The 144179-nt window shown below is 36.4% G+C and overlaps 1 long non-coding RNA gene and 1 pseudogene across 1 annotated transcript, besides 1 other annotated feature; one reads left to right on the top strand and one right to left on the bottom strand.

The window, feature by feature from the left end:
• Positions 1–23296: 23296 nt before the first annotated feature.
• LOC105376247 (uncharacterized) lies at positions 23297–133281 on the bottom strand. The gene is made up of 4 exons (XR_930293.3): positions 133160–133281; positions 126374–126432; positions 119802–119843; positions 23297–23534 (listed from the first exon to the last, which is right to left on the bottom strand). It is a non-coding gene; the product is annotated as an uncharacterized LOC105376247 (long non-coding RNA).
• TPT1P9 (TPT1 pseudogene 9) lies at positions 106815–107618 on the top strand (annotated as a pseudogene).
• Positions 130493–130693: a silencer, noted in NCBI's record as "peak7325 fragment used in MPRA reporter construct". NCBI's record gives its function as "represses an SCP1 promoter by STARR-seq MPRAs in K562 erythroleukemia cells {active_cell/tissue: K562}" and the evidence as "EXISTENCE:reporter gene assay evidence [ECO:0000049][PMID:32103011]".
• Positions 133282–144179: the final 10898 nt, after the last annotated feature.

Genomic DNA, 144179 nt, shown 5'->3' with positions numbered 1-144179 from the left:
TCCTTTGATCTGATGAACTGTAAATGGCACTTTACCTCTGTGGTCTTCCTCCCACAGATACATAACACTTCTCTAACCAGGAGAAAAACATCAAAAAAGCCCATTTGAGAGACATTCTACAATATAATCTGATAAGTACTCAGCAAAATCATCAAGATAATTGTTTTAGTCAGCCTGGGTGCCATAACAAAATAACATAAACTAAGTGTCTTAAACAACAGGAGTTTATTTTCTCACAGTTCTGGATGCTGGCACAGATCAGGATAGCAGCATCATTGGGTTCTGGTGAGGACCCTCTTTCTGACTTGCAGACAGCTGCCTTTCTGCTATGTCCTTTCATGGTGGACAGAGAGAGAGAAAAAACTCTTTGGTGTCTGCTTATAAGGGCACCAATCCCATCATGAGGCCTCCGCACTCAAGACCTCATCTATCTCTAATGACGTCTAAGGCTCTAACTCCAAATGCCATCATATTGGGAGTTAGGGCTTTGAAATACGAATTTAGAAGAAATCATAGTTCATTGTGTAATAGTTATTAATAAGGAGAAAATTTTGATAATCTGCCACAACCAACAGGAACCTAAGGAACCATGGTGACTAAAATGCATATAGTATTCTAGATGGGATCATGGAATGAAAAAAGAATGTTAATTAAAAAGTAAGGAAATCTGGGTAAAGTATGAATGTTAGTTAATAAGAAGGTACAAATATTGGTTTATTAATTATTACAGATGTACCATGCTAATGTAAAATGTAAATAATAGAAGAAACTGGCTATGAGGCCCATGGGAATTTTGTGATCTGTCTTCGCAATTTTTCTGTAAATCTAAAGCTGTTGTAAAAGATAAAGTTAATTTTAACACGGGTAAAATTAGAAGGTCATTTTAAAAGCCTAAACCAGGATAAGCTGGTTAACTGCAGATCCTTTTCTCATTACTAACGACGAACTCTTTTAAATGTCCTGTCTAATCTATCCACTTGGCAACCATTGGGTGGAAGAGGTCTCTACAGGTTAATTAAATTGTTGTATGTACGGGTGTGTGTGTTTTTTTAAGCATTTGCATTTCTGTGCTATGCACTCTTTTTCTTTTTTTTTTTTTTTTCCTAATTCTCTTGGGCCATTTCACTCTGCCCCCCATTTTACCATTACGAAGTGCTGGGTAAATTCCAATTGGCCTTTTTGCACAGCCTTTATTATTAGGTAGACCTTGTGTTGTATAATCTTTATTGCTGTGCAGACATCAGCTAATTAATAATCTGTGTAGTATCCTTCTGATATGACAATTTCATTCACTATTTTTATAGTGTGGAAAACTAACAGCTAAGTGACTTTTCCAACCCTTTCACCGCAAGTTCATTTGAATGTTAACTAAATTTTTAGTCCAAAAACCCCTCTAATATACACAAAAGGGAATGTTGGACTTAGAAGAGATCTTGAAAGTATTCTAATCCATCCCTTTCAAACATTTATAATTTCTCCCACAACATATTTGATGGATCACTCCAGGCTCTGTGGGAACAGTTCCAATGCTTAAGAACTCACTGTCTCATAAGGTAGCTCAGAAGAGAGGACATTAGAACTGGTAAATAATTATGGAATTAGAGTTCCGTGCCAATGTCATTATTGCTCTTACTGGACATCACTTTTTCGTGGTGCCCTGAAATGTGTTTCCCTGTGACTTCAGCTATTTGATTCCTGCTGTGCCTTTCAGAGCAATATAAAGCAAAGCACTTTTAAGGTAGCTGGGAGTCAAGAAAAGACAATGAACTATGAAGAAGACAATGACTCTTTGATTCCACTTCTGGAGAAACAGATAAAGGTAAATAAAAATAATTTACTTAAAAAAACTCTCAAATCACTGATTGAAGAACCACACTAGAAAATGTTAATACAAAATGGCCAATACCCAGACATATGCTTCTAAATGACTTAATTTCAAGATATTATTTTTATCTGTTTCACATTATCAGTGGATTAAAGGTGAGCTAGCTGTGTATCCGTAGGCAAATGCTTGAATAAACTATGTATTTTCATAGATTGTCTCAGGAACCATATCCTTGAAACCAATAATAGTGACTGGATTTTCTTTCTCTAGGGAAGAGAAAAATGTCATCAAGGGCAGCTGGAGTCTTGATATTCATTTTAAATGCTTTGTTCTCATTAGATGTTGTAGTCTTGCATGTCATAAATATTTTCAAAATTAGTTAATTCATTTAAAAACTAATTAATGGTTTATGCATTATAAAGGTAATAGATAAATATTTTTAAAAGTACACAAAACTATGAAGAATAGAGAAAATCCCCTACATTATCCCATGATTCCGTTTTGGCTATTGGTCATGTTTTGATAATTTCTATCCAATTTTTCTGGGCATGTTTCAGTGACTGAAATCATGGTGTACATACAAATTTTATTCCAATTAATTGATTTAACATCTGTTTTATATGCACACATTTTTTCATTTTATTACAAAATTCATATAAATATTTTGATGGGTATCTGATATTTCAGAAGCATGTGTTATAGATACAAAGAATGTGTTATAGATACACATATTACAGTTTTTATGGGATTGGTTCATCAAGCTTCTATCTGTGTTTGTTATTATTTCCTTAGGATGGACTTCCAGGGATGGAGTTTTAGAATCAATATTTTTGGGAATTTTAAGATGACTAATGCATTTGTGAAATAGATGGTATTTGTTTATAACAGAGGTCATATCAGTATTTCTTTAGGAAATGCTCAAGGTTGAATACTTTTTAGTAAAGCAGTAATATTTTATTAAAATTTATTGACCAGTTGCCAAGTGCCTTTCAGATGACAAGCTAAGGAGAGAGAGGAGAGAAAACAAAAACTTTTACGTGTTTATGTGTCTGGTATCTTCTCAATGTATACAATTATCTTTACTCTCATTTAAGATATGAATATCTGGATGGAAATCAGAAACACTAAGAAAAAAATATGTCTGTACGAGGATGTGTGAAAAAAATTAAAGATTATGAAATTTTAAGAAATGGTGAATAAACTGTTTATGATAAGGTAAAAAAGCAAGGTTGTACGGATTTTGAACAGAGATATCTTACAGAAACTTTCAAGCCTTATATGGAATGTATTCTACTTATTGCAACATGGGAAATAATAGTTTTCTGAGAATGTTGCACACTGATCTTGTTGTAACTTCACAGTCAGTATCTGGAAATCTTATATTTTTTTCCAAAGAAGAATAAAAATTTGCTAATTTTGTGAAAAGCCTTAGAGGCCTTTGGGCAAATAAAGGGAAAATTTGACCCATGGTTTCAAACACCAGCTACCTACTTACAGTCTTTTATAATTTACTCTGAATCTTGTATCTTCATCTACAAAATAAAGAAAAAGAACACCTTTCTGAATGTATACTGTGAGCATGGAAAGGGATGATTTGGTTAAAGCCTATAATACCACATTTTCTGATTAATAATATAAGTTCAAACGTCTTTCAGCCAAGTCTTCCTTTTATTCTCAAATGGAGCCCTACAACATTTGAATGTGGCTATCCTGCTGCCCACATATTTTCTCTTTTTATGGAAAAAATTAGCCATGTTCTTACTCCAATTCTTGGACATGGCTTTCAGATCCCTTCCTATAATGACAACCCTGTGGACATATTTCAACTTATTATCACACTCATCATTCCTTTCATTTCTTTATTTTCAACAAAATTCTTAAAACCTAAAATGCCCTCAGTATGCTGAAATTGTCAAATCATTTTTTTAAAACTGTTTCTATTTCTCCTCGTCAGTATTATTAACCTGAAAACATAATCTGTGAGAATGACTTATGTAGCAGCTGAATATAATTCTCTCTTTCTATAAAACTCACTTTGCCAACTGTCAGGGTACACCAACGTCTGAAGTCTTTATTGAACTTCCTGCCATAATTCGTCCATCTTTTTCTTGAAAAGCTTTCAACTAATGCAGCAGCCATCAGCAGGTAGTCATTAAAACCATAATTTCCACCAGCACTTCTCATCTGTCTGTCCAAAATCTCATCTGCTATTGGGTCGTGGAGGCTTTTGGACCTATTGGGCATTTTTTTGATTTTTATTAGAGCTAATTGCTTGACACTAAGATTGAATCACCACCTAATCTCTATCTCTCAGTATAGAGATAATACCAATATGTTCTCTACTCCCATGATGTTCATTTCTTAATGAATAGATGGAAGTAAAAGATGATAGCAAATCCCAGTGCTGTGTTTCTCTGTTCAAGATTCTGGTGAATTCCCTAAGTAGCCCTGATACACCAGGAAATCAGCATATCCTATTGTTGCCTTTTCCATTGGAAATAGGTGGCATTAGCAGATAGTGACTATTATCTAAGTTCTTGCCTGGGCTTCCTTGATGTAAACTTCATTCAAGAACAATGACTACATTGAGGGAAGAGAAAAATATAAAACCTGCCGAGCCTTATACCTCAGACATTTTTGTTTGTAAATGATGAAATTTGCATTTTAAGCTTGCCCCTAAGTATTTCATATGAGCTAAGAGGGTCGTGATTTCATATCATGTTTAGCCAAGAAATTCTGTTCTGGAACAGGGTAGAAAAGGGGATCACAGCCTATCTCCCCATTTTTGAAAGCCTGCAGACTTAGCCACAGAAAGGCAACTCCTCTCTGTTGTCTATACCCTAAAATCAAGGAAAAAGGTATCCACTGAAGAATCAAATAGATTCATAGAAAAAGATTCCTACTATTGGTCAGAGGAGGTTTGCTGTGTAGGAAATATCTGAGTGTATTTTTAGGTAATCTACAGGGAGTAGAACCTGTGACTGTTTTTGTGTGTGTGTCCTGAAATTTCTGTATCAAAATTATTCTAAGAATCTTAAGTCTTTAGCAAGGTCTTGGCCAAGTTTGGCATTTTGAAGACAGGAGCATTTTTTTTTCTATAATAAATATCTACTTACTCATAACAGAGCACAGGTAGGATCCCTGGCATATTGTACTATCTAGTGGACACAGCCCCTCTATTTTATCTTCAACGTAAATTAGAAACCAATACCCATAATTTCTATTTCGCACATAAAAGAGCTAATGCACAGATTTAAACGGGTTTTTTTTTTTATATTAAGCAAATTAATCAAAGAGTCAGAATCAATACCTACATGGTGTGAATCCTAGTTTATGTTCTTGTTATACTGTTCTGGTACTTATTTGAATTATTTAAAAATTATTTTCATTTCCTCTGCCAGTTTAAAAACCTATTAATAATTTTGTCTTTGTGACCATCTCCCATTAAATTTCCAAAGAAAATGTTTATTAAATATGCCTAATCTTTAAACAAGCAATGACTAACAACTAGAATTTCACCAGAGATTTTCAAAAACATGGATGCTCTATTGTTACTTTCACATAGGTTTCATCACATTGAGGCAAAGTCTTGCATATATGTGTGATTTTCACTGATTCCAAGTTTGGAAGTCTGGCTGAAACCAGACTATGCCCTAAAATTATATTTTACATTAAGAATTAAGGTGTTTTCCTTAAATAAATATCTACTAAGTAACTCAAGTCAATCACTCCCTGGTTTTCTGCCCCTGTGCTTCAATTCTTCCCTTAGTTGTGGACCCTTAGCCTCACACAGAAGCATTTAAAAAGCCAGATCCCTGATCTTCATCCTCATCCTAACTTTTCTAGTCTTCACTTCCTCATTTGTCTATTGATTAGGTTGGATAAATAATCTTTATATTGTTTAAGGTAATACTACTTGCTGTAACACAAAAACCCCAAATATATGATAGGTCAAACATTATAGAAATGTACTTTTTACTCCAATAAGCTCAACAAGCAATGTTCCTAATTGGTGAGCAGCTCAGTGATGTGGGGTCTTTTCATGTTGTACTTCCATCATTGTCAATCATGCCTGTCAAAGATGCCTCCTTTATTTACTGAAGTGCAATGGGAAAGAACATGGATGCTCATGTATAAGGAGGGTTTTATGGCTCAGCCTGGAGAGGCACACACTAGTTCTGGTCATGTTCTGCTAGCAAGTATTCAGTGACTTGGCCACAAATAAAGCAAGGAATTGTGGAAAATGTATGCTCAGAAAGAAGAAGAAAAGTTTTAATAAGAGCGACCTTCCATAGTGTCTGTGTTACAGGACAGAGAAATATGTTACAGGAAAGGGGTCCCAATCCAGACCCCAAGAGAGGGTTCTTGAATCTAGCGCAAGAATTCAGGGCAAGTCCGCAGTGCAATGTGAAAGCAAGTTTATTAAGAAAGTAAGGGAATAAAGAATGGCTACTCCATAGACAGAGCAACCCTAAGGGCTGCTGGTTGCCTATTTTTATGGTTATTTCTTGATGATATGCTAAACAAGGGGTGGATTATTCATGCCTCACCTTCTTAGACCATATAGGGTAACTTCCTGAGGTTGCCATGGCATTCGTAAACTGTCATGGTGCTGGTGGAGTGTAGCAATGAGGATGACCAGAGGTCACTCTTGTGGCCATTTTGGTTTTGGTGGGTTTTGGCTGGCTCCTTCACTGTGAGCTGTTTTGTCAGCAAGGTCTATGTGACCTGTATTTTGTGCTGACCTCCTGTCTCATCCTGTGACTTGGAATGTCTCAACCGTCTGGGAATGCAGCCCAGTAGGCTTAAGCCTCATTTTACCCAGCCCCTGTGTAAGATGAAGTTGCTCTGGTTCACATGCCTCTGACATCTGCACAGTGCCATCTAATTTCCCATATTATATAACTATAGGATATGTAGGGCTGTTGCTGGTATTTAATGAGGCATAAGGCTTATTTCAGATATTTATAAGTTAATATTCTTTTATTTTCTTTTTTTATATTATAGTCACTTAAATAGATTAGTCATCATTGAAATTACATATACTAATGTTAAATGTCTAAAATAGACTTTCTTGACCTAAATCAAGTTCTATTTCTGCATCTAGCCAGTTTAGTTTTGTTATCACCCTCTTAGCTCCTGCTTTTTGATTGTTCTGTAACTGACAAAACTTTGAGATTTCTCATAATTCTTAAACCAGTTTCTTTCGGATTCTATAGATTTTAAATTTCTAACTTTCCCTTCAGCAGTTTCTAACTTACTCTATTTTATTTAATTCATTGGGCCAAAAGTAACTGATGTGCTCTCCAGTAAAGATGTCAAACTTAATTATATGACCATCATCCTGCCTTAGCATTGTAACCTCTTTTAATGCCTCTGACGACACCAGTGTTTTACTCAAGATAGAGTCAAGAATAGTTCCTTGTCTTGTAAGTTTTAGTGTGAACTCTTCCCAGAACCCATTGTTTATGGCACTGTGGAATTAGTTCCACAAACTATGCCCCAGTGTAACATTCATCATATCTATTTTATTGCATCCCCTTTGGTTTTTCAACATTTTGAATTTGCTATCATTTCTCATTTGTTCATTTCCTTTTCCATGTGGATGGTGATTTAGTGGAATAATACACAACTGAGTTAGAATTCTAGCTCTGTCACTTACAGGATGTGTGACCTTCAAGATGTTATTTAACATTTATGAGACTCAGTTTTCTCATTTGCAAAACAAAAAAGGACAATTATGCCTGCATAATGGTGCTATTTTGAACATTGCATGAGATAACGTATGTAAAAATCCCTAACGCGTTTCCTGGAACATAAGAGGTGTTGAACGATTTTTCCCTTTCTTCTCCTCGGTTGAAGGGGCCTATAAAACCAAATTCATAGGTTCAATTTCTGTATGCCCTATGGCAGTACAAGAAAATTGGATATATCAATGGAACTGGATTGAGATATTCCAATATACTATATGGTTTAGAAGAGTTTTAAGAAATAATTTAGTGTAACCTCTTATCTTCAACTCTATGCAGGCACCTTTTTAATGAATTGTAGGGAACACAAAAATAGGTCTAGAGTTCTATATTCACAATGAGCTTATAATTTAGAATAGAGAATTGGACGTCAGCCAATAATTGAAAAAGAAAGTGCTTATTTCTGATTATTGGGAGGTAAGTAGGGCTTCTTGGAGTATCTTACATTGGAGCTGAACCTTCGAGAATTAGTAGGATTTTTGCAGGTAGGTCTGGAAAACATCTATGTTGATTTAAAGTTTAATACAAGTGGGCTTATTTGGATCTCAAGTTTTGTACTCCCATGTGATAGAAAAATCTTTAACATTTCTGCTATTCTTCACCAGAAACTCCATTATAGGATAGATGTAAAGATAAGAGATTTTTCATCCTTATTAAAATTCAACAATCAAGTTCTCAAAATTGATACTTTCATAATTCACCCAGATATGCCTATTTTCTGAAGAAGATTTTTTACCCAAGAAAGGAGCATATTTTCTCCTTCTTTGTTACAGCAGTACTTGATCATAGCTGTACACACTACATTGATGTATCTGTCACCCCACAGAGCTGTGATTTCATTTGTCAAGTATCTACTCTGTGCCAGGGATTCTTCTAGGGACAAAAAGACGTAGATCGCTGTCCTCATGAAGGATATGTTCTAATAGGGAGAGACAGGTGATAACCATAATGAATAATACTTATATGTGCATATATTTATAAAGGTATATAATTTGCCACAAGAGAACCTAGGGAATGAAACAAAAGGAGAAGAGGGTAATATAGTAGCCAGTATTGGAGGAGAAGAGGCAGTCTGTAATTTTCAATAAGAGAAACAGGACAGATGGATATTTGAGGAGGTGACATTTCATTAGACGTGAAAAGGTGAGAGATTCATACTTGCCAATATCAATGGAGAGAGATTTCTAGGCAAAGATCCTAAATTAAGACTGTGCTTGGTGTGTTTCTAAATAGCTTAAAGACCAGGCAGCCTAGAGGAAAAAAAAAGAGCAATAATAAAATAGTGAAAATGATAAAATATTATCTCAAAGCAGTAACACGTTGATGATGGTGGACAGATTGAATGGTGCCTTGCAGATGATTGTAAGGACTTGGGTTTTTGCAGTGAGTGAAATGTGGAACCAATGCATCATGTTGTACAATGAAGTGATACAATATGACTTGCATTTTAAAATAATTATTCTTGAATTGTAGCAAAATTAGATTGGTGTTGTGGGGAAGAGGAGGGAGAAAGGGTAGGCAAACATAGCAGGCTAGTGCTGTCATCCAGGTGAGAGATGACTGGGAAGCAGACCAAAATAATAGGTGGATTTTAAATATATTTTGATGATAGAGCCATTGGGATTTGTAATGTAGTTATGGAATGTGATGGTTTAAGAGAAAGAGAGAAACCAAGCATCAATCCAAGGAAAGAGATATCTAACTTAGATGGGAAAGCAGGTGGAAGTAGCAGATTTAGGGGAAAAGAGTAGTTCAGTTTTGGACACGTTGATTTGAAATGTCAATTCTACATCTATATGGACAGATTGACTAGGCAGATGGATACATGGTTCTGATGTCAGGAGAAAAATCTAAGATAAAAATATACATTTTGACATCTTCAGCATCAAGAGAGTACCAAGATTAATCCAAGTGTTTAAATGTGATCACCAGGAAAGGGGTGGCAATACAGAAGGAAAAGTCAAGGACTGAGCCCGCTATCAGGAAGAAGACATAGAACCACGAAAATAAGTTATGAAGTTGTAACCAGTGAAGCCAGAGAAAAATTAGCAGAGGGATAAAGGAAGCTGAGAGAAAATAATGTGAAAAAGCAGAAAAATAAACTGAGTCAAATACCTGTGAAAAACAGGTAGGTTGAGAACTGAGAATTGACCACTGGTTTTGGTAATATGGACGTTATTGGCGACCTTGACACAAAGAGTTTTAATCAAATGATGGAGGCAAAGACTACCCTAGCCTGAGTTTAAGAGGAAATGAGAGGAGAAGAATCTAAGATACATGTAAACAACTTTTACTGAGGATATCTTCTCCTACAAGAACAGAGAAATAGGGCATAAATTGGATGTTCTTCACGTTCACCACACTGAAATTTTATAGTAACTAGACCAATGTTGTCACTAACAAAATTGTTTTGATTAAATGGTGTAAGAAATTAAAGACTGCCTACTAAATTCAACTCATTTAACTCCAGGAGAAAAAGTATTTAGATAATGCCTCTTCCTCAGTACCCACACTCATTCAGGTGCCCCAGGCTGTAAACTGTATCTTTAAAATAAGCTATGTTAATTCTTGACACATCTCTTTTTAGATCTCATTGAATCTCAGGTACCTCCTACAATTACCACCTAACTGATCTCCCTGTGTCCATTGCCTTACTTCCCTAGTTTGATGTGTAAAAACTGTCTGATGAGTTGTCCTCAATCAGACTATTCTTCACTTTCAATGATTCTACATTGCGTGAAGAATAAACTTCAGACTTCACGCCTTTAGCCCATGTTCCAGACAAATGAAACAATGGTTTTCTCTGTGTTATGGAGATGCCCTTTGATTTCTCATCACATTTTAACTCTTTCTGTTTCCTCCACATGTAACTTCCTTTCTATGTTATATACAATCTAATTATTTTTAAAGCATTTGCTAAAGCCAGAAGCAGTGGCTCATGCCTGTTATCCCGGCACTTTGGGAAGCTGAGGCAGGTGGATTCTTTGAGCCTAGGAGTTCAAAACCAGCCTAAGAAACATGATGAAATTCTGTCTCTACAAAAAATACAAAACTTAGTGGTAGGTGGTAGTGTGTGCCTATAGACCCACATTCTGGGGAGTCTGAGGGAGAAGGATCAGCTGAGCTGAGGAGGTGGAGGCGGCAGTGAGGTGTGATCGCATGACTGCACTCCAGTCTTGGTGACAGAGTGAGATCCTGTCTCAAAAAAAACAAAAATAAAAACAAAAAAAAAAACGAAAAATGTCTTACAATGACCTTCCTCCTTTAAAGCCTTTCCTCATTCTATGAAATGTCAAAACCCCTAAACTATCATATAATTATTTCTGAATTTTTCCTGTGATCTTTTTTGTTGTTTTACAGCATGTATTATAGTTATTTGTATATTTTACTCATTCACCTTCCAATCCATGTCCAAATACATATAAAACATTATTATACTCCTTACATTTTCCTACTATGTTAAGGGAAGATTTATAACTAGATTAGTCTGTTTTGTGTTGCTGTAAGAGAATACCTGAGACTGGGTACCTTATAAGGAAAATATATTTATTTGGCTCATGGTTCTGCAGGCTGAGAAGTTCAAGAGCATGGACTTGGCTTCTGGTGAGGGCTTTTGTGCTGCATCACAACATGGTAGAGAAAGTCCAAGGGGAAATGGACACCTACAAAGAGGGGAAAACCTGAGGGGTGTTCTGGCTTTACAACAACCTACCCTCATGGGAATGAATTCATTCCTGCAAGGACTAACACAGTCTCTCAAGAGTGAGAACAGCACCAAGACATTCATGAGGGCTTTGTCCCCATAACCCAAACACCTCCTACTTAGCTCCACCTCCCAACAGTGCCATATTGAGGATTAAATTTCAACATGAGTTTTGGTGGGGACAAACTAATTATGTCCAAAGTATAGCAACAGCTTATAAAGGCCACAATCAAAGAACCCAGTTTCTCACTTTATTACTAATCTTTTTGGTCTTCTTTCTCTAACCTATCAAAAACTACACTCCAATTAATAACAAAAAATTAAAATTATGAATCTTTAGAATTGATATGTACTCTTCAAATATATAAATCTTCAGAATTATATGCTATGAAATATTAATAGTGATAGCAATAATTTACTATCGTAACAATTAACACTGGCAGAGCACTTACAATATGCTGGGTGCTTTTCTAAACACTACAGCCTCAAGATGGCCTCCAATGATCCTCACTTCTTAAGATTCATGCACTTTTCTACTCCCCTCTCACAATGAGTAGGGCTGACCTTATACCAAATAAAGTATTGCAGAAATGATGATGTGTAACATCTAAGAGTAGATCCTAAAATACATTAAGGTCTTCATCTTGATTTCTTTTGGGTCACTTACTCTGGGTGAAGCCATCTGCTCCCCATGTCAAGGGAACACCTAAGCAGCCTGTGGAGAGGACTACATGGGATGAAGCTGAGGCCTTCTGCTCATGGCCATTACCAACTTGCCAGCCAGACAAATGAAACTCCTTTGAAACAGACCCTCATTCCTAGTCAAAACTTCAGATGACTGCAGTTCCCGTTACGATCCTTTCTTTTTTTTTTGAGACAGAGTCTTGCTCTGTTGCCAGGCTGGAGTGCAGTGGTGCAATTTCGGCTCACTGCAAACTCTGCCTCCCGGGTTCAAGTGATTCTCCTTCCTCAGCCTCCCAAGTAGCTGGGATTATGGGCATGCACCACCATGCCCAGCTAATTTTTGTATTTTTAGTAGAGACGGGGTTTCACCATGTTGGCCAGGATGGTCTTAAACTCCTGACCCCAGGTGATCCGCCTGCCTCGGCCTCCCAAAGTGCTGGGATTACAGGCGTGAGCCACCGTGCCTGGCCCTCATCACCATCTTAATTGCAACCTCATGAGGGACTCTGAGACAGTATTTATCTAATTCTTTCAAAGATTTCTGATGCAAAGAAACTGTGACAGATATTAAAGGTGTACTGTTGTTTTACACCATTATGTTTAGAGTAATGTGTTATACAACAATAAATAAATAACCTGTTATCGGCTCACTCCATGATGTCGGGTAGGTGACATAACCTTAAACTTCTAAATTAATGAAATCATCAGAAGAGAACATAACAATGTATCCTTCCTAACTTGAACACTGTTATTGTACATGTCCTACCTTACTATCTTTCAGAAAAAAAAAAAAATTCAATCTTCCACAAGAACAGCCTCTATTGATGACCATTTATTTTCTCTGCAGTGGCCTTTTGCCATATCTAACTCATTGGTCTTTAATGCTGTGTTTGATATATTGCCCAATACATCCATAAACCCACCCCTAGAATGTTATATGAGGCTGGTGTAATGCTAACTCTTTTTAAACCACAAGGGAAGCAAATGCTTCTAATTTATGCTGCCTTTTTATTTCCTACATAATTTTGATTTTAATGCTTCATCTCAACCACATCAATATCCTTTTGCCACTAGCAATTGAAAACAAAAAGTAAATGTTTCATTTCTCCTCTTGGCCAACTAATGGGGAATATTCATGGCTCCGGGACTCGATGTGGATGGAAGGAGCTATGATTAACTTTGTAGAAGGGGTTTAATATATTGAGAAGCACTCAATTTGAAAGTCTAAAGATCTGAGTAATGGTTTCTACTCTGTCACTACCAACCTGCAAAATCTTTGACTAGTTTTTTTTTTGTTTATTTTTGGTTTTTTGACTTATCAACAAAAGATATTGAAATAGCTTGTCCTAGTCCATTACACCACAGAATAATTGAAAATATACTGGGTTCCAAGGTAATTTACAATGAAACAGAGGCCAGTGGTAGCAAGATCTTTATTAACGGGTAACTCAAAGTGTAAATCTGACTCAAAAAGAAAGAGAGACCACAAAAAATGGGTAGATACTGACATTACCATAGCTTTCTGTACTCCCTTTCAACCCAACACCAAGATTGTGCTTTTCTTGTGTCAGAAGGTAGAAGGATCAAAATACAGAGGAGATATTATTAGTATCAATATGATAAATAACATTTTAATATTTTAGTATTTTTTCTATAAGGAGCTTCTCCCACATTTTTCTTGTAATCTCTGAGTATATTACATCTACACCCATAGCCATGAATAAATATAAAGTGAATTGCAGAACTGTATCTACCAGCAATGGGTTAGTAGATTGTTTTTTTTTTAAAAAAATTAAATAGATTGTACATACTGTTACCAGGAAAAAAGAGTGGCTACTATGGGGTTTATCTTCAGTCACTAACATACAGTCTATAAATATAGAGAAAGCATGGGCTAAAAAATATAATATGGCTGAATACAAAATGACACAAAGCTGAAATACTGCTGAAAATTTGAGTAGTTATGATTTCAGACCTCAGACATGAAAGAAGTGAGTTAAAAGCACTCTCTCTTTGCCAGTGAAGCTTATTACCATAGGAGACTTTAAAGGATGTATGTATTAGTGTTTGGTCCTTGAATTGGATTCAAGAATCTTGATGCCTCTAAGTTTCTGGTTTATATTATGAGACTCATGCGAGCTTGTTGATATATCTGAACTATAGAAGATTATTCTGTGAATAGAATGGGTTTAGAATACATAATATGAAGTTCTTTCTAACTCTGACAGACTGTCTCTTTTAAATTTTGTACTGTTTTTATTTGAGCCAAAATGAACTGATATTATAATAAGAACACTAATGCTATATGTTATAGCAAAATCCAACTGGTTTAGACCAAAAATACTGAAAATATGTTTAACCATACACACCTCATGGCCTCACAGTGATCTGAGCAAATCTTTAAAATATAGATAAAAAATTAGTACAGGGCCAATGAAGGACAGTTGGATTAGAATGTTGGATATTAGTAGAATCAAAATAAACCTTAAAGTGCATGATAAGTAGCCAATTTCTGAATAGAATAAGCAGAATTACCTAAGAACAGATATTTGGATTAGGAATCTACAACAGCTCTGTCATCTTAGAGCATTACTGGTAAGTCATAATTGACATACTTATTCAGCAACTTCTTGGATTATTACAAGGACAAGAAAGACTGAGAAAGAAAAAACAAATGACCTGTTATAGTAGTGATGTCCGCCATGGCCACAGGAGTGGGCAGTGGTAGGATGTGTAATAAAAATATGCCAGATCCACAGAAGAGCCAAAGACATTTGGGGATAAAAAGGCTACCTGTGATCCAATGCTTTCATTTTATAGATAAAGTGATAGGGAACCAGAAAAGTTATCTGAATTTCCCAAAGTCATTCAACAATTTAGTCTCAAAGCTATTTCAGACCCCCTATTCTGTATGCTTTCTGCTCTGTGCTTCTGTTTCCAATTAAAAAAGGCAAGTGAGAAAATGATAGATACAGGATGGCATAACTTATATGCTGGCTCACTACTGGAAGATCTGGTTTTATCCTTACCTCATACTTTAACTGCAAAGCAGTCTGAATTGAGTTAAAGAGTTAAGGGAAAAATTGTAAAAGAAAGGATACATATGAATGTATTTTATATTAGGAAGAAGAAGCAATTTCTAAGCAGAAAGCAGGAAAAAAAGTTGGCAAAAAATGATCAATTTAACTGCAGATAAATTTTAATATGCCATTTATCAACAACTAAATAAATAAGTTTAAGGTGCAATCAGAAAAAAAATACACTAACCTTGATGGTTAAGATTTCATGTTCTTAATTAAAAAAACATAATTTATTCAAAAACAAAAAATAGAATAGAAAAAAGTAGTGAACTTGAATAAACCAAACCAAATGGCACAAAAACATGAAAATGCTCTGACCTCACAAGTAAAGCAATGCAATTAAGTAAAGTAGGTTACCATTTTCTCCTATCAAATATTCAAACATAAAAATTAAAAAAAAATCTCAGCATTTGTGAAACTGTGGGAAAATTAAACTTATTATGGTGTTAGTAGATATATTATTGATTTGAAATATTTGCTTCCCCCCTCTATTAGCTCCATTGTATAGGGCCTGTGGTTGGGCCCTTCCCTGAGGGAGGATTATGCTGCCCACCTTATTACATCAGGCTTGGCCATGTGATTTGCTTTAGCCAGTAGGATGTGAGCAGAATGACAGATGCCTCACCTGAACAGCAGCTTTAAGAGCAATCATGTCACAGTGCCATTAATCTTGTCCCTCTATCTTAAGAAGAACATGTCCCAGATAAAACTGCTGCTTTAGCCTGGATTCCAGAATGAAGGAAACAGATGAACAAGAGCTGCAAGTGACCCACAGTAAAGGGATACTGGGAGCAAGATATCAGATTTGTTTGTTGAACCCTCTGAAATGTTGATGTTGTTTTTATTGCAGCATAACCTAGCTAAAGCTGAAAAATATAGTAGGAGTATAAATTGTACCGTATTTCTTAAAAACACCTTGGCAATATATATCAGAGGTCTTACAAATTAGTGGATACTATTAAATTATAAATTCCCTTTATGACTCTATGTGCCAAGAGGTTCATTGCAATATAACCCTTAATGGTGACAACTGGAAGAAAGCCAAATGTCCAAAATGAGGAGAATGATTAAATAAATTATGATAAATCCATACTATGGAATGTCATAGAGCCATTAAAATTATGTTTACAAGGAATATTTAATAGCATAAGAAAATAGTCACTATGTAATATGAGGTGACAAAACAGTGCAAATTTGAAAATGCAGAATGATACCAAATTTGTAATATATACAAATTTGTATTGTATGTGTATTAACAAGGTTGAAAGGAAGTATATAAAAAATTTTATGAGTGCTTATTTCTTGATAAGTGAGAAAAAGGGCTATTTTTTAAAAATATGTCCATGTGCATTTAAAATTATGAAAAATAAAGATGTTTATTTTTATATTTAGAAAATAATATACTTAAATTGTCCTCATTTTACAAATTAGAGATAAGAATCTCAGAATAGTTTAGTAGACCCCAAAAGAGCCAAACTTAGAATCTGACTCTATCTGTGCTTTCAACCGTTACACATTTATTGTTTTAACAGTAGACTGCATTGACTGTATGTTTTAATATTCACTGTTCAAATGTCTTTATTATGCAGATGAAAATATAGTATAGTCTGTTATTCATCACAGCAACTTCTGTTGAAGTCCTCTTATTTCATCTTCAAGCCATCACTACAATAATCAGTGTAAGCTTTAATTTAAAATTTTCTAATAAGAATTATTTGTGTGCATGTTTATGCTGTTGGTTGATTTTAAATACCCAAAGTCACCTGGAAAAATTTAAGCACTTTTCTCTATAGATTATAGGACACTTAAGGGCAGACAGGAAACATATCCTGAGTTCTTCCATGTAATTTTCAATGGATTTATTCATTTTCCTTAACTCTTCTCCATTGAGACACTTTTATCATATTTCCATTTTTACTTTATAAATAATGCTTCAATGAACGAACATCTTTCTACACTGTGCACTGAAGCAGGTACTTCTATTGGATAGAACAGCAACTGATTATTTTATGCTTCACTTTTAAGAATGCCCTTCCCTAATGCATGCCTCATGAACTTGACTTCATTTTGGAGAGAATAACTTAGAACTCCTGCTCTCTGAAAATATTTTCCATTGATTTTCCTTGCTTAACATTCATACCTTAGTGCCCGCATTACTTGGCTATGGTTGCCATAACAAAATATCACAGACAATGTGGCTTAAACAACAGAAATGTATTTTCTTACATTTCTGGAAACTAGAAGTCCAAAAATGAGGTGTTGGTAGATTAGTTTTCCTCTGAGTCCTCTGTCCTTGGCTTATAGATGGCCTCATTTTCCTGTGTCTTCACATGGTCTTCCCTCTATGTCTATATCCTCATCTCCTTTTTTTATAAAGACACCATTGATATTGAATTGGAGCCCACTCCTGAGACCTCATTTTACCTCTTTAAAGTGCCTATCTCCAAATACAGTCACATTCTGAAGTACTGAGTGTTAGGACTTGAACATATGAACTTTAGGGGTACATAATTCAGCCCATAACAGTGTCATTGATTTGCAAATCTGCCTCCCTGTCCAGTGTGTGAACCTATCTGATGGCAGGTTAAATTCTCAAATGCCAGAATTTCAAACATTGTTAAGTACTCAATCAATGTTGGCAGAATCAGTCAGACTATGGATGTTTCAGAGCATAGAAACTGAAAGAGTACAGAGCAGAGGAGGACAAGTGGGAATGAGGATTTCAGGGAATGTTTCATGAGACATGGACTGAACTTTAAGCAAAGGAAAGACTTGTAGTCACAGAATCTAGGGTTCCCTCCAAAAATAGAAGACTGTATCCAAAATCTTGGAGGTTGACATGACTTGACAGATTAATGGAATGGTGAGAAAAATCAAAACTCACAAGACTAGTCAGGGTTTCAAAGTCATCTAATCCTTAGGGACATTTCCATCATTTCCACGCAAGGTCATTCAGTAGAGACTAGACTACTTGGACATCTTCAAAAATTAAAATATACTTGCTGCAGTTGCAGAATTGAATTATTTCAGTCATTGGCATAGTATTTACCAAAGCTTCCTCATTCAAATATTAGCTGATTGAGTTTGTTGTCATTTGCAAACCATCTCCTATTGTTTATTTGATAATATTTTATTTATTTGACCCCCATTGTTTAGACAGTGCATTTGAAATGGAACTTTATATTATTATTAGAACTACTTGAGAACCAGTACCCATTGGCCCAAATATAAGGTATAAGTATAAATAAATCCATAACTATAACTGTTATTATTGATATAACTACACACACACGCGCGCACACACACACACACCCCTGAAACATGCACTTACCACAAACGCTGGGTTCACCGAGCTTTTGGAGAAAGTTATTATCATAAACCCCTTTAAGTGAACCTTAAATTACTCCATTTCCATTTGTTTTATTAGGAAATGCAGCTGAGCGCGGCGACACACGCTTGTAGTCCCGGCTACTAAGGAGTCTGAGGCAGGAGGATCCCTTGAGCCCATGAGTTTGAGACTAGCCTCAGCAACACAGTGAGAACCTGTCTCAAAAGAAAGGAAGAAAGGAAGAGGAAGGAAGGAAGAAAGGAAGGAAGGAAGGAAGGAAGGAGGGAGGGAGGGAGGGAGGGAGGGAGGAAGGATGGAAGGAAGGAAGGAAAAGAAAAAAATGAAGCATGTTCAAGATATTACAAGGAAGAATTCTTGTTTTAGATGAAGGTAGTATAGGGTAAATGTTGAGGATGAATCACTGAAAGAGTCAAACAGTAGAACAATTTTCCCTGAAATTCTGCCTAAGTACAATGGGCATTAGAAAGAGCATTACTGTAGTGGTAACACTGAAAGGTCAGTCCCTTTACTTAGATACAGGTTCCTCGTAGTTCATGCTTTAATTTAAACTGAAAAAAAATAGAACTCTATTTTAAGTGATTACAGATTAAACAATTCTTCTACAATCTGATTTCATCTGTAAATTTGCTCAACAAATCCTTTCTCCATAAAGAGTAGAAAGAACATTTTCAAGCAGCCCCATTTGAATGAGGACATTAAAAGCTTTTGCTTAAAAGGCTCCTGAATTCCTACTCCTATCTAATTTCAATTTGCCTTGTGACCTTGAACAATCATTTAATTTCACTGAACCTCAGTTTCCAGACTTGTGAAACAATAGGATTGGAGTGGTTCTTGATGTGGTCCTTGGAGCAACAGCATCAGTATCAGCAGGAGACCTGCAAATTCTCAGGCTGTACTCCAGACCTACTGCACCAGAAACTCTGGGGTGAGGTCCAGCAATCTGTGTTGTAACAAATCTTCCAGGTGATCCTGATGCTAAAGTTTAAGAGCCATTGGACTGGAGGATATGCAAAGCTCCCTTGTCCCTGCCATCTGTGAAATGTTGTGATCTTGTGGTGGTTGAATGAGAGAGAGCAAAAGAGATCTCGTGTTACTAGTGAGAGGGAAAGCTGGCTTGGATGAGCTGCTTGAAGAATGGATTTGCTCTTTGGAGAAGAGTCACTTGGCCTAACTAATGACTACAGATCCCACAGGGAGAAAATCCTGGGAAGGGTTTCTCTGGCCACCTGGAAAGGAAACAGTGACAATATGGGAGAAGTCTCTCCTGGTGCTTAGGGATAGGAAGAGGCAGGCAGATAATATCTTCATTAGGAGCAGCTTGGCATGCATCATGCATCATGTATACAAACAGAAGTGCTGTATGATTTTGCCTCAGGACTAAGGCTCCCAGAGATGTGAAAACCCCCATACACCAATGTTCTCATTTTTTTTTCTTCTAAATTTTTGGAAGAGTCGAGTTTTGGGAGAGTGGGAAGCTTTGGGGAGGTAAATCAAAGCAAGGCCGAAGAAAGAGAAAGTTCCACAGTCTCCAAAACAAGGAGGCATTTTCTGTCCCAAAGATTCCTGAGGGAGTAACGTTTTCCCCAGCAAACAAATTCATCACCACCCCAGTGGAGCCTGCGCAGATGCAAAAGCAGAATGGGTGGGAATTGCAGGGATGGGGAGGAAGGAGAGCCAGAAAGGAATTCTGGCACCATCTAGTGGCCTGTGAGACAAGGCTATTGTCCTCATAGTCACAGCTCCGGATGGCTGACACTAAAGCAACTTGTTTAAAAGAAAGTCTTTAACATGGTTTAATTGCTATTCCCCAGGGAATTAAGTAAACTCTGAGCTCCCCACTATGGATGAGCACAAAGTGACATCTCTGATAGCAGTGGTGGAGATCAGTGGACAGGAGGCTGCTATTGGATCAAATAATCCTGAATGTATTAACAATTTCTTTCCATTGAAATAATGCTCACAATTTATATGGGAAATAGCTCATTCCATCCTCAAATTCACCCTGAATAGCAGTCTCTGATAAAAGGATCATGCCTAATTCTATGGATAAAAACAGTGAGGCCAAGGGAGATACATCCCAAGGTCACCTAGAGCAAACGGCAGGGACAAAACACCAATCCCAAGTGGCCCTGGTTATTAACACCAAGCACACTGTTCTCCAGAAACTCTATATAATGCTTTGACAAGTTCAGGGTGTAAAACCCAGGATTCCATTTCTTCACAGAGTGTCACCTGAATGTTCTAGAGATTTCATGGTTTTTAAATGCCAGAATTAAAATCAATAATTTCATCTTTTTGTTCTTTTTGTTAGAACTTCTTTTGCCTTCTATCCCGAAGAAGACAGTGATGAAAGTTATTCTTTCTTTCACAGTTAGTAAATTAATTAAGCAATCAGAACTCAGGCATACGGAGTAGTTAAATAGAGAGACAGTAGCATCATATAGAATGCACTACTGGGTCATTCGTTAGAAAGGACTGAAAATGCTTAAGTTCCTTAGGGACAGGAAAAGTAAGATTCTTTACTAAGCAGAAAACAAAACTTTCAATTGGGCAAATGGAGGATGAGAGCATCAGAGCTTGACCCCTTGCACTGTCCTTACTCTAATCTATTACATGATTCTTGGAGACCATCAGGGCAAAATCCTCACTTCTTTTACACTGATGCACCTCTCACACTTAAGATGTTTTCTGTACAACCATGCAAAGCGATTATAACATTTTTCTCTTAACACTCTCCAGGTTTTTCATTACAGCCTTAGGAGAAAACGGAAACCTCTTACTATGTGCCATGGACTAGGTAATCCCACAATTGACTCTCAATTCTTTTTTTTATGCCATCTTCAGCACCATTTCCACTATCTTGCCATCCTGGTTTCCTGACATTCCCACAGTAAGCCAGCCTGGGTGATACCTCAGCAAATGCACGGTTTATTTTTCTTATATTGGAAAAAGTATTTTCTTAAAGTGCTGGCACGTTCCTTTGGGTATCTGTTTAAATGGCACCTTTCAAGGAACCCTTCCTCCACCTCCTCCAATTCTCTACCACATCATCTTTTTTCTTCTCCTTTTACTTTTATTCCTTTAATTTCCCACTCATTATATGCTAAAATTATTTATTTGATGGTTTACTTATTTACTTATTTATTATCCGTGTCCCCAATTAGGATAGGGAATGACTAAAAGAGAAAAGATGACTTCTGGCATATTTCCAGTACAGGACTCAAGAGTATGTACTCAATAAATATTTTCTCTCTATAACTGGGATTCAGTACAGAAACAGATCAGAGTTAAGTGCTCAAATGATATTGGTTGAATATACATTGTCACTTCTTTTGAGGAAAAGGTGAAAAAGAAGTTTGGTAGGAAAAAGATAGTGTTTTAGTAAATGGTGCTGGGTGGGTCAATTTAAAGAATTTAAAGAATGTGATCTCTATATTGTACCATACAAAATTATTTTAAGCTGGATTGCATCTTCAATTGTGAAAAGTAGGACAATAATACTTCTAGAAGATATCATAGGAGAATATGTTTATGACTTTGTGTATTAAAATTCCTTAAACAGAACACAAAATGCTCTAAGTATAAAGTAAATATTATATAAGTAGATAGATATTTAAATTAAGAATTTTTGTTCATCAAAAGATACCATCATAAACAAGTTACAGAGTTCACAAAGATATTTGCAATAGTATACATATAACAAAAATTCAATTCCAGAATATAGAGAAAACTAGTACAAATCAGTTTAAAAAAACAGAAAACTCAATATAAAAATAAGCAAAAAATTGACAGACACTTTACAAAAAATAAAGCACACGCACATGCAAATGAAACCATGCTCAACATCATCACGTCAAGGAGATGCAAATTAAAACTGTGAGAAAAAATTCACATTCATACAACGGAAAGGAAAAGATAGATGGATTGATAGATGATGGAATCTAGATAGATAGATAGATGATAGGTAAAAGTAGATGCTGACAGATAGAAATATAGAATATAACAGATAGATATATTGATAAATAGATGATAGATAGATAGACCAATTATTCTCAAAGATCTGGAACATTCACAGCTCTCAATTACTGCAGTTTGATTGTAAAGTAATTGACCCTCACTATTTTGGTAAACTGTTGGCAGTATCTTCTACAAGTGAACATGCTTACCCTAGAACTCTGAAATTCTCTTCACGGTTATATAGCCAAAAGCAATGCAGGTATGTGTACCTACAGAGGAGTGCAAGAATACTCACAGCAGTGCTGTTAGCAATAGTTATTAGCACTATCACTAGTATTATTAGTTCTATTACTGGTACTTACAGCAATATCCCCAAATTGGAAACAAGCCAAATGTCCATAAATAGTAGAAGCAATAACTTTCGATATATCCCCAGAATGAAAAAGGAATGAAAAAGAACAAATGGAAAAGAGCAAATTATCGCTACACCAAATAATTTGAACAAATGTTATAAGCATAATATTTACCAAAATAAGTCACAGACTAAACAGTACATCAGTATCATTTTCTCTAGTACAAGTTCAAAAACAGGCAGAACTAATTTCTGATGATATGAATATGGATAATCGTCCGGTTTGTTGGATAGAATGATAACCTGTGGGTTAGTGTGGGATTTTAGTATGTTGATAATGCTCTCTTTCCTAATCTGTGTGGTGGTTACATGGGTATGTTATCTTAGTGAAAAATCATCAGGATTTGTGCCCAGAATCTCTGCATTTTTCTGCATGTAAGTATGCATCGTTAAAAAATGTTAAATAAGCAATTATTGTTTTAAAGAAGGAAGAGAGAAAGAAAGGAAAGAAGAGAGAGTGAGAAGGAAAGAAGAGGAGAAAAAGAAGAAACAAATGAAAGAAAGAAAATAGTGTGGTTACATTTCATTACCTCTCATCAAACTGCTGGAACTTCCACAAACTCACTGTGGAGACCTCATCGTCAACTATGTTCAATTCTGCATTGAGTTTTCACTTACTCTTTGTGGAAGTGTACGGCAGTGTGTGCCACGTGGGTCTCCTCTCTCAGGCTCTTCTGCCTTTAGCCATCCTTTCTGGTGGAGGTAACGGATGCATCAGACCAAGGCCAGGTGTTTAAAATTAGTTCCTTCTCATCTTCTCTAGAAAAGTCATGTCTGGGAAAGAATACATGCTTAATGTTAAACCTGTCACAGTCCTTAATAAACCAGCCTAATCTTAGAGGGGAATAATCAGGAGGAAGGGACATTAGAGTTAGACCACCTGAGGAATTGTTGTGCAAAGTAGGAAAATTTGGTCTTAAAAAAAATAATAACAAAATATACATGTGCTAGGAACCCTGGATATTTATCTCCTTTCCTATGCCTCTCACTGCCCCGTATGTGGAAACTCCTACAGCAGATGTCCTTGACAGTTGTAAACCAGAGTGTTGTATAATAATACTCTAAGTTACTTTGATGATATTTGATGAATTTGACATTCTAAATTAGTGGAACCTAAATCTTGCTGTTATCAGAATCACTGAGGGGACTTGTTTAAAATATATTCTTCAAAACTTATCCTAGACTTACTGATTCAGAAACTCTGGAGATCAATAATGTTTAACAATTTCCTAAGTCATTCAAGTAGCATAGCACAGAGGTTAAGACTACCTATTTAGAAAGATCAGACCTCTGTGGGAATCCCAGCTTTTTCATCATATTTTTGTTGTGTAGAATTGTGCAATTTATTTAGCTTTCTAAGTCCCACCTTCCTCATTAGTAACATGGAGATTATAACTGGATTTATCTTTTAGCACTGCTTTGAGTTTTAAATGAAGTGCTGAGCCCAGCACTGTGTTTGACACATACAAAGTGCTCAGAAATGTCATGCAATATGTCCAGGACTGATGCAAAATCAGTAAGCATTTGGAAACCACTCTTTGAAAAGACTTCATCTCCCTCATTTATGCAGGGGATGTCAGCACAGCAATTACCGACTTCCACTGTGCATATCAGCAAATTCACACATTCGTGGTGTGTGCTGGGTTCACTAACACTATCACACTTTAGGGGCATTTTTCTAATAGGTAATTATTTACCTATTTTACGATAAACCAAATCAGGTAAAGATTCATATCTATTTAGCCTACCATTATATCAGATATACTGTATTTCACTTTGCATCTAGCATAGTGCCTGACATGTAGCAGGCATGCAAAAATAATATTGCATGAATGAATACATGAATTAATTAATGATTGAAGCATGGCCAGTTATACAGCAGTACTGCTCAGATGTACATAGTCATGCTGGTTTAGAGCACAAGAAAGAAAACAGGAAGTGTTCAATCAGAATTTTCTCTGGGGATCTGAAGACTCTTAGTGTTGTCAGGTTTTGCAAATGAAAATATGGGATGCCCAGTTAAATTTGAATTTCAGATAAGCAACAGATAATTTTAAGTATAAATATGTCCCATGCAATATTTTGGATATACTTATACTGAAAAATATTCATTGTTTATCAGAAATTTAAATTCAGCTGTTGCCTCTGGGTTTTATGTGGTAACTCTAAAGACCAATCTGGTTCAGTGTTAGAAATCAGAAACTATCAAATATGGCAGGGGTTGGTAGTTAAAATTAAAAAAAAACCTCGGTATTGTATAAAGAACTGATTAACTCATGTGTGTATATATGTGTGTATGTGTGTGTGAGAGAGAGAGAGAGGGAGAGATGAAAATTTTTCAGTAAGAATTTGCTTCTGTTAAAGCCTTATATGGCAATATGTAAAAAGTTAGAATTTCAACCTTTGTGAATAGTTTCTTGACAGCTCTATATGACAGAAGAGTTCCAAATTCTTAGCCAATCCTTTGTTATGCTGGTGTCTCTAACTAAAACTGAGGTGCATGTTTCAGCTAACAAGCAATTAGCCTTCATAAGAAATGTGTCAACAAATCATTGACTCATGAACTTTCTAATTGTTCTCACCTATGTTTTGATCTAAGCTTATAATGCTGCTATAAAGGAGATTCAAATTCTGGCTAGGGGACTAAATATATTATCTTAAGGTCCTTTTTCTAGCCATGTATACATTCATATATGTTTATATGCATTCATGTATAATCACATATTTCACACAAATTCTTGAGAAATAGACTGTCCAGAGAATAGTGCTCAACAAGATGTTTAGATGGGAGGCTCCTGAGATTCAGAATGATATCTAGGCTACTCTGACCTACAATGACCATTTTATTTAATGTTACCTTGTGGCTTTCCTACTCCCTGCCCTTCTAATCCCACTTACCCTGCTCTACTTTATTCCTCTTCTTTATTTATTTTTATTTTTATTTATTTTTTTTTTTGAGACAGAGTCTTGCTCTGTCACCTAGGCTAGAGTGCAGTGGTGCCATCTTGGCTCAATGCAACCTCCACCTCCTGGGTTCAAGCGATTCTCCTGCCTCAGTCTCCCGAGTAGCTGGGATTACAGGCACATGCCACCACGCCCAGCTAATTTTTGTATTTTTAGTAAAGGCGGGGTCTCACCATGTTGGTCAGGCTGGTCTCAAACTCCTGACCTCGTGATCCACCCACCTTGGCCTCCCAAAGTACCGGGATTACAGGCGTGAGCTACCACGCCTGGACTCCCTTTTTTATTTTAATAATAGTACATGTGACCTTGTAGCCTATTAAAAAATTTACTAATTTATTACATGTATTTTTTTTATCTCCCCTAAGAAAATAAGCTTATCTTCAATAGATGGCCAGTTTAAGCAAAAGTCCTGTCTTGAGTGGAAAGCAAAATAGTTGATAACAATTAAGAATATTAAAGACCTCCCATTGCCTCATCCAATATCATCCCTATCGCCCATGTCAGAAGTACTGAAATTGACTTGGTCCTGCATTCCTCTGATGAAAAGTACCACCTCTGCATTTCTACTCCCTGCTCTCATGAATAATTCAGGAGGAGGTAACATCAGATATGGAATAAGTATGCATTTCAGTGACCTGTGTTTCAACTCTTGTTCTTGCACAAAACAGTTCTGCAGTCTCAAGCCAATCACAGCAGGGCTCATTTTCACATGTATGCAAAGAAGGGATCGAGCCAATTGAACTTGAAGATACCCTCTATCTCAAAAGGTACTCTGATTTAAAGTCCTTTAAACTCACATCAATGTTACAGTTACTAGAAGTGAAAGTCTGAAATAAAATGGTGGGAAGAAGCAGGGCAATTGAAATAGTGGCATAACACAGGACAAGGGAAAGTGGGACACATTGCAAAATCTCGTTGATTTTGCCGTTTGCAGGGGGCTCACTCTTCAGATAATTGAATCTAGAAGTAGAAAAAATAGAGAACTATATTCCCAAACAGGAGGAGAAGCAAATATCGATTTAATTTGTTATAATTACTTGAACACACAATTTTGTACAGTCAATTACTTCACATCTTATGATCTAACAGTGCCTTGTTTATAATAATGACAATAATAAATTTTAGCACTTATTGAAAACAAACTGTGTGCCAGACACTGGACTAATCACTATATAAGAAGTATGTAAGTTGAAACTCAGAATGGTTCCTGAGAGGGGTTAAGTGTGATCCCCATTTCACAGATGAAGAAACTGAGACTTGGGTAGTTAACTAATGTGCCCATTTTTATGTGGCTTACAAAACAAAGCTGTGGCCGGGAGCGGTGGCTCACACCTGTAATCCCAGCACTTTGGGAGCCCGAGGTGGGTGGATTACGAGGTCAGGAGATTGAGACCATCCTGGTTAACACAGTGAAACCCCGTCTCTACTAAAAATACAAAAAATTAGCCGGGTGTGGTGGCACACACCTGTAGTCCCAGCTACTTAGGAGGCTAAGGTTGGAGAATAGTTTGAACACAGGAGGCGGAGGTTGCAGTGAGCCAAGATTGTGCCACTCCAGCCTGGTGACAGAGTGAGACTCCATCTCAAAAAAAAAAAAAGAAAGGCTGGAAATTAAACCCAGGCGGGAGTTACCAGTGCATGCCTGCACACTTCACCTGCTCTGAAATGCTTTCTCTCAACTTTAGCATTAATCACTCTGTCTAATGTGTAACTATGTTGACTCTATTTCCATCACTACCTTCAACCTTGCCTACCCTTAGTCCAAAATATTGTCATGGTATATCCATGCTGAAGGCAGAGTGTGTCTGTTATGATAATCAGAGAACAAACGGTATATATTTTTATTTTTTTACCTGCATCTTGATAGTTGGCACAATTTGGAAAACAAAATATTATTTCGTTTCCCTAGTTGTGCCAAACAATGTTCAAATGACAACTAAGAATTTAGTAACGTGCATTACATTATTTAAGTGGCGAGGTTTCAAGTTCTTAAATGAGGGAGGAAGTTTGGTGATAATAAAAGTCTAAATGTTGGCATAGTCTACAGATACATGAGAAAAGGATTTAAATCATCATAAAAACATTTATTTAACATTAAAATTGATTTTAAAGACCACTAAGAGAAAAATTCTTCATTTAAAAAAATCCATTCATTCTGTAAATGGAGGCTAGATCCTGCAAGTTCAAATGTGAATGACAAAAATTTAGTATTTATCCAGAGGTCTCAATCCTTTCTTCTGCTGAAATGCATAATGTGTTTGTATGTGGAGGGGGTGAACATAAAATGAACACAGGTTTATAGCTCTGCATTAAAGCACAGATCTAAGACAACTTCAAGGCCTATGGACCCAAGAAGTAGAGCATTTATCCCAGAATTGTGAAGGGAGAAGACTGGTCAGGAAGGACATCCAACATGAAATAATAGATCTGAGTTAAGACCTGAGAAGAAAGTAATAGGAAGTATAAGGGATAAAGAATGGTAGGTTTTGCCTATCAAAAGGTATCCTCCCCGACCACCCCCATTTTTTTTTTCTCAGAGAGTTGGAGCCTATTTATGTTCAAAAAGATACAAGTGTAAGTCTACCAGGGGAAGGATGACAGTGTGAAAAAGGTGTTTTCCTACTTGCTTAGAGGAAGATACTTACAAAAATACCCTATCTTTTCTACATGGAAAAATGTTTCTTGGAGCTGCTGCAGCTATCTTGTGACCAAGAGACAAGGGCCACAAGAGTTATGAAGCCAAAATTCGCAGTACTTCTTGAGTTACTGCATCAGTGCTAACAAACATTCACTTTCAAACACATCTGTAAGTAAGAAAAATGAAGCTCCATTTGTTTAAGTCGCTGTTCAATGGGATTTCTGTTGCTTGTGGCTAACAAGTAACAAAATTGAATTTGATTGGAAAATATTTCCAATCAAAAGAGGGGTTAAAGGCTATAGAGCACTGTGGGTAAAAGGCTAGAGCTAAAAAAGACAGTAGTATATTTCTGGATGAAAAAGAATTTTCAGAGTAATTGGAATGATCATAGACAATTAAAAGAGAGTGACAAGAAAAGAGAGAGACCTCAGATTGCCTAGCTTTCATTGTCATTAATTCAGCAAGCATTAAAGGAGCAAGTGTTTTCTGTTGGGTACTGTTCTGTACACTGGGGAACAGCCGAAATAAAATAGATAACAATCCCTGTTTCCAGAGAGTTTGCATTCTAGGAGTTTAGGTAGTGTTGGGCTTGGTCTGTTTTTAAATAAAATGGTCAAGGAAGACCTCATTGAGAAGGTGTACATTGTGCAAAGACCTGAAGGTAATAGGAGAGCAGGCCATGTGAATATCTAGCAGAAGAGCCTTCTACACAGAGGGCACAGCAACAGCAGAAACCTCAGACAGCTTGTCCCTGGGACTTTTAAGAAATGATGAGAGCAGTGTGGCTGCAGAAGAGTAAGCCAGAGGGAGAGTCCTAAAAGACAAACTCAGAGAGGTAGTGGGTAGGGGGCATTGTATAGGGCCCTGTTAGCCATTGAAAGGCTTTGGCTTTTTACTTCAAATGAACTGCAAATATGTTGGAGGCTTTGCTCAGAGGAGCAGCACGATGTGTTATGTCTCACCAGATTACACCTGTTAAGAACAGACATAGAAGAATGGGGACAGAAGTAGAGAGACCAGTTGAGAAGCAATTGCAATTACGTAGGAAAGAGATCATAGTGGCTTGGACAAGGCTGAGCTTGGTGAATTTGGTAAGAAGTGTTTGAAATATCTCATTCTTGATGATTGAATTTCCAGGTTTACTTTGGATTGAAAGTGAACTATAAGAAAGAGAAGAGTCAAAACTAATTCTAAAGGACATGCGCTAAACAACTGAAAAGACAGATTTGTAAATTATTAAGATGAGAAACACTGTGGATAAGAAGAGTTTTGTTTTGGATCTATCTTATTGAGGTATAATTGATATACCAAAATTTACACATATTTAGTGTATAATATCTTGATAAGTATGGATATATACATATACCCTGATACCATCTTGAAATGTTTAGATATCTAAGTGTAAATGTCAAATACATGGGTAGATAAAACAGCCTGGTTAAGAGAGTCTGGGGCTGGAGGTAGAAATGTGAGTGATCTTCTAAGTATAAATGTTATTTAAATACATGGACTGGAATAAATCATTAGGAGAGTGAGTAATGTGGCTCGTTGCAGTACTAAGGGATCTCAGAGATGAAGGAAAGCAAGCAAAGGAGACTGAGAAGGAGCAACCTGGTGGAAAAGACAAGATTTATGGTAGACTGGATGTTGAGTGAAGAATTTCAGGAAGGAGAGGGTTAATAGTAAGTTCACATCACACCTTGAGTTAGTTAAGGCTAATATAATATCTCACATCAACTAATTCTAACTTCAAATATGAGAGAAATATTGAAGTATGATCACCAATGCCAGTTGCTTCAATCAGACTCAGTGAATCACTATTTTCTATTATTTGGCAGAATGGAGAGAAAGCATCTACATTCTGGAAGTGAGAAAGTGGCAGCACTGTCAGGGCTAGCGGATGTTCAGGTAATGGTAATTTTTTCCTTCTTTTCTTTTAAAGATATAACAGACATTCTGTAATGACAGAGGCTGCTTTTCCAGCCAGTTGACGAGCTAAGATTGCTCAGGAAGCATACCAGCAGGATAAAAAGATGCTAGCGAGTCTTTATCATATAACCTCTTATGTCAAGTGATGTGAGAAATTCCTCAGAACCAGGAGAGGAAAAAACGAGAGAAAGTTAAAAGTCTAAGCTTCGTGCATCGTTAATGAACAAGAAGGGAGAGAAACCCATCTCTCCCCGGTATGAAGAAATTATGGAGCAAGGAACTCTTATCTTACCACTCTCTGTGCTTCATAAAATATGGGTAACTTTTGGCAACCAGTCAAAATTAAAGAGAAAATATGCAAAACACACACGTAGTCTTGTGCACATGCAGAGTGAGATAGAAGAAACCAGAGCTTCAAGGTTGATTTGCTGAGGATGAGAAGGTAAGCTATTATACATACATACATATATATAAAATTCTGGATGTAGACAGCAAATGTCAAACACATTTTCTACACTGACTATCTTAGTTTGTACCTTTACTTGCTACTTTTTCCTTCTAAAGAATGAAATTACCTTTTCTCAACTGTTTTTGTATTCAATACCTGTGAATTTTGGCCCCAATAACATACAGAAAAGGACTGTGTACTAAACTTCCCTTAATTAAAAAAGTCCTTTTATTTTTAAAAATAGAGAAATCAATTGTGTAAATATTTAAACACTTCAAGATAATTTACAATTTTTAAATATTCCAAAGCACATTAAAAGCATCCAGGAATACATAAGGCTTGACAAAATAATTATGTGTGCTTACAGTGAATCATTAAAGTAGGTCTCTTAAGGACTTCTTTTTTTCTTTGAGACGGAGTTTTGCTTTTCTTGCCTAGGCTGGAGTGCAATGGCATGATCTTGGCTCACTGCAACCTCTGCCTCCCGGGTTCAAGTGGTTCTCCTGCCTCAGCCTCCCAAGTAGCTGGGATTAAAGGCATGCGCCACCACACCCAGCTAATTTTGTATTTGTAGTAGAGAAGGGGTTTCTCCATGTTGGTCAGGCTGGTCTCGAACTCCCAACCTCAGGTGATCCGCCCGCCTGGGCCTCCCAAAGTGCTGGGATTACAGGTCTGAGCCACAGCGCCAGGCCTAGGTCTCTTAAGGACTTCTATCCCAGCATACTTTCTTAGGCTATGTAAGCAAAGAGCCCATAGAAGGTTATATCTGGAAGGGGCTGTGATGACACAAATAATTTTGTTAAGCATAACATAAATAAAATAATTTTGCCTGCTAAAAATGATTTTACTTATGCTGTTTCTTGTCATTATTGCCATAATGGTCTTAATGACACAATCTTATTGTACTTTTCCAAATTCTGTGTAAATTAAAGAGATTTGGCCCAGGTTGTGAGTTCCTGTTAGGTGTGGAAGGAATGTGTTTCAGCTGTGATCTGTATTTCTACTGGGTTAATAACTACTCTCAAAAAAACACCAATTTTTATTGCTGGAATAAAACCTTAGAAATCATATCATCCAAACTTTTTTTTTTTAACTTAGGAGGAAACTACAGTTCAATGAGGTTAAATGACTTGCCTAAAGGCACACAGAATGTTTAGCAAAATCTAGAGTTTCACTTACTGAGAGTAAAAGCAATTTCTTCAGACAAGTCCTGCTTTGAGTGTGATTTCAGTCTAGCTGTGTCTTTACGGTTTGCCAAGAAGCCAGCCTGGTATCTTTTAACATCTTTTTCTCTAGCCATGATGCTAACCACTTAGGTTTGTCGAGAGCTTTATAGAATTTCCATTTGCAGAAACACTCTGTCATCTATTTTATAACATGATCTCCTACGTGAGTATGAACAGAAGAAATCAGCCAGATCACAGCTAGGTAAATTAAAGCTCAAGTTTTGAGTTTTGTCCTAAGCTTGTGAGCTAGGGAACCTGAAACTCAAGTTTAGAGTCTTGTTTTGTGTGGCCCAGCCAGTCTGAGATGGAGCTGGACTAAATCTAGACACATGGGTCTGAAAGAAGTAGGATTACCTGGGTCTGAAACCAGTCCCCAATTTGTTGTTGACAGTATTCAGATACCGTAGACAATATTACCCTCCCATACCCTGGGGTTTAAGGTCTTCTGAATCTACTCAATTCCTTGCCAAGGTTACTGAACGGAAAAAAAAAAAAAAAAAAAAAAAAGAGAAAACCCAGGTCTATGTTTATCTTTGTTATTTATTTGCATATGATGCCTGAGCTTCATCCAAATTATGCAAATAAAAGTTTATTTTTCCCCCTAAAGCTTCCTATCTTTAAAAGAGCTACTAAATAAGATGGTTTATTTCACATGATTGATTACAGGAATCCTGCTCATATATCCAAGAGCTGACATTTTAAATCACGTCTTCTTTTCAATTGAAGGGAATGAAATGATTTTCATATCTTGACATGATTGATTATTTGGAAGCTGAAGCCAAAAAAAATCTATAAGAGTTCAATCTATAGCTCCCACCAACTGATAGCATATTATCAAGCCTTATTAAAATCATGCATGACTTGCAACTGCAGCTTTATATCTGACAGTAAGCAAATATAATGGCCTTCTTCCTTCAGATTGCACTTTTGTATTAATGTGGTGGCTGATGTATCTATTTATGAAAAGATTATAGGTGATGTAAATTTTACCTTTACAGATAAATGGTGATTCTTTTGTATTTAATCTCCAAAAGAGACTGCGGAAATCTAAATTAGTGATGGAGCTGAATGTTTATCAGCAGTGGGTCTATAAAGAGTCTCAAATACAAAGCTGCGGGTCCCAATAGGATACCTCTTCCTAATTTTTTAAGGGTCTCTTCTTTTAATCCAAACTCTGAGCAGTATCTCAGCTATAAAGATGAGTCATCAGGGCCTACAAGCTAAAATTTATACACTCCGCTGTAAGTCGACTTATTGAAGAAGGTTTCATTCATCTAAAGTTAGCAGCAGAGTATAGAACATAGAGACCAGCCACTGTTCTGAAGGTTGGCACGTTTATGGGAAAATCAATGCTTAAGTTATCGTTTCCCCTGCTTTAATTATAAATCCAATTTTCTTTTTGGATAGTGCAGATCAAATAAAAATAGGTCATGTCTCTTCATTGTAAACACTGCCCCATAAATCTGGGCTCTGCCTTCGCTGGACTCTACCACAGGCATTTAACCCAGCTTAATTTTGTTTGTAGTGCTTGCAGCGTCAAATAACAAGTCTCCTGGTGACCTAGTAGTCATATGGACCCATCCATTAAGAGGACATCCAAACCACTGCAAAGGAAGCCAAAAATTCAAGCTAAGATTTTTTTAACGAACTGAATAAATAATGTCTCTCCCTTTTAAAAATGTTACTAACTAGACTGTAAACATCTTGAAGGAAGACTCTGTGACTTTCCTCTCTAAACTTCTTACACCTAATAGAGATGGGCTATAAATTGTTATCCCACAAGCATTGTTCCAGGTACTAAAGATATAATGGTAGACAAAAATGATGTGTATAACCTGGGTATTCAGAGAGTTTACTATCAAAGGGATAGACACAATAACTAAAAAGATGTAGAATTAAGAGTGATAAATGCTATATTAAAGAAAATAAAGATTAACCCAGAAACATAAGCAAGAATCCCTTTAAAGAATGTTTCATAAATGCAAGGCAGATGACAGTGTCCTGGCATATTAGGAAAAGGGCAGGGAGAAGTATTTCAGGAAGAAGCAGTATATGGAAGATGGCATGGTGAGCTGGTCCTACAACATGGCTGATTTGATAGACATGGACCAGATCAGAAATGGCCCTAGAAGTCATAATAAAAATGTTCCCTTTATCCTGAGGTTAATAAGAAGTGATAAAAGTGTTTTGAGCAGGAAAATTACAGGACTATTTTGTGTTTTAGAATGTAACATACATACAATAAATGATTCTGGAATGAACTAATGGAAGAATAAAATTATTACTCTATTGGTAGTAAGAAAGACTAACATTTTTCAGTACTTCTGATTTTCCAAGTTTTCCCCATCAAAAGTTTTATCTTATCCTCAAAGTGCTCTTAAGTACAAATGACTTAGATTGCATACATTTCAAAGATGAGGCTACTTAGACTCCTAGAAATTCAGTGCCTTTCTTAAATCACAAATCTAGTTAGTTATGACTCTGTGTTTGATATAAATTATCCTGTCCTCAGCTTCCCAAAATGATGTTGCATCTGAAAATACCAATAGTCTGATAAAATATCAAATTGAGGGAAACAACCGTAAAATTAAAATGCTTCAAAAATTTTAAATTTTGTTCAGTAATTATTTGATCACATTAAGGATGATTTTGTTGTTCAAAGCATCCACAGAATTACTTGGAAGCTTTAGTAAGAGATAAGTTAATATTACATAGATGCTGAGTGGTTTGTGCTAAAGTTTTGCTGTTGCCATCGTTGCCTGTTTTTTATTTTTTTATTTTTTATTTATTTATTTTGTTTTGCTTTGTTTTGTTTGAGGGTTTGTGGTGGAAGGGATAAAAGAAAAAGGTTGAGTAGGATGTCTGGGCAAATGACAGAGTCCAGTGAAAACAGCTTATGTGGAGGTACACCTACACCATGCCAGAAGTGACCAGGAGAAAATATGCTCTTGCGAATTTCTGGGAAACTTGGAGAGAATTGTAAACTTCTACAGAACATAAATTGGAGATTAAAGTCATCTTATGCACCTAGGTGGATAAAGTCTAAAGATTTTTGTTGTAATCTGGGCTAGAAATAGTCACATTGAAATCATACCCAATCTCTTTCTATTGGGATGTTTGCTGCTCTTCCCTTGCAATCTTCTCTACAGCCTTGGCTGAATCTATCCCTTCCCTGGCAACGACTCATGTATCTCTATTGCCAACATTGATTTCACTTCTGAGTACTTGGTTCAAATCTCCAAATGCCTGTTACACATTTCCACATGAATGCTTCCTGCTTTCCTATTCAATAGCACCAACATAAACTCTTTATTCTTTGTGCCTTTTAATTGATGACAAAATCAACACCACATTCTCCAACTGGAAATTTTTGAACTACTTTTGTCTACGCACCATCCAAACTACCACCACTGACATCTAAGGAATCAGTTAAGTCAACATTCTGATGGACTTTTCCCAAATCTTTCTCTTCTATCCTCCCACAACTGTCCTAAGTTTACACTCCATCCTTGAAAGGATTAGAGATGAACACATGAATTGTTTCTCTCATTCCTGAAGACCTACTTCTTCAAAAAGTTAAAGCCTTTTTTTCCTATTTTCTTTCTAAAGTAAGATTAAAATATGTCCACACAGAAACCTGTAAATAATTTTTTATTTCAGCTTTATTTGTAATAACTCTAAACTGAAGAAAACTCAAATGTATTTCTTTCAGTGGACTGATGGATAAACAATCTCTGGCACATCCACAAAATGGAACAGCACTCATCCCATCTAATACGTAGATCTCAGAGGCTTTATGCTAAGTGAAAAAAAAGCATCCTGAAATGTTACATATTGTATGAGTCTACTCGTATAACACTTTCAAAATGACAAAATTTTAGGGGTACAGAAGAGTTCAGTGGTTGCCAGGAGTTAGGGCTATGGGAGAGTGGAGAGTGTGACTATAAAGAAATAACAGCAGGAATTTTCTCTGTAGTGATGGAACAGTTATGTATCTTGATTGTGTTAGTGGTTAGAACAACTATACATGAAATAACATTGCATTATATTATACACCAAAAATAAATTGCATGTAAAAATCAGTGAAACTTTATTTCACTTAACATAAAGTCCAACAAGTTCATCCATGTTGTCACAAGTGACAGGCTTTATTATGTTAAATGACATACACCAGACACAGAAAGACATATACTGTGTGATCTCACCTATACATGGAATCTAAAAAGTTGAACTCAGAAGCAGAGAGTAGAATGATGCTTACAAGGGGCTGGGGTGGGAGTAGAGCAGGGTTGAAAAGATACTAGCCGAAGGACACACAATTTCAGTTAGATAGGAGGAATAAATTCAAGAGATCTACTGTACAACACAGTGACTATATTTAATAGCAATGTATTATATTTTGAAAATCATTAATACAGTAGATTTTAAGTGTTCTCACCACAAGAAATGTTAAGTGTGAAATAATACATATGTTCAATTTACTCAACTGAGCCATTCTACAATGCGTACATATTTCAAAGCATCACGTTGTACTTGATAAATATATATAATTTTAAGTTGTAAACTTAAAATTAAGTAATTAATTAAATGTTTAAAAAACCTAGTGAAACCTGAGTAAGATCTGTGGTTTAATAGTATCACATCAATGCTGATTTCTTCGATTTGGCATTGTACTATAGTTATGTAAGATGTAAGCTGCATGAAGGATGTTGAAAATATAAGTTTTGAAACTTCTTATCAAATATTAAATTGTTTTTATATAAAAAGTTTTTTAAAAGTTGATTATATTCTTTTTAATCTTTTCTCAACCTTTTATTGGCTTTTCTTTAACTTCAGGATGAAGTCCAAATGGGTGAGTTTGAGATTTAAGATCCTGGTTTCTCTCTCTGGCCTCACTTTTGCTTATAACTTCCCTATATTTTATACTCAAAATTTATTCCCTGAATAGGTCATGCACGTCCCCTAATTTGTGTATTTTTACCTGTGTTACCCCCAATTTGATGTGACATTTTACATTATATCTTCAAAATAACTCTCTAATAGGTCTCAGTTGCCTCATCTTTATAGTTGAAATCACTGAAACTCAAGAAAGTTAAGTCATAGAGCTAGCAGAAAAAGATATTCAAACCAGGCCAGTTTGACTCCTCTATACCATATTTGCTTATGTATACTGATGTTTAGATTTCATATATGCAAGACTGACATGACCCGTGCCTTATGCTTGTGACTTCTTGTATGGCTGTATTGCAAAAAGTACGTATTCAGTAAATGACTGTGGAATGCAAATGACCTGAACCCCATGATGTACTGTTTTAGATATATACAAATCATCATTTTGCAAATTGAGCTGAAAGGGCCCTGATAAATGTAAATAGAGATTTAAAATAAAAATGCTTACTTAATGGTAACAAACCAGTGATCTGAAATAAGTGGGCAAGGGCCTGAGTACTTGCAGAGCTTTTCCAGGACATCAGGAAGTTTTGTCACCCACTGAGATGTGAGCCACGCTGGAAATGATGGACTTTACACTGAAAACATGGAATGTCTTGTTCAGTGCTTCCCGTGAAGGAAGCTTCGATTTTTACAATCAATGGCAAGAGGCAGAAGAAAAGGCTCAGCAAGAAGCCCAAGTATGAAATCTGTTAAATGAGGAGGTCTAGGAAGCCCCATCATGTTTTTCTTTAAACAATTCATCAACCTTTTGATGTTAAGACCTACTATATGTGTAGAAATCAGATGAATTAATGGCATCTCAGTCTCAAATGTCCATTTACCTATTAATTGTTTGCAACAATGCTGTGGTATAGTGAACCTAAGCCACTCAAAAAAGAACACACACACAGACCTAGCACACACACATGCACACACACACTCACACTCACATACACAATGCGGCAAGTTTACAGGCTTCATGGATAATTTGAACCCTCACTAAGACTCCAAGTACAAGTACAGGATCCCTGGTACAGAAGTAAATGTCTTGTTTGAGGGTCAAAGAACTGTGCGATATAATCTAAAGCCAATCATTTTATTTTTTGACTCTACTTTTAGATTGACAAACCAGAACAAATATTAACCCCTCTACCTAAATTGAAGTGAAAAAAAAAAATCAGAAATTATAGGTATGTGAAAACTCCACATATAACTTATAGACATCAATTTACGTAACTATATATGAACTTACCCAGCTGTAAATTGTATGTGATATCAAATATAAATATAATAATTGTGCCTATTACACTCAGCAAATGTAATGGCCTTTGAAAATTAATGTACATTGAAAGAAATATGAGACCCAGAAGATAAAGATGATTTTCAGTTTCCCTGCTTTATCTAAATTCAATCTGGTCCTAATATATAAGAATTCAGATAACATGGTGTGGAGGTATTAGAGCTATTTCAAATATTCTGACATACCTTATGGGCACATAGCAGGAATTTAGACAGGGCCATATGGTTTGCATTGGCCAATGGGAGGTAAGAAAAATGATGTTTTTCACTCCCAGATGGAAGCTTTATAATTAAGAATATAATGTCCTGCGTTTTCTTCTTCTGCTCTGCTGATACTGAAAATGTTCAAAAGGTACAGTCTAATGAGATGAAACTTCATCTGTTTAAATCCCTGAGTGATTATAATAAGCAGATTCCCATTTCAACAATTTTGTACACAGAGTGTAAACAAAAAGTAAATTTATTGTGTTAAGACTGTGGTTTGGGGCTGGTATACTTTCACACATAATCTCACCCATCTTGACCTACACAAAAGCATATCAACCACCATGCTCTGCCCAGCTTCAATCCCTGCCCCCGTAAGTAGATTATTTTCATGAAAGCTTGTAAAGCTCTTACATATGATAATCTTACCAAGGAAAAGGATTGTATTTTATAAATTGCATATAACATATAAGACTCCAAGGATGGCCACTGTGCATTCCTTTTCTTCTTGTGCAAGCATGTTGTGCCTTGTGTCAAATTATCCACCCCTTAAGCCTGAGCTGGTCTTAACAACTTTCTTTACTAGTGGAATGCAGTGAAAAATACATCCTTGGGCTTTCAAGAGTAAGCCATAATAAGACCTAAAGCTTCTCCTTGTGTCTTGTGTAATCCTCTGTCAAGCACTCCAGCTATCATGATTGAAATGTCCAAGTCACCTAAACAAGCCACATGCAGGAGTTTTAGTTGACAACCCTGGTGATTTCCCAGCCCCAAACCAGCACTAATTGCCAGTCATGTTCATGAGCCATCTTGGATGCCAGCTGAGTCAAGCCTTCAATGATTGTAGTCCCAGCCAATATCTGACTGCCATAACATGAAAGAACCAGTTTAGAACTGCCCAGATGATACCAAGACAACTATAGAACCTTGAGAGATAATCATAAATTGTTTCAATTCACTAGGTTTTAGGTTTGTTTGTTATAAAGCAAAAGGTAATTTGAACACTGTGTGATATGTTTAATGTCTATATAAGAATGGAAATAAAAGTACATAACTTGCAACATTGTTGTACAGATTAAATTGTATAATGTAAGTAATATGCCTTGTATAGTGTCTGTAATATAACATATGCCCATCAAAATATTTCTGTTCATGAAAAGTAACTTTTAAAAAACCTTAAGCTTTAATGGATTAAAAGAGTAAGTATTTTGCCCTTATTCTACTTGTCTATCGAGGTTGACTCTGGCCATTTAGAGACTCAGGATGATAGGCAAGTGATCATCTTGACCTTTTCTGGTTCCTGCGCAAAATGATGAAGGGGGCTCTCAAGGATGCTACTCTGGCACTTGAATATGCTAGCCTAGAAGGAATACACATTACATCAGCAAACAATTCATTAGCCAGAATCACAAGGAGCAGCAAGTAAAATCCTACATACATGTTTTTAGAAAAAGGAATAAAAAAATAAAGTATATATGTTTTGGTGTCACACAAACCCAAGGTTTAATCATCACTGCCCGATTTCCTAGTTATGTGATTTTGGTTACTAAACCAAAAATATTAAACCAACCAGCACATCTTACACATCCCACATTCTTCATTTTCTCATGATGGCTTGAAAGAGTAAATCCTCATGTATTTGGAATTGCCACTTTCCCTCCCATTGCTCAGATTCTGTGTTCTCTTACAGGCCCTCCTGCTATCTCCTGCTACAGGGGAAAATACTCTAGCCCTATTTTCTCAGTGGTCCAACATTATTTCAGCAAATAATGTTAACTAGATACTGGTATCTTTTTCCTGGTAATTAGTACATCCTGCTTTCTTCCACCATGATCCCCATTTCTTAGCAATACCTGACAGTTGGATAAAGAAGAGGTTTCATATAGGACAATAGTCTCTGAAAAGCAGGAGCTGAGTGGAAGCAGGTTATTACAAATCAGAAAAGGGAGAGTATCAAATCGTCAGGCCATTCCTTTGTAACCAGTCCTCTAATATGTGAAATTGAAAGAATAAGGAATGTGTCGCCACTAATATGCCATGCCTTCCCCACACACAGAGCCACTTTTGGTTTACTCAGGAGTGGAAAAGATCACTGAGCTTCATACAGCAGACAGATTTAAAACACTGTAACCAAAAATAAAAAATGTATAAGTTTTCAGACAAGGGTAAAGTTTTTTATCTGGGAGGCAGGGAGGAGATGGTGTGCTAGAGGTTAACTTTGCTTTTCAGAAGGTAAGCAAAATTTGGAAACAGTTACAATGAATCTTTGATTTGATTAATCAGACTCCAGCAATATCACCCCTCAATTATCCTGGTTCTGTTTGTCACCAAGAATTTTAAGAGGCAGAGGCAATAAATGGTAGCTAAAATATGTGATTCCAAGGACATTTTTTTAACTCAAAAGCAAGGTGCTGATCTCACGATATTTCTAATGTACTTAATATTGGTTATCTTTTCCTGTTTTCTTCTTTTAGCCAAAAAATAAGAAAATACTTCAGGAATGACTGAATCCAGCTGTATAACTGAGGTCATCACAACTTAGTTTTGTTTGTTTTTTTTTTTCCCTGTCTTTTTTGGGGTGCATTCCCTGCTGTGGTTTCTTCTGTGTAGAGAAAAAGCAAGCAGGTTTTCTTCTTACGGTGACAAAGATAGCTTTTGGCAGCCTCAGGCCTACCTGGGCCTTAGTGCTCAGTGTCTCAGGGGGAGGAAGTGACTCTTTGTGGATGGTTTCAGGTTTCTGATTGACCTGACTTTGCCCATCCCTGAACCAGTCATTTTAACCAGAGTTTTTCAGTATTTTGATTGGTCAGGCCTGTGTCATGCTCTCACCTGGAAGGCCAGGTATTGATTTTGATCCACCTGAAACTCATGAACTAAAAATTGAGGACTTCCTATGCTGTACAAAGATATTTTCATTACATTATCTTATGTGATTATATGACAACCCTATGAGAAAATGTAGACAAAAGTTAGGAGTGGTAGCTTGGAAAACTAGAAAGTCTTAGAGGCTAACAGGCATCAGTATATTTATGACTCTTCTGAATCTTTTACTTCTGTGCCTTCTATTAAAGCTATGTAACTTATTATAACCTTAATTACGTATCTCTAAACTGAGCATGAAATGCATGATTGTCACAGGCACTAAGCAAGATATAAAAAAGAAAAAAAGGGCATTGTATATTGCTGTAATAATTCTGAGTAATAAACAAACTCAAATTTCTGTGGCTTACAACAAGTTTATTTCTTAACCCTATGGGTTGGCTGTGATTCTGCTCCAATAGAATGGGCTTGGCTCTTGGCTATACGTCTGTTCACATCTGCTCAACATATTTTCTCATTCTCTGGCGAATAAGCTACCCAGGGTATTATGGCAGATGGCAGAAGCAGAGGAGGATAAGGCAAACCACATTAACACACTTAGTGGCCCTACTCACATTATATCTACTGACATCCCATAGGCCAAATGAAGTCACATGACCAAGCCCATTTCTGGGTTAGGAAATGTGCTCTCTCTGCCTACTCTGGTGACAGACATGGAATTCCCTTGGAAAGGGTGTGAATGTATAATTTTACCAAAGAGAAGGGATAATGAATGCAGAACAATATCCCAAATTACCATAAAACCATAGTTGACTACACAATTATAAGCTTTATCATTTGGAAATCCACTTTAGGATTTAGGGTAGGGAATTTATAATTAGAGAAAGTGTCTGATATCTGGTGTAACCCTTTCATTGCCAACTGGACTCTCTCCCTGCTGTGATTACCAGGCTTCCAGCAGTATCTTGGCTACTGGCTTCTGATTCTTGACTCTACTAGTACCTTACTTCCAGTATTTATCTCCTGGCTGTATAGCACATATCTCCTGAACTTAGATCCTCTACTCTCTCTGTTTCTTTGGCTCTCAGTAAAGGCAGGTAATTGTCTCCATAATCACTTCTGCAGCCCAACACAATGTCTGTCACATAGGAGGTGGTCAATAAATAAGCATTGACTCAATAAATGGAGAATGGCTATTGTGGCAAAGACTACTTGTGACCTACCCTAAATCTCCTCTTCCATCCCTCATGATGAATAGTAAACAAACCAATTGAGGTGGAGGTGGGGGAGGGTTGGAGAAGAGCAATAAACAGTTAAAATTAAAATTACATTTTCTATCCTCCTATGTGCCTAAAAATGGTCAATGAAATGTAAGTGGATAGTTTTAGGAAGGGCTTCTAAATTGTTGTTTTTAAAGGGTCAGTCCCCCTTTGCTCTTTCTCTTCTTTCTTTCTGGAATACAGACTTGATAGTTGGAGTTCTAGCAGTCATTTTAAAGTTTGAACACGCCCTAAAGATGGTAGTCAAGAGCTGGAAAAAGCCTAAGTCTCTGATGACTTGTGATCCCGGGAGTGTTAACATCTGAACTTCTTTTGTGTGAGATGAAAATGAACTCTTGGGCCACCGTGTGGCTTGCGCCCATAATCCCAGAATTTTGGGAACCTGAGACAGGAGGATTGCTTAAGCCCAGGAGTTTTAGACCAGCCTGAACTACGTAGAGAGACCTCATTTCTAAAACAAAAGAAAACAAACCCAAAAAACTCTTAATTCATTTAACCTACTGTTTGTGAGACAATGTTTATCTTATAGCCAAAAACAGTAGTGTCATAGGTTCCTTGTAGATGTTAATTGGATCTCATTTTGAAAGTAAAGATATAACTGGATTCTCATTGTAGGGACAGCAGAAACAGAAATAGAGTCAAATTGAAGAAAGATAGCTTGCTTGTCCATAGAGAACAAGAAGTTTCGATACTCAAGATCACATCAGTACTTTAAAAAAAATTCTTTCTCTCCCATGATTTGTTGTGTGGTCCCCATAGGCAAGGTACTGGACCAAAAACTTTATAGACATTATCTCATTTAAATCTCAAAACTGTTCCTTCAGACACTCAGCATCATTTCTGTATTACTCAATACAATATTCACTACAAAACAAAGGACAACTAATTCATTTCCTCAAGGCCATTCAGCCGGATCCAAACATGACTTGTTTTATTGTTAAATCCCATTGATCATTTTAAACCCTACATGCTGTTATATATTTTAAAATAAATTAGTGTTGTTTGAAAAATGAATAAACTAAAAATAAGGTATTAATGAAAATGTATGGTTGGGAGCACTGCAATTTTTTTTTTCTTTTGACATTCTTATGCCTTGAATAGGTGTGATTGGCCACCAAGGAAAATGGGTATAGTTTAAGTCCCATGTACATGAGGCCTCAAGCCAAATTAGACATTGATCATATTCTATTTACTGTAAACATACAGAAAACAGGTTATATTGGTTTCTTGCTAATTCTTCACTTTTTCTTCACTTTTTAGAAGGACCTAATATATGATTAGTTATCTTTGTTTTGAGTCAATAGGAACTTGTCTAAGATTTAAGACCATTTGTGTGCAGAGCAGGACCCTGCTAATGTGTTTCTAGGAAAGAAGAAAGGAAGAAATGAAGGAAGGAGGGAAGGAAGGAAGGAAGGGAGGGAGGAAGGGAGGAAGGGAGGAAGGGAGGAAGGAGAAGGGAATGGAAGGGAAGGGAGAAAGAAAGAGAGAAAGAAAGAAGGAAAGAAAGAAAGAGAGAGAGGGAGGAAGGAAGGAAGGAAGGAAGGAAGGAAGGAAGGAAGGAAGGAAGGAAGGAAGGAAGGAAAGAGAAACACAAGGAGAGAGAGAAAGGAATGGATGGAGAGAGGAAGGGAGGAAGCCATATTCTCCTCATCTCCAAAGGTGCATTAGCAACATCTCTGACCCACTTTAAGACAGAGCATGAGCAACATGTATTGAGTGGTACATTGTCTTTGAATATATAATGCACACATTTCCAAGTAAACTGTGATGGGGTAGAAAGAACTGTCACCACCTCACAAAGTTCAGAAATGCATTATGTGATTAATCAATAAATGTTTGTTCACTTTCTTTTATGTGTAAATATTATGCTGGGCTGTGAAAGGCAGGGAAGATGAAGGTGTATAAGATACAGATGATTTCCTCAATGCTTGCACAGTCTACCAAGGAACAAAATACCTGGATACAAATAACCAAAATAACTACTGTTGTGAATCTCTTTACAGGAAATCAACTAGCAAATGTTTCTCGAAGGTTGACTATGTGCCAGGCACTGTCCTAAGTGCTTAGAATATGCCAGTGAACAAAAAAGGCAAAAAAAAAAATTATTGTCCTTGTGATGCTTGTATTTTAGAAAATGACATTGGACTATGAGTTTCTAAGAGGCAAGCATGTAGCAGAGTCATTCCATTTACTCCTCAAAATGCCCTCTCTCTTGCCATCAGTTACCAGCATGTGACTAGTCCAGGCCAAAAAATGTGAGCAAAAATAATATGTATCACTTCTTAGTTGAAGCAGTGAAGAATTAAGAAATGAATGTATAATTTTTCATTCTCCTTCTTGCTCAACAAAGCTAGAAAAGCACAGTTTAGGTACAAAGACACACAAATCAAATACAGCATGTTCTCACTTATAAGTGGGAGCTAAGTGATGAGAACACATGGGCACATAGAGGGGAACACCACACGCTGAGGCCTATTGGAGAGAGAAGGGTTGGGAGGAGGGAAAGGATCAGGAAAAATAACGACTGGATACTAGACTTAATACCTAATCTGTACAACAAACCCCCATGACACAAGTTTACCTATATAACAAACCCATACATGTACCCCTGAACATGTATACGTATGTAACTAACCTGCACATTGTGCACATGTACCCTAAAACTTAAAGTATAATAGTAATAAAATAAAAAAAAATAAAAGTTAAAAGATAACAGTAACACACACACACACACACACACACAAAATTACAAAAAGGAAAAGCACAGTTCAAGACTTAATCTGAGTCTCTATGGGACTATATGGAGCAGAGCCTGACATCATTCCACATGGAGTTGAATATGTAGCATGAGAAAGAAAAAACTTCTTTGTTATGATAAACCACTGAGAATTTTGGGCCTCTTTGTTACCACAGTATAACACAGCCTATGCTGATTAACAAAGAAATAGATTTCTTATCAGTTTTGTAGCTACCACTCTTAGAAGGTGGCTTGTCTAGAGAAAGCATTCACAAATAACTGAGATAAATATAACTGCCCAGTGCAAAGCTTTGTGAAGGTCCAAAGGACAGAAAAAAACACTTTTGATTTGCCATCTCAATAAGGACTTCATGGGAACAATGGAATTTAAGCAGGGGGAAAGTATGACATTATGAGTACTATAGTCTTTGGCCTTAAACATACCTGGGTTTGATTCCCAGATCTATTGCCTACCTTGGAAAAGTACTTAGTTTCTCTGAGCCTCAGCTTCTTCATCTTTATATTAGGAATAATGCCTACTACTTCAAAGTATGTAGTGAGGATTCATGAGAAAACACTAGCAAAGTGTTTATACAATGCTAAACATAGTAAGAAATACATATCCATTTCAAGGTTCTGTATGTGTAGACAGTGATGGTGGTAGATGTTTACACATAAGAGTAGGAAAGTGCCAGGCTTGGTATTGTATACCTGTAGACACAGCCACTTGGGAGGCTAGGGTGGGAAGATCTCTTGAGCCTGAGAGGTCAAAGGTACAGTGAGCTGTAACCATGCCACTGCACTCCAGCCTGGATGACAGAGGGAGATTCTGTCTCAAAAAAAGAAAGAAAAAAAAAAGGGTAGGAAAGCTTAGTGCTTACCTGGAAAACAGGTATACTCATTTTAACTACATCATGTAGCCTAAAACTCAACAATTACATTTAGCATTTATATAGCTTTATATAGTTCCAAAGCACATCAGCATGCATTCATCATCTCTTCAGACGAACTCTCTAGAGAATTCTTTATGACTGCTAGCATTTAACAGATGTACATACTGAGGTTGAGAAACATACAATAATCACCCAAGGAAATTAATAGCAGTGCTGAGACTCAACCCTCTATCTGCTGATAAAACAGTTGGTGCTTTTTTTTTTTCTTTCCTAAGTGCTTTACATGAGAAGCTCAGTATAAATTACAGAAACTTTTTGCCAGGCACTCCTACTGTTTCATTGGTCAAGCAATATTGCCCATCTCTGTTCTGCCTCTGAGAGGTTCTCTCAGCCAGTATGACCCTCAAATTTCAGAAAGCCTATTAAGAGAACCTGGCAGGAGAAACAAATGTCTGTGACCTTCTTCTCTTTCTTGCAATTACTTTTCTTTGTAATTCTTATATACAGTTTTCCAACTCAATCTGTGACCTGGAAGTAAGGGCAGCTCTTTAAGCAGGTTGCTTAGAAACCAGTGATGGCGAGGTGGACAACTTACTGCCATTGCGAGGTGGAATCCTAACCACAGCACTTCATCCCAGATCCCAGTGACTTGAAACTCCAAAATGCCAATAAGCACATAATTACAGTGACTCTTTCATAAGTCTGGGTTATGCTAACAGGTCACATATCAGTTTGTAAGCAACTGCACTTGTTGACTGTTCTTATACAAAAGAAACAACTTGTACCGATGTGAGCTGGAGGTTCAGAAGATCTCTTTGATTCTCTTAATGAGAGCAATTTCAGATTCACCTGCCAGGTTATTACAGTTTCACATTTGTGAGTGCTGAGAAGTCTTCCTGAGGTGGATGTTGTGGATAAACCAGGACCAAATAAATATGATTTTTGTGAATAAGATAAGTGTCAGAGATGACATCCAAAGAAGGCAGCAAATACTGAGTCTGAACTTGCATTGTTTTGTCTGGCTTTAGAATTGGAAGGTACTTCATTTCCATTTCTCTCTTCCTGCTCCTATGACACAATTTGCTTATTCAAAATTAATAACATTGCCACCTTTAGTAGGTCCTTTCTCTTTTCTGTGAATTCCTTCCACTTCCCATATGGCTGAATATCTGGCTCAAAGACATAATAGTCTGGCCAATGGCCTATCAGTCTATCTCTTCTAATAATTTCAAATAAGATACGAGAGACTAGGACACTGGGGAACCAAGTCATATTTGTAGTAAATCACCTATTTAAGGGATAGTGAATAATTATTTTTACACTGGAACTGCCTTATTCCTCAGATGTGGCTGTTGACCTTTTCCTTGGATTGTGAAACACTACTATCCTTCCAAATGTTTTCTTTCATTTGTATAAAAAAAGTTTGATAAAGCTCTTCCTTTTTTCAACCACATCATTTTTAAGCCACCGCCAACTCCAGCAATAGAGGATAAAAGCCTCTGTCCCTTCTTAGTGACCTTCCCTCCCCTTCTCAAATTGCCTATGCAACCAAATATAAAGCCTAATTATTTCACCTCTAAAATCCATTCTCCATTCCACACATTCCTATAGCTCAAATCTTTGTGTAAACTTTGGTTTCTCTTAACTAGAATTCTCATCTTGCCTTCTTTGATTTAATTCTCTGCCATGAAAGAGGAATCTTTTTTTTTTTTTTTTTTTTTTTTTTGAGACAGAGTTTTGCTCTTGTTGCCCAGGCTGGAGTGCAACGGCAGAATCTTAGCTCACCGCAACCTCCGCCTCCCAGGTTCAAGTGATTCTCCTGCCTCAGCCTCCCTAGTAGCTAGGATTACAGGCATGTGCCACCACACCCGGCTAATTTTTTATTTTTAGTAGAGACGGGGGTTCTCCATGTTGGTTAGGCTGGTCTCGAACTCCCGACCTCAGGTGATCCTCCCACCTTGGCCTCCCAAAGTGCTGGGATTACAGGCATGAGCCACCATGCCCAGCTGGAATAAATTTTATAGAAGGAAAACCTCAAGTGGAATAATCAAGCCTCCCATTTGGCCAGAACCTTTACATTCCCTACCTATTTAATCCATGCTAAGAATTACAGGCTGTTTTGTGTTTTTCTATATGCCCATTTTTCGGGTGAAGAGAACTTAAGAGTCAGTGATATTAGGAAACCTTTTCATGATCACAAAGTTGGCAAATGATGAAGCCAAGCTTCAGAACCAGGCTGGCAGACTCAAGCGCGCATTCTTTCAATCATTATGCTAATTTATCCCCCAGTTAGATGTAAACTTAAGCATATTTCACCAGCTTACGCATCTAGAGAGGACAGATATAGGATATGAATCCAGGATATGGCCCATTCCCATTATATGACATTCTGTTACCCTCTTATAATTCCCCTGCTTAAAAATTCCTTTGGCAACATGTATCCTTTTACTGACCATGACCTTTTATGCACAATTTAGCTCTAACTAAACTTCTCAACTTCAAGTCCCATCATCTTCATCTTTCTGTCCAGTATTCATCCATCCCATCTAAACATTTTCTTTTGTGATTTCCCTCTTTCACGTTTCAAGCCAGTAAACTCCTATTCGTCACAGACCAGCTTGAATATTTGCAAATAGTATGCAAGTGATCCATTAAACTCAAATTATTTGCCTATTATTAGGCAAAACTTCTCATGGCTACTCCAAAAACACCTAGTACAAGGAGCTGTGTGACGGTGTGGGAGTTGTAAGGGAAGGATATGAACAATGTAAATTATTATTAACTCTCAGGCATTGAGAAGGAACTCACATAAATGAGGACCCTGAAGCTTAACTTTAGATTTTGTCTCTGACATTCATTCTTAAACCTCTCTAAGTGTGGAAATGGCTTCTATTCTTCTTAACTATATCTAAGTAACTGAAATTCCATTCATTATATAGTAAAACCTCATTAAATATTTTACTCTATAAACAATATTGGTGGATTTTTATTTTCATGTATTTGTTTGTTTTGATCAATACTGTACTCTAAGAATATCCATCTACCTCATTCTTCATCTGGGCTTAAGCTGGCTGAGTTTGGATAATCTTAATGACAATGATGGAGTACTGTAACACTTGAGACAGCTTCTTCCAAAATTAAGCCCTACCATTTATTAGAATTTCTCAGAAAAAAAAAATTGTGCTTTGGGATCAATAGTTGCTTCACATTGGTGGTTATATGTGATTTCCTAAGAAGGAAAAGTAAAATAATGAGTAGGGGAGAACAGAGAATAGGAATAAGAATGAGAATTGGGAAGAACAAAAAGAAGATAGAGGGAACAAAGGAGTGGGAAAAGAAAGGGAAAGATTTGAGAGTATGGAGCAAATACATTGCAGGAAGGAGGACTACATTTAATTAATCTTTACTATAAGCCAGACACTGTACATTGTTTCACATATATTTGGTCTGTTAATTCTTACAATGGCACTCTCAGGTAGGTGTTTTTATCCTCATTTTACATATGGGAAAATTGATGCTTGGGAATTTTGAGAAACATCCCGTAGTATACAGGTGCCATAGCTGGGGTTAACTCCAGTATTATTCTGTGTTCTTAATCACTCTGATACATCAATCACCTCTCTTTGGTGTTAGCCGTGCTTTTGGGTCACCCTGGACATTATAGTCTTCATCTTTCCCATGGCAAACCTACGGATACTTACAGGAAGTGGTCATATTTCTCTTGAGTTCTTTCTTCCTCAGTTTAATATCCTCTTTTTTCTCCAATAAGTTCTCAATTCTTACTTCTACTGACCTTTTATGTCAATCTCTTCCATCAATTTTTTCTCTCCCCACAGTTTTTATTGTAACTATGGAGACCCTCAATGTGCTACTCACAGCTTCTTCTATAAACACTGCCAAAGTTTTTTTTAATCTCAGAAAAGATAGAGTATAATGAACTATTTATTTCCCTCTTTTTCATTTACTTGAAAACAAGATGTAGCAAAAGACCATGGCCACAGGAATTCTATTTAGAGAGACAATATAGCTTAAATGACAGTGATTTGTGTTCTCAGCCTGTCTACGCCATTTACTACTTGTGTAATCTTGGTTAGGTTATTTAGCATTTCTAATACTTAGTTTGCCTTTCTATAAAGTCATATATTAATACCTATAAACAAGGTGTTGAGAAGATTAATCAAAATAGCACTTGTCAATCATAAGGCACACTGTAAGGTCAAAGCCAAGTGGTTTTCATTATCTTTATCAACCCGGTGTCCCCACATTCTCATTCAGACTGCATCAAACTATGCTCATTAGCAAAGCACAACCTTCTGTCTTCATTCCATGTCATGAGATGACTTGTGATATCCGCAGTTTATAGATCATGTAATGTATAAGCTAGATAGACTTGATGAATATTCCCTGTGACTTAACTTTACATGTGAATGAACAGTATCCAAGGACAAGAAAAGACTTTCCCCCAGGACAATGTAGGTTCCTAAAGGCAGAACTATAAGCAGAACTGATGATTTTTGAGATCCAATCCAATATAGTTACATATAAATCTTACTGATTAGCAAGATTCAAATTTAGATGACAGGATTATGATAACTAACGGGTTGCCAATCTATGTACTTTACCTAGTTTAATTTTTTTTTTTTTTTTTTTTTTTGAGATTGAGCTTTGCTCTTGTTGCCCAGGCTGGAGTGCAGAGGCCTGATCTCAGATCACTGCAAACTCTGCTTTCTGGTTTCAAGCGATTCTCCTGTCTCAGCCTCCTGAGTAGCTGGGATTATAGGCGCCCACCATCACACCCAGCTAATTTTTGTATTTTTAGTAGAGACGGGGTTTCACCATGTTAGCCAGGCTGGTCTCGAACTCCTGGCATCGTGATCCACCCGCCTTGGCCTCCCAAAGTACATACTAGGCATAAGAGAGGACAATGAGAAAATATATTTGGTTATAGGGGAATTTGAAGCACTCCTCACCAAATTCACTAAGATTACCTTCTTACCAGGTTTAGCCATGCTCATGACAGGCTCAGACCCTGGTGACAGAATCAAATGACTTGGATCCCAGGCTTGGTTCTACTATTTGTGAAGTGACCTCAAGAAAGCCATTTAACAACTTCTAGATTTTTTTTTTTTTATCAATGGCTTAGTGAGTAAATCAAAGTACTGTTCAGATAATCAACTGATACAGTTAATTTTTTAATTTAATTTTTCTTGTTATAGTTTTACTTTTTTTCACATGCTTATTGAAATAAATGTGTATGCAACTAAGTACCTAAATCTAAAGTATAAAGGTAAATGAAGCCAGATCAAGATATAGAATAGTTCCATAACCCCAAAAGGTTGTCCCAATAATGTTACAGATTTAGCAAATAAAAAATGAGACACCCACTTACAGTTGAATATCATATAAAAAACCATGTGTTAATATATGTTCCATGCAATATTTGTGACTCCCTGCCATGTCTTTTCTTAGCAAATTTCATGCCTGCTTCCTCTTAGTAACCACTATTCTTATTTCTATCAACCAGATTCCCTTTGCATAGTCTTGAACTTCATATAAAAGGAATTATACAGTATATACTTTTTATGTCCAGCTTCTTTTGCTCGACACAATGTTTTTGAAATTCATCCATGTTGCTATGTCATAGTTTGCTCTGGAATATACTACAGATTATTTATTCTCTTATTGATGGATTCATTTTATTCCCAGGTTAGGGATATTACAAATACTGCTGCTATAGCTATCCTTGTACATAGTGTGTGTGTGTGTGTGTGTGTGTGTGTGTGTGTGTGTGTGTGTGTGTGTCTGTTTATGACATTTGGGTAGGTTTGAGGGGTTATATACCTAGGAGTGAAATTGTTAGGTCACCAATCAAATCTAGTTTCAGAATGTACTGGCAAAGTGGATAAAACTATTTACACTTCCACTGGCAATACATGAGAGTTCCAGGGGTTCTACATTCTCACTAACAAATGATAATGTCAGTCTTTTCAATTGTCATTCTAGTGATTGTGCAGTGGCATCTCATTTAGGTTTAAATTTGCAGTTCCCTGGTGTATAACAAGTATGAAAGATAAATATCTATCAACCATTAAGATATCCTATTTTTTAAAGTGCCTATTCAAATACTTTGCCCATTTTTATTTGGGTTGTTTTCGTATTTTTTTCAGGTTTTGTTAGTGTTTATAATGGAAAGTAAGTCCAGTACCAGCTACCCCATCATGGCCAATTTAATTGTTTTGAAACAGATTTATGAATTGCAAAGTACTGTAAAATGTCATTTATATGATTATTATTAATAGTATTATCTTTAAATTTTTATTATAATATTATAGTCAGAGAAAGGACTTTTCTCATTTTTGCTGTCCTGCCCAAAGTGTCACTGTGCCTTGCGAAATTGTATGTCAATGAGATTTATTTATTTGTGTATACTGGCAGCCTTTGAAATAAGAGATTCCCAGTCTACATACATTTTATTTCTATCATAACAGTGTGTACTTCCTTTCTAATCAAACAATATGTGAAGAGCAATTTAAGTCATTCATGATATATTTATTTCACAAACTTTATAGCATAAAAGGCCAGCAGAGGTGCAAGTTCCAGGGGAGACTGTAAAACTGTAGCAATAGCATGAATGTTGGAGTCAAAAGATCCAGTATGAAGAATCAGCTCTGTCATTTTCTGATTATATAACCTTGCATCACTTATTCAGCAATGGCATTCCTTAACTTTTTTCTTTTCAAGTGGTATGGATAATATTCCACACACTCCCTACCTCAAAGAACAATGACGAGGTTCAACAGAATTTATCTGCAATATTAAGTTCTAAGGGAAAAATAACTCAACTATTTATTGCATGCTTTTTTTTTTTGAGACAGAGTTTTGCTCTTGTTGCCCAGGCTGGAGTGCAGTGGCGTGATCTCGGCTCACCGCAACCTCCACCTCCCAGGTTCAAGCAATTCTCCTGCCTCAGCCTCCCGAGTAGCTGGGATTACAGGCATGCACCACCATGCCTGGCTAATTTTTTTGTAGTTTTAGTAGAGATGGGGTTTCTCCATGTTGAGGCTGGTCTTGAACTCCTGACCTCAGGTGATCTGCCCGCCTCGGCCTCCCAAAGTGCTGGGATTACAGGCGTGAGCCACCGCGCCCTGCCTATTGCATGCTTACTAAATATTAGGTTGTGCTAAGGCACTGTTATTTCATAAGGCAACCTGTTTAATATTTATAATAATCTTGTGATATAGGTATTATTATTCCTATTTTACATATCAGGAGACAGTGATAAAAGGGGCCAGGTAGGCTGCCTAAAATCACCACACCTGGGTTGCAAACACAAGCCTATTTAAATCTGAAGGCAACCTGTGCAGGCATTATTACCGCATTTGCAGAACAATTGCTAAGTCACTGTATGAGTGCAGCCAAGTCTCATAATTGAATAGGGCAGACACAATAATTCAGTCCTTCCTAACATCCTAAAACGTGTGTGTGTGTGTGTGTGTGTGTGTGTGTGTGTGTCAAAGAGAAAAAAGTAGTTGTTATAACACTTGAACTTTAATTTTCAAACTCTATTCCCATTTCAGATATTTGTTATTAAGGATTCCTTATGCTTTTGGAGGAACGAAAGGAAAGAAGTGTGGAGGTGGAAGAACTCTTGTTCTACTCTGGAGGTACCCAAATGAAATTAAACATAAGAGATAGTCTTTTCTTCTGTGATCACCAATCATGTCCAAGGAATAGGCCTGTCCAAGAACCACTTGCATCCTTCATTTCAATAAATCAGACATTGGGATCAGTAGAGTATAGATTACAGGGTTATCCAGCAAGGTTATCAGTGATGCCTTCCTTGTCTTTATACAGTGTATCTGCTGTATTCCTAATTGATACATTCAGGATCCATAGGACTGTGCAGGGTAGTCATGCTGCGTTTTATCCTGACAGAGAAAACACTCTGGCTGAATCTAAAATGAGTTGTTTATAGCTCTTGTCTTCCTGGTGCTGGCATATACCTGAAAGAGGTAGAAATGGTAGAAATGAACAGTATTCTAGAACCCAAGAAATTATACCTTCTGGTTTGGCAGGAACTGTTGCTTATCCATAAAAATATAAGAAGCTTTGGGAATGGCAATGATGTTAGTTAATAAAAATTTCAACTTTAGGTAACTCTAAAATTTACAAAATGCATTCACACATAACATCTTAATTTTCTAAAGAACTCAGTGAGGTAGTTTTCATTGGTCCTCTTCTTTGGGTGAGGATAGTGTGGATCAAAGAGGTTACATGTGTCACACAGCTAGCTAATGAGAGGCAGAACTCAGGCTTCTTGGTTCCTGGGTCAGTTGATTTCCCATTGTGTTGAATTGTTTTTAGGGAACCAGGGACTAACATGTCCTGAATCAAAAACAGGAGTCTGGAAGAAGTGAAAAAATGATGGAATGAGGGGCAGGCTACTGGAACCCACCAGAGAATCAGAAGAATGTCTTAATTAAAGGTTTGAAGCAGAGAGTAAGACAAGAGCATTGTATTCCAGAACAACACAAATTGGAGTGAGAAATCAAATGGCATCGTGCAGGATGAAGCAACAGACTGGATCCAGGATATCCCTGCTCTGTTACAGACTCCACCACTTAATAGCTACATGATTATGAGTAAGTCACTCAATGCCATTGAACATCTCTTTCTTCATGTACAAACTGGGGGTTGTATTATTTGCCTTGATTTTCTTACAATTCTGCTGAGAGTTAAGACAAGAAGTAAAATTTTGTACAAAGTATAATGATCTATACAAATAAAAGACGTTTCTACAAGTGCTACCATTTCTGCTATTATAGCACTACTACTCTAGTTTTGAAATTATCGAAGAATGCACTAGCAAAATTACCGGACATAATAGTAAAATTTTGTTGCAGGTAAATTTAGCACAGAGTCTTTTCCAAAGTAAATACTCAATAAGCGGTTGTTTAAATTTAAATAATTAGTTCTGCTTTTTTTTTTTTCAGATTCTCTATTTCTAGACTTTTCCTGACTTACAGGTATCTCTTCTTCTCAGAATGAAGCATTATTTTTTTAATGTTTTTAGACTCTTCTTCAGTGGACTGGCCTCGTTGATTATTTTTGTTGTTTGATCTAACATCTACATTGCCAACTTTCCAACTAACAGCTATCATTTTAGGATTGTGCCTTGTACACTGGCTAAGATCCCCCAAAGTTCAGCAGGACCTGTTTCCCTGTTCACCTGCATCAGATGTTGGAATCTGACAGTCTGAGAACATTTGTCTCAGAGATAATGATATAGGGGTCCCATTCTTGCTTTGGCTCTTACCAACTGGAGCTAAGTATAAATCATGTCCTTTTAGGTGAAATGTGTACTGTCCATTCACCAAAGTACCCACTGGTCTCATTCTCTCACTTACATAGCCCTTTAGACATTTAAGTTTGAGGCTTCTTTCCTAGAATGTGATCAGACTCTGCCTTCCCCAACAAATAAAATAATATATGCAGGTCCGTTTCTCCATCTCCAGACCTACTGTAGGCAACACATCAAGTGCAAATTTCTGGCCGTTCTTACCTCATCTCTCAGCCCACCACATAAGGTGCTAAGGTTAGTTATCGGCAGTCTTTAAAATTAGGAACAATATCAGAAATTGCCAACCCTTGATATGAAAACCAAGAGAATGTATTTGACACAAAGTAGATTTTAATTCAATTCAATAGATATATTGAAGCCAATTGGCTGTTAAAAAGAAATTTCCTTAAAATGCATTTGATAATTGTGTTAGTGATATTGCCCATGGGTCTAGCCAAAACAACAGGTTTTCCAGGATTCAATATGGAAAACACAATATAACTGAACATGTCTATGAATCTAAGCACAGGAGTATAATTAGTGTAACTTTAAGGCCTATTTGTGAGTACCAATAATTCTAGAGTAACCAAAATATAAAGGTCAATCAATTCCACCATAACTTGCAGGTCTAAAATAATAAAATTGGCAATATATAATAACACAAGTGTTCTGCATAAATGACAAAAAAGGAACTTACAGGAAAAATGTGAGTGTGTTTTCAGCACTGCTCAGGTACAGTTAGTCATTTGGAAAAGGTTGGCCCCATGAACATGTTTTAAGATGTACAGTGTCCCAGTCTCTGAGTTAGATAGTAAAATAGCAAGAAATAAAGGCATATCTTTTTGTTCCAGAAAGTCGCATTTCAGAAGTGGACCCAAATTTGTATATACACACACATCCAAAAAACAAGTTATTTATTTATTTATTCATGCAGGTGATATTGGCTGGACCTCTTGGATGCAAGTACCAGGCAGAGGATGATGCACATAACAGACCAGACCCTGTCCTGTCAGGATTTACTGTCTAGAAGTAGAACTTGATAATGAACAGTGGACAGATACATTCCAAATAGTGAAACAGCACTTTTCATTTCCTATTCTAAATAAAGCAATATTAAGTAGGTGAGATATATGATCACGTTTGTGTTTTTGTAAAAGGGTTATTATGAGAATAAATTGGGCAGAAATTGAGGCAGGGAGATGAGTTAGAAACCTATTGGAAAGCAGAGATAACATAAACTTGGACTTGAATGTGACAGTGGGCATATAAAAAAATAGATTGATTTGAAATATACTTTGAAAATAGAAAAAGGACTTAGAGATGCATAGATATGATGTGAGAAGGAAATAAAAAATCAAGGACAATTCGTAGATTTCCAGCTTCAGCAATAGAGATGAGAAAGCTGGAGTAGAGAATTCATAACATTTGGTTTAAGTTTGAAATATCTGAGTGTCATTGAAGTGGAAATATTAAGTAGACAATTATTCATGTGAGTATGGAGTGCTGAGGCAAGATTTTGTTTTGGAACAAAAAGTTTAATATTAAACACAATGCAAAAAGTACTACCTGTTATGTGATAGAAATATGAGAGAAAAATTGAGATCCTTAAAAGGACAACCCTACCAAGAAGAGAAAAAGAAATATACTATTTGAGTTTTATAAAACTAACTATTTCTGTCACTGAATCCACTTTATTCCAATTTTATTTTCATACCATGATGTGTAGATAGTAATTTATAGTCTCATATGTATTTTTCCACTAGGTCAATAACTGGTCAATCAGCTGAAATTAAAATGGCCTGAAATTGGTATAGAGAACACTAGGTTAAACTTAGCAAACTATGGTTTCCTGATCTAGCCCAGATTCTTGTTAACTAGGGGAATTTAGACATATCTCTCTATGTCTCTAAGGTTCAATGTCAATCTTCAAAATGAGAAAAATAATGACTGTTTCTACTCAACTAAAATTTATACTAAGTATCTATTTCTGGCTGAAGTGAAATAATTTATGGCAGAACATACACACCAAGAATAATTATAAAAGGTAAATAAAATATTTTAAAAATAGTAAAAACATCTGAATGAAGGCATCAAAATATCAATAAAAAATTCAGAATTTGAATGGACAAAATTCAAGGGAAAAAGTAACCAGAAAGTTATGAACCAACATTCTAGAAGCCATATTTCCTCTCAAAGCATTTGGCAATTTGGAGATCATAGCAAAAGTTTGAAGATACTAACAGGAAGTCAAGGTTAAGAGGCAGGAAAACAATCAGATGTTTTGGCAATCTCAAAAGGATAGGGGGACAGAAAATGGAGTCTGAATTTGTCAAGGCAGCTGGGCTTGAGGATCCAAGTTCCTAACAAGAAGGAAACCCAGAAAATTAAGCCAGACCTGCTGGGTTTTTCCCCTCAAGACATTACCACATGCAAAAGTAAAAATGACAAGACTTTAAGAGATAAATAAGAAGTTAGAAAAAATAAAACTGAAAAAAGAAAACAAAATGAAAGTTAAAATATTAAAAGGAAAAAGAAATGAAACATACCTTCTGGTTTTAGCTCTGACATGCAAAACTTTGGAAGTCATTATTCCTGTTCTTACAATAAGAAACAGTTGAACAAACTAAAAATCAACAAGTTTTCCTGAACCTATTTGAAATCTGAGCTTTCAGGACAAATCAATATTTTGAAGTTTGCAGAGGCAAACACACTCAGAGTCCCACAGTTGAGATATGATTACCGAGAGCAGAAACTTCTGGAGCCTGGAAATAGTATAAACACTTAAATTGTAATATTGATGAATTGCAATAAGCTAAATGTAGAAAGAAGGAGAGTAGGAAATTTCTGGGTCCTCAATTTTAGGTGGCCTCAAATGCTTTCATGGCTTAATTCCAGGAACACTACCAAGCTCTCAGCAGTGAAGATCTCAGAAAGATCTCATGCTCTGGTATTTATATGCAAATGTAAGACTCTGCTAGGCTAAAAAGGAAAGGGTGGAGAAAGATATACAGTACAAACCAAATCAGAAATCCTAGAGTAACTGTATTACTTTCAAACAAAGGATTCTTTAGAACAAGAAAGCTCGTCCGAGATAAACAGAGGCATTACATAAAGAGTAAGTGGGTCAATTGGGTCAATTATCTAAGAAGAAATAACAATCTTAAACATAAGTGCACTTAACAACAAAGCATAAAATTTTATGTGACAAAAATGGGTACATCCACACAATGGAATATTATTCAGCAAGAAAAAATAGTGTGCTATTAAGCCACAAAAAGGCATTAAGGTACCTAAAAAATGCCTATTACCAGGTGAAAAGGCCAGTTTTAAAAGGCTGTATGATTCCAATGGTATGACATTCTGGAAAAGGCATAACTATAAAGACAGTAAAAGGATCAGTAGCTACAAAAGAGATGTGGTGGGTAGAATTAATAAATGAAGCACAGGGCATTTTTAGGATGGTACAACCACTCTGGAAAACCTCAGTATCTACTGAAGAAGAATAGCACTTACAACATGACCTAGGAATTCCTTTCCTAACTACATATCCACAGGAAATAGGTACACAAATACCTTGAAGATATTGTGGGTTTGATTCCAGACCTCTGCAATAAAGGGAATATTACAATAAAGTGAGTCTCATAAGTTTTTTGTTTCCAAATGCACATAAAATTTATTTTTACATTATGTTATAGTCTATTAAGTGTGTAATAGCATTATGTATAAAAATGTACATGCCTTAATTTAAGAACACTTTATTGCTAGAAAGTGCTAATGATCATCTGAGTCTTCAGTGAATCCTAATCAATAATTTTGCTGATGGAGGGTCTTGCCTTGATGTTGATGGCTGCTGACAAATTAGGGTGGTGGCTGCTGAAGGTTGAAGTGCCTGTGTCGATTACTTAAAATAGGACAACAATAAAGTTTTCCACATCTATTGTCTCTTCCCTTCACAAAAGATTTCTCTCTATCATGTAATGCTTTCCCATAGCATTTAACTCTGTATAATATCTTTCAAAATTGGAGTCAATCTTCTCAAACCCCACCACTGCTTTATCAAGTAAGTTTCTGTAAGTCCTTTCTTGATATTTCAACCATGTTCACATCTTCAACAGGAGTAGATTCCGTCTCAAAACACTGCTTTCTTTGCTCATCCATAAAGAGTAAAGACGTACTCCCTATCCGTTAAGGATTTATCATGATATTGCAGAAATTCAGTCACATTTTCAGGATCTACTTATAATTCTAGTTCTCTTGCTATTTTCACCACATCTGCAGTTACTTCCTCCGTTGATTCTTTAACCCCTCAAAGTAATTCATGAGGGTTGTAATCAGCTTATTCCAAACCCCTATTAATGTTGATATTTTAACTTCCTCTCATAAATCCAGAATGGTCTTAATGACATCTAAAATGCTGAGTCCTTTCCAGAAGATCTCCCACATATTTTGTCCAGATCCATCAGAGGAATCACTCTTCTATGGCAGCTATCACTTAAAAATGTTTTTTTTTTCTTAAATGTATTTTTTGTTTCAGTGTTTTTTTAAATTTATTTTTCCACCCTTAAGGGCCTCACTTTAATGTTTATAGTTTATTGTAGCCTAATTCAGCTCTTGGTGCTTTCATGGGTGAAGAGTTCCTTGGTTATAGAGGGTCTTTTTATGATAGCTTTCTCAGATGCTAGTAGTAGCAATGTGCTTGATGTATGAGCAAGTTCACTGTATCCCATGAGACTGCAATGGCAGAGATCTCTTGAAGCTTATCTCATTCCCCTGTGGTGTGCACTTATTTATTTATTTTTCCCCCAGTATTTTATTAACTGGATTGAATAGTTCAGTCTTTAGGATAGTAAGGGAAGTGTCCTTGGGTAGAAACTGTTTGTATTTAAAGTAGGTGGGTAAATGCAACACCCAATGGCGGGCAGAAGTCCCAGCCTTGAGCGAGGTGGCTGAAGGAGCTCTCAGTGAAACATACTGAGTTTTTATCAAGGGATAGTGTGGGAGCCACCTCAGCTCCCCTTCCAGGTCAGCAGGAAAGTGATTCACCTCCTTGTCACACTCCTGACCCAGTGCTTCAGCTATTCAGATTGGTCAGGCATGTCTTTTCTTCTGCAGAATTGTTAGTGTTCCAAGTAGAGACGAATTATGTAAGCCTGAACCTGGAAGGCACTCCTTCTGTGGGGATGCAGTCACCCTGAGTGTTCCAGAAAGGCTGTCTATAGGTGTACTCATGCTGAGCTCCCATGGGAAAATCCCAGCTGTGTCTGCAGTGGTGGATGAGAAGGAAAAGTCATCCCCTTCTCCAAGACCCTTCACATGCACCAGGGCTGCCTGACTGTCAGGTAGAGCTGTGGACTTTCCCTGCTGAGCCCAGCACTGCCCCTGTGCCTCTGCTGAAAGAAACTTTCTAGTAGAAGAAAGTTCTGGGACTCAGGGCTTGCCATCCAGATTGTTTTATCTCACAGGGTATTCCCTTGATATGGTACACTTTCCTTTGGAGCCCCTGAGAGCCATACTACTGTGAAACCTGCTGCTCCTCTGGGTCTAGCCACCTAGTGGGGTTGCCACGCTCCAGGCTGGTGATGGGGAATTTCTGCAAGGGATCAAATGGTGTGATTTGTCCTCAAGTCTCCCAGTAATGGGTACCAGCACCAGCTCTGATGGGGTTGGCAGTGGAGTGATGTAGACTCTGTAAGATTTCTTGGTTATACATGGCCTTAGCGTATTGCCTTTCTCAAATACTGGTTGTAGTAGTCATGAACTGGCACACGAACACACTCAGAACCTCCTGGTCAGCCAGGGTGCTGTGGGTAATGGTGATAGCTGAGGTCACATACAAGTTTTCTCCTTCCTGGGAACTGTGTTATTCTACCTGGAGGTGCTGTAATGGACTGTGTTGTTTGGCCTCCAGCCAGGAGGTGGTACTTACAAAAGAGTGCCAGCTGTGGTGGCAGTGGTGGATTTGTGCTTGTCCCTTACCCAGGGGAGGTATTCTGGATTCTCAGGCAATGGGTGGGGCCATAGAGCTCCAAAAACTTTCTGTTCATTGTGCTAAGCTACCAGGATGGGTAGAGGGGCAAAGCCAGGTTGGGGATGGGTCAGGCAGGTCTGCACTCTGGCTCTCCACATGTGGGTCAAGCAGCAGGCCCAGTAGGGGTGGGAGGTCAGTTATCTGGCCCCAGTATAATATTCCAGAGAGAAGCACAGCTGCCTGTTGCACAGAAGAGTTCACACAAGAAGTGGGGAGTAGCAGGCAGCACTAAGCCCCACCCAGCTCTCACATACTTGGCAAGGCAGGTCTCATACCTGCAGTGTTCCATTAGCAGCAGCTAGCTAAGATCCAGGCAGTCTGTGCTCAGAACTCAAAACTCCCGCAGGTGATAAACCTTCCCAGTGGAGATGGCAACTGAGGCTTTCAGTCCATGCCTCTTCCTGTCTGCCTGCAAAGCCAGGCACCCAGCTCCTGCACTGGTGGCTGCAGCACACTTCCCACTCATTCTCCAGTGCTGGCCAAGAGAGTTCGCCCTCACTAGAGATTATACTGTGTATTTCAATTGAGAGCATATCTCAACCTGTGACCACTGCCTAAGTTAGCTCAAAGATTTCTGCAAGGTCCCCTGGGAGGTAGGATAAAAAATGGCTTCCCTCCATCAGCACTGGAGACTGGGAATGCAAGCAAGGCTCTTTTCTTGGCTGCTCCTACTTTTATATTTCCCACGGCTCCCTAAAACAGTTCCAGTGCTAGGTAGGGTTAAGGCCTTCCACCACGGTCTGGATTGCAAGGCTCCCTAGTGGGAATATATATCCTGGAAGCAGTTTATCCCCCTCTCACACTCTGGGAACTTACAGTTTACTGCCTGTCTCATGGTGTAGGCTGCAGCCTGCCACTTCTTTCAAAGGATCTATGCTTTCTTCAGTTTTCCCATTAAGTTCCTGCATTGCTTCTTGGAAAAAATTTCCATGTGAATTTCTACACACTATATTGTCTTTCCCTGTGGGAGAGGCATGCTAACAATGGTTCCAGTCTGCCATCTTGGAAAACAAATGTATTTTTTAAATAGTAAGACTTGAGCATCAAAATTACTCTTTGATTCGTGGGCTGCGGAATGGACGTTGTGTTAGCAGGAATGAAAACAACATTAATCTTCTTGTACATGTCCATGAGGGATCTTGGGTGACTGGGTGCACTTTCAATAAGAAGTAATATTTTGAAAGGAATCTTTGTTTCTGAGCAGTAGGTCTCAAGTGTGGGCTTAACATAATCATGCTGTAAAACATGCTGTCATCCAGGCTTTGTTGTTCCATTTATAGAGCCCAAGCAAAATAGATCTAGCATAATTATTAAGGGACCTAAGAATTTTGGAATGGTAAATGAGCATTGGCTTCAATTTAAAGTCAGCAGCTGTGTTATCCCCAACAAGAGTGTCAGTCTGTCCTTTAAAGCTGTAAAGCCGGGCATTGACTTCTCCTCTCCAGTTATGAAAGTCCTAGATGGCATCTTAATATGTTATAATATGTTACTTTTAATACAAGACTGTTTCAACTGCATTGCAAATAGGTTGCTTAGGGTAGCCACCTTCATCAATGATCTTAGCTAGATCTTCTGGATAACTTGCTGTAGTTTCTACATTAGCACTTCCTGCTTCAACTTACATTTTTATGATATGGAGACAGGTCCCTTCCTTAAACTTTACGAATCAACTTATGTTTGCTTCCAACATGCATTTCTTCTGTAGCCTCTTCACCTTTCTCAGCCTTCATAAAATTGGAGAGAGTTCGGGCCTTGCCCTGGATTAGGCTTTGGTTTAAGGGAATGTTGTGGCTGGTTGATCTATCCAGATCACTAAAACTTTATTCATATCAGCAATAATGCTGTTTTTCTTTGTTGGCATTTGTGTGTCTTCTGGAGTAGCACATTAAATTTCCTTCAAGAACTTTTCCTTTGAATTCGCAACTTGGCTAACTCTTTGGTGTGAGAGACTAGAGCTTTGAGCCCATCTTGGCTTTCAACATGCCTTCCTCACTAAGGTTAATAATTTCTACCCTTTTGATTTAAAGTGAGAGACATGAGACTCTTTCTTACCCTTAAACATTTAGAGGCTATTGTAGGGTTATTAATTGGCCTAATATTACTACTGTTGTGTCTTGTGGAATAAGGAAACCTGAGGAGAGGGAGAGACATGGGGGAATGGCTGGTCCATGGAGCAGTCAGAGCACACAAAATATTTATCAAATAAGTTTACCATTGGTATTAATTAAGGTTCTGTAAAGGGACAGCATTAATAAGATAAATGTATACATGAAGGGGAATTTATTAGGAGAATTGACTCACACAATCACAAAGCGAAGTCCCACAGTAGCTCATCTGCAAGCTGAGAAGCAAGGAAGCCAGTTTGATCCCAAAACTTCAAAAGTGGGGAAGCCAACAGTGCAGCCTTCAGTCTGTGGCCAAAGGCCTAAGAGGCCCTGGCAAATCACTAGTGTAAGTCCAAGAGTTCAAAAGCTGAAGAACATGGAGTCTGAAACTCAAGGGCAGGAAGCATCCAGCACAGGAGAAAGATGAAGGCCAGAAGACTTAGCAAGTCAGCTCCTTCCAACTTGTTCTGACTGCTTTATTCTAGCCGTGCTAGTGGCTAATTAGATATTAACCACTCAGATTGAGGGTGGGTCTGCCTCTCCCAGTCCACTGTCTCAAATGTTAATCTCCTTCGGCAACACCCTCACAGACACACCCAGAAACAATAATTTGCATCCTTCAATGGAATCAAGTTGACACTCAGTACTAACCATCACATGAATACGGTTCATAGCATCCCAAAACAATTACAATAGTAACATTAAAGATCATTGATCACAGTTTACCAACAGATATAGTAAACATAAACAAATGTAAAATGTTGTAAAAATCACCAAAATGTGACGCAGAGACCGAGGTGAGCACATCATGTTGGAAAAATGACACCGATAGACTTGCTCCACACAGGGTTGCTACAAACCTTCAATTTGTAAAGAATACAGTGTCTTACCAACCAAAAAAAGTCCAGAACCAGATGGATTCACAGCCGAATTCTACCAGAGGTACAAAGAGGAGCTGGTACCATTCCTTCTGAAAGGATTCCAATCAATAGAAAAAGAGGGAATCCTCCCTAACTCATTTTATGAGGCCAGCATCATCCTGATACCAAAGCCTGGCAGAGACACAACCAAAAAAAGAGAATTTTAGACCAATATCCTTGATGAACATTGATGCAAAAATCCTCAATAAAATGCTGGCAAACTGAATCCAGCAGCACATCAAAAAGCTTATCCACCATGATCAAGTGGGCTTCATCCCTGGGATGCAAGGTTGGCTCAACATACGCAAATCAATAAATGTAATCCAGCATATAAACAGAACCAAAGACAAAAACCACATGATTATCTCAATAGATGCAGGAAAGGCCTTTGACAAAATTCAACAACACTTCATGCTAAAAACTCTCAATAAATTAGGTATTGATGGGACGTATCTCAAAATAATAAGAGCTATTTATGACAAACCCACAGCCAATATCATACTGAATGGGCAAAAACTGGAAGCATTCCCTTTAAAAACGGGCACAAGACAGGGATGCCCTCTCTCACCACTCCTATTCAACATAGTGTTGGAAGTTCTGGCCAGGGCAATCAGGCAGGAGAAGGAAATAAAGGGTATTCAATTAGGAAAAGAGGAAGTCAAATTGTCCCTGTTTGCAGATGACATGATTGTATATCTAGAAAACCCCATTGTCTCAGCCCAAAATCTCAAGCTGATAAGCAACTTCAGCAAAGTTGCAGGATACAAAATCAATGTGCAAAAATCACGAGCATTCTTATACACCAATAACAGACAAACAGAGAACCAAATCATGAGTGAACTCCCATTCACAATTGCTTCAAAGAGAATAAAATACCTAGGAATCCAACTTACAAGGGATGTGAAGGACCTCTTCAAGGAGAACTACAAACCACTGCTCAATGAAATAAAAGAGGATACAAACAAATGGAAGAACATTCCATGCTCATGGGTAGGAAGAATCAATATCATGAAAATGGCCATAGTGCCCAAGGTAATTTGTAGATTCAATGCCATCCCCATCGAGCTACCAATGACTTTCTTCACAGAGTTGGAAAAAACTACTTTAAAGTTCATATGGAACCAAAAAACGGCCCGCATTGCCAAGTCAATCTTAAGCCAAAAGAACAAAGCTGGAGGCATCATGCTACCTGACTTCAAACTGTACTACAAGGATATAGTAACCAAAACAGCATGGTACTCTGGTACCAAAACAGAGATATAGACCAATGGAACAGAACAGAGCCCTCAGAAATAATGCCGCATATCTACAACTATCTGATCTTTGATAAACCTGACAAAAACAAGAAATGGGGAAAGGATTCCCTATTTAAGAAATGGTGTTGGGAAAACTGGCTAGCCATATGTAGAAAGCTGAAACTGGATCACTTCCTTACACCTTATACAAAAATTAATTCAAGATGGATTAAAGGCTTAAATGTTAGACCTAAAACCATAAAAACCCTAGAAGAAAACCTAGTCATTACCATTCAGGACATAGGCATGGGCAAGGACTTCATGTCTAAAACACCAAAAGCAATGGCAACAAAAGCCAAAATTGACAAATGGGATCTAATTAAACTAAAGAGCTTCTGCACAGCAAAAGAAACTACCATCAGAGTGAACAGGCAACCTACAGAATGGGAGAAAATTTTTGCAACCTACTCATCTGACAAAGGGCTAATATCCAGAATCTACAATGAACTCCAACAAATTTACAAGAAAAAAACAAACAACCCCATCAATGAGTGGGCGACGGATATGAACAGACACTTCTCAAAAGAAGACATTTATGCAGCCAAAAGACACATGAAAAAATGCTCATCATCACTGGCCATCAGAGAAATGCAAATCAAAACTACAATGAGATACCATCTCACACCAGTTAGAACGGCGATCATTAAAAAGTCAGGAAACAACAGGTGCTGGAGAGGATGTAGAGAAATAGGAACACTTTTACACTGTTGGTGGGACTGTAAACTAGTTCAACCATTGTGGAAGTCAGTGTGGTGATTCCTCAGGGATCTAGAACTAGAAATACCATTTGACCCAGCCATCCCATTACTGGGTATATACCCAAAGGATTATAAATCATGCTGCTATAAAGACACATGCACACATATGTTTACTGCGGCACTATTCACAACAGCAAAGACTTGGAACCAACCTAAATGTCCAACAACAATAGACTGGATTAAGAAAACGTGGCACATATACACCATGGAATACTATGCAGCCATAAAAAATGATGAGTTCATGTCCTTTGTAGGGACATGGATGAAACTGGAAACCATCATTCTCAGCAAACTATCGCAAGGACAAAAAACCAAACATCGCATGTTCTCACTTACAGGTGGGAACTGAACAATGAGAACACATGGACACAGGAAGGGGAACATCACACACTGGGGACTGTTGTGGGGTGGGGGGAGGGGGGAGGGATAGCATTGGGAGATATACCTAATGCTAGATGATGAGTTAGTGGGTGCAGCACACCAGCATGGCACATGTATACATATGTAACAAACCTGCACGTTGTGCACATGTACCCTAAAACTTAAAGTACAATAATAATAAAATTAAAAAAAAAGAAAATTATATTTTGCATACCTGAAAAAAATACAATGTCTATGAAACACAAAAAAGCAAAGCATAATAAAATGAGGTATGCCCGTGTATGCTCAAAGAAAGAGAAGTATAAAGATATTCATGCAGTAATTTTCTTTACAGCTACAAGCTGAAAACAACTCAAATGTCCATCAAAAGTGGAATAGACAGACAGCTTGTGATATTTGCATGGAAAGAACTACTATTCAACCATAAGGAAAACCAAAACAAAACAACTATTGCTACATGCAACAACATAAGGTCACAAATATAATATCGAGTAGGAATACCCAGACATAACACAATACATTATATATGATAAAATGTGTTAACTTTTCAAAAAGATGAAATAATCTATAAAGTTACAAGTCAATAAAGCAGTTACTTTTGTGGTGTGGTTAAGTGACAGAGTAGGGGGCATCAGAGGGTTTTTGGAATGACGGAAATGTTCTATTTCATACTCTGGCTGGTAGTTTTATAGATAAGTGTACATTTGGTAAAAATTTATTGAGCTGTACAATTGCAATGTGCATTTTTCTCTGTGTATATTACCCAATAATAAAAATATAAATGTTGATTATAAAAATTAATGCTGTGATGGTTCAGTAAAATTGAACATTCTATGCTGCTTTGATTAATATAATGAGTGCCCTACAATATTTAAATGGTTCTATTATATTTTGTTTTGAGTTTAGGCTCTGACCAGTGAAAACACTAGAGAATCCTCAATACAGAATCAAATCAAAATGGTTCTCTACTTGTTATCTCTGATGTCTTCTCTCTTTTTTTTTTTTTTTTTTTGTATGTTTGTTTTAGGTTCGGGGGTACATATGTAGGTTTGTTACATGGGTAAATTTCATGTCACTTTGGCTTGGTGTACAAATGATCTTGTAAACAAGGTAGTGAGCATAGTGTCCAATAGGTAACCTTCCAGCCTTCCCATGCATCCTCCCTCCTGTCTTGTCTCTGACATCGTATATTCACCTATATGTCTTTTCAGTGTAGAACAATGGATAAAATAGTAGTAATAAACATTAATCATAGATAACAAATTATAAATTAAAACAGTAATAATAAAATTAAAGAAATGGGTCCTATAGACACCTATGCCATTAAAGAGCTATGTGATGCTTGACAAATCATGTTGTTTCCTCATCTCAATCACCTTTTTCCCATATGAAATAAGAGGTTGCATAAGTTAATGTCTCCTCCATATCTCTAGAATGTGTTCTCATACTCACTCACTAGGCACTGGAGAGAGCCTTCTGGAATAATAAGCCAAAGTAGTTCATGCCTAAATTGGTCACCGAAATCCAGGCTTGCTTGAGACTGATGGAGTAGGAGTGAAAGTTAGGGCTAACGTGGCTCCATGTGTCATGTAATAATATGAGCTTGTCCCATGGAGGGAGAAAGATCTGTCTTTCCTATGAGCTTCTTTCTATGACTAAGAAAACCTTTCTCAGCTCTTCCTCACATCTCATCACAGTTAACTGGCTAGAAGCGTTCACATGCCTGTTTCTACATGAATCACTTTCAGGGGCAGTGGGATGATTATAATTGGTTTCCAGTGGCATGCTAGGGCCCGGTTATGCTGGCTCATGAGAACACATTGCTAAGTTTTCAGGAATTTTGCTAACCAATTGATGTCACTTGCCTGAAAATGACCACCATGGAAGTATTTACACCACAAAAACTGGAAAGTGCTACAAATTAGGCTTTCATACCCTCTGAAAAGTTAGCTAAACATGTTTTAATACATTACTAATTTAGATTAACCAAGTTTGCTCTAGAGCTGAAAAAAATCTTCCTGAGGGTTGGAATTCTGAATAAAGCAGGATTCTAATAACAATAACAATTAAAACAAAGAAAAGGGGGAGCAGAAGGAATGCCACTTAGGTAGGAAATTAAAAGTATTTATCAAAAATAGCTTTTCTTTATATGATAAAAACTCCACACATCTTAGGAGAAAAGTACAACAAACTGAATTTTCAGGTCTCTGCCCGTCTCTCCAACTTTATTTCCAGCCATTCATTCCCCCATTCCTCCCTGTGATACAGTGGCTCTTTCTTCTGAGTGAGATCTGTGCACGCACTGTTTCCTCTGTCTGAAATAATTTTGCACCCACCCACCATATGCATAGAAACTTCTCATGTTTCAGGGCCAATTTGAATGTCTTCTATATACTCAGGAAAGCCTTTCTTGATTATATAAAATAAAATAGCCTCCACCTCTTCATTCTCTAACAGAGTATTTCTTTCTATCCTTTTAGCATATGCATCACTGTTCATCATTGTGTATTTATGTCTGCCTCTCCACTAGAACTAAAGTTGTATGTCCATTTCTTCAGAGCTTTGTATAGTGTCTAGCACATGATAGACTTTCAATTAACATGTGTTGAATGAATAATGGGGAAAGGAAGCAAGAACGTAAAAGAGGAAGAAAGGAACAGATAGAGTGAAGGAGAAGAGAGAAAAGGGAGAGAAGAAAGAAGTCAGGGAAAGAGGGAGGAAGCATGGAGGAAAATCATGAAGGAAGATAGGCTAAGTGTCAAGAAATGTTTAAATTCAAAAATAGAGTACATAAGTAGCACAGTAGTAGTAAGGTGAAAGAATATAGGACTTTGTTTATGAATGGAATAGAATGTTGGATGTTATTTAATAATTCATGAATTCATTCACTTATTCATATATTTCTGTATTAATGTTGCAGGAAAATCTGGGTTATTGTCACATGACCAGGAAAGATTAGGCTCATAGATGCTTTAAAGGGTGAGGGGAAATGGAATTTACTGGGCAAAAAAGAAAAAAGAGAAAAACTTTCAGCAGAGTGAGAGGGAAGCCTGTTAACCAGCTCCTGCCCCACCACACAGGAACTCAAGAGGCCAGGATCCTCCCCTCTGCAAATGACACAAACTCCTGTGGCTCTGCTCTTTTCTCCCAGAGCACAGGCTGGTCAGAGGTTCTCCAGGGACCCCTTAATACCTGGTGTCTTATTAAGTCATTCATTTATTCATTCAACAATAAATTACTGAGCATCAATTTGGTACTTTGACAGTAGAAACTGAAGACAAAGAGATAGATACAACATAGCTTCTACCTGCAATGAGCTCTCAGTACAGATGATGAAAAAGTAGACATATGAATTTAATATAATATGGGAGAAGTTCCTGGAGAAAGCATAAAAGATGTCCTCATTTAATTTTGCATTTGATGCATGGACAACAGGGTTTGGAAAGAGGTAGCACTTGAGTAGGTAACAGCCCAGAATGGACATTAAAGAAGAATCAAGGAGTATAGGGTAGAGGGGCCAGAAACTCATAAGGTCTTTTTAGTCTGGGAGAATGAAGAAATGAACATAGGGTAAAGGTGAGAGAAAAGTAAAGAAAATTTGATCATGCTGGAATTTAGAAAATGAGGGGAACAAAGATGAAGCCAAACCAGAACATGTTAGCAGGAGGCGGATTGTGAGCTGGATCAGAACTCACGGATCCTGAGCACAGCTCAGGAAGCATCTGTCCTCAGATCTTCAGCTTCTCTCTGATTCCCTCAGATGACTACAGTGATGTCTCTTAAGCAAAATATCTTCACTTTCAAAAGGCAATCTATTAGTAATTTTAATTTAAGCAGTGGTGTGATCAGAGTTACATTTTTAAAAGACCACTTTGACTTCATTAAAGAAATAATTAAGGAGAGGTGAATCTGGATGATGGTAACATAAATCGGGAGTCTCTTTGCAGTGATCCAAAGAATTGATGTTGACCTAAACTTAAGTTGTAGCCACGAGAATGGGCTCCAGACTTCTTGTGGGTGGGTGTGCAGGCCTGAATCAGAGGCAGCTCAGGATGCATCTGTCTTCAGATCTTCAGCTTCTCTCTGATTCCCTCAGATGACTACAGTGATGTCCCTTAAGCAAAATATCTTCATTTTCAATGAAATTCTGCATTTTTCCCTGTTTACCACTCTACCCTGGAAGACACTCATTCAAATCATTCTGGGGTAAAAAGATCTTTAGGAAAAAGCAACTGAATATATCCCCCTCAGCAGATGCCAGCTCTCTGAATGGCAGTGATAAAAAAAAATTCTCTCATCCCCCACTTCTCTGACTCACTTGACCCATCTCCACCCAATTTCAATGAAACAAAAGATGTCTCAAGGACTCCTTTGGAAAAATAACCACTCAATGTGATGTGACTAGGCTGTTTCCATGGCAATTCAAGCTTTTTTACATTGTGATAATTCCTGAAAATGGAAATTTCCTTTTGTCTCCTAATGTTACTTTCCTTTGTTGTATAGGTATTCATACTCACACAGAAGCAGTTTGGGTCAAAAAAAATAAAGATAAAGTGAAATAAAAGACTTAAGTCTCTTGGTTATTTTCCTACTTCCTACAGCTTACTAGCCTGGGGAGACTGTTAAGCCTTTTAAGGGATGCATCAAACAGAGTGTCAATGTGGGGGTTGGATAAAGGATTATCCTAGTATTTAGAAATTTTTTTTAATACAGGCATTTCAGGAAAACAGAACACTCCGCATAATACCCAACAATCCCAAACTCTCTGGAGCACACATCAGGCCCTCAAACAGCAGTTTCTTCCCAATTAAAAAACTGTTACGAAGCCAGAGATGGGTCACTTTAGCCAGCCAGAGAAATCCAACCAAGAGGAAACAATGCAACCTGATCAGACCTTCTCAGCTGCATCTGCATATATAAATCAAAGATTTCAGGATTGAGATGAAAGCTTGTTTTTATGTTATTGTTTAAAGCTGGAACTCGCCTTGCAGCAGTAATTCTCAACCAGGGGCAATTTTGGCCCTCATGAGACATTTGGGTTGACCCCCATGGACATTTTGGGTTGGCACAACTGGAGAGAGATAGGGATGCTGCATAACTGACTCTCAGCAGATAGAGCTGGGATGCTACTAAATATTTTGCAGAATTCATGACAAGCTTTCCATGACAGAGACTTATTTGGCCCAAAATGTTACTAGTGACTAGTTTTAGAAATCATGACTTAGAAGTTGAAAATGCTACTAACTTGGGGACAGTGGCTCAATCTTTAGAAAACAGATTTTTCTGTTTAAGTTTAGAAAGTGCATCTAAGTGGGTCAGTAGAATAGCAGTAAAGAAGCCCAAAGACTCATTCCAAATTCTGAAATGTCATGTATTAAGTATCCAATGAGGCATATAAGACAAGACATCCAAGAATCCACAAGTCAAGTGAGTTCGTTTATTCCTTCAGTCTCACATTCATTGAATATGTTTTTCAACAAATGACAGGCAATTGCCTGGGTACTAAAAATTTAATAATAAACCAGACAGGGCTCTGCTGTCATTGATTTTCTGGTCTAGCAGGAAATACAGATAATAAACAAATGCACAATTAAATATGTAATAACAGTTGTAGTAAGCACTATGTAGGCGAAGTTGCAGGGAGACCCCCTGAAATTATTGCTACGGAATAAAAGATGAAATGCTCCTGATTATTGTAAATACAAAATTGCATGCAGGACTGTATAAAGACAATGCCAGGTTGGACTGCCAGAATGAGCCAACAGCACGTGATGTGCTTCCCCCTGCAGAGAGCCTATGAATGGACGTGCAGTCAGGGAGGTTTCACATCACCAAGATTCCTATCCCAGAAAAGCAGATGTTCATAGCTCTGGAAATGGAATGCAACCCTTGTGGAGAGCCTATAAATGGACTCATGAGGGGCGCCTGTTCATATGGATAAGATAGGGCTATAAACGCCCTCAACTTGCCACGGCTCTTCTGGGCCTCTTTAAAGTTAAGGCATACTCCCTTCTGAGAATTTCTGGTCTAACCAGTTGTCTAGCTTCACGTCCTGTTTCTATGGATTGTTTGTAACCAGCTTTCGCTGCAACTGTTACTGCTGATTAATATCTTGCTAATCATAGGTTATGGATAGACGGTGTTTCTGTTTTAAGGCTCTGTTAGAAATTACTTATGCACACACTATATTGTAAATTCTTATCTCTGCATACTGTACTTCTGCATACAGGTGTTATGTTAAAGAATTACTTCATCCCCGTGTGACCATCTCACCTCATAGTCAAATGACCCTAAATCCCTCACTAACCTACCCCAACCCTCACTAAACTTAATAATAAATGCTGGTATATCCAGTGCATTGGCGGCATTGCAGGACCAGAAGGCAGTGACCCCCCCGGACCCAGCTTTCACTATCTTGTGTGTGTCTATTATTTCTCAACCTGCTGATCCACCTGGGAAAAAAGAGTGAGCCCCATTGCGTTGTGGGCTGCTGGCCAGATCCCGCAATAGAAGTAAGCTTTCTTTTTTTTTTTTTTAAGTGTAAATTAGAAGACTTAATCTAGGGGAAAAAATTTCCCAGAGGAAAAAAAATGACTTTAAGTTGAAACCTGATAGATGAGTAAAAATCTGGGCACGGTAGATCTTGGAGATATGTCTATATGCCCCGGAACCTGAACTGGTATGTGAATTGTGGAGTGAAGTCCAGATTACAAAGGAGATATCCACTGAGAGCCCACATTTAGAATGTTTCAATCTCAATCACTTTTGCTTTTTTTTTTTTTTTTTTGGCCCTGATGTCTTAACAATCAATAGATGAAGAATCAGGGAAAGCAGCAGGCAAATTAAGAATTGAGACAAAGCTGGAACAACTTGGAAAAATATATTGATACTGTACACTGTCTAATCTATGCATTAACTAGAACCTGAGCTTATGAATCAACCATAGTTCCAATAAATATTAATTAAATTTATCCTTTGGGCTAAGCAAATGGTATTAGGTGTACATAATAATTTTTAAAAATTTAGATAAGTTAAGACATGGAGTGAGATAAGATTCAATAGGAACCCAAGGGCCCCCTGAGTTATAGGATCCCAGATCAAAACATTGACTGGTTATCTTTAATTTTTTCACCTCTATGGAAATGGAGGTAAAAGATATGGGAAAATGGCTGACACATTTGTCTAGCTAGTAACAGATTATTGCTTCTCTCAATCATGCTTTCTGTTGGCTGTCTATAAACATTTTGCACATTATTGCATAGATGTTTTAAGCAAATATTTGTATTGATATAAGCAGACATATAAAAAATATACAAGTCATGGATAAAAAGCTCAATAAATTTTCACAATTGCAGTTCAATAACTGCCAATTAGACCAAGACGTAGAATATTTCCAACATCTCAGAAACCCCTTTGTGGTTCTTCCCAGCCAACATCCACCACCAAGATGCATACTGCCTCTACTTCTGTTACCACAGATTAGTTTTGCCTATTTTTGAAATACTGTTTAATGGAATTATATAGTATTTTATCATCTGTGTCTGGGTTTTCTTACCCCAAGTTATATGGTGATATCTACCCACTTTGTTGCATAAAATTGTTCATTATCTTTGTTGTATAGAATTCCTTCACATAAATATATCACGATTTGTCTATTCCACTATGGGCCTTTGGGTTGTTTCCAGTTTGGGGTTTTTATAAACAATGTTGCTGAAAACATTCATGTACATGTCTGTGAGTAAATGTTTTTACCCATTTTTGTTAATAATATATTCAAGAATAGAATGGTATTGCATACATTATGCATAGATTTGGCTTTATTGATCTGCCAAACATGTATTTCTAATAGCAATGTATAAGAATTCCATTTGCTCCACATCCTCTCCAACATTTAGCATTGTGTCTTTATCATTTAACAAACTTGGTGGATGCAGATTTTATTTGTGTTTCCTAAGGACTAAGGAGATTCAGCACATTTGTGTATGCTTACCATGCATTTAGATATCCTGCCTGGCAAAATGTATCTCCAAGTCCCTTGACCACTTTGTTACTTGGTTTTCTTCCTTTAACTTTTTAAAATTTTATGTTGGTTAAAAGTTTTTTTTTTGTTTGTTTGTTTTGTTTTGTTTTGTTTTCAAATAGATGCACTACAAAGTCTTCTACCACTTAGTGGTTGTGTTTTCATTCTTGTAATGGTACCTTTTGATGAAAACATGTTTTTAATTTTAATATAGTATAATTTACCTTTTAAATTTGTGGTGCCTTTTGTGTCCAATGAAAATATCTTTCCTTATTCCAAGTTTATGAAGATATGTTTTTATTTCATGTTGTAGAAATTCCTTTTGCTCTATTTTTTATATTTATATCTATAATCCACCTGAAAGTGATTACTTTTTAACATTTTGAAGTCAGAGTGAAGGTTTCTTCTCTTTTCTCCACCAAGAAGATCCAACTGACTCAGCTAAATATATTGAAAAGAACACTTTTCACCATTGCACTGATGGAATTAATTGGTCTTAAATAATTATGTGTGGGTCTGATTCTGGAGTCACTCTTTTTTTGTTTCCTATTGCTCTATTTTTGTTCAAATACCATATAATAGTGAATATAATATTTAATGACATGCTAGGATTGACATACGGTAGGTAGCCCATGTTCTTCAATTTTGTTCATTTTCCTTCAAGACTTATGCAGATATTTTTTAACTTTTGTGTTTTCATATAAATTTTAAAATCTACTTATCCATTTGTTAAAAAAAAAGTTCCTGTTGTTTTGATGAGAAGGGCATTAAACGTGTAATTTGACTTGTAGAGAACAAATATTTTTCCAATTTTTCTTTTCTTTCCTCTCTCTTTTTTTTTTCTTTTTTTTTCTTTTGAGATGGAGTCTGTCTCTGTCATCCAGGCTGGAGTTCAATGGCGCAATCTTGGCTTACTGCAACCTCTGACTCCCGGGTTCAAGTGATTCTCCTGCCTCAGCCTCCTGAGTAGCTGAGATTACAGACACTTGCCACCACGCCCGGTTAATTTTTGTATTTTTAGTAGAGACGGGGTTTCACCATGTTGGCCAGGCTGGTCTTCAACTCATGACCTCAATCAATCCACCCTCCTCGGCCTCCCAAAGTGCTGGTATTACAAGCGTGAGCCACCACGCCCGGCCTCTTTCATTTATTTATTTATTTATTTATTTAGAGACAGGTTCTCACTCTTTCGTCCAGGCTGGAGTGCAGTGGTACAATCAACAGTCACTGTAGCCTGTAACTCCCGGCTCCCAGGGAGCCTGCTACCTCCACTCCCTGAGTAGATGGGACAACAGGCATACACCACCACATCTGGCTAATTTTGTTTTTGTTTTTGTTTTTGGTAGAGATGCAGGTCTCCCTGTGTTGCTCAGACTGGTCTCAAGATCCTGGGCTCAAGTGATCTTCCCGCCTTGGCCTCTCAAAATGTAGGGATTAAAAGCATGAACAGCAAAACCCAGCCAGTATTTATTTATTTCAATACGTGGACACATATCCTACCATGTGGGTGGGAAATAGATTTGTCGAATTTAATTTCTGTTAGAAGTTTTCCCTGACTTTAAGTTTTTAATAAGTACACTGCTTAATTTCCAAACCTTTAGGCATTTTTAGTTACCTTTTTTATTATTAATTTGTAAGTTAATTCCACTGTGGGCAAAAAAAGAAATACACTCTGTATGACTTTAATTCTTTGAAACTTTTTGAGATTTGCTTTATTGTCTCACATATGATTAATTTTGATAGATGTTTCTTGTACTCTTGACAAGAATATACATTCTGTAATTGTTCAGTCCTACATTCTTCTTTATGAACTTGATATCATTTGCTAATTTAGTTCTTCCTATCTTCTGAATCCTCACTAGTTTTTACGCTGTGTGCTGATTCTATTATTTATCAAGAGAGATATGTTAAAATTGTTCACTAAGAATATAAATTTGTCTATTCTAATTTTAATCTGCTCTTTAGGTGTTAGAATAGTTACATAGCCTTATTTAATTAGTATTTGTATCATATATATATGTATATATAGTATCCCATTATTTTCAAGTTTTGTGTCCAATTTCTTATTTTCTCTTATAAGCAGCATGTATATTTTTAGTTGATTCTAACAGTTTTTTTCTTGTATTTATAGTATTATTACACTTACATTTAATATAATTACTAAAATACTGTGCTTATATCTATCATCTTCCTATTTGTGTTCTATTGTTTCATTGGCTTTATGACCATTTTTGTCTCTTTCATTTTTAGATTTACTTCTCTGCATTTCCTTACTCTCTGGAATTTTATCCCCTCAAGGTCAAGCTTTTTGGTAGCACTTAACAAAGACTTTTGTTTTCCCAGCTGTGTAGGAGTACCACAATTTGGGACTCATTTTTTTTCTGTCTATTAGTAGCCACTAACTGCACAGTTTCCCCAATTCTGGCAATATTGTGTTAATCAGAAAATGACATGATGGACAAAGCAGCTAAGAATATTTTTCAATGTGTTTCCCTTCTTCCTAAGCTTTTGTTCCATAAATTCTAGTTTTCATGATACCTACCCAATGCCTTAAAAATAGATATTTTTGTTATTGTTATTATTTTATTATTAGTTTCACATTTTAAAATTATTATTGGAAGAAGGATTAATCTGCCACAAACTAGTCTCTTATACCCAAGAACGTAGCTCACACATTTCACACCACCCAAAACGATCTATTCTACCTCTAAAAGAAAACCTTCTTCACTCTCCCCCCAAACTACAACTTTCATTCTACCTGGGCTATTTTATATATCTAAAATTATACTTCCCACCCTTCCATCTCTCTCCTGTCCTTGTTCCTCAGCCAATGAAATAATTATTAAGAACAAATGACTATGGAGTCAGAATGTTAGTATTCATATTCTGGCTGTGATAAAAAATATAAACATGATTTTTCACATTCTGATAAATGAACTCCTTGTTTTGAACCTGCTATAGTTTGAATGCTTGTGTCCCACATAAAATTTATATGCTGAAATCTTAATTCCAAGATGATAGTATTAGAAAGTGGGGTTTTGGGGGAGTGATTAGGTAATGGGGGAAGAGCCTTTATAAATTATATTAGTGTTCTTTAAGAAGAGGCCTAAGAGACCCTTTGCCTTTCTGCTATTGTGAGGGCACAGCAAGGAGGGTCTGTTTATGAACCAGGAAATGGGACCTGCTGGGGCCTTAAACTTGGAATTTCCAGCCTTCAGAATTGTACGGAATTAAATTCTGTGGTTTATAAGCCACAGAATTTAAGCCACTCAGTTTATGCTATTTTTGTTACATCAGTATGAACAGACTAAGATAGAATGCTTGCGCTAGAATCTCCTAAGAATTACAAGATAACTTTGAAAAAGTCAAAACAAAGTGGATTGCATTAACTGAATAGTATTGTTTTCCTGAAATCAATTTTCTCCACAGAAGATAGTGATTTTACTTCTCAAGCACATCTCAAAGGTGCAAATTTTTGACCCAGGTTCATGTAAATCAGAGTCCTTTTTCTTTCCAGAGTTAACAGGAAGAGAGTTTTTTTACTATTTTTTTTTTCCTGGCATATTATGTACTTTATAACAGCCAAAAGAAGCTATGACTTAGGACTCTTTTTTTTTTTTTCACAATTTTAGACTTCCTTGAGACAAAAATTGAAAATCCTAAGTCTCAGAGGGAAGTCTGGTCTCTAACATGAACATAACGGGCACAAAATATATGAAAGTTTAGCGGCTCATCCGAAAACAATTAGCTGGACCAACTGGAAGAACAAGAGGAAAGGCAGTTACAGAGGCAACTTAAGCTGTTCTGTCTCATGATGCCTGCCAGCATCTTAAAAATGAATAGAGGTGAGGATGAGAGAGAATTGTAAAGTATTTCTGTTTGTGAAGTTTTACTCAAATATGATTAACAACTAAGCCTCAACAGCTTGAATACGTGTCAATAGATTCTTTTCAGTGTTTTTTCTATAAAATTATTTAATAGCATACACATATAATCTTTTTAGTTTCATATGAATTTTCACATGAATTATCACATTAAATCTTCAACACTACACTTTTGGGGTAGGAATCACCAGCTCCAAATTACAGATAAAACAGTTGATTCCAAAATTTGATATCTTGATTACAGTCACTAAATCAAAGTCTGATCATTTTTCCTAAACACTACTGCCTTGGCATTTAAAACATCTTTATTCAAAAAGCTTACTCACGTTTCTTGAACTATGCGAATTGCATCTTTTTATTTAGGGGATTGCTCACATAATATTAAAATAACAATGTGAATGACCAGACAACAGCAGTAACAATAACTTCATCACATACAGTGATCACATAGGATAAACAGTGAAAGCAAAATGCATATCCAGATAGATTGGCTTCCGAGCGTTTCTTAGCCTCTGCTATGAAATCTTCCCTTGGCTTTGCCCTTGCCCTTTGAGGGGGCCAATGCCCTTCTCGACATTCTTGCATTCTCCAGGCCATTACCATTAATCAATACCAAGTTCTCCTTCATCTCAGATCATAAATCACCAAGCTCTCCCAGTGTTGCCAGGTAATGGCTCTGATGAGCTAATTCACACCAAGGTGTGAATGAATAATGATGGTTTCATAAGTTTTCCACTTGGGAGTCTGTTTGGGTTTTAAGATGGGCTATAAACACTTCTCCAATGAAGTGTGAAATGTGGAGATTTTTAAGACTATTTCCAGCTAGATTAAGGGAGAAGTATTGTTTGGTCAAGAGAAATGTAAGCAACTTTCAAACTGTTTGATGTGCCAAAAAAAAAAAAAATGGAGAAAATAGAGAGAATTAGTATATGGAGGCTAGCAAGAGGGAGTCAGGGTAAGCCAACTCTTTGTCACAGATTATGATGAGTCATACTTGGCCCCATAAAGGGACTTCCTTGTTACCTTCACTCCAGGAAAGATTGCTGCACCTGCTAAGATGCTCCTGTAAAGCAGGTGTTTGTCCCATTTTCAGATCATTAACACAGCAGGGCAAGTTTCCTAACATCCAGGATCCAGCTACCTCCCTTGTTCTTGCAGCTCCTTTGCAGAAATTTTAGAGTCTTAATTCATCCCTTCATGAGATGGCTCATCTCCTTCTATAAAGATTAGACACTTAAACCAATTGGAGTTTACAAAGAAACAAGCAAACAAAAAGGTTTGAAAAGATTTTCATTCTTTCAAACCACTCCAGCTTGAAGGTTGCAAGCATATAAAATGTTCCTGTTTCTTCATAGGAACCCTAGTCTCTTCCTTGAAGCTGCCTGAAGGGGACCCTGTGATGCAACGTTAAACACTATTGATAAATTCGTTGGACATATAGACAACGTAATAATGCCTTTTCTTAATACGCACTTTTAAAGTTATTAGTGGAGATTTCACATCATTATGATGAAAGGAACCCCTCTCAGTGGGATTCTGATCTGAGAAATATATGTAAGAAACAAAGCAGAATGATAATGAAAATGCCTTGTTAGTGGCTGAATAAGTAATCTCTACTTCTATTGAAGAGTCCCAAAGATACTTGGAAAATGCAACCCAGGCCCAAGGCTCAGGTGAGGCTTTTTGCATTCTCTTCATTGAATTCTAACTTCCTGACCCCGTTACAGTCACAGCAAGAGTAGGCCTGCCCAGGGTGAGTCCAAAAAGGAAGTTTCTGCTCAGGGCTGAGAAAACAAAAAGTCGAAAAACATTTGACTTGAATAGGTTCAGGATAACCCTCCATTATTAACTATAGGTTACTAAAATTCTCCGATATTTTAGTAAAATTAGTAACACTTCTTTTCTTCAGTAAAGCTAGGAAAGGATCATAGGATGAAGGTTCCAAACATATTTTCTTAATTGAAAAGTTAAATGAAAGCACATTAGCATTTTGTTTCTTATTTTATATTTTAATATTACTTATAAATTTAGAAATATTCTTCATTAGAAAAGAGAGGAAATCATAATTAGCACAGTTAAGTATAAAAGCTAAGTTTTTCTCCTAGCTTAATAGATTTACAGGGCTTCTCTAAGACTTGTTTTTCCTTTCCTTCACTTAATGTCTCAAAATGTTTATCTGTTAAATGAGGACTTATGTTTGTTTCATAAGGTGATTCAGAGTGTTAATCTAGCAATGCATGTAAAGTACTCAACACAGTGTCTAGCACATAGTTTGTGGTTAAGACTTAGTGGCTTTGGAATCAGGTAGATACAAGTAAAATTCCTCATCTACCAAGTATAAACCACATGACTCTGGGTGAGTTAGTTTTTCTGTTAGACTTCTCATGTGCGCCATGTAGACAAATAATAGGTAATACATAGTGAGGATTAAATGAGATATAATTATTACAGATATAATTACTACACACTAGGAACTCAATTAATAGGAGCTATTATTATTAAAATCACTTGAAATCCATTTCACAGCATGTAAGTTCCTTATAATTTCACCTATATTTCCTTGTTGGCAGAGGTGGGTTTAGAACAGGGAAGACTGTATGTGAAAGTTACACATAAATTTTAATTCCTTTAATCGAATTACATTTGTCTTTTGGAATATGCTGATGCAATAATGTTAAATCCTTGCTTGTTACAGCAGAGCATAGTAACATAAGGTCTGGAGTCATGAAGTCTGCTTTCAAAGCCAACTCTAGAATTTACAGTCTATGTGAACTTGAACAAGATATATAATTTCTGTGTTTCACATTCCTCATCTATAATATACAAATAATTTTATCCACCACATAAGGTTGTTGTAAGGATCAAATGAGTTATATATTTAACTACTTAGAAAAATGGTAGGGACATAGTAAGTTACTCCCAAATGTTAAGTACTCGAATTTCTTTTCATAATTATTTCCCTTTGTAGATAATATTTAATGAGTATAATATTTAAGATTATATTTTTATTTTAATCAACTACTTTAATTTTAAAATTGATCTGTGTTGTTCCATATGATCCACATTAAATGCTATTTCTAGTTTGTCAGATATTTCTAATCAGTGATGTAAATATAACACTTATTGTAAGATCCAAATGGAATCAGAGCATCTTTGATTTCTAGTTGGTTTCATTTGTGTGTGGACTAATTGACCAAAAAGTCAGTGATGCATATTCACATAAGGGCAAGTTGTTATCATGATGCTTGCACAGAAGTAATGCTGCATGAGTTATATGTAAGTTTTAATTGATTTTAATATCTGATTATGTCTACCTCAACAAATACTGCAGATGCCTTAATGCATTCTCTTAAAATCTGGCTGAAAATCCAAGTACATGTACCTTGAGTAGTTCGTACAAACCACACTTGTGTGAAAGAAAACAACACATAAACAACCAAAGATCAAAATTCTGAAATCTTCTGTCAGTCCAAGAGCTGTTCACCATCTTCCAGAAAGGATCTCCCAACAAATCCTTGGCTTTGCCCAACAACCCAAGATTAGTGCTCCTTCTGGCAGATATAGGTGTTAATACACCTATTTACAACTTCTTTGATCCTTCCAAGAATTACATTTCCCTTCCCACTTTTAGTTTCCTCCACTCAATCCCATATACTTTCAGTTGGAAATCCTAGTCTTCTGAGGCTTCTCTCTCATTTTGTTGTTTCTGAGTTACTCTGAACTTCCTTTTAAAGGACATAAATGTTACACCACTATATCTCCCTCCTGTACGCTTCCCATTTGTTTAGTAAAGGCTGCTCTGTTTGCTTAAATCGTACAGCCTTGATTCTTAAAGGAGCTATGTACTTATTCACTTAGAATCAATCTAAGAAAACAATAGAATTTCTTTTGTTTTGTTTTGTTTTTTGTTTTTGTTTTTGTTTTTTTACAAGCTTTTAAAAAGACTCTCTTACTGAGGTAGATGAAGAAGTCTTGGTTTAGAGTAGAGATTGTGAATGCTTTCCATAAAAAAACAGGGTTTATTTTCTGCCTATTGTCCATTCGCTGTTTTATCGTTTGTTTCAGTGCATGTAGCAGAGTTCTCACACTGCATGCCCCAACTGCCTCTGCTTGCATAAAACATGATACTCTACCTCGAACAATGCTAGAATACATTACATAAATTTCCCTTTGATATCCAGCATGTTTTCTACTCTAACAGAATCTGAGCAGAATCATATCTCCTTTTCCCCTAGTGTTCCCGACGTGCATCATAACTCTCTCTTCTCTGAATCCAATAACCATCTCCAAGCCATTAGAAGGGATACGTTTCACTGAAGGGTGGAAGTAGCTCAGTAGGGCAGAGCTGAAGATGATCTGGCAAGTAGTTACATGATAGCATAAGAGGACACAGTCTTAAGGATCAGGAAGATATACAATCAAACTTTATTTCACTCAGAATTCTTGCAGCATAGAGCATTCTGGTTATAATGTGGAGTGAAGGCCCAAAACTTTCATATCTCAAGCCCGATTCTAACTATTCCTAAATGGTCAGTGTTCCTTTCTGTGGAAGCCACTGCAGTTTCATTTACCTCACATCCACTCTCAAACCTCATGTCAACTTTCAGTCTCCAGTAGAAGCAAATACAGCCTCCCTTACAGCTAGCATGGTCATATGCACAGTTAAAGTCAACAAGATGGAGGTAGACACCTGTTAGGAGAATGTCTTGGAAAACTTTTGGTTTCCTAATTAAAAGGAAAGGATAGATAGGAGGGCACCATCTTTTACCCTTGAATGTTTCTGTGATACCAGAAACTACAATGCCCATCAATGACCATGAGAGAAAGACCAGGGTGATCACACAGATAACAGCCCTGATATTGTTGAGATGGTGAATCAATGTCAACAACTTCCTACCTCTAGATGTTTATTATGTAATATAAAATAAAATAATCAGAGTACCAATTTGCTTAAGCCAAGGTGTATCATTTGTTTCATTTGTTCTATTAATAATAGTGACAAGTATTTCTGTTACAAATACCTTGCCTTCCTAAGTTGAACAAACCTGAAAATATCTTGCTTCAGATCTAAGGATCATCAGGGCTTTGTAGTCATCATTCTAAATACCTTGGCTTGATACAGGTCTGGAAAGTCTCAACATAAGAACCCATTCCCTGGAAATGAAACAGCATTAGACCAGGCTAGTCTCCACTTTCCTCACGTTCAGTGTGAACTTAGAAAAGCCAATTCAGAAAATGAGCTCTCAGCTATTTGAAGCAAAGTTTGGAGTTAGGTTACATAACCTCCTAGGCCTGAAGTTTGACAATTCCTTCTCAGCACCTGGAGTACACTACAAGATTGTAATTCCTAGATGTTCTCCATGGCAAGGTAATATGTGAAATAGCCCACTGGTAATGTGGAAATCTGTGTTGTTGTATTGGCTATGCCATTTATTCATGTTATTCATTGTTCTGAATCTCATTTTTTCTCACCAGTATGAGATCATGGGTAAATAAGAGATCATATTCTGGTGGTTCTTAGACTAAATTCAGTCATCAATTTCATTTCCTTTACAGAGATTTTATTTTGCATATTTTTAAAGAAAAGGAATTAGTCACATAATATTCACATATCTAGGTTCTATATTGAGAAATCAGTCTAAATAGCAATGCTCGACCTACATTCTTCCTTGAAATTGTCCCCTGGAATAGGGGAGTTCCTTCCTCATTTGGAGCGAGTCTGTGTCCTCCACTCCCAACACTTTCTATCAGACTCACTTCCCTTACTTTGGTCCCATATTTGGCAACCATAGTTATTTGAATTTCTAAGCCTTGGAATAGAAAATTGCCAAGATTCTTTCTAACTCTAAAATTGACTCTAAAAACATCTACTTTGTAAGCTGAATATATTAAGCCATCAGAATTTTTTCATAGGCTGTAGGAGATGATGTCTTAAGCCCCTTCAAGCTCTAATATTCCAGTATTCTATGACAAGCTAAGTTGTTTCTGAGACTTTGATGGATTAGTTTACACCTCATTGGGCAAGCCGGCCTTGAGCTGGTCTTAGAAGTCACTAAAGGGAGCAACACTTCACTTGTCACCATTGATCCAGGACAAAAAAATTGATAGGTTAAAATCAGGGGTTGCAGGTATGCCCTTCCTGGCAGTTCTAAATAAACACAATCAGTCTACTCAGGGCTAAGCAACTGTTTCTTAAGGCGTGTTTGTAAATGTGTTTATAAAGCAAGAGCTTCCAATCTATCAGCTCTCAAAGAGCTAATCAATATATTCCGATCTGATCTCAGAGAAATTTTGCCGTTGGGAAGTTTAATTCATTTCAACTCATGGCCATGAAAAAATGAGCAGCCAAGGCATTCTGACAAAATAGAAAAAGTGGATGATGTTGTATCCAGCACCAGTTCCATTTCAATTTTCCATTTTATCTGTACAAATCACCTCACTGAATGGAATGACCATGAAAACCAATCAGGCATGGGGTTAGTCTGTGGGCCAAGGTAGGAAGAAAGTGTATATAGATGGCAGCTGCAAAAGGCATTGTTACTCACAGACCACACTCCCTGTTAAAACGTTTCTTCTGGAGAAGGAATAAGAAGCCTGGAAAATGGTTTTGATATGTAATCTACCGGATAAGTTTCTTTTTAACAACATTTGTATTTGGATATAATCACTTCCCATAGCCTGAGTGTTTGCCCCTGAAAAATAAATTCCCCTGATGTCTGTAAGGGATGGATATCAAATGCCATTTCCCTTTTAGAATTTGGCACTGTAATGACATAAACAAATCCCAGGAGAGTATTTCTGATTTTTATGCACCCAAAATAGAATTCAGGTCTATCATATACTGAAAGACAGCATAGCTTTCCAGCTAGCCCCAAGGGAAATATGCAGAGTGGCAGAAATGGAAATATGTTATCCTTGAAACCCTGCTATATTACAGGCAGCACCAGTGGCATATGTTTGCATAAGTGATATATCAATCCCTACTCCTCTTATGCAGATTCAATAAACAACAGTGTCCATTGTCTTGAAAATGCAAAGAGATAAGACCTGGAAGACAAACCATAAGGTAAGGGGAAGACTAAAGAAGGTTATTGGGAAGTAGGGACTTTTTTTTAAGCAGGGCTACTTTAAACTAGTTTATCCAAAAAAGGAAAACTGGACTGAGAGAAGGACTCCAGAAAGCATAATTGTACTGTATGTAAGCACCTTGAGAGACAGACCTTATTTTCTAGTGGTACAAAGATGGTGCTGAGGTGGAGAAAGGATAAAATGTCCTGACTTCCTCCTGGGTCCTGATAAGACCACTGTTGGGTTAGAGAAAGCAAGATATTAAACTGTATATTGTAACTGGAACAATGAACAGCATTCATTTTATTTTTGATACCTCCCTGGATTCACTGTTATAACAATATGGGGAGACTTCCTAAGGATTACAAGAGCAATAGGGCATGAAAGAAGAAATATTAAACCTATGACTGTAAAGCATTAATTCTAGCTGCTGCTTTGCCACTAATTTCCAATGTGACTTAACTTCTTTGCAATTGTGTTTCCTCATCTCCTAAACAGTCATTGTTTTGATAGTTTTCCAAGGTTCTATCTAACTCTAAAATGTTGTGATCCTCTTCAGTGATCTTCCACACAACTCTACATGTGTATTTCTCTATGTTTAAAGTAGTGTACATTGAATATATAAATTAATTTCTTTTGACTTTTATTTTAAGTTCAGGGGTACAAGTGCAGGTTTGTTACATAGGTAAACTTGTGTCATGGGGGTTTGTTGTACTGATTATCTTATTACCCAGGCATTTGGGTTTGCTGTACTGATTATCTTATTACCCAGGTATTAAGCCTAGTACCCATTAGTTATTTTTCTTGATTCTCTCTCTCCCACCCACCCACCGAAAGGCCCAGTGTGTGTCGTTCCCCTCTATGTGTTCATGTGTCCATCATTTAGCTTCCGCTTACAAGTAAGAACATGTAGTGTTTGGTTTTCTCTTCCTGTGTTCATTTGCTAAGGATAATGGTCTCCAGATCCACCCATGCCCTGCAAAGGACACGATGTTGACCTAAACACCCATCAGTGATAGACTGGATAAAGAAAATGTGGTACATATACACCATAAAATACCATGCAGGCATAAATTAATTTTAGGATGACAGTTGGGTAGAGTAATTCCCATTCTATAAAGTTAAACCTCTGCAATTCTCTTTCACAAGTTGGAACCATCTATTTTGGAAGTTATAATGTACAATTGGTATAGGGTTGATTCATGACATTTATATTCTCCAAAGATATCCAACCTCATTCATAAGTTTCCAAAGGTTAGAGCAGCATAACCAGAATAGATCTCTCTAAGAATGACCTGTTTTAAAACACTCTTTGTCAAAAAGGATAACCTATCTGTGGCACTCTGTGTGGGCTCTTAAATAAGAATCTATTCACTGTTATCATCTGCAGAAGTAGGCATGGTTCACTACTTATTCAGAGAGGACTCTAGTGATTGAAGGCTCTTTGATGTGTCTACCATTTTCTAAAGAAATTACTACAGAACTTACATTATGTTACAATGCAATGTTCTTTTGGTAAAATTGTTTAAAATTACATAAAATAAATGTCATTCAAGCATAAGAAAATGACCTTTGCCTTTTACTTTAGTTCTGTCAGATTGTTATTAAATAATGTCTGTTTTTTTTTATCACTGAATTCTTAGAAGGATGGGGACTAACTGGAGGTCAAGGGAACAGTGTGTGTGACCTGTAAGATAGGAAGAAAGTCATGTTAAAAAAAAAAAAAAAACTAATGAAATTTGAGATTTCTACCAGTGAGAGATACTCAAGAGTGATTCGTCTCCAGCATTCATGCATAATAAAATACATAGGAGGAAATAGATATGAATGGAATGGGAGTAAACTTTAGCTCTTTGGGTAGTGAACAAGAGGACTACAAACCAATTTACGGAACATATATAAGCAGGGTACTAAGTTTGGTGCTATGGTTCACAGAGAGTTGATTTTAAAAAGTATAAGACACCAAACTTGCAGTTACTCTTTTTTTTTTTTTTTTTTTTTAAGATGGAGTCTCGCTCTGTTGCCCAGGCTGAAGTGCAGTGGCGCGATCTTGGCTCACTGCAGCCTCTGCCTCCTAGGTCCAAGCAATTCTCCTGCCTCCGCCTCCTGAATAGCTGGGATTACAGGCACGCACTGCCACACCCGGCTAATTTTTGTATTTTTAGTAGAGACGGGGTTTCACCATGTTGGCCAGGATGGTCTTGATCTCCTGACCTTGTGATCCGCCAGCCTTAGCCTCTCAAAGTTCTGGGATTATAGGCTTGATCCACCACGCCCGGCCCCAGTCACTCATTTTTTAGGGAAAGAAATAAGCTCATAAATTATGCTAGATAGGTCTTTAAGCTCCAAAGAAGGGACAGGCCTAAGAGATCTTTGTTTATGAAGTTATAAAGTTTTATTTTAAAAATACAAACAAAACAAAAGGGAATAAATACCCTAGATATTGTCCCTTGACAATACATTCACTCTAGGCCCAAGAATCTGGGTTGGACTGTAGTAAATATTTTTGGGAAGTAGAAGAATAACTCATTGTTAGGGACAGAATCTGGGCTTAAATTACCATCACCTCCCTCCACTTTAAAAATACAATTAGTATCTATGCCATCTGCAGCGACAGTCTCATTAGATCAGTGGCCACATTTAACTGATAGTGCTACCATTGGGAACGGTTTCATAGCAAGTCACCCCAGATGTATCTGTCCTTTTTTATGTGCAGCTTGAATCGGCTATATTGATCCCTTGGAAAATTAACTTGTGAGCAGAACAACAAAGTTAATTTCATCCAACAGAAACTGCACAGGCTTCTTCAACGTAATTCAGAGAGAATCACCTGGTCCCATCGTCAAGAAGTGAAATATTTTGCCTACTCTTCCTGTCAAGCCCAGATCCTCCCACCCCCTGCTTAAGTCTCTCTTAAGGGAAGAGGTGTTGCTTTTTCTGCTTAGTATAAGCTCAGGGTATACATTGGTCTTTGCCTTAGAAGACAGGTTTATTTTTCCTTAAATGAAGCATCCCAGTTTTCTATGATTGCATTGCTTTTTCGGCCTTTGGTATAGTCTGCCCTGGGGGAAGATTGCTCACCTCACATCTTTTCCTTTCAAGTCAAGGAATTGGTTGTGTAAGTAGATTAAGAGGTTGTTTTCTTCCCATGGGCATGAGCTAAGCATGGCATTTCTAAAATTGAGGGGGTTCTTATTTGATGTTAGGCATAACTAGTTAAGAATTACTGGGCGTCTGCTAAGCTATTAATGAAGCAATTTTTATTTACACTTGTATTGTCCTTTCTGTCTGTAGCATCTTCCAGAACTCTTTGGGGAGTGGTGACTAATAGGGTGTGGCTTGAGATTTCACAATACCTAATCATAATAGGGTCATGATAGAATCTTACCCATGCATTTTTCCTCAGAGAACAAAGTTGAAACATTGTGATAAGTTTTATAAGAGTACAAAAAGTTTTGTAGGAAAATGCAGGTGATACATTAATTTAAGTTGGAAAGATCTAGATTGAAATGGTTTATAGGCATGTCAGAGTAAGTTTGCCTATTAAAGAGGCTGTTGGGGCCTAGAAAACCATACCCCAAAATGAAGACCTGTGAAGCAGCCTCAGAAGCAAAAGTTTCTATCTGACCTTCTTCTGACCCCTTGTCTCTGGCCTCTGTGAATCCCCTGAGGCTGGCCATAGAAACTAGAATCCCTCTTCTCCAGGGAGGGTTATAGAAACAGAACCCGTTTTCCCTCAAGACAGCTATAAAACCCCAAAGTATGACTGTAGCTCTCCCCTGCCTTTTTGCATAAAATCTGGCCATATACAAATTATCTGACCTATTTTGTTTGATTATAGGTCATAAGACCTTTATTCCAGAGAAGGGCCTATCCCAAACCCAGAAGGAAGCAGTGCTGCACAGACAGGCCAAGAGGAATCTAAACAGACAGGGCTTGCTGGGTTTCTCCACTTAGGCTATCAGCATTGGATCTCTACTCTTATCTAATCATATTTCTGCATGGGCTGTCCATGCTTCATTGATCCAAAGCATAAAGATGGAGTTTCCCCTGTACCTTTGAGTCTTCAAGCATAAAGATGGAAAGTCTCCCCTGTACCTTTGAGTCTTCACTCCAAAGGTCCCTGTGTCATATAACACTATAATCAAAGAAATTTGTATATCTTTTACATTATCAATCTGCTTTTTGTCAGTTGATTTTCAGCAAACCTTCAAAGGATGAATGGAAAGTTTCCCCTTGGACCCTACAAGGTCTTCTTACTTGGTGGAATAAATCCTAAAAGGGTTTTCTAAATCCCTTAATATAATATTTACTGCTATCCTCCTGCCTTTACTGTAACACTACCTTTAATAATATGATGAATACTAATATTTTTACTAGCTACAAATGTTCAAAACTATTGGTAGGCATCATTCTAAGATTATCTCAATTAATATTTAAAATAACTCATCAAGTAGGTATGATTATAATGTGAATTTGAAACATAGGAAAAGTGCCCATGGTCATACAGACGCTGGATTAGTTATTTCTGCTGGATAGTTTATCATCCCAAATTTGGTAGCATAGAACAAGAACATTTATTATCTCTCATGATATTGGCAGTTGACTGGGCTCAGGTAGGTGGTTTTTCCCTGGGTTTGGCATGCAGTTTAAGTCAGCCAAAGATTGGCTAAGGCTGTGATCATTTCTAAGGCTTCTCCACTGACTTACCAGGCCCCTGGGCTGAGAAGACACAATCAGCTGAAGACTGAAACAGATGGGTCTCCCAGGGTATCTCTCTGTAGTTTTAAGTGCTCTCTCCAGCATGGTAGCTTCCGGGTCTTCAAACTTCTTGCATGGGGCTTGAGACTCCAGTGGTGCATGCTCTCAGAGAGAGTTGGGTGAAAACTGTATCACCTTATGTGACCCAGCCTCAGAAGTCATACAGTGTCAAATTTATCATATTCCATAGATTACTAGTGAGTCATTAAGGTTGGGACCTCTTCAAGGGAAAAAAATTTGACTTAACCTTTTGATGAAAGAAAAGTCAAATAATAAGTGTTAAAATCTTTATTTGAAGTAAGGTTTTCCTAACTCAACATCTGTTCTTAGTTCTGCTGGCTACACTTCTACAAGTTACACTGAAGATTGTCTAAAGGACACTTGGCCACTTAACCTATAAGGTCATAAACTTAACTGAAGTTAGAAGTCAAGTCAAAATAATATATTAAGGTCTCTCTATCTCTTACAATAATGTACAATGTATGTTTTTAAATGTTAGAATCTTTAAAAATTGCTATTTTAATTAATTAATTAATTTTTTTGGAGACAGGGTCTGGTTCTGTTCCCGGGCTGGAATGCAGTGACACAATCACAGCTCACCATATCCTCGACTACCTGGGCTCAAACCATCCTCCCATCTCAGATCCCTGAGCAGCTAGGACTACAGCCACATGCCGCCATGCCCAGTTATTTTTTATTCATATTTTTTGTAGAGACAGTGTCTCACTATGTTGCCCAGACTGGTCTTGAACTCCTGGCCTCAAGTGATCCTTCCACCTTAGTCTCCCAAAGTGCTGGAATTATAGGCATGAGCTACTGCACCTAGCCAGAAATTGTACTTTTGATGACAGCTGTAAGAAGCCTTCAGCAGCAGAACACACTGACTGAAAAGTCCCCTAGTTCCTTAATACATTCCTGGTTTTGATTAATATTAATATTAATTTTATACTTCTCTGTCTGTCTCTCTTATAACATATATAATTTGTGGCACATCAGTGTGATTTTTACCTTCTTGACAAGGCTTATCTTCAACCTAACTGAAATTAATTTTTCATGTAAAATTCCCCAATGGACATGATTTCTTAAAATTCAAGATACATTGCATCAACACCGTTTCTTCTGACAACTAATCTCCTAATTCTATCAAAAAAGTAATCAAGTTTTCCTTGAATGATTTATTCTCTATAGAGCCAGAGTGCTTATGGCTTATGGCTCTGTGATCATCAAGGCACTAAAAGCTTTCCTGACTCTTTATATTTGTTATGGCGCTTTGCTAAACCATGAATTTCTATGAAAGATTGAGAAGATGATTGAATTCCTTTCCCATTTGGAACTTCCCAGCTGTCCTAGTGTCTGGCTTTGCATACATTTTTAGAGGTCTCTGCAAATTGCCATCCAACCAAAAATGTATGAAAATAAAATAGAACAATAAAACCACTAATTAAATATGTCAATTCACACTCCCTCTTTTTGCATAAGAATTAACAAGCTGGATAAATCTCACATAACTACCTTTACTAACAACCACAAATGCCCTTGACTTCTATTGCTGTCTACACATTGAAATCTTGTTGAGGTCTCAAGACCCTGCTGCAATCTTACCCTGACTTCTCATGTAGCTTTTGCAACTTGGTCCATGATGCCTATACATCAGGTGTTGGAGCTTCATCCTGGAAACAGGAGCTCTGTCTCTGGGCAAATGCTTACAAGCTGCTTGATCTTTCCAAACATTAATTGCTACATCAGTGAAATAGGGAAAATAATTTCTGAAAGCCTAATTTGCAGGGCTATTTTGCATGAATAAATAAAATGTTTTTTTACCCTTTGTTAAACCAGTTCTGATTGGTTGAACATAAGATTCTCAAACATTCTGTCAATGTAATTTTAAGATTTGAAATACCTTAAATATCGTGACGTAAAAGATGATTTGTGTGTGTGTATTTGTGTGTGTGTGTATGTATTTACTCTTCCTCCAACTTCTCTTGGAAGTCACAGAACTAAAGGTTCCAAAAGTGTCTTGTAAAATGAGAAGACATATACAAATACAAACTTTCAAATATATAATGTTGGCCAGGAGCGGTGGCTCACACCTGTAATCTCAGCACTTTGGGGGGCCAAGGTGGGCGGATTACTTGAGGTCAGGAGTTTGGGACCAGCCTGGCCAACATGGAGAAATCCTGTCTCTACTAAAAATACAAAAATTAGCCTGGCGTGGTGGTGGACACCTGTAGTCTCAGCTACTCCGGAGCCTGAGGCAGGAGAATCCCTTGAACCTGAGAGGCAGAGGTTGCAGTGAGCTGAGTTCGCTCCACTGCACTATGCAGCCTGGGAGACAGAGTGAACCTCTGTCTAATAAATAAATAAATAAATAAATAAATAAATAACCAAATATATAATCTTATATATTTGAAAGTTTGTATTTCACAAACAATTTTGTGAGAGTTTACTGGTAGCATTGTTGAAGTTAGGAAATTCAGGGGTACATAGTAATAAACAGCAGAGCTTGTTGAGCAAAACACACTTCTGACCACGGATTTATAACTGTTCCTAGCCCTGCCCAGAATATCTAGCATTGTCTGCACTTACCACATAAAACCTCAAGCCAGAATAAGAATTCTTGTTTTGCTTTGTTTTTCCTGAAAGGTCAGACTCCTCTCCCTTATTGATGGTAAACTTCTTGAAAGGAGAACCCATCTCTATTTTGATCACTTCTAGTGCCAGCTAGGTACTGAATAAGAATTCATTCAACAACCTGTTCTAGTTATTTTTTTTTAAGTATACATTGGGCATAGCTTCCTTTCTTATACTTTCTGATATTCAGCCTCACCTGCATGAGTTACTTATCCTATCAGATGTGCAGCTAGACATCTGTCTCTCTGTAAAGACCAGTTTTCACAGTATGGACAGGATGGATAATCAGTCTATGTCTGGAGCCCACTCAGACCACACTGATACTGAATTAGTGGGAGAGGTATTTCCAGCCATGCCTGTTTAGCTTTAAACCCTATTCTCTTGGTGCATGAAGGAGAACCAGTGCTTTCAATGTATCTAGCAGATGGGAACTTCACAGGCATTGGTAGCTTTAAGGAAAAAAAGAAAAACAACAAGAAAAAAAACAAGAGTTCCATAGAAACATAATGCAATTGTTAGTTCTCATGGCCTCTATCTCTCTTTCAAAGATTAAAGAAGTATTTAGTCATCCATTTTCATATGCTACCTCACATAGTAAAGCTTATTACGTGTCTTTCATGTGTCCCTATTTCTTTGAGAGAGATAAGAATAACAACTACTTTGCTGCATCCTTTCAGTGTCATCCCAACAGATTACAAAAGGAAATGTCTCTCCATTGATAAGATACAGATGGTTTTTAATTAGTTATCAAATTAACTTTGAAACAAGTACAATTTGATAATTATAACAGTTTTTCCATTCATAAAATGTTATTCAGTGTATACTGCCCTTTCAAATGATTTGTTTTGCTTTGCTTTTCATAACCACACAAATCCCGGAAGGTCAACAGAGACCCATAAGATGGCTAAGAAAGCCAAGCAATAAATAAGAAATACATGAGCCAGGCACGTGGCTCACAGTTGTAATCCCAGCACTTTGGGAGGCCGAGACAGGTGGATCATCTGAGGTCAGGAGTTCAAGACCAGCCTGGCCGACCATGGCTAACATGGCGAAACCCCGTCTCTACTAAAAATACCAAAATTAGCTGGGTGTGGTGGCGGGCACCTGTAATCCCAGCTACTTGGGAGGCTGTGGGAAGAGAATCGCTTGAACCCAGGTGGCGGAGGTCGCAGTAAGCCAAGATTGCACCACTACTCTCTAGCCTGGGTGACAGCGAGACTCTGTCTCAAAAAAAAAAAAAAAAAAAAAGAAAAAAAGAAAGAAAGAAATACATGGATTAACACAACTTTTAAAGTTAGAAGTGAAAGAGCTGGGGCAGACATTTCATCAGTGTAGAAGCTAAGTAATATTTGATGAGTACATATTTCATGCCAAATAACTGGAGATACAGGCTAGTATATGCTATTTTATTTGAACCTTGTAATTTAGACTCACATTGGCATCTCTCCACCTAATCTGTTCTGGAGCCTTTACGTCAATGCCCACCAAACTTTAGATACTACAATTATTCCCGGCCATGGATTATTAACTGCGAAATAAAGTTGCAAACATTTGAAAAAATTAGATGTTTTCCTCTATATAAATAAAAGGATCACCTCAAATGTGGGACTTGTGGTTGCTTTGTAATTTGTCAAGTTATCCAGGCTGAATTACTTTCCCAGAATCCCCTTCCCTCTATGTTTTAGGTTAGGATTTTCCGCAAAAGACATAATCGTTTGAAATTTGGAGAGCAGAAGAGAAGCAGTGACCATTTGGGGTTTTATGCTCCAACAACAGTCTGGGCAAGTACTTTAGTAGCTTACGCATGTTCTCAGTCATCTGTCAGTTTACCTTCTTGGTGTAAGGTAGCAACCAAGGCTGCAACTATTCTACCTTTTCCTGCATCCTCCTTCAACTTCTCCCACTTTTTGTTCTGGTATGTGTTTAGCTCTGAGATAAAGGTCACCAGCTTCTCCTGCAGAACACTATTAGTTGGAGGCGATGAGAACCAACCTGGATTTCAGATCATTCTCATGGATTTCATCTCGTGCTCAAAGATTTCAGCTTGTCCTTGCTCTTCTCAATTTACATTTATTTTATCATGAGACAATGGCCTTATAGAAACTGTTTAACCAGTCCTATAATGGGGCAGAGTCAAATCCCTATAACAAATACGTCCTTGTAGTTCTGCTTCTGTGATTGAACCCTACCTGATATATAATTTGTCACCAAGAGAGATTCTAGAGAAATAATATCTTAAGGATAGGGTTTCTGGACTGGTTTGGGGTTATCTGGCTTGTTCTGATCTGATTAGATTGAAAGGTTCTAATCACTGCCCTTTCCAGTGGTTAAAGAGACACTAGTAATTTATGTCATTCAGTTGTGAAAGTGTTATGCAAATTATGCAAATTATCACCTGCAGATATGTGTAATCAAATGCCTATAGAAAGCAAGGCGCTGAGTGACTAAGTATGTGATGCCAGAGAATATTTTAGTCAAATTAGGCATACGATGGGGTTGATTGGTTTCTTCTAACTATACAGGAAATATGTGTGTCGCAGGGAGGATAAACACAAAATGATAATATCCCAGCTAAGGTCCACGTAACAGACCTGAAGTTGTCTATGTCTACCTTAAAAAAACAATACAAAAATCCTTATCTTCTGTGACCACGGGGTTGGGACTTCCAAAAGCTAAGCCCAAAGTCTAATCTTGCAGGGGACTGAATTACAACGTAAATTGAATCCCCAACTCCCAGGAGGTCTCTATTATTAAAATTTGGGCATTAACTGGGAAAGAATAAGACTTTGAAATTTGCAGTGGGGCAGATGGGCATATTTCAATAAAGCTGGGGATTTTGAACCCCTAAATTCTGTGGAGGCTTCTTTACAGTAGAAGCAACTCCCTTTCTGCAGAAATTGTAATGGTCTGCAAAAGACTGCTGATTCTACCTAGGAACTACCCTCACTACCTCTCCTTGCTTCTAAATGTATAAATATACAAGTCCCAGGAGCCTCAAAGAATGAGAAACAAAATATGACACATGAGCAGGTAAAATGCACAAAAAATCCTTGATTTTGCCAACGAAGATGTCATTCAGCTAGAAGTTAAAAATGTCACCTGGCTGCTCTGGGTTTATTGTGCCAGTTAATCAACAAGCAAAGAATAGAGTAACTGTATTGGCTGGAGTGATTGTTTCTGACTCTCTAGGAGAAATTGAGTTGTTATACAACGTGTGTAAGAAGGAATATGCTTGGAATGCAGGAGAACCCCTCAGCAATTCTTAGTATTCCCATGTCCGTGACTAAAGTCAAAAAAAGTTGCAAGAACCCAGTTCAGGGAGAACTGCTAGTGGTCCAGATCTTTCAGGAATCAAGGTTTGGATCACCCAACTACCCAGGAAATCACAAGAAATTGAGGTGATTTCTCCAGTTGGAATTTGGAATGGGTAGTGAAAGACGGTAGTTATAAATACCAGATCTGACCACATAAACAGTCACAAAGATGAGGACTATAATAGTTATAAATATTCTTTATTTTGATATGAATATGTATGTATATGTGTGTATGCACGATATTTTTGTTTTCTTTCCTTTTTCCATTACCCTTCCATGAAACAGAAGATAGAGCTCATTGTTTAAGTTATAGGATACCAAAGGGAGAATGAAAATCAGCTATAAGAAATGAACATCACCCCCAAACTATATGAGAGATGTTATATCCTCTTTGGGGGAAATTTACTGAATATTAATTAATATTCAAATTTACTAATATTAAAATATTAATTAATATTAATACCATAATTATTTTGACTCTTAGTACCTAATTCTGTAGCATAGAGATAATTTTATCTATTTAAGAACTCAATGTGAAAAAGTAAATCATAAACATAAAATTTACTGCACATAGTAAGTGCTCAATAGAGGTAGCTATCACTAATACAAATATGGCCAGGCACGGTGGCTCAAGCCTGTAATTCCAGCACTTTGGAAGGCCAAGACAGAAAGATCACCTGAGCTCAGGAGTTTGAGACCAGCCTGGTCAACATGGTGAAACTCTGTCTTTACTAAAAATACAAAAATTAGCCAGGCTTGGTGGTGTGCGTCTATAGTCCCAGCTACTCAGGAGGCTGAGCCAGGAGAATCACTTGAACCCAGGAGGCGGAGGGTGCAGTGAGCCGAGATTGTGCCACTGCGGTCCAGCCTGGGTGACAAGAGTGAAACTATGTCTCAAAAAAAAAAAAAACAAAAACAAATAATAAACGTTAGCATTTGTTTAATAATTAATATTAATGAAAGGTTTTTAACCATGCATTTACTTTTTAACATCCATGAAAACTCTATGGCATAAGTAAGCATTGTTATTAACATTATTATTGCTGTTGTTATTGTTTCCATTTTACAGTCACATAAAAACGTATTCAAGTGCTTACATGATATGTGGCCAAGGGTAGTTTGATTTTCAAAGAAGGAGGCAGAACTTTTTAATTCAAACTCATGTGGAATATTCTGCCTACATTAAATGCAAATTCCTTGTTTATTCTGATGCCAGAAAATGTTGAAAGCAGAAACAAATGTGTTGATTCTCTCTCCTCCAACTGCCTTGCATTCTAACGCTTTCTGCTTTGATGCGTTGTTCCCGATCATATTTGATATAGCTGCGCAACATCTTTTTTATGTCAAGGCTTTGCTTCAAACACTCCATTGCCAGTTTGACTTGTCAGTAGTTGGAAGGAACACGTTTTAAGCATTCAGCAAGCATTCTTCTGAAAAGAAAACCACTATTTCTAATGAGCATTTGAGAGCGCAGTGGATTGCAGAAACTGTTTTCTAAGATCTGTCACGAATGATTCAGTTTTATTAGTTTTAATGGCCCTCAGCTATAGGCATGGAATATAAGTGAAAATTAAGATTTTTTTATGAGATGAAAATAGATTTCAATCAGAGAGTGTGTTTTCCTCCCCATCTCTTCCTATTTACTTATTTATTTAACTACATTAATTAATTAATTTTTTGGCAGTTGATTCTTTTTAAAAGAAAACCACTGTGAGAGATGAGAACACAGGGGTTTTCTTTCACAAGAACAAAGGTTTCCTTGTGTTGGGAGCCTTTCTGTTAATTGTATATAAACTGGTTGATTTGCCAAGCTCACAGGCAGGATGGCAGAGAAAGGGGCTAATGTGTTAAATTGGAATTTTTTCCTGGGTAGGGAATGAATATTTTTGTTCATAACTAAAGATCTGTCTTCCGTGCTAGTAAACACAGAAATGACCATGAAACCCCTATATTTAATGCCACTGCTTGTTGCTTCTGTTTTTCTGCACTGTAGCTTTTCTTGGATAATTTTATTTCTTCCTTTCTTTTCTATCACTCATCAGTCGCTGAAAAGTACGGTAATCTAAACAGGTGTATATATTTTATTTTTCATAAACAATATGAGTGTATTTCTTAAATGTGGAGTGGTTTTGGCTGCTCATTCTCATTGCTCATGTGTGTGTATGCCTGGTGGTGTATGGCAGTGGATGATGAATGTGAGATTTTCTGTTGTAATAGCTCTACTCTAGCATTTCTCCATCCTCTAGGCCAAGGTAACTATGTGGTTTGAAAGAGAGCCAACAAAAGTCTGCATCAGGAATCCTGGAGTTTGTGCTGTCTCTGCCATTCATTCACTGCCCTTACAACCTTGGGTAAGCCATATACATTTCTTGTGTCAAACTTTCCTCGTTTGCAAAGTATAGGTCACTGGAAAGGGCAAGTTTACACATCTGAGATAAACAAACAAAAAGGACAAAATCCTTGTCTTCATGGAGATTATAATCAAGGTGGAAGAATAACAATAAGCCAGAAAGTAACTGAAAATTAAATTGTATTGTATGTTAGTAGGTAATAGTTATTATATTACTAGGTTGGTGCAAAAGTATTTGCTATTAAAAGCACTGGCAAAAACCGCAATTACTTTTGTACCAACCTAATAGTTTCCCAGGGCTGCTGCTACAAAGTACCACAGAGTGAGTGGTTTAAACAACAGAAATTTATGTTCTTACAATGTTAAAAGCTAGAATTCTGAAATCAAAGTGTCAGCAGGGTTCTCGAGTTTCTTCCGAGGCCTCTCTCCTTGGCTTGTACACCATTCACCTTCTCCTGGTGTCCTCTAGCATCTTCCCTCTGCACCTCACTGGGCCCTAATCTCTTCTTCACATAAGGACACTGGTCATATTGGATTAAGGCCTACTCTAATGACCTAATTTTAACCTAATTACTTCTTTAAAGCATCTGTCTCCAAATACAATCACATTCTGAGGTACTATGGATTAGGACTTTAACATGTGAATTTTGGGGAGCACAATTCACTCTATAATAATAATTATTCAGAAGTCTGTAATTAGATTTGGGAGTGCAGGGACATGATTCAGTATTAATGGGATATTGAGGATAGGCTTGACTGAGATGGTGACATCTGCACAAGTAGTGAAGGAGCACCGGGAGTGGACATTGCAGATATCCTGGAAGAGTGTGATTCACTAGAAGGAATAGTCAATCCAAAGGCCCTGAAGTTGGAATGACCAGAGATGCCCAAGGGTCAGTGTCTGTAAGAGAGAATGGTGATATGGCCGGGGTCATAACAGGGGCATTGCATTTTTGAGGGCCTGATGGGTGATGAAAAAGATTGGGCTTTTACCCTGAGAGAATTGGAGAGCCACTACAAGAACTGAGCAGACATAAGATTTGATCAGAACCACCCTTTCACATGCTCACTCAGCCCTGCTGCATTGGGAATAGATGGTAGGCCAGTGTTTCTCAACCTGGATGACATTGACATCTGGGGCCAGAAAATTCTTTGTTGAAGGAGCCTGTCTTGTGCATTGTAGGCTGTTAAACAGCGTCCCTGCTATCTACCCCTTAGATGCCTACAGCTTCTTGCCTGCCAGTTGTAACAACCAAAAGTGTCTGAAAACATTGCCAAGTGTCCCCTGAGGAAGGATAAATGACCCCAAGTTGAGAACCACTGTTGTAGGTGTAGTAGAAGAAAAGCTAAAAGACCATCGTGGAAGTCCTTGTAATAATCTTGGCTAGAAATAATAGCTTGAATCATCATGGCAGCATTCTAAATATTTTGAAGGCAGAGTCAACCAATTTTAGAGGTTGTCAATGAACTGGATGAGTGGTATGAAAAAAGATTCAAAATGACCTGCGTTTTACGTTCTGTGCAACAAGAAGAATGTATTTACCTCTTACTCAAACAGGGAAGACTTTGAGTGGAGCAGGCTTAGAATAAACACAGACTCTTCATACAAGGTAACAGGAGGTAAGGTTAAACACATCTATACATATATTAATGTGTATAGAAGTGTGTGAGTTTGTGAAAATGTCTTCTAATTTCTATTTTTTCCTGAGAATTAGTGAGCAGAATCATTATCATCTGAGAGTAAATATAGAACAGAATGTGTTAGATAATAAAAGCAAAGGTACAGAATAGAATTATAGAGTGTAGGTTCTTATATGATGTATTATCAATGTAACTCTGAAGACATTGATTGCAACGCCTCCCTAATTAGTATTGAGTGTTACTTTTAATGATGTCTCTTTATGAATCCAATGAATATTTTTCCAACAAAGTCAGAGTCAGTATGCTTTTGGATCTGTCTATTTTCTATTGTTCTGAGCCAAACAGACAATTTTTGCAATGGCCAAAACAATCTCCATTCCTCCAGAAATACATTATTTACTTTCTTATGAGGAACTGATAGTAAAATTAAGGCAAAAAGCAGTGCTTTAAGCTATTGCCTTAATTTCATGCATGTTCATAATTAGGAAACATCTCTAAAAAATAAGTTATCGACTTTGAAGAATTATGTTGGTTTCCAAAGATCTATCTCGCATTAGAGACAGGACTAACTGCACTTGAGTCCAATATCTGTCAGTGCTCACTTCAACCCCTCGTGAAACTCCCATTACTGTTGATCAGAAAATATTATTTACTCCATACGACGCTTCTGAAAATGCTCCCTGATTCTAATGTGCCTCTACCATTGGAATATGATCCCTTAAGCACAGAAAATCACACGAATTTACTGAAGCTTGGGCTGAAGTCAGTCCTCTGGTCTGAGAGATCTCACCTGATGACCATGCTCTTTTTTGTTAGCAATTCCACCCCACACTAGTTTTTTCCTGCTCTGCAGGTACACCAAGCTCTTTCCCACCTTAGTGCTTCTGAAGAGTATGATGATTTTAAACATTCACTTTTTCAAAAACTCTTACACAGCCATTTCTTTGACAATGCCAGAAACTGTCAAATGTGCATTACAAATATTAAATTGATTAATCTTCATAACAAAGTTATATGGTAGGTATTTTTATTATCCCCATTGTATAGATGAGGAAACTGGGACATCTCAAAATTAAGTAACTTGCCCAATGTGACACAATACAGCAAACATTATTGATATACACCGATATTCCCTCTGGTGTCCCAAATTCCAGCTATCAGCACTGGAATCTCTTTTTCTTAGAGTTTTCCCTGGTTATAGGAGCTTCACCCAAGCCCAGAGCAGACCATAATGTCTGAGAATAAAGCTTTCTACTATCTAACCACACTCAACAATGCTGCATTGGGTCATTGCCCGGATTCCTTGCTCTTTAGGTGGCGTAACTTTGAGGTGGGCATTCTATACTTGTTGCTAGAGTTTCCCAGTAGAATCAAGCCTTTGCTTCCTCACATTGGTAACTCATTTAAGAACCTAGCAATTATTGACTGTCTTCACTTCACTGTCTCACTTCCCTATTTCTTTACTTGTCTTTCTGGTGATACTTTCCAAATAAATTACTTACACTCAGGTCCTTATTTCAGTGTCTACTTAACTGGGAACTCAAACTAAGACACAGCCATGGAGTTGCAGAGTCAGGATTTTATTAAGTGGATATAGCTAAAGGGCCTGTATTTGTCTGTTCTCACACTGCTAATTAAGACATACCCAAGACTGGGTAATTTTTAAAGGAAAGCGGTTTCATTGACTCACAGTTCCACATGGCCGGGGAGGCTTCACAATCATGGCAGAAGGTGAATGAGGGGCAAAGTCACGTCTTACATGGCACAGCCAAGAGAACTTGTGCAAGTGAACTCCCATTTATAAAACCATCAGATCTCCCGAGACTTATTCATTACCACGAGAACAGAATGGGAGAAACTGCTCCCATGATTCAATTGTCTCCACCTGGCCCTGCCCTTGACAGGTGGGGATTATTACAATTCAAGGTGCGTTTTGAGTGGAGACACAGCCAAACCATATCAGGGTTTATGCTCTTAATCAATACACCGTGCTGCCGCTTCTCTAGAAGAAAATGAATGAGTACCCTACTCTGTTTTTCAGGAAATTATATCTTTGTAAAAACTGCAATTCTGGCTTTGAAAGGCTACAACTTTAATCTTTTGAGTCCCCAACATTTTATGAACAATATCTGGCTATGAAATGAACAGACACTTCCCAAAAGAAGATGTACATGAAGCCAAGAAACATATAAAAAAAAGCTCAACGTCATTGATCATCACAGAAATGCAAATCAAAACTACAATGAGATATCATCTCACACCAATCAGAATGGCTATTATTAAAAAGTCAAAAAATAACATGCTGACAAGGTTGTGGAGAAAAAAAAAGGAATGCCTTTACACTGTTGGTGAGAGTGTAAATTAATTCAGTCATTATGGAATACAGTGTGTCAATTCCTCAAAGACCTAAAGACAGAAATACCATTCGACCCAGCAATCTCATTACTGGGGATATACCCAAAGGAATATAAATCAATCTATTTTAAGGACACACGCACAGATATGTTCATTGCTGCACTATTCACAACAGTAGAGACATGGAATCAACCTAAATGCCCATCAATGATAGACTGGATAAAGAAAATGTGGGACATATACACCATGGAATATCATGTCATTTGTAGGGACATGGATGGAGCTGGAGGCCATTATCCTTAGGAAACTAACCCCAGAAAAGATAAGCAAATATTGGATTTTCTCACTTATAAGAAGGAGCTAAGTGATGAGAATGCATGGACACATGGTGGGGAAACAACACACACTGGGACCTGTCAGAGGGCAGGGGTTGGGAGGTGGAAGAGGATTAGGAAGAATGGCTACTGGATGCTGTGCTTAATACCTCGGTGATAAAATGATCTGTGCAGCAAACCACCATGGCACAGGTTTACCTATGTAAAAAACCTGCACATCCTGCACATGTACCTTGAACTTAAAATATAGAAATAAAATAAATTAAAAAAAGGAAAGCTGCACACCTTCCTAGGAAAATACACCTTTCCAAATATTCACTCAGTATGGACATGGAGCGCAACGTGCAAAAGACTCACCCCCACACCCCTTGGTGGAGCTGGAGCAATAGGAACGACAGACAAAAATAGATACTCCCAAGATAACAGAACCAGAATCGAGTGAAGTAATTCCACCCTTTGACTGATCAGAATCTCTTCAGAATATCTGACCGGCAGGATTTTATTATTGCTATGGCTGACTACTGTGTGTTCTCTATTCCTCTTTCTTGAAGGTGATTTTTATCATGGCCTTTCTGTCCTTGTTTCACAATTATATGTCCATTATATATGTGTGTGTGTGGTGGTGGTGAGGAGGGACAGATTACCTGCCATTTACTTCATGGGTTCCTAGTCATTAAGAGTCATATATATATATATATATATTTTTTTTTTTTTTCTTCTTTTTTGAGATGGAGTCTTGCTCTGTCACCCAGTCTGGAGTGCAGTGGCACGATCTCAGCTCACTGCAACCTCCACCTCCCAGGTTCAAGCGATTCTCATGCCTCAGCTTCCCAAGTAGCTGGGGCTACAGGCATGCACCACCGTGCCTAGCTAATTTTTGTATTTTTACTAGAGACGGGGTTTTGTCATGTTGGTCAGGCTGGTCTCAAACTCCTGACCTCAGGTAATCTGCCTGCCTCAGCCTCCCAAAGTGCTAGGATTACAGGCATGAGCCACTGCGCCCAGCTTCAAGAGTCATATCTTGATCAGACAGAAAGGAATGCATGTCATCAGGGTACCTTTGCTTATTTTGAGACAGAGTGTTGCTCAGGTTGGAGTGCAGTGGCACAATCATGGCTCACTGCAGGCTCAAACTCCTGGGCCCAAGTGATTCTCCCACCTCAGCCTCCTGAGTAGCTGGGACTACAGGTGGGTTCTACTACGAATAAGTAGTTTTCTTTTTTCTCTTTTTTTGTAGAGACAGAATCTAGGCTGATCTCAAACTCCTGGCCTCCAGTGATCCTCCCGTGTCAGCCTCCCGAAGCTCTGGGATTACAGGTGTGAAAGATTACACCCAGCCACATCAGAATATCTTTGAGTTTAGCATGAATGTAACAAGGGAGAGCCATGCAGGTATTTGTTGGCTAAAAGAGTAGACTCTCACAAAACAGCTTACTGTCTATCCAAATTCCATGCTTTCTTTTCATTGCATGGAATTCCAATAAGATGTGGCTATCCAATTAGAGACTATGTTATCCAGTTCCCAATGCATCCAGGTTAGCCAAATGATGAGTTATTGCCAATAAAATGTGAACAGAAGTGATACGTGTAGTTTTGATGAAGGAATTTAAGAAGCAAATGTGCCTTTTAATTGCTTCAATTTTTTGACATTAGAAAATTCTGAGGCCTAAAGGGCTGGTTTAGCCAAAAAATAGAAGGAGCCTGGATTCCTTAATCAACACATGGAAGAAAGGTAAGCAAGAAAAACTATTGAACATGAGACAGAAATGCATTTCTGGGCAGGCGTGGTGGCTCATGCCTGTAATCCTAGCACTTTAGGAGGCCAAGGTAGGCAGATCACGAGGTCAAGAGATCGAGACCATCTGGCCAACATGGTGAAACTTCCACTAAAAATACAAAAATTAGCTGGGCATGGTGGTGCATGCCTGTAGTCCCAGCTACTCAGGAGTCTGAGGCAGGAGAATTGCTTGAACCCAGGAGGCGAAGGCTGCAGTGAGCCGAGATCGCGCCACTGCACCCCAGCCTGGCAATAGAGCAAGACTCCACCTAAAAAAAAAAAAAAAAAAAGGAAAAGAAAGAAAAAGAAATGCGTTTCTATATTACTAAGTGTGATGATTAATACTGAGTGTCAATTTGATTGGATTGAAGGATGCAAAGTATTGATCCTGGGTGTGTCTGTGAAGGTGGTGGCAAAGGAGATTAATCTTGAGTCAGTGGGCTGGGAAAGGCAGAACCACCCTTAATCTGGGTGGGTACCATCTAAATCAGCTGTCAGAGAATATAAAGCAGGCAGAAAACCGTGAAAAGGTAGACTGGCTAGGCCTCCCAGCCTACATCTTTCTCCCGTGCTGGATGCTTCCTGCCCTCGAACATCAGAGTTCAAGTTCTTCAGCTTTGGGACTCGGACTGGCTTCCTTGCTTCCCAGCTTGCAGACGGCCTATTGAGGAACCTTGTGATCATGTGAGTTTAATACTCCTTAATAAACTATGCTCTCTCTCTCTCTCTCTCTATATATATATATGTGTGTATATATACACACATATATATGTATGTATATAGGTGTATATATATATATACACACACACATATATATCTGTCCTATTAGTTCTGTCCCTCTAGAGAGCCCTAATACACTAAACCACTAATATTTTAGCATTTGTTCATTACAGCCCCTAGGATTACTCTAATACAAAAATTATCACATAGTTGACTATTTTGTAAAGGTCTGTGCCTAAATGTCACCTCCTTATAGATGACCTCACCAAAACACTCAACCTATTTTACATCTTCTGTCTCACTCTAACTCAGTACCTCTTTTATTAGTAACTCAGAACTTTCTATTACCTGCTTTTTAAATTAGTTTTTATGTATATCTATATATAGCCTCTCTCTACCATCACTAGCATATAAGCTCTGTGTTGGTTGGAACTTTTTCCAATGGACTTACTGTTGTAGTACCCAGTACCTAGAATAGTTTATGAAACATAGGATGTGTTCAATAAATATTGATTGAGAGAATTACTTATAATCCTTTGTCTCTATATTCCAGATATAGTCCCAAAGAAAATTGAATTAGGTACTATTTGTGTTAGAAAATATTATTTCTGCTTTCCTCTCCATGCCTGCATTGTCCATTTGCTTTCTTATTTTCTATCCAAGCCCTGTTCACTCAACATCTTCATTATGCAGGTATTGGTGAAAATTAACTTTGATATTCACTAGCAGTACTCCATTACTCATAGGAAATCTGAGAATCACTGAAGTGAAGATTTACTGTATCATGTCTACAAATCACTGAGCACTTTATATGCACTATTTTATTTCATTACGTCCTACTGTGTATGTGGAATGTAGGTATAAATATCACCACTTACAAATAAGAAAAAATGAGGTTCAGAGTTTATGTACCATGCATAAGTTCACAGAGATATGAAACATTAGAGTGGGGTTCAAGCCAAGTTCTGGATGCAAACCCGCTGCTCTAAAAGCTCATCATGCTTTTCCACCTGCTCCCCCGTCCCCCTGAGCGCCACCCTGGCTGCACCACACTCGCTTGGAGCTTCTGGCTGCTGCTAAGCTAGTGCTGCCGTAGTCTCCCTTCAGCCGCCATCATGATTATCTACCAGGACCTCATCAGTCACAATGAGATGTTCTCCGACATCTAGAAGATCTGGGAGATTGTGGACGGGCTGTGCTGGGAGGTGGTGGGGAAAATGGTCAGTAGGACAGAAGGTAACATTGATGACTCGCTCATTGGTGGAAATGTCTCCGCTGAAGGCCCCGAGGGTGAAGGTACCGAAAGCACAGTAATCACTGCTGTCGATGTTGTCATGAACCATCACCTGCAGGAAACAAGTTTCACAAAAGAAGCCCACAAGAAGTACATCAAAGATTACATGAAATCAATCAAAGGCAAACTTGAAGAACTGAGACCAGAAAGAGTAAAACCTTTTATGACAGGGGCTGCAGAACAAATCAAGCACATCCTTGCTAATTTCAAAAACTACCATTTCTTTATTGGTGAAAACATGAATCCAGATGGCATGGTTGCTCTACTGGACTACGGTGAGGATGGTGTGACCCCATATATGATTTTCTTTAGGGATGGTTTAGAAACGGAAAAATGTTAACAAATTTGGCAATTAGTTTGGATCTATTACCTGTCATCATAACTCGCTTCTAATTGTCATCCACACAACACCAGGACCTAAGACAAATGGGACTAATATCATCTTGAGCTCTTCATTTATTTTTACCATAATTTATTCGGAGTGGAGGCATTGTTTTTAAGAAAAACATGTTGGCTGGGGGGCAGTGGCTCACACCTGTAATCCCAGCACTTTGGGAGGCAAAGGCGGGTGGATCACAAGCTCAAGAGTTGGAGATCGTGCTGGCCAACACCGTGAAACCCCATCTCTACTAAAAATACAAAAATTAGCTGGGCATGGTGGCGCAAGCCTATAGTCCCAGCTGCTCAGGAGGCTGAGGCAGGAGAATCACTTGAACCCAGGAGGCAGAGGTTGCAGTGAGCCAAGATTGCACTCCAGCCTGGCGACAGAGTGAGACTCCGTCTAAAAAAAAAGAAAAAGAAAGAAAAGCATGTCATGTAGGTTGTCTAAAAATAAAATGCATTTTAACTCATTTGAGAGAATACCTTTTCGTTTAATGCATATTTAAACTAAATTCATCCTGTTGTGTTCCTGGAGAAGCTACAGCCTGGTCATAAGCTACTACTAGAAAGAGTAAGACTCATCAATTAACTTCTACAGTGGAAACTACTTCTGGGACTGGAATATACAAAAAAAATCAAAGGTTTTGATTGTGTGTTGCAATAAAGGGAAAGACCATGTTCATAGCAGTGCCAACATCTGAAGTGGAGCTTTACGCATTTCATCACCTACAATGGAATTAGTTAACTGGAAGAGATTACCAAGAGAATAAAAAGAGACGAATTCAGCTGGAAAAAAAAAAGCACATCATATATTGCCTAAAATAATGTTTGTATTCTGGCTCCCAGTCTTATCTTCTAGCATATACTGTCTTGTATTATCTATTTTTGTGCTGCAAAATATTTTTTGCTTTTTAACTGAAGTAGTTTCAATGTAATTTAGATATAATTTTTCCATAGAGAAATGCACAAATCATAAATGTTATACTAGCATAATCCACACTCTTATCAAAGTGTAGAACATTCCCATCACTCCATAAATTTCCTTCATGTCATTTCCCATTAATTATGCCTCCCACTATTGCTGAGGCAACCAAAGCTCTGATTGCCTATTCTAGTGCTTCATATAAATAAAAGCATACAAAAGATATTCTTATGTGACTGGCTTTATTTTCATGCAACATATGTTTAGAGGTTTCTTTGTGTTGTTGCATGTGTTTGTAATGAGGATTTTTTGTTTGTTTGTTTGTTTGTGGGTTTTTTAATATACTGATTTGTATTCCATCATATAAATATACCACAATTTATGTATCCATTCTGTTGTCAAGGAACCTATAGATGGCTCACAATTTTTGGCTGTTATGAATAAAACCATTATGAACATTAGTGTTCAAGTCTGTTTGTGGATATATATTTTCCTTTCTCTTGGGTAAATACCTAGGAGTACATATTAGTTTTCTAGGGTTGCTATAACAAATTACCACACACTTCATAGTTTAAAACAATGGAAATTTATTCTTTCACATTGGCCAAAAGTCTGAGATCACGGTGTTGGCAGAGCCACGTTCCTCTGAAGGTTCTAGGGAAGAACACTTCCTTGCCTTTTCATAGCTTCTGGGACCTCCCATCAATCCTTGATATTTCTTAGATTGTGCTGTACCACTCCAATGTTGGCTTCCATCTTCACGTGGACTTCTTTTTGATTTCTTTATTTCCTAATCTTCCCTTTCCTTTCCCTCATAAAGACACCAATCAATGAACTTAGAGCCCACTCTAAATCCAGGATGCTTTTATTTCAAGATCTTTAACTAAAAACATGTGCAAATATTCTCTTTCTAAATTAGGTAACAGTCTGAGGTTCCAGATGAACATAAATTTGGGGGGCAACACTGCTCACTATACTAGAATTGGTATATCACATCACCCAGGCTGGAGTGCAGTGGCACAATCTTGGCTCACTGTAACCTCCACCTCTTAAATTCAAGCAATTCTTGTGCCTCAGCCTCCCAAGTAGCTGGAATTACAGGTGTGCCATCACGCCCAGCTAATTTTTGTATTATTAGTAGAGACAGGGTTTTACCATGTTGGCTAGGCTGGTCTTGAACTCCAGACCTCAAGTGTTCCTCCTGCTTTGGCCTCCCAAAATGCTGGAATTACAGGTGTGAGCCACCATGCCCAGCCTAAACCATTTTCTAATGTATTTGTAATGTATGATTTTATTCCCAAAAGCAATATATGAGAGTCAAGTTATTCCACCCTTTGTATTTGATATTGTCTTTTAAGTTTTAAAATAATACCAGTGAATGGCAGTGGTATCTCATTGTAGTTTCAATTCTTGGCAGTTTGTGGTCTGTCTGTTCATTTTCTTAGTGGTTTCTTGAGAATTTTTAAATTTCAATGAAGTCTATACTTTTATTTTCTTTTATAGCTTGTGTGTTCTGTGTCCTGCCTAAAATTGTTCATTCCAAGTGTATTAGTTGTCTATTACTATGTGACTGCACCAAAGCTTATCATCTTAAAAAAGCCATATTTATTATCCCACAGTTTACATTTATTAAAATGAATTTATTATAACTGAAAGGAAGTATTTATTATACAGATTTTCTTAGGGTCAAACACCCTTAGCACAGCTCAATTCTTGTTGTTGCTGTTATTGTTGTTTTACAAGGATGCTTTCCAGGGGTCTGATGGGGCTGCCATCATTTCAAGGGTCAGCTAAGGAAGGATTTACATCCAAGCTCAGGCATGTGGATATTAGCAGGACTCAGCTACTCATGGTCTGCTAGATTGAGGGCCTCAGTTTGTGGCCTCTCTATATAACACCTCAGAACATAGCTGCTTGTTTCAGCAGACGTCACAAGGAAGACAAGCAAAACAGAATGTTATACTCCTTTGTAATCTAATCTTGGATGTGGTAGTATTCTATTTATTCAAAGTCAGTCACTTGATTCAATCCACTCTCAAGAAGAGGTAACCTAAGGTTGTGAATACCAGAAGATGGGAATTACTGGGAGCCATTTTAGAAGATGGCTTTCACATAAAATTTTTAAAGATGATCTCCTATTTTGTTTTCTGCTGCTTCCTACATAGTTTTATATTTTACATGTACGTCCATGATGCCACAAAGTATTGTTTGTATATTATGTGAGGTAGCTATCAAAATTCATCTTACCCATACGCATGTACAGTTACTCTCGTGCGGTACACTTGTTAAAATTTGTTAAAAATATTGTTTTTCCCATTGAATTGTTTGGTAACTTAGTCAAAGTTCTTGGTCTACAAATATAAATGTAGATATATTTCTGGAATATATTGCTTTCCAATATCAAGCTGCATTGATTAATGGAGTTTTATAGTAAGACACAAAAACAGTTTGAGTCTCCCAAAATAGCTCTTTTTCAAAATTGTCTTGGATAGCCTAGGTGATTTGAATTTCCAGATATTTTTAAATTAAGCTATTAATGTCGACAAAAACATGTATCAGTATTTTTATTAAAGTTGTCCTAAATCTATAGATAATTCCAAGTGAACTCCTACATTTAAAATATTGGGTCTTCCAGTAGTACACACAGTAAATCTCTTCATTTATGTGGTCTTACTTGATTTCTGTCATCATTATTTTTAAAATTTTAGTGTAAAGCATTTTTAATTACATTTATTTCAATTTTTATGGTTTTTAATGCTATTGTAAATGGTATTTTTAATATTTTCCAGTTGTTCATTGAGCTGCATCTCATTGTATAATGTTTGAGTGGTTGTTCTAAGAGTGATGATATGCATCTTTAATTTAACCCAATATATTTAGAGTTAATAATGAATTATTTCAGATAAAATAGAGGACTGTAAACAATATGCTCCATGCCTAACCCCAATGCTTATAACTATTATCATATATTAAATTTTAAAATTTCATAAAAACAAAAAAGTTATATTTTGCTTTAAATAGGCATTTTTCTTCCATAAATTTATAAAATAACTCTATGTATATTTGTATGTGTTTATATCTATTCACATATTTACTATTTCTAGTGCTTTTCATTTCCTCCTGTACATCTGAGTTGCTCTCTGTTAACATTTCCCTTCAGACATAAGATTTTTCTTTAATTTAAGGTAGGGAATATCTGCTGACAGCTGGTCATGTCAGTTTTGTTTATTTGAAAATATTTTACCTTGCTTTTTAAAGGATAGTTTTTATGTATGTAAAATTTTTGACTGTTTATTTCATTGCTTTAAATGTGTTATTCCAATGTTCTCTGATCTTCATAATTATTAATATTGGCTATTAATCATAGTGTTGTTCCTTAAAGCAATATATATTTTTTTCAGAGTATTCCAGGTTTTTTCTTTATCTTCAGACTTTAGTGTTTTGGTTTTGACTTGATGCAAAAGTATTTTCTTAGAGTTTATCCTACTTGATGTTTGTTGAGCTTCTTTAACTTGCATGTTAATGTTTTTCAAACACAATTGGAATATATTTAGCTATTATTTCTGCTAAGATTCTTCTTTAATATTTTCTCCATTTGACCCCGCAATCCTATTACTGGGCATATGCCCAAAGGAATATAAATCTCTCTATTATAAAGACACATGCAAACGTATGTTTAGTGCAGCACTATTCACAATAGCAAAGATTTAATTCACAAAAAATTAAATCTTTGGCCATCAGTGATAGACTGGCCATCTATCAATGGCCACCAGCGATAGACTGGATAAAGAAAACGTAATACAGATACACCATGGAATACTATGCAGCCCTAATAAAAAATGAGATCATGTCCTTTACAGGGCTATAGATGGAGCTGGAGGCCATTATCCTTAGCAAACTAACACAGAAACAGAACACTAAATACACACATGTTCTCACTCCTAAGTGGGAGCTAAATGATGAGAACATATGGATATATCGAGGGGAGCAACAGACACTGGGGCCTTTCGGAGGCTGAAGGGTGAGAGCAGGGAGAGGATCAGGAAAAATAACTAATGGGTACTAGGCTTAATACCTGAGTGATGAAATAATCTGTACAACAAACCCCCATGACACAAGTTTCCCTATGTAACAAACCTGCACTTGTACTCTTGAACTTAAAATAAAGTTTGAAAAAAATATATATTTTCCCTATTATTCCAATAATGAAAATGTTACTAGTTTTTATTCAAGTTCACTAGTCCTTTTCTTCTGATAGACACAATGTGTTAACAAACGCATTCAGTAAATAATTAATTTTGGCTACTTAGTTTTTAGCTGTAAAATGTTTATTAAGTTAGCTTTAATTGTTAGAATACTTACATGTTTACACACTGATACAAAACCATATTTTTCTTCACATATTTTTAGTAATTTTTGTAGTTATTTGTTGCTTCAATCTGATCTCTGATCTCAATGACACTCATTTTTTTTTATTGACTGAATTCTTTTTTTCCTGGAAATGTGTCACACTGTTCAGAATCTTTTTGTGTCTAATACTTTGGGTTGAAAATTAAACTGGACATTACATAAAATAAATCATGGTGCCTCTGAATTCTGTTAGCTTCTTCTGAAGATTCTTGTTGCTTTTGTTTTAATAGAGTTAATGTTACAAAACTTAAACTGCAAATTTTGTCTCCCCCATTATTGCACTTGATGATGTCTCTGTTCTGTTCATGTAGCTTCCAACTGCTCCTTATTTTCCTGCCAATCTCTAAGATCCTCACGTGGACCTGAATTATTTGACGATTGGCCAAGAATTTGATTTTTAAAATACCTATTCAGAGTTGCTCCCCTTCTCTGTGGTTCCCATGCTTCTAGAGAATCCAGGTTATCTCAAACTGTGTCCTCTGATACTTTAAGCCCATAAAGCTTCAGCTTTCTATCTTGACTATTTAAGTTTTATATATATATATATATATAAAATTAGCACTCAGCAACTTAATCATTATGTCCATTGTTATGATTTTATTTGTGTTTCTCCTCCTTCAGATCTGTTGGTCTACGTGGATACATGGCTTCATATATTTTTAGAAATTTTAAGCCATTTTGAATGCTTCTTTTCCATTTTCTTCCATTTCCTTCTGCTACTCCAATTACACTTTTGTTACAATTCTCGATGTTGCCCCAGAGTTTACTGAGGGTCTGTTCATTTATTTCAGTCATTTTTCTCTTTGCATTTTATTTGGTTTCAACTGAAATATCTTTATTTTTTTCCTATAATATCCAATTTTTTTAAGCTTACCTTGTGATTTTTCATTTTACATATATTTATCAACTTTAGATATTTCCCCCTTGGTCTTTAAATTTTTTTGTTTTTACTTTTCATTGTATTTATGTTTCCTTTAAGTCCTTGCACATATTTATAATGTGTGCTTTAAGGCCTCATCTACTAATCTTATCATCTCTAATATTTCTTGCTTTGTTGCTACTGACTGATTCGTGCTGGATATTGTTGTATTTCTTTAACCAATGTGGATTTTTTAAGAAAGCAGGTAATTTACTGGTTTTAAGTTTTGCTAGCATGTCTACGTGTTTCACGGGGTCTTATGTCTCCAAATATCATAGACAAGTAAAATAAACTTATATTTCTCTAAAATTGTTTTCATCTTATATATCTATGGTGTTTGATATTAAGCCAATATTTTCCCACCAAACAACTTTACTTCAGGGTAGTTTATTTCTACTCTAAGGTTTTGGGCTTTCTGGGTTCTTTAAAGAATGCTCCAGGTATTCACAATGGTTCTTCCTTTTTGTGTAATCAGAACTTGGGTGCTTCCCAAATGTTTGTGAACTCTGGGAGTTGTTCGACTCATAAGTATTGTTCTATCACCAATGATTTTTCCTTGCACAGTCTCCTACATTCTAATCCTGCACATTTAGAGACTGATATTTAGCAATAATAGACTGAGGGAGACTCTATGTAGGTTCTTGAGTACTCTTCACTTTGATAATTTGCCCTACATATGTCAACCACTTTAGCCTCTCCAAATTCATTCCTTTGTGTCATCTCAATAAGACTACTAAACTGTGCCTCTTTTATGCTACAGCTGGGGAAATGACTTTTGGTAGAAAACTGGAGCAATCATTTAACTCACTTGAGCTTCTCTTTTACTCAGAGATCAGAATTCTGTCCAATGTCTGAAGACACTTATTTCATACATTTTGTCCAGTTCTCTATTTTTGCTTTAAGAGACTCAGTCCAGTAGCAGTTACTCTATCTTGACTAAAGGTAGAATCATCAACGCATTTTTTTTTTTTTTAGACAGAGTTTTCCTTTTGTTGCCCAGGCTGGATTGCAATGGTGTGATCTTGGCTCACTGAAACCTCTGCATCCCGAGTTCAAGTGATTTTCCTGCCTCAGCCTCCCAAGTACTGGGATTACAGGCACCTGCCACCACGCACAGCTAATTTTTTTGTATTTTTAGTAAAGACAGGGTTTCACCGTGTTGGCCAAACTGGTCTCGAACTCCTGACCTCAGGTGATCCTCCTGCCTCCGCCTCCTAAAGTGCTAGGATTACAGGCATGAGCCACCGCAGCTGGCACATTTTTTTAAAAGGTTGTGTATTCCTGATTACTGCAGAGTTTAAACAATTGGCACAGGGACCATATTCCTTTTACTCTAGATATTCTGTAGAATTCAAGAGTTCTTAGCAAAACAGAAAATGATCAAAAACTAAGATCCTCTGCCTCTCACTTATACTTCCAGAAAACAGCTAGGTAAGCACAACTGGTTAGTTTTTTTAATGGTAGGCAGTCAGTTTACATCAATATTCAGAAATTAAGAAAAAAAGTCAATGTTAACATTTGTTTTTGTAACCAAGTAGTCCATTTATTTAATCAATGTCTTTAGATTTTCAGTTTATTACTTATAAACTTATAAAAGATTAAAATGTTCAAGTAATTTTCTTTCAAATGCAATCACTAGAGGTGATATTTTAAGTGTCCATCAGATTGGATAGAGTGATAGATACTTAAAAAGGATGTTTTTATTGTCTCTTGGAGAAATGTAATTTATCCATGTTTTTCTTTTATTTAAGGGTCATTCAACTTGACACTTACTATTAGTAACAAATAAGACAATTTGTTAAAAATTTTATTTCATAAGATCTTACATCTTCAGATATTATATGCAAGTAAAATAAACTTATCTTTCCCTAAAATTGTTGTTTTTTCTTATATCTCCATGGTGTTTGATATTAAGCCAAGATTTTCCAATCAAACAAGGGGAGCTATCTTGCAAACTAAAGTGTTCTGTAATAATATACACTTGGATAGATGTCACTGAAAATATATATATATTCTAACATTCTGAGAAAGGTTCAAGTTTTGACTTTGCACTTGAATTGTTGTATGATATCAGGTTAATCACTTAATCTTTATAGGGTCACCTTTTCCATTTTTGAAATAAACACCTCACAAGATGAATTGAAGATAAAGTAATATAATAAAGAAAACCGTAAAGTGATATATAATAGGAGGAATCATCATCTGTCTTATTTTGAGTTTCCCAAAAGAAGACCCTGAGATAACTATGTCCTCATGACTTTCCAGAACAATCTAGTAAGGTAATAGGAGATTAGGACAGAGCAGAAGAGGATGCGAAGCAATTGAGCGATTTCAAGGAAGAATGCTTGAGGGAAGCCCCTGGGGAAAGCTCTTGTGTAGCTTATTATTGGAATTTGTGTACTTGTGGCCAAGGAGCTAGGCGTTGAAACTCCTACAATAGAGAGTCATTGGCTAAGAACAGTCACAGGCAGATAAAGACTGTCTAATACTTTTGAGTATCTGCACCTTCCAAGCAAGTGCTGTGATAATGCAACAGTCATCCTCAAAGTTAGTCACAGGTGCTCACTGTTAGAAACGAATCACACAGAAGACAGAGCAGAGCACGCAGGGCCTGCATGAAGGATCCAAGGAGAGCTTGGTAGAGTATTGATGATATCTGTTACATCACATTTTGTCCTTTGTCTTATTCAATATCAACTTCATTGTCTTTTTGATGTCATCATGTAGTCAAAATCTTTGTAGCATCTTTGGCTTTTAAATTCCATTTACATTTGTTTTGTGTTTTGATAATACAGAATAAAGTTTTGAGTCTTATTTGTGGATATGTGGAATATGAGAATCAGAAGGCTAACTGCTTACATTAAATAAACATAAGTTTGTGGATATTCCAAACATTCAAGCATGTCTCTTAACAATCAGCCCATGGCATTCAGTCTTTTTCCTAATTCAGTCATTTTTATCTATTTAGTTATTTTTATATCTCCTAAATAAGAATAGGATCTTCTCATTTGCTTCCAAACTAGACATCATAGCTCTTTCTTAAAACATTCTACTGTCCATAAGCTTGGTGTATATGTGTATGTGTGCTTATTTTTCAGTTCTCCAAGAGATTTTCCTAGACATATATAAAGAATATTATTTCCATATATATGTGCATGTGCATTTATATATATACATGTATGCATTGTATGTACGTATGTTTATATATACACATGTATACATTGTATATACATATAAATATAATCTTAGTCCATCCAGGCTGATATAACAAAATACTTTAGACTGGGTAATTTATAAATTATAGAAATTTATTTCTCACAGTTTTGGAGTCTGGGAAGTTCACTGTCAAGTTATGAGTAGATTAGCTGTCTGGTGAAGGCTCATACTATGCTTCATAGATGGTGACTCTTACTGTGTTCTCACGTGGGAAAAGGGGCAAACAGCTCTCTTGCATCTCTTTTATAAGTTGACTAATCCCAATCATGAAGGCTGTGCTCTCATAACTTAATCACCCTCCAATGGCCCCACTGCTTAATACTATCATGTTGACAATTAAGACACCTGTAATCCCAGATACTGAGGGGTCTGAGGTGGGAGGATTGCTTGAGCCCAGGAGTTCAAGGCTGCAGTGAGCTACATTGGCACCATGGCACTCCAGCCTAGAGACAGTGAGACGGTGTCTCTAAAACATTAATTAATTAGATATTTCTAGAAATAGAATTAAGTAAAATTTCAGAGTTCTTGATTACATTTCATGTAACATATATTTGATATATGATGAGCTGATCACATTTGGATTGACTGTTCTACCATATCCAAAATGAAATAACTAAGGTTTGTATTTGATTATTTAATAAAGGTTATTGATAGTTTGTGAATTCTGTAAATTCTATTTGGGAATGTCATTTTTTTCATTAATTTTTCTTTTTCATATCCAACCTTGAAAGTCTATAGAAAGGAAAATATATTTGTTTTTCAATTATTCATTAAGTCTCTAGTTTATCAAGTATTGTTTATATGATGTGTCATATTCTAAGAAAGGGATTCAGCCATATTTAATAAAGAGAACGGTCACTGATTATTTAAATGTCATTTACAAGAGGCTAGTCTTTCTTCCCTCATGTGTCCATCAAGATATGTAAAATGCCACAAGGTCTCCCGTAAAAGTCCTATATTATTTTTCTTAAGCTGGCTGGTACGCATTCATGCACTGTCTTAGTCTATTCAGGCTGCTGTAACAAAATACCATAAACTGGGTGACTTATAAACAATGGTAATATATTGCCCACAGTTCCGGGGGCTGCAAAGTCCACGATCAAGTTTTCAGCAGATTCAGTGTCTGGTGAAGGTCCACTTTCTAGTGCCTTCTTGCCATGTCCTCACATGGTAGAACAGTCAATACGCTTTTAGGGTCTCTTCTATGAGAAAACAAATCCCATTCCTGAAGGCTCTACTTTAGTGACCTAATCACCTCTCAAAGGTTGTACCTCCTAAAACCATCACCTTGAGGGGTAGAACTTTCAACATGTGAACTTTGAGGTGGATACAAACATTCAGTTCATAAGATGTACTTTTTTGTCTTTGATGAAATTTCAGAAGTGCATGTTTGGGTTTTAACTTAAGAGAAGGGAGAGTCCCTCAAGTCTGGTGCATTTCAAATTTTAGCATTTAAGTTAAAGTATCTGCCACTCCACAGATTGTTGTAATCATTTTCATTGGCATTTGAGGTAAGAGTTTGGCAAGTAATTAAAAGTAGTTTGTATTTCATTTGCCATTATCTTTTATGTGTTTATCATTTGGGGAATCCTTTAAACAAACAGAGAATAAATAAAATTAGGATGCAACTATTTCTTTGTCCTATAACCATAATATCATTCATTAGCAACACAGGCCTACCCTAAGTATTATTAGTGAAGTTAGAATGATTTACTCAAAACCGAGCTAATTATACTCCGAATTTTTTGCCAGCCCATTCGAGGTTGCAAAACTTATCAAGATCAGGACATAATTGAATTACCCATAAAATACTCCATTTGTTAATTCTGATGTAGTTTCACTGTGTTTTTTAAACTGAAAGAGCAAATTATGACATATTTTAAAAGTTAATAGCTTTGACATCTAAATACTTAGTTTCAACCATTCTCTAGTGATATAACTTTGGCCAGTTTTCTTAATATAACAGGGCTGTAAGATGTAGATAGATACAATTGCTAACAGGATTTTTGGGAGAGTGAAATGAAGTAACAAAGAAGTTTCTCTATAATCTAATGTGCATAGTAAGAATGTAATATAGTATTTGTATACAACAAAGTACTTCCATCTGGGCAGTGGGTCTCATATTGGCAGTACTAGAACTAAAAATTGGAAACAATGTTATCATTTTCCTCTTGCATTCATTTATATAATATTGAGTCTAGCAATTCTAACGCAAACTAGATTAGATTTTTTTAAAAAAGAAAAAATCTCCATTGCTTTTATAAGGAAATAAAGAAAAAGCTCATGGTGCATGTGGTGTGTGTGTGTGTGTGTGTGTGTATGTTTGTGTGTGTGTGTTTGAGAGAAAGAGAGAACAGTTGTCAATTAGGTCATTGAATTTCATATGATTTTATTTTTCATCCTAAGTCTGGCTGTTATTTCTACACTTCTGATAGAATAATAACTGAATTATCTCAAGAAATGTTGTTATTATATTTTTAAAACAGATGGAAATTGAATTAAGTAGAATGCTCAAGAGGCAATTTGTTCCAATAAGACTGAAGGTCAAGGTTCACACACTGAAAGATCAGGATAAGGTTTGTGCAAGCTTCTGGCCTTCTTAGAAACATGCATGCTCAAATCAGTTAAATATGTGTTTCATCAATCACTTACTTGTCACTTAGTTTAAAGAAAAACAATAATCTTAAATCTCATGATTTTAAATTGCTGTAGCCTGTTTATAGAAAACAAAAAAAGGAGTTGCAACTTTATATAAGTTGATGCGTCTTGTTGAACCAAATAATAATAGAAAGATTATTGAAGTAGAAAGCATAAAAAATTTTAAAAGACCAAAATCTACTGCTTACCAACTTTATGAACCTTGGATTTCTAGCACTCAGTTTCCCCATCTGTAAGATAAAATAAGTGGCCTCAGTTGTACTTAAATTACTTTCTAAATTTAATTTTCTACAAAGCAACAAGTCTAAAGCTATTTACATCTAATTGAAGTTTATTTATGTGATATTTAAGAGCAAAAAAAATACTCTCTGTTATTGTTCCTCATTGTCTGTCTTCAGCATTGCATCTCACAGGTTAAATCATCTTTCTATGCACTTTAATTTACATGAAATCAATGATTGCTATAAGAGATTAAAGCTAATTTGTAATCATTGTCATAATCAAAAGAGTATATCTTGAAACAATGAACATGGGAGAAGGGAGGACATTATATTTTGGAAGTATAAGCTTCCAGTTGGGAAGTATTCTGGCACATTTCAAAACTCACGTGGCTGCTTTAGGTCTTGATGGAGTAAATGATACTAAACTTGTCCTCTTGCCCAAAACAACTACAAAGCTAAAGAAAATAAATGCAATGAGAGTTTTCATATGTTGCTTAATATGATGGACAAGCTTATGATTTATGAGAAAATGGTCCTCATGATAGCCCCAACTTTGGTATGGAAGGAAATTTCTAGATTGTAGTACAACAGGTAAAGCACAAGCAGATTGTTACAGACCTAATGATGTGAGATGGAATGAACAGGGTGTAAGACTGCTGAGGTAGATGGAATTTGTAGGAAGGGGTAGCACCAAAAAGGGAGCTGCATAGAGAAGAAGTCCCAGAATGTGTAGTGGGCACCATAAATTCGAAACCATGAATGCAGAGGGTCAGACTCTACAAGACCTATCAGAGAACAAGTACCGGGAAGCTTTGAGATGACCAGAGGTTCAGAGGTCACACAATGTTAGAAAACAGGCATTCTGATCAACCGGAGTGGATGAATCTCATCTAATATTTTAGGTTTTTAAGTAATACACCAAAAGGGCCACAATTGAGGAAGGAGAATAATTTAACCCGGGAATAAGAACTTCTCTAGACCCACCTAAAAAAATGACTATAATCTATCTTCAGAGGTTAAAGCTCAGACATGAGGAAACAAATTGCCTGCCAGAAGAAAATTTTGCACTCTCTAAACGAAAACCACAAAATCCAGAATCTCAAAGATGATGGATTTTTATGTTCTTCTTGTCAAAAAATAAGTAGATATGTGAAGAAGTAGAAAACAATGGCGAAATGAGGAAAAATACACTCAGTAAGAACAAAACACGAGATGTTAGAGATGTTGAAATTAGAGTCAAGAACTTGGACATAGCTATTATACAGCCAATATAGAGATGCTTAAGGATTTGAAGGAAAAATGTATTTAATGAGCAAAGAGATGAGGAATATTGCTGAAAAAATTAAAACTTTCAAAAAAACTAGATGGGAATACTAGAATGGAAAAATATAAGATCTGAAATGAAAATGTAAAAGGATAGGTTTAATGGAATATTTCAGTTCAAAGAAGAAAAGGTCAATGAAATTGACTATATGTCAATCCAAACATAAGCTCAGAGAAAAAAAAAGTTTGAAAATAAGAAAATAAGACATAAGAGGCCAATATTTATATCTATATCACAAATACTATTGTTTACTACTTTATCATTATTATGAGGTAGATATTTGTGTAGTTCAAGCAGTTTTATACTTAAATCCTAGAAGGAGGATGTTTTCATAAAATATTTGAAAAAGCAAAATATTAAATAGTGCATCTTTGATTAAAAAATAATATCTAGAACAAAGAGGCATAATATAACACGAGCAAGAAACACACACACACACACACACACACACACAGAAACTAGAAAGACATATAATAATCAATTTTCTAAATTAATAATAAAAAGAAAATCTTAAACTATCACAGAGAATAAGAACATATTATATAAAGAGGAAAATGTAAAAGTAACAATAGAAGTATAATTAGAGACAATGCAAGGGCATAGGTAATGAATCAATATTTTTTAAATGTTGAAGGAAAAAGAATACCTTTTAAAATATACCTTACAAATATTGCCTTTAAGAAGATTGCTCAAAATATCGCTTTCCAAAACTGAAGGTTAAATGGAGATGTTTGCAGATAAACAAAAGCTGAGAGTTCTTTTTTTCCCCTCAATAGAACTGCAATATAAAATAAAGTAAAAGAATATTCTTTTCCAGGTAAGCAACAAGGAGGCAAGATGGGAAAATCTTTTAACATCAGAAGGGCATCAAAATAATATATATCTTATTCAATATAAAATGATTTTCTTTTTTACTTTTTGACATCTTTAAACAGATAATTAGTTGCATAAAGCATAGACTAATAATAAGGTATTGTGGGATTCATCACAAGTTCATGTATAAAGATAATAGCACAAAGGACACAAAGGGAGAAATGGAAGTATACTAATTTAAGATTCTAATATATTAATTGGTATAAATTTTTTAAAGTAGATTGTGATAATGTAAATACACACAATTATAAACCTACAGCAACCAGTGAAAATAATTAAACAAAGAGTTTATGTCAAGTTATGTATTTATTTATATTAAATAAACTAATAAAGTAAGTTAAAATTAAAGAAAACAATGTAATAGAAGGTAAGAAAATGAAGGAAAGAAAGAACAAATAGAAAAATGAGAAAAATGGCAAGATGGTAAACTTAAACCCAATAGTATCAATAATTACATTAAAAGTTAATGAATTAAAACACAAATTAAAAGGCAGACAATATCAGACATGATGATAAATATTCAACTACATGCATTCTACAAGAAGACACAAACTATAAATTCACAGGTAATTTAAAAGTAAAATGATACAAAACATGTATCATGCAAACATTAACTGTAAAAAATCTGGGATGGATATACTAATATCAGACAAAAGGGATTGCAGATCAAGGAATATTATCATAGATAAAGAAGGGTGTCTTATAACCTTATAAAAGCCAATTTATAAAGATGATATAAGAACACCTCAAACAAAGGATCTTCTATAAACATCAAACAACAATGGATAAAACTAAAGGGAGAAATAAACAATTGCACAATTGTATTCTCAGATTTTAAGACACCTTTAGCAATTGAGTGAATAGTAGGTTTAGAAATCATTAAACATAGGCCGGACACGGTGGCTCATGCCTATAATCCCAGCACTTTGGGAAGCCAAGGCGGGCAGATCACGAGGTCAAGAGATCGAAACCATCCTGGCCAAAATGATGAAAACCCGTGTCTACTAAAAATACAGAAATTAGCCGGACATGGTGGTGCACACCTGCAGTCCCAGCTGCTCCGGAGGCTGAGGCTGGAGAATGGCTTGAACCTGGGAGGTAGAGGTTGCATTGAGCCAAGATTGCACCACTGCATTCCAGCCTTGCAACAGAGTGAGACTCTGTCTCAAAAAAAAAAAAATACATATATATATATATATATAATAAAGAATATTTAAATAATACCAAAAAACATGTTTATCTACTTGATAATGAATGTTACCTAATAATTACAGAATACACATTTTTTAATATATTATTTATTTCAATAGGTTTTTAGGGAGCAGGTGGTGTTCAGTTACATGAATAAGTTCTTTAGCGGTGATTTCTAAGCTTTTGGTGCACCAGTCACCCAAGCAGTGTACACTGTACCCAATGTGTAGTCTTTTATCCCTCACCTCCCTCTCACACTTTCCCCCGAGTCCCCAAAGTTTACAACAGTGTTCTCATGCCTTTGCATCCTCATAGCTTACCGCTCACTTATGAGTGAGAACATATAACGTTTGATTTTCCATTCCTGAGTTACTTAACTCAAAATAATGGTCTGCAATTTCATCCAGGTTGTTGTGAAGGTCATTATTTTGTTCCTTTTTATGGCTGAGTAGTTTTCCATGGTGTGTGTGTGTGTGTGTGTGTGTGTGTGTGTGTGTGTGTATAGATAGATAGATAGATGATAGATAGATAGATAGATAGATAGATAGATAGATAGATAGATATCACAATTTCTTTATTCAATTGTTGATTGATGGGCATTTGGGCTGGTTTCATATTTTTGCAATTGCAAATTGTGCTGCTGTAAGCATGCATGTGCAAGTATCATTTTTGTATAATGACTTATTTTTCTCTGGGTAGATACCCAGTAGTGGAATTGCTGGATCGTTTTCTATTTTAGTTCTTAAGGAATCTCCACACTGTTTTCCATAGTACTAATTTACATTCCCATCAGCAGTGTAAAAGTGTTCTCTTTTCACCGCATCCACACCGACGTCTTTGTATTATTATTTTTTTTTATTATGGCCATTCCTTTAAAAGTAAGATGGTATCACCCTGTGCTTTCCATTTGCATTTCCCTGATCATTAGTGATACTGAGCATTTGTTCATATGTTTGTTGGTCATTTCTATGTCTGTTCTTGAGAATCGTCTATTCATGTCCTTAGCCTACTTTTTTAAGGGATTTTTTTTTTCTCGTTGATTTGTTTGAGTTCTTTGTAGATTCTTAATATTAGTCCTTGGTCAGCTGTATAGGTTTTGAAGATTTTCTCCCACTCTGCGGGTTGTCTGTTAACTCTGCTGATTATTTCTTTTGCTGTGCAGAAACTTTTTTGTTTAATTAAGTCCCATATATTCACCATTTCTATTCAACATAGCACTGGAAGTCCTAGCCAGAGCAACCAGACAAGAGAAAGAAATAAAGGGCATCCAAATCACTAGAGAGGAAGTCAAATTTTCGCTGTTTGCTGGTGATATGATTGTATACCTAGAAAACCCTAAAGACCCACCTAAAAAGCTCCTAAAACTGGTAAATGAATTCAGCAAACTTTCAGGATAGAAAATTAATGTACATAAATCAGTGACTCTACTGTACACCAACAGTGACCAAGCTGAGAATCAAATCAAGAACTCAACCCCTTTTACAGTAGCTACCAAAAAAAATACTTATAAATATACCTAACCAAGGAGGTGACCTCTACAAGGAAAGCTGCAAAACACTTCTAAAAGAAATCATAGACAACACAAACAAATGGAAACATATCCCATACTCATGGATGGGTAGAATCAGTATTGTGAAAATGACTATATTGCCAAAGGCAATCTACAAATTCAATGCAATTCGCATCAAAATACCACAATCATTCTCCACAGAACTAGAAAATACAATCCTAAAATTCATATGGAACCAAAAAACAGCCTGCATAGCCAAAGAAAGACTAAGTAAAAAAGACCAAATCTGGAGACATCATATTACCCAATTTCAAACTATCCTAAAAGGCCATCATCACCGAAACAGCATGGTGCTGATATAAAAATAGGCATATAGATCAATGGAACAGAATAGAGAACCCAGAAACAAAGCCAAATACGTACAGCCAACTGATCTTTGGCAAAGCAAACAAAAACATGAAGGGGGGAAAGGACACCCTATTCAACGAACGGTGCTGGGATAATTGGCAAGCCACATGTAGAAGAATGAAACTGGATCTTCATCTCTCACCTTATTCCGAAATCAATTCAAGATGAATGAAAGACTTAAATCTAAGACCTGAAGCCATAAAATTTCTAGAAGATAACATCGGAAAAACTCTTTTAGATATTGGCTTAGGCAAAGACTTCATGACCAAGAACCCAGAAGCAAATGCCACAAAAACAAAGTTAAACAGATAAGGCTTAGTTAAACAATTACTTCTTTATATCCATGTGAAACACTTAAGTAAAGAAACCATTTGCTGACTCATTAAACATCTCAATATATTTTAAATGGCTGAAATTGTTCAAAGCATGCTCGGTGATAACAATGGAATTAATGAGAAATCAATAACAAAAATGTACCTAGAGAATCCTACAGAGATGGCAATCAAACACACAGTTATAGATAACTCTTGGTCAAAAAAGAAAGCACATAGGAATTTGAAAAATATTTTAAACTGAATGGGAATAAAAAGACAACATACAAAATTTTGAGGTGCAGATAGTGCAGAGCTTAGAATAAAAGTTGTAGCTTTAAATTCTAGTCATAGAAAAGAAGAAATATTTCAAATTATCTAAGCATCCAATATAAGAAACTAGAGGAAAAAACCCAGCAAATTTATACAAAAGTAAATAGAATACAAGAAATTAAAAGACATAAAAGTGAATATTAATTAAGCACAGAGATATAAAAAATGAAAAAAATGAATAAAATGTAAACTGCTTTTCGAATAGTTCGATAAAACAAGAAAAAAAGGCTAATTACACTGATCAAGAACAAAACAGAAAACACACACATTTTCAAATATTCAACAGAAATCAGAATAGTTCCCACACATTTTAAAAGTAAAATAAGGAAATACTATGAATAACGTTATGCCAAAAAATCTGGCAACTTACCTGAAATGGACACACTACTTAGGGGAGATACCCTAAGTTAGGGTATCTAAGTTACCAAAGTTGACACACACACAAAAATGAAAATTTTAATTTCATAATTTAAAATTATCTTAAAAAATTACATGACCCTCATGACTTTGTGGGTAAACTCTCTCAAATATTTAAGGAAAAAATATTATTCTTACATACATTCTTTGAGCAAATGAAGGAAGAAATTACCTTTTCCATCTCTCATGTGAGTCCAGCATAATGATCATACCAAAAGCACACAGGACATTCTAAAAACAAAAACAGAACTATAAGTCAATGTCACCCAAAGCAAAGATGCAAAAATACTCAACAAAATACCAGCAAACCAAACTTAGCAATATATAAAAGCAATGTTACAGCATGACAAAATATGGTTTACCTAGAAACTCAAGGTTTGGATTAACATTTGGAAATTGATTACTATAATTTACCATATTAATAGAACATAGAAAATCACATAATTTTCCCAAAAGATGCAGAATATGGTTTGATAAAAATCAATGTTCATTCGTGAGAAAAACTCTGAGCAAATTAAACACAGAAAAAAATTATTTTAAATTAATAAAGAATATTTACAAAAATACTGAGACTAAAACAATTAGTGAGAAAAAATTACTTTTTCCCTAAAACTAGAATAATGCAAACTTTTCCATTATTATTTCTTCAATTCAATTTTGTACTAGAGCTCCTAGCCTGGGAAAAAGGTAAGAAAAATAAATAATTATATTGCAACTTCTCTTTTGATTTAAGATAATGTAACAAGTACTGGATTTACCCTCCTGACTAAAAGAACAAAAACAAACAAATGAACCAAAAATACTAGAAACAGTGTTTTTTTAGACATGAGGCAAAAAAAAAAAAAAAAAGAGTAATTTCCAAGATATGGGAAATAAAGTAGTTGAGCCCTAGAGTTGAAACATTTCATTGGCTTGGGAATTTCCAGGACATGACACAAAAAGAGGGAAAACAAGTGGAGCCTAGTGGACTCAGAACTGAGAAGAGCTGGAAGAGTTCAAGTAGAACGCAATACTTGACACATTAGCACAGAGGAAACAGCTGTATTGAAATGGAGTTCTGAAAATTTGCAGAGAGTTGCTCTGGAGTATTTAGAAGAGTGCTATCAGAGCTCTTACCTAAGGAAACTACCTGCAGCCACAGAAGCAAGCATAACACCTGCTCCCAGCCGCCAGATTGGAAAACCTGAAGATCACAGAACTTTAGGTGAATGACTTGAAACGATACATCAAAGAAGAGATATAGATAGGAAGTAAACACAAGAAAAGATTCTTAATGTCATAAGTTGTTAAGAAATTACAAATTAAAATCATAATGTGATAGCACTACACCTTACAAAGACTGGCCATACCAGTGGTAGTAAAAATGTGAAATTCTTGTATACTGTTGGATATCACATAAAATGGTGCAACTGCCTTAGAAAATGGTTTGGCAGTTTCTTAAAAAATGTTAGACATATGCCAACCATGTGATCCAGGTGTTTTACTCCTAATTGTTTACCCAAAAGAACACAAAGCATTTGTCCATCAAAGACTTGACTACACATGTCTCCAGCAGCTTTATTTGTAACAGGCAACCTGAATGTTCATCAAAAGGTGAATGGATAAACAAAATGTGATTTATTTATACAATGGGATACTATCCAACAATAAAATAAGTGAGTAAAACACTCATCAAAAATACTATTGATACACACAACAACATAAGTGAATCTCAAGGTTACACTGAGTAAAATAAATCAGACAAAAAATATTTACCACTTAATTCAATTTTTGTCAATTTTAATAAAATGCAAACTAATCCATAGTGATAGCATGTAGATCATTAGTTGTCTCTGGACAAGTAGGTAGGCCTCCAGAGGGGCAGAAGCAAGAGAATAGAATACAGTATGAGGAAATGTTGGGGGACAATGAGCATTTCACTGTTTTGGCTGTGGTGATATTTCATGGGTATAAACACACATAAAAACAGGGTATAATAAAAGAGAAAATCTTTGCAATTTTGATATAGGCAGACCTTTCTTAGAACACACAGTAATGTAGTAAAGAACTAATAGTAAATAGTAATAATATTAAATTGGACTTCATCTAAAGATACTGTTAATTTTTTTAAATTAACAGTATTTTTAAAAAGTAAATTAAAAAAGTTTAACAGTAAATTTTTCTAATTTTTTTTAAAACCTAGATACTTGGGGAAATATTGTAATTATATATATTTGACAATGGAATTTTATGGAGAAGGTAATAGAAACATTTTTACCACTCAGTAATAAGAATAAACAACCTCACATATGTGGGAAAATGATATAGTCATAAACTTTACAAAAGAAAATAATATAATGATGGATAAGCACATGAACAATTTTTTGTCATTCATTATTAGGGAAATTAATTTTAAAATTACAGCAAAGTACCATCACATCCCTAGAACAACTAAAGTTTAAAAGTCTGTCAATTCCAAGTGTTGATTATGATGTGCAACGTTTAGACATGTTATATAAAGTTAATATGATTAAAAATGATACTATGAATAACATTTCACTAATTTCTCATATTTACCATATGACTCAACCATTGCAGACCTAGGTATTTACCCACAACAAATATAAATATATGTCCACACACAAAAATTGCAAAATATTTATAACCACTTTATTCAAAATAGCCACAAAGTGGAAATAACACAGTGTCTATCACTCATGAATGTATAATCAAATTATAGTATATTCATGCAATGATACACAACTAACCTATAAAACAAATTACCCAAAATTACAACAACATGAATTTGTCATCCAAATATGCCAGGCATAAAAGTGTACATTCTCTATTATTCCATTTTTATAGAATTATGAAAATGTCAAAATTAATTGTGATAGAAATAATAGCACAGTTTACCTGGAGTTAATCATGGGACAAGTTGACTGAAAAGGAATGAAGGAATATTTTGGCTGTAATTAAAGCATCTTATTGGCTTGGCAGGGTGGTCTTACAGGGTAAAATTTAATCAGACTCTTCAGAATGTACTTTTAAAATAGACACTTTTATTACATGTAAATTTTATATTTATGTCTCTATGAAGTTGATGTAAAATCACATATATATAGATGTGCATATGTGTGTATGTGTGTATATATATTATATATACATAGATTATATATATATAGAGAGAGAGAGAGAGAGAGAGAGAGAGAAAATTCATGTATTAATGCCAAGTGACATGAAAAGGTATCTCATTCTGCAATTTTGAAAAGCTTGCAATTTTGAAAAGCATACGTATATTTGAAACTTTCTATACATGACTTTGTAAATGTTTACAGGGGTTCGTTACCACCCACAGAACCCCAACTTCTTACCACCACTGCTACATTTAATCCTTCCCAGTAGAGTCAAATAGCAGAGATATGGAGAGCAATATAACAAACTATATAACACACTGTGTAATTGAAATGGACCATAATCACTAATATTAAAGACAGTGAATCATTCTAATAGAGCTGTGTTCAGCAAACAATGAAAAATTATGTGCCAGAAAAGCTAATGCTGGTTTTAAAATGAACAGAAATGAAGCGAAATGGAACGTCACTTGTTATTCATGAAGGTCAATTTAACGTGATTATTTTTTCCCAGCATCACAGCTTTGTGATTACTGTTATATACCTGAGTGCTATTTTACAACCTAATAAGAGTATAAAATAACCAGCTGGTGATGATCTTCTTTAGATCTGACGCTAAATGCTCCCCTAACCAGCACCAAGTGAAACATGCTACTGGTTGCAATGCAAACAAGTTCCAATGTATCAAGAAAAAGGGAGCATGAGGTATTCAACAATTAGATTTTATTTTAACAATTTCAAAAGATGAAAGTAGATAAGCATAGATTACTCTTAGGTGAAATATTACACCTTAAAACCAACAATCAATCACTTAAAATTACCTCTTATATAATATTTGCCTTTGATACAAATCTACTTTGCAGTCTCAAAGAGAGTATCCTGAAATTAGAGCCTTATTTGGCATACAACGAATGCTGACATTGCAACTTGCTGATTATTTCCAAAATGCTGTAAGATTTCACGTAGAGAAACCTATATAAAAGTTAATTAAAATATGTCTAAGCAATTTTATTACCAACACTAAGGAAACTCGTGTTTGAATGGCAAACATCTGGTTAAATAAAAATTTCTCTTAAATTTGGCTTTATCGGGGTCTCAGTAGACTCTATCAACAAATTTACTAGTTTTCCTATAAAATTTATCCTATTTTTTGCTTATCTCATTTTTAATGTTTGCTAAAATCCCAAAGAGACAAATTAGTAAGGTGGCAGAGCCTGGCTGAGTGCCTTCATTAGCTCAGCGCTAATAACTTCTTTCAGCACCACGGATAGCGCCTGACATCGCAACTCAAGCTTATCCAAAAGCTAATTATTTTCCCTGTTATAAAACAAAGGTTCTATATCAAAGGCCCATAATGCGACACAGTATACTCTCTAGATGCGCTGATTTGCAAAATAAATCAACTGTGTCAGGGAGGAATTTAAGCAGAAATTACAACAAATTGCAATTATACTTGCAATGGTGCACTATTTAAATGCATTGTCAGTTGTTCATGGTGAGATGGCATCCGTGCCATTCTGAGGATTGAGGGAAAAAGCTGAATTCTCATCTGTCACAGTAATAAAAATGTATTCCATTCTGTTGCTACAAGTTATAGATTCTATTATAGCTTATCTCATAAATATTTAAATGATATCATTGAGAAAAAAAGACCTGAGGACATCTGATAGATTATATTTAAAAATATTTTAATTATACACAGATGCACAAACACACATGAATATATTACATACATACATATTGGTTTTATGAAGTTATGCCTTTGTATATTTTTCCTTTGAATATATAAGTATTCTTAAATAATACATACATGTATATTTCAGCTCACTTACCAAATATGAGCAGTTCATTCCCAGAGGCCACAGAGTCTATCTTTCAGACTACACAACATCCTCAGAGATTCAGGAGAGAGTTTAAAAATAGACCAAAGTTTACTGAACTGAAAATTACACTCAGAGGTTAACTAGAACACAGAATTTCCCAATGGGCCCATGTCTACAATGTTTCAAACGGAAAGTAGACTTGAGGAAAAAAAGAATATTTCCACTTCTTCCTTTCTCAATGAAGAAACTGCTAATTTGGAGCAATCGTTTTGTACTTTAGTTCCTTGGGGTAAGCTATTTAGAAGTCTCTACAACTTCAACTCATAGTGAAAGGATGGGTGGAGGAGAAACAAGATGCCTATAAGGCCCCTCAAATAAACATGCAACCTAGGAAGTTCTGAGCCTGTATAGGTAACTAAAAAATCCCCCATACCTGACTAAACATGTTTCAGTTATTTAAAATATTTAATTTCCCTTTCTTCTGTTTTAGCTTTATCACATAATTCTCTTGCATATCCTCCTCTTGCACCATCTCACATACACACCTATCATTTTTGCTCCAGGATTTAAACAGAAAATAAATAAAGTTAATAAACTCTCATCTGTAATTATGTCCTGTTTCTTCTTTGAACTTAGCCCATGGAACTTCTTCCATATAAATATCAGCTGTTTGTTTTACTCACCACACACTCTCTCCCTTTCATTTCCCTTTGTTTGTTTCCTAGGTTTTTATCTCCAAATCTTTTGCTATGTTCCAAGCAGAAGTCTGACCCTTGAGTTTATTTACTATTCCAGGCTCATACACCTTATTGGGTTATTTTCTTTGCAGCAATCAGTCGTTAAATACAATCCAGTAAAGATACAGCAATGATTTTTGACAACCTGACCTTTCTCGGCTTTCTTACACTTGTTTAATTAGGTAATACAGGCAGCTGTGACTTGATCTTTACAGTTTTCCTCTGGAAAAAATAGAGGTATGTTGTTTAAAGAAGGTCAGATTTGGCAGGTTTTCTAGTTACTTCAGGAACTGACAATGGAGACTCAGAAGCCTGAGGGATTTAGAAATTCTATGCTAGTTTTCTTAAACATAATTTTAAAAATATGATTTGGAAAGACCACTTGACTCATGAACAAGTTAGGAGATGAAGAGCTTTTTTCCACCCTGCCAGGGTTGTGTTGTGACCCATCTCTCTGTTTATATGCCTATTGTTTTCTTTTCTGGTTAAGGAATATATTTTGAAATCATTTTTAAAGTTCCACTCTACTTCGTGTTTTAGAAAGACATGTTTGCTCCAAGTAGAATAATTCTATATCATGCCTCAAACAATATTGATGATCCAGGAAAATTAACCCAATTTGATTTAGTTCAATTCAGTAAGTATTTTTATTACATGTTTATCTTGTAATCAATCCAATGATAGAGTTATGAGTGATACAAAAAGTGATGGCTTCTGCTTTCCAGGAATGTAGTATTTTATTGTAATAATATGATACTGACATATGCCACATCTCAATAAAACTATAGGATAGTTCCTGATTATATTCCAAGAGAAGTAATCCTGTGATGCAATTTCAAAGAAGAAAGAATGCAACAGTAGATGAATTGTTCATGGAACAATAAATGAAAAAGCAGAAGTGCACTGTGTGAACTGAATGATGAATGTAATACGGCTAGATAGATGGGTGAGAGAAAGTAATTTCTGCCTGTATTAAAGACCTTGAAGGGGGACTTTACAGAGAGCTCACATGGCATAGCAGGAAAACATCCTTCCCTGGAAAGGAAGGTACATTTGAAAAGGTAGGGGGAAGAGAAGATCCAGTGAGTTTTGGAACAATTCACAACAGCTTTATCAAAAATTGGTTAACGCTGGGCACAGTGGCTCACATCTATAATCCCAGCTATTTGGGAGGCCGTGGCAGGAGGATCACTTAAGCCCAGGAGTTTGAAACCAGCCTGGGTGACATAGTGACACTCTATATCTACAAAAAATAAAAAAATTATACAGGAGTGGTGGCACATACCTGTAGTTCCAGCTACTCAGGAGATGGAGGCTGGAGGATTGCTTGAGCCCAGGAGGTTGAGGCTGCTGTGAGCTATGATTGCACCACTGAATTCCAGTCTAGGTGACAGAGTGACATCCTGTCTAAAAAGAATTAAAATTAAAAAAAAATGAGTTAAACTGTTGAAATATAAAAATGTCATGTAGATGTATCTTTTATTGCATCTTATTTTATTTTTCTTGCAATTACAAGAAAATGAAAACAACCCACGAATCCTTCAGTAATAATCTGCTTAAATACACCATGACCTTTCTATAATGGAATACTACAAAAAATGTACAAAAAGAATAAATAAAATCTCTTCATAGAAACTACAGAATATCTCCAACATATATTGTTAAGTAAGTGAGTAGAAGGGAGGTCCTGGTTAGTATTTCAAGTGAGCTACCTTCTATATGTTTAAGAGGGAAACACATAAATGTGTGCACATGTGCACAGGCACAGGTAAGCAAACACACACAGGGAGAGAAATAATAAAGGATAAAGCAAATCTAATAAAGATGCTTAAGCATAGGGTCAGGGAGGAAACAAAGTGGAGGAATGGACAAGGAATGAAATACTTTCTAAATAATAAAATACTTTTCTCAATTTGTAATCATGTAAATATTTTATGAATTCTCCTTTTCCTCAAAGACCTTAAGATGGAAAAAGATACAATAAACCAAGGGAAAAGGCAACCTACAGAATGAGAAAGAATATTTGTAAACCATGTATCTGATAAGCGGTTAATATCCAAAATGAATAACAAATATATATAAATCAACAGCAAAATAAATAAATAAATAATTTGAGTGAAAATGAACAAAGGACCTCACTGAACATTTCTCAGAAGATATAGACATAGTTAAGAGATAAAAGAAAAAATGCTCAACCTCACTAATAATCAGAGGAATACAGATCCAAACCACTTTGAAATACCGCCTCTTACCTTTTAGAATAGCTATTATTAAAAAGATAAGATAACAATTGTTAGAAAGGGTCTGGAGAAAAAGAAACCCTTGTACACTGTTGGTAGGAAGGAAAATTGGTACAGCCATTATGGAAACAGTATGGCGATTTCTAAAAAAATTAAAAATAAAACTGCTATATGATCCAGCAATCCGACTACTGAGTATATATCCAAAGGAACTGAAATCAGTACGTCAAAGAGATTTCTGCACTCCCATGTTTATTGCAGTATTATTCACTATAGTCAAGATATAGAATCAACCTATTGATCCCTCAAAAGATGAATAAAGACAATTTGATACACTACTTGAAAATATAACTATAATGTGACTATATATATAATTTGAAAATGTATATACTTAAATATATACACAATTTAAAATTGTATATATATATATATATATATATATATTTCAACCTTAAAAAAAGAAGGAAATCCTACTATTCATGGGAACATAAGTGAACCTGAAAAACATTATGCTAAGTGAAATAAGCCAGATAACATGGAGAACGACAAATATACTGCAGGGCCTCACTCATAAGTGGAATATAAAATAATCAAATTCACAGAAGCGCATTCTGGAATGGTGGTTGCTGGGGCAGGGACGGGGGAAGATGAGAAGATGCTAGTTAAAAGGTTAGGCAAGATGAGTGAATTCTGGATATACTGTTCAGCATGATGACTACAGTAAATTATACTCCACTGTGTACTTGAAATTTGCTAAAGGATACATCTTAATTGTTCACACACACAAAAAAATAAAATAGTTACTATGTGAGATGATTAAATATTAATTAGCTTGGTTGCAGTGATCATTTTACAATGTATAAATATATCAAAACATCCAGTTGTACATGTTAAAAATGTAAAATTCATATTTGTCAATTATACCTCAAAACAGAATGGAAAATCAAAGAAAATTTAATTTAAACAGGAAATAAATGAAAACATTTTTAACAAATGAATCAGACTGCTTATCAAGTTGGTGGCATTGCAACAGAGTAGCACCGAATTTTGACGTATTTGATCTCTGATGATATATATATAACTAATGACAATAAAAATTAATTAATCTTTAAACTACATTTGTTAGTCTTATTAGCAGTAATATTGATGATGCTTTCTTGAGGTGATTATATATCCATTATATATAGTATGTGTATGTATACCTATATACATATACACAGATATACATGCATATACATCTATATGCATGTATATGTAAATAATTAATATTGTATTTTTAATATTAGAAATCTAGAGAGCAAACATAATAGATACATGACAGGGGTTTAAAATCAAACAATTATGTTAAATGCTCAATTCTTAATTTTAATTGGAAATATATCAATTCATCATACTTTTTCTTAAAAAAATTTCTAGGTCTGTCTACTTATAACCCTAGGAACAATGGCAACAGAATAGAAAGAACCAACATAAGAAGAGAAAATAGATAGAGGAAGAAGTAAGGCAAATTTGGAAGGTGAAATATTAACCAAGACAAATAATCAATGGATGTTATTTTAAAAATAGAAACTTTTATCATAGAGTAAAAGAAATTTAAAAGACATAACAAATGGAATATGTAGAACTTATTTGTATTCTGAATCAAGCATGCCAACAATAAAACATATTTGCGCTTGTGTTGGGTATTAGATAATAAGAAATGATATTAAGAAGATACTTTGTCACTGTTAGTCCTTGTTATAATAGATAAACACAGCAAAGAATTTATAAGAGAAATTACTTGTTGTCTATGATTGGTTTAAAATGCTTTAGAAAAAAGTTGAGAATTTAGATGACACAAGATTAGCAAAATATTTATAATTATTGAAGGTGAATTATGAGTACCTTAAGTTTCATTATACTACTGTCTCTATTTTGTGTATATTTGAAAATTTCCACAATGAAAATAGAAAAGAGAAAAAAAAGGTAGTTAACTCTTGCCCTCAGTAGGGTCAATTTCAGATGACATGGGGAACATTTTATGAAGAGTGACAGTGTCCTTCAAAATATTTACTCAGGCCTTTAAAGTCATCGTCATGTATCAGATAACTCAATAAACTAATTTATTGTAAATTAAGTTATTAAGGCAGTTAATAATTCATTGGACAAATTTATTAAGAGTCTTCTGTGTAAGGTACTAATTATATATTGCTGAACAACACACTTTATTTGTGCTCATGGAACTTGCATCTAGTGGGAGTGAAAAAGACAGTAGAAACAAGCAAACAAATAAAATGATTATGAATTTTGATAATTACTGTGAATAAAACAAGTAAGGATCCAAGATAAACAGTATTGGAAAAGGAGAGTGGGATTTTAGGATTGTGAAGGAAGAGCCTCCATATTGAGTGATATTGAAGTTCTGAATTAAGGATATCAAGGAAATGTGAAAAAGAAAAAAAAATTTCTAAGCAAAGGGTTAACAGATACTGTGGTAGTCAGAAATCGAATAGTCTCCCAAGAATCCGGACCTCTGATACACATACACCTTCTCCTAGTTATTCAGTCAAATACCACTATAGGTACTATAGTGATGGGATTTTTCAGGTGTAATTAAGGTCCTAAATCAGTTGACCTTAAAATAGTGAGATTATCTAGATGGACCTGACATGGCTGGTGGCAGAAAAAGAAGTCAGTGATTCTGAGGCATAAGAATAATGTCATGCACTGTTGCTAGCTTAAAGATGGAGGTGGCTATGTGGCAAGACATGCAAGTGGCATCTGAAAGTTGAGAGCACACTTGGTTGGCGTCCAAGTACACTGGGACCTCAGTTCTACAAATACAAGGAACTGAACTCTGTGAACAACCAGAATGAGATTGGAAGAGAGTCTTTCTATCAGTGTGTGTGTGTGTGTGTGTGTGTTTCTATACAGATGTTACAGAATAAAACTCAGTTTGGAGAAACTTGATGTTAGCCTTGTGATATCCTAGGCAGAGAACTTAGCCACAATGTTTCAGATCATGGTGCATTGTATCTGATTTAAGTGAACATTCAGTGGAAAATGGAATGTTCTCACCTTTATAAAAGCTGGCTCATAAGAATGTGAATAGCACATTTGCAAAAGGAGATGTTTGACTCAGGAGAATATTTTAGGTTCCATTTCAGTGATCAAAATAATCTTAGGCTCATAAGTCAAGGAAAAGAGAGTTCGAATGCAACAGTTAATCTGCATGTAGATTTAATATTGCCTAGGTACTGGTTAGATGTCAGGGCAGGGATGCATAAAAATCAAGAGTGAAGGGTGTGGCATCTCTAATGTCATTGATCAGAAAGTTGATGATGTAGAAAATGACAAATTAGAAGAGGCAGAGTTGTGAGGGAGAACAAAAATTCCAGTAACATGCAAATTTAAATTAAAGTGTATAGCTAATAGTGGGTAAAAATGCTCCACAGAAACTCAAGAGAAGTTCTGGACTGAAGAAAGATAGATGGTAGTCATTTAAATAAAGCTAATAACTATGTAAAGGAATGGATTCATGAAGCAAGGGGAAAAATGAGAAATCTAAGGACTGAACGTAGATGATTGCAATGATGTACTAAACCTGGCTTGCCCAGGCTTACCTGAGTGAATTTTACACAGTTCTTCTTAACTCTATTTTTACTAACGAATGACACTGGTAGCTTGAACTAGGTCATGGTGGGAGTATTTAAATCATGAACATCAGCAAACACCACAAATCAGCCTTCTCTTCTCACCACCCCAGACAGCCAGTTGTTAAACCTTTGCTAGCACACTACTGAATATAGGAACAGGGATTTTAAAAAGACCAGCACCAAAGTAGTTTTTTTTTGTTTATTTTTTTTGTATCTAACGTAGTTGGTTGTCACAGAAGAAACTATCTTGAAAAATGTGGGCATCCACTGTGTAAATTGTTCAAGATGTTCAAAAAGTATAAATGACTTTGGTAACTATGGCATTAACGTAAGAGAGCCCTTTCAATAAAGTGAGGCCAAATGGCAAGAAATAGAGTAAAGATTATATGCTGAGAAAATAGATCATAAATAGAATGCTATTATTTACCCAAATGACAGGGTTTAGTAAATTGTTTGCTGGGATAAGAATGAGAAGATCTGAGTTTCTCATGTCATCACTATCACTTATCTCCGTGGGCCTCAGTTTCTCACTTGTAAAATCAGGGGTTTAGAGTAAGTTTTCTGAAAGGTCTGTTCCAGCTAGATTAATTGATAGTAGATGTTCCAAGATTTCCAAGGAATTAGTTAAAACAACAACAACAAAATAAAACTTCAGCATTCTCACACGCACCTGAGTCTCCTTAGACCACACTTATAATTGCATACTTTCTCCATGAACTTCCTATCTGGAGTCATCTCTTCTAGATATGAAACACATGCATCATCTCACATTTTGGTACAGGTGTTATTTAACAGAGAAAGGAGACAGTCAACGGAGACTGATTAATGTGCTGTCTCAAGGGTGGGGGGAAGAGGACTGTATTAAGTGAAGCTACTTATCCCCCCTCATCTCTTCAGGTCAAATTATTCACTTAGTGCTGTCAAGACAACTGAAGTGACTTTTTGTGGCTGAAACTTTTTAAATTCTTTTTCACGTTAAATTTTTAAATGTCTCTAAAATTATTTTAATCAAATATTCATTCAGAGAAAGGTTAACTTATTCTCCCCCGACCCCCAAAGGAACTTCATGGTAACATGTGAATATGAAATCTCCCGGGAATTTACAGATTAGACAGGTTTTGTTTGAGGGTCTGGCATTTAACACCTTGCTCTGCCACTAGCTTTTGGGCCTGAGAGCTGCCTCAGAGATCTGGAGAAGAGCATTCTAATACCTGCGACTGAAACTGCAGAGGGAATTGGAAGACAAAACAAGGTTTTGGCATTTGCCAAGGAAGAAAATGGGCCACAAGAAAATCTGGGTCCCCAAGCTGGAGCAAACAAACTCGATGGCTGATTCTAAAGAAGTTAGGCAGAGAAAGAGGATTTATTATTCCTAGATAACTCCTGGTCTTCTGACTCCGATGTCTGATGACACTAATACCAGAGTGAGAAGCACATGGGGACATAAGGTTAGTAGACCAGAGAGTGAGAAAGAATGCTATAGAAGGAGATGTAAAAGGGAAGACAATGAGGCATATCCTGAAAATATTGGCTTTGTGGTGACAATGATACATAACCAGCCACTGTCATGATACTTTTGAAGAGCTTGTTTATGTTGATTTCAAGCTCAACAAGGTGATATTGAGAAGCAGCATAGGTGAAAGGATGGTCAGATTTGTAGCTAATGTGACCCCAAGAGTAGATGAATTGGCCAAGAACATGTAGATTGAACAAATGAGAGAAATAATGAAAAATTCATGGGGGACATCATTAATTAATGGGAAAGAATGATCTGGAAAGTCAAAAGAAATGTTTGATAAGTGTAGTGGTCAAACAGGCCAGAAACGCACCAGATGAGCATGGCATTAAGAAGACAAAGGTAAGGCACTGTAATATCAAGTGTCACCAAAAGGTCAAGAGAACTGTTCAATGGATTTGAAATTAGAAAACATTAGTGGACTTAGAAAAATAATTTTTAATCAATTCTGTGTTTGGATGGGATAAGGGATAAAAACCTTAAAAAGTAGAGTAGTTTAAAAAAAAAAACCATTTTAGAGGATAATAGTCCAAAGAAAAGCATTAAAAATGACTGCTTGAGTGGAGTACAGAATGAAGAAGGATTATCTGTTTATTTACTTTTATAATGGAGAATTTCACATGCTAGTAGGCTATGGACAAAGTAGATTAAATACATAGATGAGGAATAGTTTATTGATGAAGTGAGATATTGGGGGATATTTGTGACTAAAAGGAAATAGATGTCAGAAGTTTCTGGGAGAAAGTTACTATGGGTGATAAATTCAGTGTTAATCCTAATATTGAATTGGACCAATGGGGGATGATGAATGCTATTACTATGAAATGGTATTGAAATAACTAAAGGAGCTTTTTTTCTAAAAATAATAGATTTCAGGAATGAAATGTTCTGTCTTATAAAGCATGACTCCTTCTTTATTAGAGATGTTCAATGGGAGTGTGAACAATGTGCCGCCTCCTGGCTGAAGGCCAACCAACACAAGACCAGCACACTTAACAAAATACAACCAAGGGCTCTCACATAATCCACTTCACTCCCCTACTACCTTCACCAGAGTAGGTGCTGGTATTCATGGCTGAGAGACCTGAAGATGGATCACATTGCAGGACTCTTTGCAGACACTCCCCAGTATCAGTCCAGCACCTGCTAGCTCTGCTGGGTGGCTAGATCCAGAAGAGAAATAGGAGTCACTGCAGTTCAGCTCTCAGGGGCTCCATCCCTAGGAGAAAGAGGAGAGCACCACATCAAGGGAGCACCCTGTAGGACAAAAGAATCTGAACAGCAGTCCTTGAGTCCCAGATCTTCCCTCTGACACAGTCTACCCAAATGAGAAGGAACCAGAAAAACAATTCTGGTAATATGACAAAACAAGGTTTCTTACTACCCCCTGAAAGATCACACTAGCTCACCAGCAATGGATCCAAACAAACCAAGACAAAATCTCTGAATTGCTAGAAAAAGAATTCAGAAGGTCAATTATTAAACCAATTAAGAAGGCACTAGAGAAAGGTGAAGTTCAACTTAAAGGAATTAAAAAAAGATACAGAATATTAATAGAAAAATCTCCAGTGACATCATAGATAAGATAAAGAAAAACCAATCACAACTTCTGGAAATCAAGGACTCATTTAGAGAAATGCAAAATGCATGGGAAAGTCTCAGCAATAGAATTGAAGAAGTAGAAGAAAGAACTTCAGAGCTCAAAGACAAGGCTTTTAAATTAATCCAATCTAACAAAGACAAAGAAAAAATAATTTTAAAAATGAGCAAACTTCCAAGAATTTTGGGATTATGTTAAATGACCAAACCTGAGAATAATTAGTGTTCCCAAGGAAGAAGAGAAATCTAAAAGTTTGGAAAATATATTTCAGGGAATAATCAATTAAAACTTTCTTGGTCTTGTTAGAGAGCTAGATGTACAAATATAAGAAGCTGAAAAAAAGGGAATCGAGCAATTATGTTTATGGATGCAAATGGTGGGGGCCAGATTACTCATTGCTAAGGTAAAATGTTACAGATAACCAAGGGAAGAGGCTAGAATGATTTGTATAGTCATGGATCAGAGGTGAAGACTGCAGTATGAATTCATATTTAGCTTAATAGTATCAAAATGCAGATTATATAGAAAAATTACAAACGTGTATATATGGAGATTAGTATATATTATACTTTCATTTTATTTCTCTGTCAGCTGAGAGGGCCTAGAAGCAATGACATCTCAGTAGCCATGAATGCACCTATCACTCAAACTTTGGTTTCTAATACCATTTTCTAAAAAAAGAAACCAGGACTCTTTGAAGGAATGGCTGATTCTAGGGCAAAGGCAGGGATTATATCAGATGAGCAAAACACACTTCAGTAGCAAGGAGCACATCTAGTAGGGCAGAACATATACAAGATGAGCCTGCAGAATTCTGAAGTGTTAGAAAGTAAGAAAGTTCTAAAACACACTTCAACACACATACACACACATACACGCACACACACGATGTTGGGATTATGTCAAAGGGATAGAGTAACCAACTGAAAGAGTTGTCAATAATCAAAGTTGGAACATTTGGTCAAAAAGTAAGGTAGTATTGGATTATAATCCAAAATATAAAATAAGTATGCATGAGTCCATACTGTTATAAATAATTGAATATATAAATATATGAGGGATATGCAACAAAACTTCCTTGCAGAAGAATTACAGATAGTTTGTGTAATAGTTTGCCTTTAATTACAAATATCTATCCTTTAATGTAGTAGCATGTAGCTCCATGTCTTAAGTGGGAAAAGAAAGGGACAAAAAAGAATCACTTTATAGTGGTGAAACCTGACAATCATTACCTCAAGCCAAGTGATCAAGGTGATAAGACATACTGATAGTATGTACTCTTGATATGATGTGATGCGTATGACACTTTACCTTTGTAGACTTTCTCTCAAAAATATGTTGTTTCAGTCTAATAATGAGAAAAACTATCACATCAATCCCAATTGAGACACATTCTACAAAAAATACTTGGCAGTACTCCATGAAACTGTCAGGTTCATCAAAAAAAAAGAGGAAAATCTGAGACACTGTCACAACTAGGAGGAACCTAAAGAGATATCACTATTAGCCATAATATGGTATCCTGGATGGAATTCTAAAACAAACAAACAAACAATAGAGGACATTAAGGGAAAACTGAGGGAATATTAATAAAACATAAACTTTAATAATAATATTTCACTATTGGTTTATTAATTTTCCCAAATATGCTGTACCAGTGTAAGATAATAATAAGGGAAGCAGGGTTTGTGGTATACAGGACATCTCTGTATTACCTTCACAATAATTCTGTAAGTCTAAAATTAAAAGTTTAGTTTTAAAAAATGGATAAGTAAAATTCTAAAAAGCAAGGTATTGAGGTTTCTAAACAAAAGTGTATGCCAATATTGGTTCAGCATCTGTAAATGAGTTTTTCATGGAACAGTAGTCCTGCAAGATGCCCTAGAAAAAAACAAATCATTTATTTGGTCAAATAATTTTTGAGATAAGCTGCATATTGAAAGAGCCTTTGGAGATTCACAAAGTACATTAGAATATTAAAAATTCTAAGAAATCTTTTAAAAAGATATAAATTTAATGTTGTTTACCTCAACATTAAGTTTACCTCAACTTCCCAACTTAACAATAATTTTTAAATATTACGGTCATATCTTCTAACATCTGTGGAATATATATCCCTAGAATATACTTTGGGAAATGTTTGTGGTACTATGTGTATGCTATTGAAAAAAAAAATGAGTCACATAGAGGAAAACAACACACACTGGGACCTTTTGAGGGGTGGAGGGTGGGAGGAGGGAGAGGATCAGAAAGAATAACTACTGGGTACTAGGCTTAATATCTGGGTGATGAAATAATCTGGACAACAAACTTTCATGACACAAGTTTACCTGTTTAACAAACCTGCACTCATACTCCTGAACTTAAAATACAAGTTAAAAAAAAAAGAGTCACTTATGAAGGGAATATGTGATCCTCTTGAGTTTGAAGCTATGTAGTATAACATGTAATGAAATAAACTTGAAACGGCTAGCCTGCCAAAGAGAAGGCTTTGGCAAAACACGGTATCTCCAATTCAAAGAAATGTCATGTTGAAGACAGTTTGTGTGGCTGAAGACAGTAGACTTAATTCAAATGATGAGGGGTCACGCACACACATGCATACACAAACACGCAGTGACTTTAATATAAAGGAAACTCTTCCAGCAATCACGGCTATCCAGGAATACATCTGGTAGGCATTGAGCTCTCAGTCACTAGAGGTACTCAATCTGAAGTTTGATTACCTTCCATAAGGTAAGGTGTAAAGGGAAAATGTAGAGAAAAAATGCACTAGGTAGGAGAAGAGGATCTTGAAGATCTGTCTTAGTTTTATAATTTCACTTATTTACTCATCCATTCAACAAAATGGTTAGTGCTTATTATGTGATCAGAATTATGCTGGGTTTTTGGTATAAAACATTGGCTGCCATGGTTTCTCCCCTGCTGATTAGAGTTTAATGGGTAATTGGAATAAAATGATCATTAGGAAAAAAGAAAGTTATCCTTTTCATTTCATTTTCTAGGGAGTAGAAAAATTTCCAGGGAAATGATGTCTAATAATAACTGCAAACACTTACGTAGCTGTGTGCCAAGCACCAACTACATTTATATATTAAGTAATTTAATTCTCATAATTTTATGAGGAATCTTTTATTGTTATTACCGAATTTTGAGCATGAAGAGACTGTGTGACCCAGGGGTTAAGTGACTTTCCCAAGTGACTCAGCCATTCGTGCCAAGTGATCTGTCTCTGAAGTTTGAACTCTTAACCACTATGCGCTATTGTCCAAACTAAGACTTGAAGGGTGAGTGTTCAGAAATGTGTATGTGTA

This window comes from Homo sapiens, chromosome 9 (genome assembly GCF_000001405.40).
Source record: "Homo sapiens chromosome 9, GRCh38.p14 Primary Assembly".
Taxonomy (NCBI): Eukaryota; Metazoa; Chordata; class Mammalia; order Primates; family Hominidae; genus Homo; species Homo sapiens.
The sequence above is the reverse complement of the archived record's forward strand: the minus strand, read 5'-3'. Positions and strand labels throughout refer to the sequence as shown.